Raw genomic sequence first — 111,251 nt, 5'->3', positions numbered from 1 at the left:
GAGCCCCATGTCAGGTTAACCTATCTTAATAACTTCAGGCTTCTCAACACTCAAAACCTCCTAGTGCTTCCTTGGGTCATATCAAGAAGCGGAACTAAAGTAAACTGAAGTCATTCAAATGCAAACTCCAGGATTCCTCACAAATTCTGGCTATCAAGGTAGAAAATACAGAACTAATATCCTAGATTATCAAAATATTATACAGTTTGTCTTAACAGAACTGCTCTCCCAAGCTGCTTGCATGCTGATGCTAAAATTACTAGCAAGAAAAACAGTAGAATAAGGTTTATGTTCATAACGACTCCATGTCATAACCAATCTCCGTGTCGGTATCTTCAGAAGGATCTTTATGATACAGGCAATAGTGACATCTACATCTAAACCTTTCCACTCTTGGTTCATCCTTGGAAGGCTGTTTGAAGTATCGATGGTTTATAACCAACCACATTAGCCTTTCCATCCTTTCTTTCCTTGCACTTAACACCGTCCTGATTCCAGTCCTCCTCCTGCTGCTGAGTATTCGGTCCACAAGTCCCTGTGGTTTCTTCTCCTTCTCCTCTTGGGATGGATATTCTGGGATAGGGGAAGGGAGTTTGACGGTAGGGTCGAGAGTCAACTCAACGAAGGTTCTTCACTAATATTTCAGAGATAGTTCGAGAGGCAGCTGAGGCTCCCTGGGAATTTTCTTCACTGGCCATCTGAGAAGGTTCCGGGCCACAGGATGGGTAAAGCTTCGTTGGTGAATCCATCTGAAGCCTAGTCACAGACAGAAGCTCCTTCTAAATCTTTGGGTTCCAGTGGAAGGAGATGCTCAAAACTCAACTAGCTGCAAAGTAGCCGTAAAAACCAAGATAGCCCAGAAGGAGTGAGGAAAACCGAGACTTCGACAAACTCTGGCTAGAGAAAGAACAAAGAGATAAATGAAATTTTAAAGATATATTGGTTTAAGGTTGAAATTCTGCTTTTCTCTCCATTCAAAAGACAAGTTTTTCCAGACCTTTGGGCAGCTCTTGATAAGACTATGTAAATGGAGAGTTTCTCTTTTGTCTGCCAAAAAGGCCAAAGAAGCTTTAGGGCTTCTCTTTGTTAGGTCCTTGATTGCTTAGTTAAAACTTTTAAACGTTAAAGGAGTTTGGTTTTCCTAACCACTATGTAATGCTATGCATTTACCTTTGGGATCCTTTATTGCCACTTTGGTTAAATAAATAGAGTTTTCAGATTTATAATAATCTGTAATTCTATTTAGGATGTGCTTTATAACTTCCTAAGGTCTTAACAAACTTCCCAGGAGTTAAATGGTAAAAAGTTTTACACAATTTGGCCCTTTTATTTAGGGTGCCAGGTTACTTAAAAACTGTTGTAACTAAAAGCTGCCTTCAACCTGATCAAATGTTGTTTCTACCGAAGCATTTATCTTTTCTCTCTACCTACACTGTCTGAAATTCAAAAACTCACAGTGAGTATTCTTTTTCCGTGGCAATACAATTGTTTACATAAGTTCAATAAGAATCTGTTCATTTTATAGCAGGATACCATTAGAAATACTGGTTATTTTATCAAAGTTTTGACTGGAATGTCCTATTTGAGAGTCACACATAGACTCAGATATGACCTGACAGCTTTAAGGAACTAAGGTTGACTTTATGGAACATGGAGCCATAAAGCCTCATGGAAATGTTGGCTGTTGCTCACAGAGTTCCCAGCAGCCTCCCCAGGTGAGTAAAGAAGGTCACTTCCTGGCAGGTGCAGGGACCTCAGCATATCTTGGGAACCTCGGGAAGAGGAATTGGCCCAACTCAACAGGTATTGCAGGCCTGTCTGATGGAAAGTGCTTGGCTTGGCTTCTGGCCCAGAGTGGCTACTGAAAGTTCAACCTGGAGATTCCTTATAAAAGGACCCAGCAAAGCAAGCCTTATAAAATCCTCATGAACAATCCTTATTCTTGCTGAGCTTATGTAAATAATCAGGCCAAGGTTGTTAAGACTGAACTCGCTCCACAAAGGCATTGGTCTCAATCTGGCTATCTAAAAATGAGGTTTTTAGAGAGAAAAACTATGTTTCAACAATGCATCACCAGTCTGATAAGTTAAACTGTCTCTTTGCCATTGGACGAACAAATGTTGCCCCAGAAAGCTGGGGAAACAGCAAAAAGTTCCTGATTATGCTCACCTTCCTCGTAATGAATAGGATGTTCTGTTAGTATTAATTGCCTCTAATCTGGATATGGGATTTCAACATGGCAGAAGGTAAGGGGAGCCTATACCTCTAATGGGGGGGTCTTCAAGTGGCCGCTAGACAGCCCACCAATTTGGCTAAGGTTAATAATGTACAACAGGAAAAGATGAGTCTCCAGCCACCTTTTTAGAAGGCATCATGCAGGCATTTGGCACTTATATGCCCAAGGATCCTGAAAAACCAGGAAACAAATCTGCTGTCGTCCTTACTTTTGTAAACCAGGCAGCACCAGATATTAAAACCCCTAAAAGAGACCCTCACCAAATTAACCATGGAGACTGACGGACATTGGGTAAACTCTCCTTCCTAGGCCCTTTACAGGGTAAAATTCCCCCTAAACCCTAGGCCTTACTCCTTATAAGATTGTTTGGAGGACCCCCTCCCATTATTCCTAACCTTACATCAGAGTTATAATTTGTTTCGTTCCTTAAAAACGCTTCATCACGATCAGGCCCCTTCTAAAGGATGTATTAACTAAGGCCATTGACGCTGATCTAGCCGAGCTAGAAAGCTCTATTAGTCAGTTACAACACTTCTTGGATTCCTTTGCTGAAATGGTGTTACTAAACAGGCGAAGGTTAGACTTATTACCATTACACCAAGGAGGGCTATGCCAGGCTTTAAGGGAACAATGTTGCTTCTATGCCAATAGCTCAGGAATTGTACAAGATGGCTTAGCCGTGGTTTGCAGCCATCTACAAGAAAGGGCAAAAGTAAGGAGCCCAAAACCAAAATTGGTATGAAAGCCTCTTCAACTGGTCTCCATGATTAATTAGCCTCTTGTCCACCCTGGCCCAACCCATAATCTCATTCCTCCTCATAGCCCTACTGGGGCCGTGTCTGTTCTGCTGTTTTTCCAACTTTTTACAGGAACTAGTATCCAGACTCACCAACGGTGCTGCTACCCACCTGCTGCTGGTTCACCGGTACTCTCTCATTCCGACCACAAACCCCAATCATCATGCCGCCCCTATCGCAGCAGGAAGTAGCCAGAGACCTGACGCTGCCCCATAACACCAAAAAGGTCGGAATGTAAGAGTCATCTTAAGGTGGCGACCGAGCGGTCATTCTGCTGTAGGTTGGAGAAAAACTCCATGCACCAAGACCCCCACCTCCCTCACCTGCAGACCTGGGATGTCCCGAGCCAGTTTGAAAACAGCCAACCATGAAGCTCCAGCTTCCCATCACCCTGACAGAGGAGGCAACCTATTCCATCCCGCCACATCCCTGAAAGGCCCTTATTTGATCATCTGCCCTCCCAAGATCAAACCCGGAACCCCCTCACCCATAAACCCCCCCGCCCATCGCCTATCAGGCTCGACTTCCCTGACTCCTCACTCCCGGGGTCATGGGACCTCACCCGGGAATCGCAGATCCCAATAAAGGCTTTCTTGGCTCCATAACCTGGTCTCTTTCTTTCCTCCCATCTCTGCCTTTGTCTATTAAATCTTATAATAATACTGTAATATAATACAAAATAATAAGGAAAAATGAATTAACCCACACTTACCTTTGAAAACCTTTGTGGCTGATGTGAGGGTTACTATGTAGGACAATTTACACTATCACTAAATCACTGCTATCTATTGGCTCAATAGAATCTTTTTCTTTTCATGCAACTTTAACAAGGAACCTATCCAATGGCATTTGCTTTTGCCTCCTGTTGAGGATTTCGTGGAAATGTGATACTGCATTGTCGTTAAACAGAGTCATCGCTCACACTGCTACAGACTTATTCAGGTGGTGTTTTTCTACAAAATTTTGCACTGTTTCCCACACTTTACACATCTCCCTAATATCATTTGAAGTGAGGGATTCCTCCACCTCTTTCTCCTCCTCCTCTGCAGATGAGATGAAGACATAGACTTACAAAATCTTGCAATTTTGGCCACTTGCAAACTTCCTTCATACTTCTCAGTGATTTCCTACTTCCACCATAATCATCTCCTTCCTCTTACCACCTTTCTTTTCAAGCTTTTTCTGCATGAGGGCCATTGTATCCCTTGCATGGACGTTGACTATAGTACAGTATTAATAAACTGTCATATGCTGTATTTAATGTAACTGGCAAAAAAGGCAGCAGAGGAAAGGCTTACTGACCTAGAATGAAGCAAAGCATTCTTAAGCTTACTCTTATATAGGAAAGCAAAGGACTGTCAATGGGTGCTTTGAAGTAACAAAGAATACATTGGTGCCAGTTGTGGGCACCTTCCAACATTCTGAAAAATCACTGATTTCTGCCAAACGCTGCGGCCTAAGACTGAACATCAGAGCATGGAAGACAATCACCCACAATCCCACAGTCAGAGTGAGAGAGACAACCATTGGCTCAGTTGTGATCATGTGACATTTGGCATCATATACTGCAAGACATTACTCATTTAGCAAGTTAAAATTTATTAAAAATGTTTACTCTTGCAGAACACTCAGAATAAATTATTCAAAATCTAAGCTTTTACTGTATATGCAATGTACTGATATTTTATATTCTACTTCAATTTAAGTTTATTTAGAGAGAGAGAGAGAGAGAGCACACATGCACATGCATGTGTCCAAGCAGAGGAGGGGCAAAGAGAGAGAGGAAGAGGGAAAGAGAGAGAGAGAGGGAGAGAGAGTGAGAGAGAGAGAGAATCCCAAGTAGGTTCCACACTGTCAGCAAAGAGCCAGATTCGACCTGAACTGATGAACCTAGAGATCATGACCTGAGCTGAAATCGACACTTAACCGAGTCACCCAGGTGCCTCTACTTCAATTTTTTAAAAAGTGATAACAAGCCCACTAAATTTATTTCAGGACCCATTATTGGGTCATGATCCATAGAATTAAAATATTTTATATGGTTCAGGCACCTGGCTGGCTTAGTTAGTAGAGCATGTGACTTCTTCATCTCAGGGTTGTGAGTTCAAGCCCCACACTGGGTATGGAACCTGCTTAAAAACAAACACACATTTTATGGTTTATGGTACTTGCATTTTCCCCTTAAATTATTTCATTTTTATTTCTAACTTAAGTTGACCTTAAACTGTCTGAATTATCAAAGATTTCTGCATATACCTGCATCTTCTAATGTAATGACTTGCATATAAGAAATCCTCAGCATTTGATGGATGAATGAATAGGCCAGTTCACTAAAAGCTTGAAGTTGGATGATATTTAAGGGAATTAAGCACAAAATCCTGACATTTTCATGACTGCTGTTTCCCTTTTGACAGGGTACCACAGCAGCCAGCCCAAAGATATGCAGATTATCCATAGCAGAAGTGAACGGAACAGGCTTGGGGAAGAAGCCCGAGAAATAAGAGATCCCAGCTCTGAGTGTGTATAAAGTGGGACCGGGGATTCAGAAAATCAAAACCCGCTTCTGTGGTTTCTGTTGACAAGGCAGTGTGGGCCAAAGATGCCCTTTCTACTCCCTAGCTCTACTCTCTAGCTCTCAAAACAGTTTAAAGAGACTGAAGAGAGAAACCAATGACCAGGTAAAATACTTTTCAAGGGGAAAAATGAGTTTTCCATGTTAATTAAAATAAAAAAATTTTTAATGCTTATTTTTGAGGTGGGAGGAGGGAGAGAGAGAGAAAACAAGTGGGTTTTGGGGCAGAGACCGATGGAGGGAGACACAGAAACCAAAGCAGGCTTCAGGCTCTGAGGTGACAGCAGAGTCCTACATGGGGTTCAAACTCACAGGGCTCCAACTCACAGGGTGTAAGATCATGACTGAGCCGACATCGGACACTCAACTGACTGAACCACCCAGGTGCCCCAAATTTTCCAGTTTGGGCATGATTTAATGAATTTAAGAGGATCAGAGGTAAGTTTCTGGTTTACCTAAAATCATGTCAGAGGACCAGCACTCCACATACTGTCAACTAAAAGAGTTAGAATCGTTTTAGCCTCAGTCATTTCTGTTTTTATCTATGCTTTCAGCAGACAAAAAAGCCAATTGATATAAATAACACTTGATTAAGTAGCAATTAACTATAGGAGTTTTTCCATTTCATCTAAGATAGTTTGTTGGCATACAATTGTTCATAGTATTCCCTTTTAATCCTTTTTATTTTTCAGGGTAGTAATCCCTTTTGTCATTCCTGATTTTAGTAATTTAGGAAAATTTGCCCATTTTGTTAATCTTTTCAAATAACCAACTTTTGATTTTTGTTGATTTTCTCTTTTATATCTATTCTTGTTCACTACTTTCTGCTTGGATCTTTATTAGAAAGTATCAGGGGCACCTGGGTGGCTCAGTCAGTTAAGCATCAGGCTTCAGCTCAGGTCATGATCTCACGGTTCCTGGGTTTGAGCCCCGTGTCAGGCTCTGTGCTGACAGCTAGCTCAGAGCCTGGAGCCTGCTTGAGATTTTGTATCTCCCTCTCTCTCTGACCCTCCCCTGTCTCTGCCTCTCAAAAATAAATTAAAAAAAACATTAAAAAGTTTATTAGAAAATACCAGTTTTTGCATTGGCCGTTGCATGAATTCCAAGTTGGGAACAGAATTCCAAGTTGATGTTGCACTTTTAAGTTGTCATTCCTTTTGTGTTAAGCATCTGTTGTGGCTGATGATAAAAAGTCTGCCGCTAGTTTGACAAACTTAAACCACTTAACTGTTGCCAAGAGTCTGTCTTGGGGGTTCTATAGTTTTACTACAGTACATCTAGAAGTCAATGTGCTTTTCTGTATCCTCAGTTTTTCCAGGTAGAGGATTAATATTTGTCTCGACTTCCAGAAAATTCTATCATATTGTGTCACTCATTCTCTTTTAAGCTACAAGAGCTCCTATTAAACAAATATCAAACTTTCTCATTTTCTTTTTTCTCCCCCCTCGTCACTTTTCCTGCATTTATACCTCTTTGCTGCAATTCAATTGACTTTGCACTTGTTTGTGCAGGGCTTACGGTCTCTCACCAGTCTGATCCAATCCTCATGGTAATTTTTCAGCTTGATCCTTCCATATGCTCCTAATATAAATCCAGCCCCAGCGCATACCTGCTTGTGGCCCAAGTGTTGAGATTTCTCATAAATGCCTTTTCACCCCTGAGTTCATTGCTGCCTCCCCTGGATGGTTGGCAGGGACCCTTGACTCTCCTAGATTCCAGCTCTCTTCATCCAGACTTCAATCCTGCCATCCTGTACCTCATTGGGTGTGAGACCGTATCTTCTACCCTTTACTGGAACAAGAATCCCCGGAGCTCCAGCTCCTGCATATTTTTGTCTGTATCCCCAGGAGCTGTGTTCGAATCAGCTATTACCACTCTGGCTTCACTTTCTTTCTTATACCTCGATATTTTCTTTCCTTCTTCTTTTCCCCATTCCCCCACTCCATTTCTCCCAAATCCAGCTATCTAACCAAAGGTAAAACATTTTTTTCCTATTTTGGCCAACATTTGTCAGTATGGTCAGTTTAGTCTGCCATGTTGCCAGAGGTTTCCCTAGTTTACTCACTTAAAAAATATTTTTTTAGAATAATTTTAGGTTCACAGAAAATTGAGCGGAAAGTAGAGATTTCCCATGTACACACAGCTTCTGCCACTACCAATATCCCCCACCAGAATGGTACATGTGTCACAACTGATGAACCTACACTGATACATCATACACAATGACCCAAAGTCCATAGTTTACTCCAGGGTTGATGCTTAGGGTTTCACATTCTACAGGTTTGGACAAATATATTATGACATCTATCCACCATTACAGTATCATACAGACGTTTCCTTGCCCTAAAGACCCTCTGTGCTCTGCCTATTCATCCCCCTCTCTCTCCAACCTATCTTTTCACTGTCTCCATAGTTTTTGCCTTCTCCAGAATGTCATACATTTGGAATCACTCAGCATGTACCTTTTCAGATTGGCTTTTCACTTAGTAATAAACATTTAAGTTTCCTGCATGTCTTTTTGTGGCTTGATAGGTTTTTTCTTCTCCTGAATAATACTCCATTGTCTATATGCACCACATTTATCCATTCACCTACTGAAAGGCACCTTGGTTGCTTCCAAGTTTTGACAGTTATGAATAGAGCTGCTATAAACATCTATGTCCAGGGTTTTGTGTGGACAGGTTTTCAACACATTTGAGCAAGTAGCAAATACGAAGGAGTGTGATTGCCCGAGAATATGGCAAGAGTAGGTTTAGTTTTTGATGAGTCTGGCTAAAGGGTTATCAATTTCATCTTTTCAGAGAAAGATCCTGATTTCATTGATCTGGGTTTTGTTTTTTGCCTTTTTTTAGTTTCTATTTCATTTATTTTTGCTCTAATCTTTATTATTTCCTTGCTTCTACTGGATTTCAAGGTTTTATTTTCTAGTCCTTTAGGTGTAAAGTTTAGTTATTTGAATTTTTGTTTCTTGAGGTTGGCCTATATTGCTATAATCTTCCCCCTTAGAACACCTTTTGCTGCATCTCAAAGATTTTGTACTGCTCTTTTCATTTTCATTGGTCTCTCCATGCATTTTTAAATTTTCTCATTGATTTCTCCTTTGACTCATTGTTTAGTAGATGTTTAGTACCTTCATAAATTTGTGTCCTTTCCAGATTTTTTCTTGTGGTTGATTGCTAGTTTCATTGCATGTTCAGAGAAGAAGCATGGCAGGACTTCAATCTTTTTGAATTTGTTAAGGCTTGTTTTGTGGCCTACGATGTAATCTATTCTGGATCAAGTTCCATGTGCACTTGAAAAGAATGTGGTATTCTGCTGGAATGTTCTGAATATAGCTGTTAGGTTCATCTGGCCCAATGTGTCATTCAAAGCCATTGTTACTTTGTTGATTTTCTGTTTGGGTGATCTATCCATTGATGTAAGTGGGGTGTTAAAGTCCCCTGCTACCATTATATTACTATCGATTACTTCTTTATGTTTGTTATTTAGCTGCTTTCTGTATTTGGGTGCTCCCATCTTAGGAGTATAAATATTTATAATTGTTGTACCTTCATGATGGATTATTATAAAGTGTCCGTTTTTGCTTAAAAATGTTTTTTAACTGGGATAAAGCACACATAATCTTTGCCACTTTAACCATTTTATTATTTTAAGTAATCTCTACCCCCATGCAGAGGTCGAACTCATAAGATCAAGAGCAAGCTCTACCAACTGAGCCAGCAAGGCAGCCTCTCAACTTTTATTAGTCTTTCTTTTAAAGTCTGTTTTGTCTGATAACAACTGTTATGCCAGCTTTCTTTTTATTTCCATTTGCATGATAAAAGATTCTCTATCCCTTCACTTTCAGCCTGCAGGTATCTTTAGGTCTGAAGTAAGTCTCTAGTAGGCAGCATATACATGGATCTTGCTTTTTTATCCATTCAGTCAGCTTTACCTCTTTTAGAGTGTCTGTAAAATACTGCCAAACTGTCTTCCTAAGTGGTTGTACCATTTTGCTTTCCTCTCAGCAATGAATAGAAGTATCAATTGTTCCACATCCTTGTCAGCATTTGATTTTGTCAGTGTTCTGGATTTTGGCCATTCTACTAGGTGTGTATCTTATTTTAATTTGTAATTCTGTAATACATGTGATATTCAGCATTTTTTTCATATATTTATTTGCAATTGTGTATCTTTGATGAGAAGTCTGCTCAGGTCTTTTGCCCAATTTTTAATCTGGTTGTTTCCTTCTTCTTAAGAGTTGTTGTATATTTTGTATTTGTATATTTTGGATAAGTCTTTTACCAGTATTTTTGGCAAATATTTTCTCCCAGTCTATGGTTCATTTTCTCATTCTCTTGATTTTCCTCATATTTTAAAGAAACAACATAAATCTAGACAAGAAAACTAAGAAACTCAGATAAAGCTAGGTATGGAGCCACAAAGTGAAAGTAGGGTCTTATCCAATAATCTCAAATCACAGAAATTTCAGGCTCAAATTTTGTTTTCGATGTAGAAAGATATTTATAAAGCTGCTTTTTTCACATCATTCAACAAAATTTTGCCCAATAAAAAGGGCCCTATAACATTGTACAGAAATTAGGTTCTGTCTAGGGGTGTCCAGATGGTTCAATTGGTAGAGCATGTGACTCTTGATCTGGGGTCATGAGTTCAAGCCCTACATAGGGCAAAGAGCCTACTTTTTAAACAAGTGGTTCTCTTGGGGCACCTAGGTGGCTCAGTCTATTGAGCTTCTGACTTAGGTTCAGGTCATGACCTCACAGCTCTTGAATCTGAGCCCCATGTTGGGCTCTGTGCTGACAGCTCAGAGCCTGGAGCCTGCTTCGAATTCTGTCTCCCTCTCTCTCTGCCCCACCCATGCTTGTGCTCTGTCTCTGTCTCTAAAAAATGAATAAATGTTAAAAAAAATTTTTTTTAATTGGTTCTCTTGAGAATGAGTTCAAGACGCACTGCACCATTTCAGAATGGAGTTTCTAAATAAACAGAAAGAGATGCAGTGGTTAAGCATGCAACCAGGGTGCTTTGGGAACGTATTTTTAAGGGGTACAGACACCGGTAAAGTATATGGAAAGAAAGGCAAGCATTAGAATAAGGGGAGAGGGGAGGCCACTCTTGGAGCTAACTCTCACATAGGCTAATAGAAATTGTCTGATGGGAAAAGAGATTTGAAAAACAATACACACACACACACACACACACACAACACACACATCCCTTAAGTGTCCCAGAAGTAAGAGTATTAGTGTCTTTTCCAAGAAATCTTACTACCATATCATAGTGAAATTACCTAATAATACAGGAGCTGCGCCTTGCTTGTTGAGTAAGAAATCAGTAATTCTAACAAATGCTACAGCTCTACAAAGGAAAAGAACTATATCAATATATCAACACCACTATTTCAAGCACAACCACATGTTTATACAAATTCGTTTTTATTTATTTCCCAATCCACAGCCCAATCACTGCACATTAAGACTGAAAAACAAGGCAAGAGAACAGGAATAAAATGTGAAGAAATTTTTGTCCTATATTCAAGCATTTGTCTTTTCTGATTATATAAGAAAAAATGAGTATTAGGAAATCCAACTTCAAAAGAGAAATTCAAATGCTTCCATAGAGAGTCAGAAAGTTGATCTGTTGAGCCAGAGACCAGTGGTCCAATTTGTTTGATTCAGTGGGTTTTAAATTCCAGGCTTTAGCCTTGCCCTATGTCCCACACTCTAAATGAAAGTAGGAGTGCACTTAAGGACTATCAACACTCAAAGTCCCTCAACCCCTGTAAGGCACTGCAACAAACTGAAAACTTGCTTGCTTTTATTCTTCTAAGGAGTTTTAAGCTAAAGTTTCTCTTCTCAGACACTATCATATAAAATGGGAATTTCTGCTTTGTCCCCTCCCTGCCATCACACCAAAAAATAAATAAATAAATAAACACAAAATTGAAAAGGGTAAATAAAACTGGCTTTTAAAACCAGTTAAAGCAAGTTAAAACTGAATTAACCCTGAAGGAGTCAGAAGATTTTAAAACAGGGAAAAATAAACACAAAAAAACCCCACAGGCATAGTGACAATTTTCTAAGCCAAAATGTCTGGACTTTGGCAGGAGTATCATGTTTTCCAAAGCTGACTTCTTGAAATCTTAAGCTGGATTCAGGAAAATTCCTAACAATATGAGCCAACAGCCAGGAATAGGTTATTGAGCAAGAGAAATGAGTGATTCCATTTACAAACGCCATCAACAAAAAGAAGGCCACACATCCAAGAGAAAGGTTTAAGAAAGACTCACTCCATCATGAATCTTCCTGTTTCTCAGTTTAAAAGCTGAAATTTATTAAAGATCAATAACAAAGAGCAAATGTATGCGTGGGTGTGGGAGGCGGTGTAGGAAGAAATAAACATGGTACACTGTAAAACAACTAAAATATACAGGAAAAAAAACTTCATCTGGGCTCTCTCAGGAGGCCAAGTAATGGCTAAATGCCCCTTTCAAAGCGTCAAAGCTAACTCAAGGCACAGGTGCCATTAACTCAATCCCCAGACAAGATTAGGTCAGTAGGACCTGACTACACCACCAACTGGTTTTACTACATGCCTTTCACACTTGCCAGCAATAGCAATATCGAGAAAAACTTTGCCTCACAGGCCTTTTTACTATCTTTCTCGGTGGCCCAAATAAAGTAACTCTGTACTTTAAGAAACTTGGGATGACTTCATTATCACCTCTGGCACCAGAAATAGGAAGTGCTTAGTAAGCAGAATTTACAAGGTGTAATTGCTGCTTCTGCAGGTTTCCACAGCTAATGTTGGCTGTGGGGGCTTTTAAAGGTTCCCCTGTATTCACCCCTCCATCTATGCTGGACCAGTATTGCCACCACTTGCTCTACAAAGGCAACAAGGCAATTTCCAGCTGATATTTAGAAATGGAACTTCTTTGTGATACGGTATAAAAGAGGAAAAAAAAAAAAAAAGGAAAAAAAGATGATTTAATTCTACCAGGTTGGTAAAAAGAAACAAACAAAACCCACCAAAACAAAAACCCCTTGGGTCCCTGCTGATCCTGCCTGAGTTGTAGCTGAGTTCCGAAGTCTAATCTCCCTAAGCACCCATATCCTGGTTGTCCCATCACAGGAAGAACAGGTTCTCGCACAGCTGGATGGCTGGTTCATGATGCAAGATCTGTCCTGACAGGAAAGCTAGCTTGTGGGCATATTTGCAGGGAGCTGGGACTCTGATGGTGCCAGGCCAATTCCAGTACATGTGGCACAGCTTGAAAGTCAACCTGTGGACCAAGAAGAAAATATCCAAATCACTCTCCACCTTCAATTTGGGACATGATTAGGTACTAATAAGTGTATGACACACAGCATACTTTCCAAAAAACTGGGGAACTAAGAAATACATGATGCAACTTAGGGGAATCATTATTTTTAAGTGGAATTATTTCATTTCTACTATTTGTAAGAAAAAGGACATGGGTAAACTCCTTCACTTTAGGTGCCCCCGTTTTTAGACTGAAACAAGGAAAACAACAGAATTTTCCCCCCCAAAGAATAGGCTGAAGAATGGTAAGTATCTTAACAAAGTACTGATGTAACATGAGCCCAATGACACTGGGTCTCAAAATGGGCTGTATGCTGTAATTATCCAGAGTAGTTTCTTTTTTTTAATGTTTTATTTATTTTTGAAACAGACAGAGCATGAGCAGGAGAAGGGCAGAGACAGAAGTAGACACAGAATCTGAAGCACAGAGCTGAGCTGTCAGCACAGAGCCCGACGTAGGGCTCAAACCCAAGAACTGTGAGATCATGACCTGAGCCGAAGTTGGATGCTTAACCGACTGAGCCACCCAGGCGCCCCAGTAGTTTCTTTTCTTTCTTTCTTTCTTTTCTTTTTTTTTTTTTTTTAAGAATTGTCTTTTTAAAAAAATGTTTGGGGCACCTGGGTGGCTCAGTCAGTTGAGCAGAGCCTGCTTTAGATTCTCTCTCTCTGCCTCTCTCCAACTCATGCTTTCTCTTGCTAGAAAATAAATAAATAAGGAGCACCTGGTGGCTCAGTCAGTTGAGTGTCTGACTTTAGCTTAGGCCAGGATCTCACAGTTTGTGGGTTCGAGCCCCACATTGGGCTCTGTGCCAACAGCTCAGAGCCTAGAACCTGCTTTGGATTCTGTGTCTCCCTCTCTCTCCCATCCCCCTCTCATACACACTCTCTCAAAAATAAACATTAAAAATTTCTTTAAATAAAACAAGTAAGTAAATAAATCTTTAAAATTTTTTATTTATTTTAAGTGAGAGAGATAGAGAGTGTGTGCACACGCATGTGAGTGAGCAGGGGAGGGCCAAAGAGAGAGAATCCCAAGCAGGCTCCTTGCTGTTAGTGGAGAGCAGATGTGGGGTTTGATTTCACAAATTGTGAGTTCATGACCTGAGCAGAAATCAAGAGTCAGACTCTTAACCAACTGAGCCACCCAAGCACCTCCAGAGCAGTTCTTAAAATAGGAATGCCTTAGAATGCTTGGGGTAAAGCCTGGGCACTGGAACTTTTTTTTTTTAAAGCTCTTCAAGTACTTTTAAAGTACACAGGAATTACCAATTACTCTTCAAAAAAAAAATACTATTATTATGAAAGACATGAAAAAACTCAAAGGGTAAATATTCCAGTCAGGCGGCAGTGATCCCATCTTAGCTAGCTGGACAGGATTTTTAAAATATTTTTTTAATGTTTATTTATTATTGAGACGGAGAGAAACAGAGCATGAGTAGGGGAGGGACAGAGAGAAAGGGAGACACAGAATCTGAAGCAGGCTCCAGGCTCTGAGCTGTTAGCACAGAGCCTGATGTGGGGCTTGAACCCACGAACTGTGAGATCATGACCTGAGCTGAAGTCGGACGCTTAACCAACTGAGACACCCAGGAGCCTCTGGACATGATTAATTATAAGAGTACGTTATTGGCCAGCTCACCTCTGCATGTGATCAGGGCTCAGGTTTGCAGTGTTGAGAACACAGACATAATGGGTAGGAATGCCACAACCCTGCCGTACATGATGGGCAAGAAGGTAGAAGTCCACCCTGGGAAGAAAAAGTACAAAGGAATGATATGGTCAGATCTGGCCAAAGAGAGCTGAAAAAGATCTTGGTGATCATTTTGGCTTCTTCACCTAAAACTCAGAGAGGTCAAATGACTGGATCAAGGATACACACAGACCAAACCATATTACAGCTCAGGAATCTGGACTCAACAGTATATGGTATGAGAAGGAGTACCTTATTGGCTCAGTCAACAGAGTGTGTGACTCTTGATCTCAGGGTTGTAAGTTCGAGCTCAACTTGAGTGTAAAATTACTTAAAATTGTTATTAAAAAAAAAAGGAATGGCAGCAAAAACTACCAAATCTGTGTGCATACATACATAATCTTTGGAAAAGAACGTGCATTCAATATATCATACTTAAGGGGTAAAAGATTTATTGTCGGTTTGTTCTCCAATTGTTTAGAAAATATTTTATGACCGTCAAATCTCTTGAGAATTCCATTCTACATCTTTCTAGGCAACCTCCCCCTTCCAATACCCAGGGAACAAATAACCCCTCTAACCTATTCTTGATGAAATATGTTTTCCCCACTTACCACTCACAGCTTGTTATGGTATGATCCACCACAGTCCCAGGGGAGGGAGTCACAAAGTGCTCAGTAGCAGCCAGGTATAGATTGGTACTGATTTTCTTCTGAACTACAAATACTACCATCTTGGGCTGATAATTCTCAAAAGCTTCAAAACACTTCTGTAGCTGAGGAATCTCATAGTTGGCTACTGTCTTTAGTTGACCATCAGACACTCCGTCACGGTACACCACAATCTTCTCTGGGAGACAGTGGTTCACCTGAAACGACACCCTGCTGAGGTGAACTATGGAGTCTGGGGTTAGTGACCGCAGGCAGTGAGAGGCTCACTGAGCACACAGTTTGGCAATCTGGCAGTAGATCCCTCTGACAGCTGCGCCTGAAGCTACCATGTGAGAAGGGAAGGGAGGAAAAGCTTCTAATCATTTCTAGACTTCCTCAGGTTAGTAAAACAGACCTCGTACAGCAAAGGCATTATAAACTATGAAAGCAAAATAAGCCGTGATGAGCCACATATATAGGGCACATACTCAAACAATATGAACAATGATAAAAGAAATGGTAGGAAAATTATGGGGTGAATCAACCTTCCTTTGACTTGGATTTCGCATGAACTACCATTTAGGCAAAGAACAAGGCGAAGTGTTAAAGACAGTCTAACATATGACTGCACATCCCACAGATCTATCTTCTTGTTAAAAGAATAAGCTATTCTGTTTTTGTTTTGAGAGACAGAAACTGAGAGAGAGAAAGAGACGAAGAAAGAGCGTGAGTGGGAAAGGGGCAAAGAAGGAGGGGGATAAAGGAACCAAAGTGGGCTCTGCACTGACAGCAGAAAGCCCAATGCAGATCTCAAACTCACAAACCATGAGATCATGACCTGGGCCAAGGTCAGACACTTAACCAACTGAGCCACCTCGGTTCCCCAAGAAGCTTTTTATTATTGTTTTCAATGTTTTATTTATTTCTGAGAAAGAGACAGCATGAGGAGGGGAGGGTCAGAGAGAGAGGGAGACACAGAATCCAAAGACAGGGTCCAGGCTCTGTGCTAGCTGTCAGCACAGAGTCCGATGTGGGGCTCAAACCCAAGAACCATGAGATCATGACCTGAGCCAAAGTCAGATGCTTAACCAACTGAGACACCCAGGTGTCCCTCTTTTTTTTTTAATGTTTATTTTCAAGGGAGAGAGAGAAAGTGGGGGAGAGCCAGAAAAAGGGAGAAAGGAAATCCCAAGAATCTGCACTTACAGTGCAGAGATGGACATGGGGCTTGACCTTACAACCATAGATCATGACCTGAACTGAAATCAAGACGCTTAGTCGACTGAGCCACCCAGGTGCCCCCAAAGAATCCTTTTTTAAAAAATGTTATTATGTATTTTGAGAGAGAGAGAGAGAACAAGTGAGCATGGACACATAAGTGGGGAAGAGGCAGAAGGGAGAGAGAGAATTCCAAGCAGGCTCTGGGCTGTCAGCACAGAGCCCAATACAGGGCTTGATCCCACTAACTGCTAGATCATGACCTGAGCCAAAATGAAGAGTCAGAAGCTCAACCAACTGAGCCAACCAGACACCCCTCAAAAAATCCTTTTTTAAAATAATCCCCTAGAATCTTGCTACAGTTAAAGTTCATAATTTCAAATACTTTATAAAAGTGTACCTTTCTTTGAGACACCCCAAGCACTACATTTACAAATGTGTAATTCATCTTCACAGTCTCAAACTGGAATTACTGCTCTTATTTGTATGGCTCTTCTGTTTTCATGTTGTCTTTGGCTGTCCAGCATCTATTCTACCAGTTTTTGGTATGAACATTTAGTTTCCTTCTCCCTCCAGTAACGTAAGTCTGCTTGGACTATTAGTCAAGGTGCCTTTCCCTAATTCAGGGTTTCTCAACACTCATGATCTTTGGAGCTAGCTTATTCTGTTTTGGGGGGCTGACAATGTTTAGCAGTATTCCCGGCCTCTCCCCTCTAGATGCCAGCAGCAGTCGCCCCCACTTACAACTAATGATGCCCCTAGACATTGCCTACTGGGAGGACATATCTGCTGCCAGCTGAGAACCACTGTACTAACCAAAGGACATAAAGATGACTCAAATTATGCCAAAATAATGTGTCTCCTTGCTCTGAATCTTGAGCAGATAATGAAAATCACTTGGAGTTTGGTCCCTCTGTGGTTTCTTTAGATCCCTGCTTCAGGAACTCTAGGAGCTATCCTGACTCCTGTCCATTTCCCAGCTTGATGTTAAACCTTCTCACCAATCATCTGAGATTCTCCAAGATTTTACGAACTAATTCTGACTTTGCTCAAAACACATTTCTATTACTTCTCAAAGACCCCTTACTGATATACTATGTTAAACATTAGAAACCAGGGGTACTTAGATCAGAAAGAAACCATCATTTCACAGAGAAGGAAACAGAGTGTAAGTATGACAGATCTGGAGTCAGGAGACCTGGGACTGAGTCTGACTCTGCCGTTCCCTGGCTATGATCCTGGAACACTGTTTTCTCAGTTGAAAAATGGAAATAAACCACCACCTTACCTTCCTCTCAGAGCTGTTAGGGGGGATAAAGTAAAAAATATACACAGTTGACTCTTGAACAATGTGAGTTTAAACTGCATGGGTCCACTTATATGTGATTTTTTTTCAATATAGTACATTACTGTAGATGCACTGTAGTGCATTTTCTCTTTTTAAGAACAAATTTTTAACCTTTTTACTTATTATTGAGAGACAGAGAGACAGAACATGAGCATGGGAGGGGCAGAGAGAAGGTGAGACACAGAATCCAAAGCAGGCTACAGGCTCTGAGTTATCAGCACAGAGCCCAAGGCGGGGCTTGAACTCACCAACCATGAGCTCCTGACCTGAGCCAAAGTCGGATTCTTAACCCACTGAGCCACCCAGGCACCCTTGCACTTTCTCTTCTGTATGATTTTCTTCATAATATTTTTTTCTCTAGCTTACTTTTTGTAAGAATGCAGTATATACTGCCTTTACATACAAAGTATGTGTTACATCTATTGTTTATGTTATTGGTAAAGCTTCTGGTCAACAGTAGGCTATTAGTAGTTACATTTTTGATAAGTCAAAAGTTATACAGATTTTTGACTGAGTGTGTGTGGGGGGACAAGGGGGTTAGTACTCTTAGCCCTTATATTGTTCAACAGCCAACTACATATATTTTTAAAAGCTGTTGAGAATGAATTACATTAAGGAAATATGGATATTCCAAAGCATTGAAAAGGAACATAATGAGATCAATGGAGTGAAAAATAGAATCAAATTCATCTGAAGTACTCCCTGACATCACCTCTTTCTTTAAAATTGGCTAACCAACCACTAAGTGTGAGATACTACACCTGGCCCTATAATATAAGCTGCCAGTAGAAGTGAAAGACATGATTCCTGTTATCAAGGAGCTTAAATATCTAATAATAGTCAACAGTGGTTACTTTTCCAGGTCATCTAATCCATTCTCTTTATTTCATAAATGATAAGATTAAGGTCTAGACAAGAGTCAGGATATAAGACAAATCAGAATATTGAAACATAAACATTAAATGTATATTATTAAACCACTTAAGTACAAGAATAAATAAATGAAACAATAAATTAATGAGTACCTTGAAAGTAGGACTGTGCTTCTTTGACTTGTATTGCTAGCACTGAGTACAATGGCAAGGATCAAGTAGAAAATAAATATCTGCTGAAAGTTTGAGCTGTTCTTTTAAGTATGGCTCCATTCATTCATAAAACAAACAATGTCACTACATACAAGCAACTGTGTAGTCTCAGAAAATATAAAAAATTACTTTGATACAATCTAAATGTTCATGGAACTCAAATTAGAACTGGAGAGACAGACACATAAAGTAAATGTTTGCAATAAATTATAAATAACATAACAACTATGACATTTGTTGTCTGCAAGGAGAAGTGAACAGTATGCCTCAGGAAAAGTTCTAATGAAAGAATCATAATTCAGGTAGCAAAGAAGGGTAGAAGGTTTCCAGGCAGAACATAAGCAAAGGCATAGATTGTGGCTGGATAAGGGGTAAGAAAACAACTAGAGACCTCTATATTATCAGTCACACATTTGAAAACTACTCTGGCAACCATGTATAAAACAGATCAAAGATGATTAAGAATGGGTATTAGGACTAGATCCCTTCCAGTTCAGGATGTCAAATGAGACACCAAAACCCTTGAGTCTTATGGTAACATCAAAAAAAATCAAAATAATATAAATATCACACTTACATATAGGACTATCAAAGACCAGTGAAAGCAAGAAAGCCTCGATGAACTTTACGAGAGAGGAGCCTTCAAAAATGACCAGATTTCTGAAACATCCATGAGACAAATGACAAGATTGACTGTGAGTTGCAGGAAGAGGCGGCCTGAGATTGCAAAAATTTTACCAAGAACAGCCAAGACTAACAGGATTCTGGGGAGATGGCAGAGGAGGATGAAAAGGACTTTCTCTCTCCACCTAAATAAATAATCCACTAACAGAATCTGTCTTATATGAATAATTTTGGACTGAAAACTTCCTAAATATGATCAAACACATGAATATAAGTATTCAAGCTCAATGAACTTCAAGTAATATGAATTCAAAGAGAACCACACTGACATACAATCAAATTTTCAAAAGCCAACAATAAAAGGAATCATGGAAACAAGATAGAAGAAAATCATTGCACAAAGAATAGGCTCTGTAAGCTTATCAGCAGACTGCCCATCAGAAAGTCTGGAGACCAGAAGATCAGAATGTAGTGGGTTAATATATTCAAAGTGCTAAAAGAGAAAAACCACCACTCAAAACTTATACCAGCAAACTATTACTTTGTCAAAAATAAGAAAGAAATTAAGACATTGCCAGATTAAAGCTCAAAGAGTTTCTTGCCAAGAGACATGCCATGCAAAAAATGGTCAAGGGAGTCCTGGAAGATGAAATAAAAGACGACTCGATAGTAATGTGTAGCCACATAGAGAAATAAAAATTTCAATAAAGGTGAAGTATCATTGTTTATTGTAACAGTGGTTTGTATTACATTCAAAAATTTTCTATAAGATTTGTGACTCAAGGAAATTTAAAGAAAAAAAAGCAAGCATTAGTCTAAGACTGAGTATTATTTAACTTTAGGTTCTAACACCAAATCTTGATTACAAAATTTAAAGACAAATGTATTGAAAAGGATTATCAGTCTATACATGAAGGTACATAATATACAAAGATATGTAATTTTATGACATCAACATCTAACAAGGTAGTAATGTACCTGTAAAGGAACAGCGTTTCTATGTTATTGAAGTTAAACTACTATACATTCAAATTAGAGTGCTTTAACTTCAGAATGTTAAGTGTAATCCCCATGGTAACCACATACAAAAGAGCTACTGAACATACACAAAAGGACAGCCCCCCCAAATTTAACCCAGGGGGGTCCACACAAAGACACATAATAATTAAAATGGCAAAAAGCAGTAAAGAGAGAATGTTATTTAAAAATTTTTTAAATGTTGCAGTTCTGAGAGAGAAAGACAGATGATGAGAGGGGAAGGGGCAGAGAGGGAGACAAAGAATCCGAAGCAGGCTCCAGGCTCTGAGCTGTCAGTACAGCTCAAACTCATGAACCGTGAGATCATGACCTGAGTCGAAGTCAGATGTCTAACCAAGCCACCCAGGTGCCCCTAAAGAGAGAATTGTAAAAGCAACAAGAGGGATCCCGGGGTAGCTCAGTTGGTTGAGTGTCCAATTCTTGATTTCAGCTTAGGTCACAATCCCAGAGATGTAAAATTGAGTCTCACGTTGAGCTCCGTGCTGAGTGTGGAGCCTAGTTAAGATTCTCTCTCTCCCTCTGCCCCCTTTCCCCACTCACGCACTCTCTAAAATAAAAAATAAATAGAATACAATAAAGTAAAATAAAAGCAGCAAGAGAAAAGAAAATAATTACATACAAGGGAAACCTCCAAAGCCTATCTATCAGCTGATTTTTAGCAGAAATGTTGCAAGACAGAAGGGAGTGGCATGATATATTCAAAGTACTGAAAGTAAAAAATCTGCATCCATGAATACCCAGTAAGGTTATAATTCAGAATAGGAGAAATAAAGCATATTCCAGACAAAATAAACTTAACGAAGTTCATCACCATTAAAACAGCCTTACAAGAAATATTACAGGAAATTATTTGAATGAAAAGAAACAGCCTTAATAAGAGTAAGAAAATTATAAAAGGAAAAATTTCACAGATAAATGCAAACATTTAGAAAAAGTAGATTACTTATAAAACCTTTATGGAGGTTAAAGCACAAAAGCAGTAAAATAAATTCTATCTATAAAAATCAGTCAAGGAAATCACAAAATACAAAGGACATAAAGTAGAACATAATATATACATGCACCATGGGGTAGGGGGATAAAAATTTAGTGCTTTCAGAATGGGTTCAAACTTAAGTGACCCATAAGATGTTACATATGAACTTAATGGTAACCACACATCAAAAACCTATAATAGATACACAAAAAATAAAGGAAATGGGAACCAGGCATTTCACTTAAGAAGGTCATCAATCCACAGGGCAAAAGAGCAAGAGAAGAAAGGAATAGAGAAGAACTATAAAAACAACCATAAAGCAAAGAACAAATATTAATAAATACATACCTATCAATAATTTAAATTTAAATGGACTAAATGTTCTAATAAAAAGACATATGGTTACTGAATGGATAAAAAAGCAAGATCCATCTATAGGCTGAACTTCAGACCTAAAGACACATAAAGACTGAAAATGAAGGGATGGAGGGGTGCCTGGGTGGCTCAGTTGGTTAAGCGTCCAACTGTTGGTTTTGGCTCAGGGTTCGTGGGATGGAGCTCCACATCAGGCTCCATGCTGACAGCACAGAGCCTGCTTAGGATTCTCTCTCTCTCTCTGCCCCTCACCTGCTTGCATTCTCTCTCTCTCTCTCAAAATAAACATTACAAAAAAACCAAAAATGGATGGAGAAGCATTTATCATGAAATAGAAGTGAAAAGAGAGCAGGGTAGCAATATTTGTATTAGACAAAATAGAAAAAGGGGGACACTACATAATGAAAAAAGCAACAATCCAACATGAAGATATGACAATTCTAAGTATTTATCCACCCAACAAGAAAGCACCTAAATATATAAAGCAACTATTAACAGACAAGGAAAGAAATTAACAGTAATACAGTAAATAGAAGGGCACTGGAAAGACATTCATGCTTATAGATTAGAAGAACAAATATTGTTAAAGGGTCTGTATTACCCAAAGCAATCTATACATTTAATGCAATTGCTATGAAAATACCAACAGCATTTTTCACAGAGCTGGAACAAATAATCCTAAAATTTGTAAGGAACCACAAAAGACCCTGAACAACCAAAGCAACTTTGAAAAAGGAAAGCAAAGCTGGAGGCAACACAATTCTGAACTTCGAGTTCTATTATAAAGCAGTAATCAAAGCAGTATGGTACTAGCACAGAAATAGACACATGTATTGATAGAGCAGAAAACCCAGAAATAAACCCATAAGTATATGATCAATTAATCCTCAACAAAGGATAAAAGGAAAAGGACAGTCTCTTTAACAAATGGTACTGGAAAAACTGGACAGCAACATATAAAAGAAAGATACTAGACTCCTTTCTTACATAATACATAAAAATAATTTTGGAATGGATTAAAGACCTAAATATGAGACCTGAAAACTTCAAAATCCTAGAAGAGAGAGCAAAGGCAGTAATGTCTCTGACATCAGCCCTAGCAACATTTTTCTAGATATGTCTTCTTTTTTTTTAATATATTTTTAATGTCTTTATTTATTTTTTGAGAGACAGAGGAAGACAGTGTAAGCAGGGGAGGGTCAGAGAGAGGGGGAGACACAGAATCTGAAGACAGGCTCCAGGCTCTGAGCTGTCAGCACTGAGCCTGATGCAGGGCTCAAACCCACAAACCGCGAGATCATGACCTGAGGCCAGATGCTTAACCGACTGAGCCACCCAGGCGCCCCTAGATATGTCTCCTGAGGCAAGGGAAACAAAACCAAAAATAAATAATTGGAACTACATAAAAATAAAAAGTTTCTGCACAGTGAAGGAAATAATCAACAACAACAAAAAAAGGTGACCAGAAGAATAGGAGAGGATATCTGCAAATGACATTTACAATAAAGTGTTAGTATCCAAAATATATAAAGAATTTATAAACTCAACCCCCTCAAATAAATAATACAGTTTAAAAATGGGCAGAATATATGAGCAGATATTTTTCTGAAGAAGACATACAGATGGCCAACAGACACATGAAAAGATGTCCATCATCACTTACTACCAGGGAAATTCAACTCAAAACTACAATATCACCTCACACCTGTCATAATGGCTAAAACACAAGAAACAGGTGTTGGCAAAGAGGTGGAGAAAAAGGAATACTTGTGCACTGATTGGTGGGAAAGCAAACTCCTCCAGCCACTGTGGAAAACTGTAAAACTGTATGAAGTTCCTCAAAAAAGTTAAAAATAGAACTACCCTACAATCTAGCAATTGCACTATTTACCCAAAGAATACAAAAATGCTAATTCAAAGAGATATATGCCTCCCTATGTTTATAGCAGCATTATTTCCTGTTTATTTTTGAGAGACAGAGAGAGACAGCATGAGCAGGGGAGGGTCAGAGAGAGAGGGAGACACAGAATCTGAAACAGGCTCCAGGCTCTGAGCTGGCTGTCAGCACAGAGCCCGATGCGGGGCTCAAACCCAGAAACAGTGAGATCATGACCTGAGCCAAAGCCGGACGCTTAACCAACTGAGCCACCCAGGTGCCCTACAGCAGCATTATTTACAATAGCTAAGACAGGGGAGCAACCCAAGTATCCATCAACTGATGAACAGATAATGATGATGTGAGATACACAGGCACACACACACACATACACGAATATTATTCAGTTATAAAAAAGAGTATTTTATCATTTGCAAAAACATGGAGCTAGAATGTATAATGCTAAGTGAAACAAGTCAGAAAAAGACAAATATATGATTTCACTCATATGTGGAATTTAAGAAACCAAACAAATAGACAAAAAAAAAAGACAAACCAGGCACTTAAAAAATTTTTTTTTACTGTTTTTTATTTATTTATGAGAGAGGCAGAGAGAGACACAGCATGAGCAGAGGAGAGTCAGAAAGAGAGGGAGCCACAGAATCCAAAGACAGGCTCCAGGCTCTGAGCTAGCTGTCAGCACAGAGCCTGAGGCGGGGCTTGAACTCAAGAATTGTGAGATCATGACCTGAGCTGAAGTCGGACGCTTAAGCGACTGAGCCACCAAGGCACCCCAAAATCAGGCACTTAAATACAGAGAACAAATTGGTGGTTGCCAGAGGGAAGGTGGGTGGGGAAGATGGGTGAAACAGAGAAAAGGGATTAAGAGTATACTTATCTTGATGAGAACTGAGTAATGTACAGAATTGTTGAATCAGTGGCGCTTGGGTGGCTTAGTCAGTCAAACATCCGACTGCTGATTTTGGCTCAGGTCATTATTTCACAGTTCATGAGTTCAAGCCCCACATCAGACTCTGCACTGACAGCCCAGAGCCTGCTTGAGACTCTGAGACTCTCTCTCTTCTCCTCCCTTGCTTGTGCATTCTCTCTCAGAATAAATAAACATAAAAAAAAGAATTGTTGAATCATTATGTTGTACACTTTGGACTAATATAACACTATATGTTAATTACACAATTTTGAAAAAGGAAATGAGAAAGGAATTTAATCACTATACTACAAAAAATGAACTAAACACAAAAGTAGATAGTAATACAGTAAATGAAGGACAATAAAAAAACAAGGCATATAGAAAATAGCAAAATGACAAAATTCCTCCTCTTATTAATTAATATAAATATAAATGGGCTAAACTCTCCAATGAAGCAGATTGGCAGAAAAGATAAAAACACATGATCCAAGGGGCGCCTGGGTGGCTCAGTCAGTTAAGCCTCCGGCTTCGGCTCAGGTCAGTCTCACATTCGTGGGTTTGAGCCCCGCGTCAGGCTCTGTGCTGACAGCTAGCTCAGAGCCTGGAGCCTGCTTCCGGTTCTGTGTCTCCTTCCCTCTCTGCCCCTCCCCCTCTCATGCTCTGTCTCTCTCTGTATCAAAAATAAATTAGACGTTAAAAAATTTAAAAAAAAAAACACATGACCCAACTAGAGACTCACTTTAGATTCAAAATACACACAGACTGAATGTGAAATAATGAAAAATGATATTCTGTGCAAATAGTAATAACTAGAGAGAGCTATATTAATATCAGACAAAAAAGACTTCAAATTAGAAACAAAAGTGACCAAGAACATTACATATTAATAAAAGGTTCCAAAGCTATGAGAAGATGCAACAATTATAAACATTTATTAAGTTGATAACAGATCAAAATACATGAAGATGACAGAAATTAAAAAAAAATTTTTAATGTTTTAAATTTATTTTTGAGAGACAAAGAGAGACAGCACAAGTGGGGAGGGAGGGAGGAGAGGGAGACACTGAATCCGGAACAAGCTCCAGGCTCTGAGCTAGCTGTCAGCACAGAGCCTGACATGGGCCTTGAACCCACGAACCGTGAGTTTATGACCTGAGCCGAAGCCGGACACTTAACTGACTGAGCCACCCAGGCGCCCTGAAAATGGCAGAATTGAAGGGAGAATCGTTTGGGAAATGCAAACCAAAACTACAACATGCCACCTCACATCCATCAGGATGGCTAATTTATACACACACACAGAGAAAACAAGCGTTGGTAAGGATGTGGAGACACACGAACTGCAGTGCACTTTTGGTGGGGTTGTACAATGCTATAACTGCTGTGGAAAACAGTATGGCAGTTCTTCAAAAAATTAAAAATGAGACTTATCATATATTCAACCAATTCCATTTCTGGATATATACCCTAAAGACTGAACACAGGCTCTCAAAGAGATGTCTGTATACCCATGTTCACTGCAGCATTATTCACAATAGCTAAAACATGGATGCAACCCAAGGTTCCATAGACAGACAGATGGATAATCATAACTTCATATATATATACACAATGGAATATTATTCAGTCTTAAAAAGGGAAAAAAATTCTGCAATATACTACAACATGAATGAACTTTCAGGACATTAAATTAAGTGAAACAAGTCGGTCACAGAAAGACAAATACAAGATTCCACTTATGTGAGGTACTTAGTCAAATCAATAAGAATAGAATGGTGGCTGCTCAGGGGCTGGGGAAAGAGGAGAATGGAGATTAATGTGTGCAGGGTTTCAGTTTTACAAGATTAAAAGAATTATGGAGATGGTGTTTGTTAATGACAACACAACATTATAAATGTATTTAAAACCAATAAATTGTGTTACTCAAAAATGGTCAAGATGGTAAATTTTACGTTATATATGTATTTTACTCAATTTAAAAAAATGTGGAAAAAAAAAAAGGTTAAGAGGCCAGGCAAGCTATTGGCAACTATGGGTTCAAGAAGGGCAGGCTGACGTCTGGAAGACCCCTCCAAACAATAAATCACTTGCTTTAGTTAGCACTCCACCCCAATCTCTTCCCAATTCTGCTAAGAAAAGAGACGTGAAGTTGGAACTGAAAAGCAGAAAGAACCCATACCACATATTCTACAGCTGCCTGCAACTTTTCATTCCAATGGCAATACCTTGGTCCTTCCCTCATGAAAGTCAAATAGCCCTATGTAGTCGTAGCCACAGTCAGAATCACATCAGCAGCAACAAGGGTTGATCAGAGCAGAGTTCCAGCTTCATAAGTTCAGGCCAAATAACTGATGAACTGAACTTACTCTGGTGATTACTCATCATGAGTGGTAAAGCTGAGGTAGCTTGGTTTTGATTTTCACACTTGAGGCGAAGTAAACACTGGCATTCAGCCTCACATACTACGTTTCAGTGACCTCTGAGACACTGAACCAGAGGCCACGTAGGTAGTTGGAGATAAGACTAGAATTCAGATGAACAGTATAGGCTACAGTGTGTTCTCTGGGGTCCCATCTTTCTCTACCCAGGAGTCCTTGAAACATCTAGGGAGTCCATAAAGTCAAAAATATGTTACTACTACTACTACTACTACACCACCACTACCTGCCATTTTATCTGTAATTCTCTCATAAATATACACTAGAATTATCCAGAGAGTTAAGGATATCTGACATCACAACAAATTGAATGTAGATTATTTACTTGTGGGATGCCTGAATGGCTCAGTTGGTTAAATGTCCCACTTTGGGTCAGGTCATGATCTTATGCTTCATGAGTTTGAGCCCCACACTGGGCTCGCTGCTGTCAGCACAGAGCCCACTTCAGATCTTCTGTCCCCATCTCTGCATTCCCCTGTGCTCTCTCAAAAATAAAATTAAAAAAAAATTTACTTGCATTTTGCTAACCCAAATACTAAAGGCTTTCGCAAAAATGCAAAACAATAGCTCTCTTCTCACTACACATTTTGGAGGTAGTTATATTTAATTAAAAATGTTACATTATTGTGACCCCTAGGTCACTGAGTCAGTTGAACCTCCAACTACAGCTCTGGTCATGATCTCACAGTTCATGAGTTTGAGCCCCACATCAGGCACACAGCTGTCAGTATGGAGCTTTGGATCCTGTTCCGCTCTCTCTGCACCTCCTCCACTCACTCTCTCTCAAAAATGAATACACATTTAAAAAACGTTATATTATTGGGGCACCTGTAAGGCACAGTCAGTAGAGTATGCTACTCTTGAACTCAGGGTTGTGGTTCTAGCCCCATGTTGGACATAATGCTTACTTAAAAAGTAAATAAACTAAAAATAAAAATGTACTAGGTGTATACTTTTTCTTATTCTATTTTAATGATATAATTGATATAGGGCATTAAGTTCAGATATAAAACATAATTATTTCATATTTATATATACTGTAAAATCATCCAATCTACTTAATATTCATCACCACATATAACAATTTTTTTCTCGTGATGAGACTTTTAAGATCTAGTCTGTTAGCAACTTTCAAATATACATGTGGTATTTCTTAACTATAGTCATAATGCTGTATTTTACAACCCTGTGACTTTTATTATCATATAACTTGTACCTCTTGACCTCTTTCAACCATTTTGTCCACTCTCCTCACTCCCACCTCTGAAACTGCCAATCTGTTCTCTATGAACTTGGGTATTTTATTTTACTTTTTTGTTCTTTAAGATGACACATATAAATAAAGTCATATGGCATTTTTCTTTCTCTGACTTATTTCACTTAGCATTATGCCCTCAAGGTGTATCCATGTTGTTGCAAATGGCAAGATTTAATTATTTTTAATGGCTAAGTAATATTCCATTGTAACATATATACCAGAATTCCTTTATTCATCCACTAATGGATAATTAGGTTGTGTCCATATCTTGGCTACTACATAACACTGCAGATACCACTTTTAGTGTTTTCATTTTTCTTCAGATAAATACCCAGAAGGGGAATTGCTGAATCATATGGTATTTCTATTTCTAATTTTTGGAGGACCCTCCATACGGTTTTCCATAGAAACTGCATCAATTAAAATTCCTACCAACAGTGCACAAGTGTTCCCTTTCCTCCACAACCTTACCAGTATTTCTTTTCTTATAGTTTTTAAAGCTTATTTATTTATTTTGAGGGGGAGAGGGGTAAAGAGAGAGGGAGAGAGATTCCTAAGCAGCCTCTGTGCTGACAATGACATAATTAACACAGTGATCTAAATAGTCACTTAACCGACAGCCATCCAGGTGCCTTCAATGTTTTATATTTTTATATTTAATTTAAAATAACAATAAGAGGTGCATCTCAGTGGCCCAGTTGGTTAAGTATCTAACTCCTGATTTCAGCTCAAGTCATGATCTCATGGTTCACAAGATTAAGGCCCATGTGGGCTCTGTGCTGAGCATGGAGCCTGCTTGGGAGTCTCTGTCTCCCTCTCTCTCTGCCCCTCCCCTGCTTATTCTCTCTCTCAAAAATAAAATAAACTTAAAAAATAGTTAAAAAATAAAACATGGGGTGCCTAGATGGGTCAGTCGGTTAAGCATCTGACTTCAGCTCAGGTCATGATCTCATGGTGAGTTTGAGCCCTGCATTAGGTTCTGCGCTGACAGCTCAGAGCCTGGAGCCTGTCTTTGGTTTCTGTGTCTCCCTCTCTCTCTGCCCCTCCCCCGCTCATGCTCTGTCCCTCTGTCTCAGAAATAAACAATAAATAAATCACTCAGTTTCTACTCTGAAGATGGTAATTTTTGGTAGATATATGCCATATAAACAAAAACTCATTAATATTTAAGAGTGTAAAGGGTTCCTTAGGCTGAAAATTTAAGAATGGCTGGACTAGAGATATAAATCTAAATATAGATCTTAAATAAAGCCACAGATGAACTTCAAGCTTGCCTGCAATGCTTCAGGTGGTGGACCAGGAATACTGAGAAACCTTACAACTGAAAAGCTGAGCAAACTACATAAATATTCAGGTGAAGGCCTTAGATCCAGGCAGCATCAGTGAAAGAATGGGGGCCTAGGGAAGTAAACCAGGCTTCTGTATCTATTTTTCCCCTGGCAACAGTTGCTGGTTCTCATGATTCCATTAGGGTGCCTAAAACCCGAGAAGGTTTGGAGGTGTTTTCTTTCTTTTTTTTTGAACAGCTTTATTTGGTTCTAATTTGCTACACCATAAGCTCACTCCCTTCAAAAAAATTTTTTAAATGTTTATTTTTGAGAGAGAGATAGAGCACAAGGGGGGGGGGCAGAAACTGAAAGGGAGACAAAGAATTTCAAACAGGCTCCAGGTTCTGAGCTGTCAGCATAGAGCCCAACACAGGGCTCAAACTGGGAAACGGTGAGCTCATGACATGAGCTGAAGTTGAACACTTAACTGACTGAGCTACCTAGGCTCCCCAAGCTCACCCCTTTTAAGGTATAAAATTCAAAGGATTTTATGTTTAGAGAATTTTGCAATCTTCACCACTAATTTTAGAATACATTGATGACCTCAAAATGTAATCTCATACATATTAGCAGTCACTCCACATTGTCCCCCACCCCTCTAGGAACTCATCAATGTACTTTGTTTCTTTGGACTGGCCTATTCTGGACAGAATCCTACAACATGTGGCCTTTTGTAACTATAAATAATTTCTTAGCACAGTTCATTTCACAGTTCATCCAAACTGTAGTATGTATCTGTCCTTAACTTCTTTGTGTTGCCAAATAAATTCCATTGTGGGACACTCAGATTTTGTTTGCCTGTTCATCAGTTCATGGACAGCTGGACTGTTTCCAGTTGCAGCCTTTATGAATAATACTGCTATGAACATTTGTGTACAGGTTTTTATGTGGACATATGTTTTTAATTCTGAGGTATATAACTAGCAAATATATCCTTCAAATCCTCAACAACACTTAGTATCTTTTAAAATTATAGCCACTGTAGTGGAGGTGGTATCCCACTGTATGTTAAGAGAATATTTTTAGATTACTTTTAAGTTCACACAAAAATTGAGGTGACAATACAGAATTCCACATGCCCCCGCCCCAACCTACAGTTTTCCCCCACTGCCATATTACATTAGGATGATACATTTGTTACAATTACTGAATAACATTTCATTGTCTGGATGTACTGCAGTTAATTCTTCCATTCACCTACTGAGGGACATCTAGGTTGCTTCTAAGCTTCAGCAATTATGGATAAAATGGCAATGAACACCTTTGTGGAAGTTTTTGCACTGACATAAATTTTCAACTCATTTGGGTAAATACTAAGAAGGGCTACTGCTGGATCTTATGGTAAAAAGTGTGGTTTTGTTTTTGTTTTTTGTTGTTGTTGTTAAATAGGTTCCACTCCAAACATGGGGCTTGAACTCACACAACCAAGAAATCAAAGAGTTGCATGTTCTACCAACTGAGCCAGCAAGGTACCTCAGGTGTATTTTTAATTGAGTTTTGAAAGAAACTGCCAAATTGTCTTCCAATGTATCTATATTATTTTGCATTCCTACCAGCAATAATGAATGAGAGTTCTTGTTTCTTCACATCCTCATTGACATTTGGCATTGTCAGTGTTTTGGATTTTGGCCATTCTAATAGGAATGTAGTGTAGTGGTATCTCATTGTTTTAATTTAGAATTCTGTTATACTATATTGAGTATCTTTTCATATCCTTATCTGTCATTTTTATAACTTTTTTGGTGAGGTATCTGTTCAAGTCTTTTGCCCATCTTTTCCCTAATATTTGTTAATTTTGAGGAAGACAGAGAACAAGTGGGAGATGGGCAGAGAGAGAGGGAGGGAGAGGGAGGGGAAGGGAGGGAGAGGGATAGAGAATGAATGAATCCTGAGCAGACTCCATGCTGTCAACACAGAGGCCAATGCGGGGCTCCAACTCACAAGCTATGAGATGATGACCTGAGCCAAAACCAAGAATCAGATGCTTTAACTGACTGAGCCACCCAGATGCTCCCAAGTGTTCTGTCCATCTTTTACTTAAACTGTCTTGAGTTTTAGGAGTTCTTTGTATATTTTAGATAACAATCCTTTATCAGATAGGTGGGGTTTTATTGCATATATTTTCTCCCAGTCTATAGCTTCTTTCCATTTCTTAGTGTCTTTCACAGAGAAGCTTTTAATCTTTTTTTAAGTTATTTAGAGAGAAAGAGCAAAATCAGGAAGGGGGAGAGAGAGAGAAAGATAGGGAGCGAGCGCATGCAAGAGAATCCCAAGTGCAGACATATGACACTGCAGAGCGATACGCAGGGCTCAAACTCACAATCTGGGAGATCATGACCTGAGCTGAAATCAAGTCAGCTGCTTACCTGACTGAGCCAGCCAGGCACCCTGAATATTTTTTAAAGTTTTGTTTATTTAAGTGATCTCTAGACCCAACATGGGGGAAAGGGCTTAAACTCATGACCCTGAGATCAAGAGTCACATGCTTATCTGAGCCAGCCAGGTACCCCAAGAAGTTTTTAATCTTAATTAAGTTCAACTTACCTTTCTTTTTTGGACTATTATTTTGTATCTAAAAAAGTCATCAGCAAAACCCAAGGTCACCTAGATTTTCCCCATGTTAACCTGCTATATCCCCAGTTTTGTTTTTTGTTTATTTAAGATTTTATTTTTAAGTAATCTCTACATCCAGTGTGGGGCTCAAACTCAGAAGCATGAGATTAAGAGCTGCAGGCTGTACTGACTGAACCAGCCAGGCACTTCTCCTATGTAACCTTCCAGAAGTTTTAACATGTTGCTTTTTTTTTTAAAGGAAATCCACTTTAGCACAGTGCTTGAAACATAGTGCATAATAAATGCCCACTATCATCTTAACTTTTTTATTTTTATTTTTTTAATGTTTTTTTAAAATTTATTTTTGAGAGACAGAGAGAGACAGTGCGAGCAGGGGAGGCAGAGAAACAGTGAGACACAGAATCCGAAGCAGGCTCCAGGCTCTGAGCTAGCTGTCAGCACAGAGCCCGACACGGGGCTCAAACCCATGACCTGTGAGATCATGCCCTGAGCCGAAGCCGGACGCCCAACCGACTGAGCCACCCAGGCGCCCCCATTTTGCATTTTAAATATAAGTTTGTGGTACATTTAAGTTAATTTTGGTCAAAGGTATGCACTTAGGTTCTGTGTGTGTGTGTGTGTGTTTTGCATGCAGGCAAACAATTGTTCCAGTACCATTTGCTGAAAAGGCTATCATTTAGGGGTGCCTGGCTGGCTCACTGGTAGGGCATGCGACTATTAAATCTCAGGACTGTGACTTTGAGCCCCATACTGGGTATAGAGATTACTTAAAAAATGTTTTTAAACCTTTTTTTTTTTTTAAGACCGGGGTGCCTGGGTGTCACAGGTCATGATCTCACATCATGAGTTCCAGCCCTATGTGAGGCTATGTGCTGACAGCTCAGAGTCTAGAGCCTGCTTCGGATCTCCTGTCTCTTTCTGCCTTCCCTGGCTCACACTCTGTGTCTCTCAAAAAGAGAATAAACATAAAATAAAAAATAAAAGACCATCCTTTTTCCATTAGTGTCTATGCTCCATTATCAAAGATCACTGGATTCTATTTGTGTAATTCTATTTCTATTTCTGGGCTATTCTGTTTTGGTGATGTCTTTTTTTTTTTTTTTTTTTTTTTTTTTTGTCAAGACCATACCATCTGGATTACTATAGTTTTTATAGCAACTCTTTAAGTTGAGCAATGTTAGTCCTCCAACTTTGCTCTTCAGTATTGTGCTGGCTATCCTGTCTCTTCTGCCTTTACATGTAAAGTTTATAGTTTGTAGATAATCATAAAATAACTTGCTGAGATTTCTGTTGGAACTGCATTGACTCTACAGATCAAGTTGAAAAGAACTGACACCTTAATGGTATTGTGTCTTCTTATCAATGAACATGAAATATCTCTCCATTTATTTATCCTTTTTTATTACAGTTTTATAGATTTCTTCATGTAGATCTTGTACGAACTTTGTTAGATTTATACCTTAATATGTAACTTTTTGGTGCTGATATAAATAGTATTTTTAGGGGCGCCTGAGTGGCTCAGTTGGTTGAGCCTCCAACTTCGGCTCAGGTCATGATCTCATGTTTGTGGGTTCAAGCCCCGCATTGGGCTCTGTGCTGACAGCTCAGAGCCTGGAGCCTGCTTCTGATTCTGTGTCTCCCTCTCTCTCTTCCCCACCCTGCTCATGCTCTGTTTCTCTCTGTCTCAAATATAAATAATAAAACATTAAAAAAAAATAAATAGTATTTTTAAAATTCAAATTCCAGTTGTTCATTGCTGGTAAATAGGAAAAAACTGACTTTTACATATTAACCTAGTATCCTGTAACCTTATAATTCTTCTCTTTTACAAGTTTTTTTTATTTTAACTTTTTTTTTTAATTTATTTTTGAGAAACAGTGGGTGTGAGCAGGGGATGGTCAGAGAGAAAGGGAGAGACAGAATTCGAAGACAGGCTCCAGGCTCTGCACTAACTGTCAGCACAGGGCCCGACGTGGGGCTTGAACCCACGAACCACGAGATCATGACCTGAGCCGAAGTCGGACACTCAACCAACTGAGCCCCCCCAGGCGCCCCATGCAACCTTATAATTCTTGTTCATCCAGGGTTTTTAGTTGTTAATTCTGTGAGGTTTTCTACATAGACATTCTATCTGTAGTTTTCTTTCCTCCTTCACAATATTTGTATCTTTTATTTCCTTTTCTTGTCTTTCTGCATTAGGTAGGACTTCTAGTATGATGGTGAATAGGAAAGGTGAGAGGGGAAATTGGGAAAGTATATAGTGTTTCACAATTAAGGATATTAAGGATAATATTAGCTGTAGAGCTCCTGCAGATATTCTGGATAAGTTTATGAAGTTCTCCTATTGCTAGTTTTTGTTGTTGTTTTAATTTTTTAAACAATTTTAAGTTTTGTTTTTTGTTTTTGTTTTTTTTTTTTGAGGGAAAGAGAAGAGAGAGTGCAAGCAAGTGGGGGAGGGACAGAGAGGGAGGGAGACAGAATCCAAAGCAGGCTCAGTAGAGCCCGATGTGGGTCTCAAACCCACAATCACAAACCACGAGATAATGACCTGAGCCAAAGTCCAGAATCAGACACTTAACTGACTGAGCCACCCAGGGTCCCCTGTTGTTGTTTTAATGTTTATATTTTAGTACTTATTTTTAAGAGAAAACGTGCATGACCAGAAAAGGGGCAGAGAGAGAGGTCTTCCTCATAGATTTATCATTATAAAATGCCCTTCTGTGTCTTTATTAACAATTGTTACCTTAAAGTCTATTTCAGCCTGGTGTTAATAGTCACTCCATCTCTCTTTTGGTTTACTATTCGTACGGTATATATTCTTGTTCTGTCCTTTAACTTTTAATCCACTGTGTCTTTGAAACTGTGTCTCTTGAAGAAAGCAGAACATGTATTTTTCACTTAATCCATTTTCTAATTTTTTTTCCTCTAATTTCTATTTTTTGAATGGAATGTTTAGTCAATTTAGAATTAAGGTAGTTACTAATAGGGGAAGATCCACCTGTGCCATTTCACTCTTTTCCACATGGTTTATATCTTTTTTGTTCCTCTGTTCAACTGCCTTATATTTTCTATTAAACAGCCATTTCCTAGTTACCATTTTAATTCCCTTTGTTCTATTTTTTAGAGTTCTTTTCATAGAGTTTTCCCTGGAGATTACAATAAACATATTCACTCAGAACAGTATCATTTGGTTGGCTAATATAAAATTAATTCCAGGGGCGCCTGGGCAGCTCAGTTGGTTAAGCAGCCAATGTCAGCTCAGGTCATGATCTCACAGTTTGTGAGTTCAAGCCTCAAGTCAGACTCTATGTTGACAGCTCAGAGCCTGGAGCCTGTCTTTGGATTCTGTGTCCCCATCTCTCTCTGACCCTCACCCTGCTCACACTGTGTGTCTCTCTCTCTCAAAAATAAATAAACGTTAAAAAAATTTTTAAATAAAAAATTCTGCTTGTATGACTCCATTCCCTCTCTCCCCTTTGTGCCTTTGTCAGACAAAGTATATCTTAATACAGTGTGTGCACATCCACTCATACTTATTGCTTTATGCAATTGTCTCTTAAAAATGGAGTAGAAAAAAAAGTGACAAAGTACATTTTTGCTCCCTTTTGTATTTATCTGTATGGTTATCATTTCTGGTGCTACTGACTTTTTCATGTGGACACAAATTACTGTCTAGTGTTATTTCCACACGAAGGACTTCTTTCAGTATTTCTTGTAGGACAGGTCTACCAGTGTCAGATTCTCCTAGTTTTTATCTGGAAATGTCTTAATAGCTAAAAAACTAACATAAATCACATACCATAAAATTCCCCATTTCAAAGTATATAATTCAATGGTATTTAATATGTTCACCAAGCTATGCAGTTACCAACATTAATTCCCTATTTTCTTCACCCCCACTGAAAATGCTGTACTCATCAGTAATTACTCCCCATTCTCACCCATATCTTCATTCTCCGGAAACCAGTTATCTCTTTTCTATCTCTATGGATTTGCCTACTGAAATGGAAGAATAGAAAATGTGGCTTTTTTATGTCTAGTTTCTTTCACTGAACTTAATATGGTCAAAGTTTCTCTCATTTTTAAACAGTTTTTCTGGGGGTGCCTGAGTGGTTCAGTCAGTTAAGCATCCGACTATAGCTCAGGTAGGTCAGGATTTCATGGTTCTTGGGTTCAGGCACTGTGTCGGACTCTGTGCTGACAGCAGCTCAAAGCCTGGAGCCTGTCTTCGGATTCTGTATCTCCCTCTCCCTCTCTGACCCTCCCCTGCTCATGCTGTCTCTGTCTGTCTCTCAAAAAAAAAAATTAAAAAATTTAAATAGTTTTTCTGGATATAGAATTCTTATTCAACCTGTTTCTTTTATTATTTTGAATATGTCATCCCATTGCCTTCTGATCTCCATGATTTCTGATGAAAGGTCAGTTCTTAATCTTACTGAAGATGCCTTTAATATACTAAGTGGCTTTCTCTTGGTGCTTTCAAGATGCACTTTCAGCAGTTTTACTGTGATGTGTCTAGGTGTGGATATCTTTGAGTTTCTACTACTTAGTATTCATTGGGCTTCTTGGGTAAGTTTGCTACTGGTTTTCGTAGAATTTGAGAATTTCTAGCTATTGTTCCTTCCAATATTCTTTTTTCTCTATTCTCCTTCTGAGAATCACATTATGTTAATGCTGGTATGATTAATAGTGTCCCATGAGATCTCTGAGTCTCTTTCTATTTTCTTCATTCTTTTTTCTTCCTCTTCCCCACATTGGAAAACCACAATTCACCTATCTTCAAGATTGTTGATTATTTCTTCTGCCTAGTCACATCTGATACTAATCTCCTCCAGTGAAATTTTCATTTACTATATTTTACAACTCCAGAATTTCTGTATGGCAATGAAAAAAATTTTAAACATCTTTTTATTGAGATATAATTCACATACCATACACCCCACCAATTTAATGTGTAAAACTCAATAGTTTTTAGTATATTCACAGAAATGTACAATATCACATCAGCAACATTACCACCTTTCCATCCTCTCCCTACCTCAGCCCTAAGCAACCACTGGTCTGCCTTTCATCTCTATATATTTCCTTCTCCTGAACGTTTTTTAAAAAATATTCTTCTAATGCTTTAAAATTTATTTTTGAGAGAGAGAGAGAGAGAGAGAGAGAGAGAGAGCGAGCGAGCATGAACAGGGGAGGGTCAGAGAGAGAGAGGAAGACACAGAATCCAAAGCAGGCTCCAGGCTCTGAGCTAAGCTGTCAGCACAAAGCCCAACACAGGGCTCAAACCCATGAACCATGAGATCATGATCTGAGCCAAAGCTGTACGTTCAACCGATTGAGCCCCCCAGGCGCCCCTCTCCCAAACATTTAAAAAAAATTTTTAGAAGTTTTATTATTTATTTGGGAGAGACAGAGACAGTATGAGTGGGGGGGGGGCAGAGAGATAGGGAGACAGAGAATCCCAAGCAAGGCTCTGCACTGCCAGCACAGAGCCCAATGTGGGGCTTGATCTCAGAACTGTGAAATCATGACCTGAGCTGAAACCTAGAGTTGGAAGCTTAACCAAATAACTCCCCCCAGGAGCTCCCTGAACACTTTGAATAAATAGAATCTGTGGTCTTCTGTTCATTGAAATGATTGGCTTCTCTAATGTGGTATTACATTTTCAAGGTTCAAGTAATGAGCACTATTTGTCTCACTTGTTTCACATTTTTTTCTTCTCTTCCTTTTTTTAAGTTTGGTGTTTTTTTTTTAATTATTTTACTTTCTCTTATCTTGATAGTTATATACTCTTTTATTATTCTTTTAGTGGCTATCCTGGAAATTACAATGTAGATTCTTAGCGAATCTAAGTGTAATATAAATTAGTATATTCAACAATTCAAGAAACTAAAAGCATTGGAATTTCATTTACTTCCTCCTAATGTATACACTATTCTCATTAATTTGAAATTTAAACACACACATGAATATATATCCACTCAGGATATTATATATTATCTTAGATGCTATGTATTCATTCAGATTTATCCCATTTTTGCCACTTTTATTCTTATAACCTAGCTTCTCTCTAGGATAAGTTTCCTTTTAGCTGAAGAATGCCATTTAGTATCTTCCTTCAATGCAACTTTGCCAGTGACAAAAAGTCTCAATTTTTTATTTGTCATGGGATGTATTTATTTCACTTTATTAAAAATTTTTTGTAAATACTAGATTCTATGCCAGCATTCTTGTTTTTTTTTAAGATTTTATTTTTTTAAAGTAATGTCTACCACCCAGTATGGGGCGTTAATTCACATCCCCGAGATCAGAGTTACATGTTCTACTGACTGAGCCAGCCAGGTGCCCCCGGCAGTTATTTTTCTTTAAGCACTATATAGTTATTATTTTATTTTTTTGTGGCTAACACTTTTTCTTTTCACAAGTTAGCGTTTAGTCCATTGCTCTTATTTTTAACCTTTCTTTTATTTTCCTTTCATTGTTCTTAACATGTGTACATATGTATTTGTCTTTCAAGAGTTTTATTATGATGTGCCTAAGTGTACTTTTGTTTTTATACATCCTACTTGGGATTTTTTGGGGGTATCTTGTATTTGTGATTTGTTATTTTCTATCATAACATTTGGAATACTCCTTATCATTGTTTTTTCAAGTATTTCTTCTGTTCTGTACCTTTTTTAACTGGCCTCTAGGCCACATATGCATGTATTATATTTTAACCCTGTATCTCCCATGTCTCTGTATCTCAATGTTTCAGTTTGATATTTTTCTTATCTTTCAGTTGACTTTTTTTTTATAATTTTTTTAATGTTTTATTTTTAATACAGAGAGAGACAGAGCATGAGAGGGGGAGGGGCAGAGAGAGAAGGAGACACAGAACCGGAAGCAGGCTCCAGGCTCTGAGCTAGCTGTTAGCACAGAGCCTGACGCGGGGCTCGAACCCATGAACGTGAGATCTGACCTGAGCCGAAGCTGGAGGCTTAACCGACTGAGCCACCCAGGCGCCCCTCAGTTGACTTTTTTTAATGTTTATTTTTGAGAGAGAGAGAGGGAGAGTGGGAGAGAGGGAGAGAGCGAGAAAGAACTCATGTGCATGTGCGCACAAACTGGTGAGGGGCAGAGAGAGGGAGACAGAGGATCTGAAGCGGGCCATTGCACTGACAGCAGAGAGCCCTATATGGGGCCTGAACTCACCAACCATGAGATGAGGACCTGAGCCAAAGTCAGATGCTTAACCAACTGAGCCACCCAGTGCCCCATCTTTCAGTTGACTCTACTGCCTCAATTAAGTCTCAACTACTGTTACTCATTTTTATGCATGGAGTTGTTTCCCTACTAACCCCTATTACCCCAGAATGGGGCTGGATTTGGAGTTGGAACTTTTAAAGAGGTTATTAAGTTTAAATGAGGTCACTGGAGCAGGTTCTAATCAAATATGACTACTGTCTTCATAAGTATAGGATATTAGGGGGCACCTGGGTGGCTCAGTTACTTAAGCGTCTGACTCTTGATTTTGGCTCATGGCATGATCTCATGGTTTGTGGGACTGACCTTGCATGGGGCTTGGGGCTCCATGCTGACAGTGTAGAGCCTGCCTGGGATTCTCTTTCCCTCTCTCTTTGTCCCTCCCCCGCTTGTGCAGGCATGTGCTCTCACTCTCTCTCTAAATAAATAAACTAAAAAAAAAAGGACACAGATATACACAGGATGAAGACAATCATCTACAAGACAGGAAGAGACACCTCAGGAGAATCTAGCCCTGCCAAGAAATAGTAAAATATGGCCCACATGAAGAAAAAAAAATGTAGTCAATAGAAACTGCCTAGGATAAACCCAGATGGCATACTGTACAAGAACTTCAAACAAGTATTTTAAATAATGTTCAGGGGTGCCTGGGGGGCTCAGTCGGTTAAGCATCCAACTTCAGCTCAGGTCATGATCTCTGTGGATTTGAGTCCCACATCAGGTTCTGTGCTTACAGCTCAGAGCCTGGAGCCTGCTTCAGATTCTGTGTCTCCCTCTCTCTCTGCCCCTCCCCCCATTCACGCTCTGTCTCTGTCTTTCAAAAATGAATGTTAAAATTTTTTTTAAAAAACTAAAGAAAATCAGATGTAAAACCTTTAAAGAAAGTATAGGAAGTGTCTCACCAGATTCTGTCTTCCTCTCTCTCTTTGCCTCCTACCCCCCAACTCGTATTCTCTCTCTCTCTCTCTCTCTCAAAAATAAGTAATAAATATTAAAAAAATTTTAAAAAGAAATTTTGGAGATAGAAAGTATAATAACTGAAAGGGAAAATTTCACCAGAGGGGCTTGACAGCAGATTTGACTAGGCATAAGAAGAAATAACCAATAAAGTAGGAGATAGATTGAGATTATCCAGTATGAAAAAGGAAAAAGAAGAAAAAACGCACACAGCCTCTGAAACAATGTAATGTCATCAAACATACCAAATACAAATAGTTGTAGTCTCAATGGGAGAGGTGAGAGAGAAAGGGTCAAAAAGAATAATATCTGAACTTGGTGAAAAATTTAACTGAACATCCAAGAAGCCTAAGGAATACAAAATAGGATAAACTCAAATTTGATCTTCAACATCAGCTATTCTCTGGGTCTCCAGCCCGCTGATCCACTCTCAAATTTTTGGACTTGAAGCCTCCATAAATTATGTGAGCCTTAATGTAAACAAATCTCTTTCTACACACACACACACACACACACACACACAAAACTAACTGTTTCTCTGGAGAACCTTAATATAGAATTAGCACACAAAAAGAGGACAAGAATAGAATTATATAAGAACAAAGTATTTATGTATTATTAAATCAATTTGGTATTAATCTGAACATTATTAAAAATATGCAGAAAAAAAATCTGCTAAAACCCAGCACACTTGCAACATAAAAATGCTCATTAAATTAGGAACAGAATAAGTCTCCTTGACAAGCAGTGCAGGGTTAAGTGGATAACCACATGTCAAAGAATAAAGATGGATCCCTATCTCACTCCATATAGAAAATGTAACTCAAAATGGATCGATGACCTAGATACAACAGGTAATACTGAAAATTATTAAAAGAAAACATAGGGATTTGTTCATGACCTCAGATTTGGCAACAGATTTTTAGCTTTGACATCAAAAGCATAAGAAACAGAAGAAAAAAAGAGAAATTGGACTTTATAAAAATTAAATATTTTATGCATTAAATTAACATTATCAAGAAAATGAAGACATTCTATAGAATGGAACAAATATTTGCAAATCATTTATCAGACAAGCATTCTGTATTCAAAATATATTTAAAAAACTCTTTAGAATTCAGTAACAAAAAGATAAATGGCTCAATTAAAAAATGGGGAAAAGATCTGAAAGGACTTCTTCAAAGCAAATATACAAATGAACAATAAGCACATGAAACAATGTTTAAGCACATGAAATGACATTCAACATCACTGGTTATTAAGGAAATGCAAGTTAAAACTACAATGAGATACCACTCCACAATGATTATAATTAAAAATGAAAACATAGTATTGGCAAGGATGTGGAGAAATTGAGATCCCTGTAAATTGCTCGTAAAAAGAAAATGCTGTAACCACCGTGGAAAACAGTTTGTTGGTCCCTCAAAAAGTTGAACACAGAATTATTTTATGGCCCATCAATTTCACTTCTAGGTATCTCCCCAAAAGAAATGCAAATAGGTACTCAAACAAATACACATACAGGCATATTTACAGCAGTATTCTAAATATTCATAATGTGGGAACGAGTCCAAATGTCCATAAATAATCAATGGATAAACCAACTATGGAATAAATATACAATGGAATATTATTTGTCCATACAAAAGAACAAAGTAGTGATAGATGCTAAAACTTGCATGAACCTTAAAAACACGCTGAACCAAAGCCAGACCCAAATGGTCATATATTTTATGATTACTTCTATGTAACTCAAAATCAGTAAATCAGAGACAGAAAAGCACAGTAGATATTATCAGTAAGTAGGGAGAAGAGTGGATGGGGAATCATTTTGATCCTTCAAAGCTGAAACTAGCAAGCAGTTGTTTTGATGTGCTTGTTTGACTGAGGTGACACCTGAATCCATGAGAAAACGTTGGGGACTGCAGCAATGCAGAAACTGATTGAATTTCGACATTTCTCTTATGCCCTCTGAAGTGCAAAATGCCAAATAGAATTGTTCTGTCCAACAAGAGGAGATACAGAAAATGCAGATGGCTCTGGGGTAGATTCCCTGAAGGGAACGCCATAGGTGGCAAGTAACACTTACCCTGGTAGCTCCAGGAAGCAACAAATAGTTCCTGATATAAATAGACATCTACTGTGGACTGGGCTATGCATACCTGCTGGTAGATATAAATGCTCAAAATTCTAAACAAAAGGACTAAAACAGAAGATACTGCACCATTCTGGACTGCCAACTTGCATTTCCTCCGACCAAGGAACACATTTTCATCCTTAGAGTAACAGTTTGGTAGAGACTAGAATGTGTAATTAAAATGTTTTTTGTCTAACACGGAGGGGATAAAGTCAAGAAAGGCTGGCTTGCATGCTTTCACAAGTGTGTACTCACATTCAACATGAACAGGGCCCAGAGAATGTCCCTCCCCTTCCCTGGGAGACCTAGAGAAGAGGGAGTGGAGGAGGATGCTAGTATTACAGTGTTTTGTTTTCCCCACAAGACCTCAACATTCCTTTTTTCCTACTGGTTCGCAGACCAGAGCTGCAACTACAGGTGCTAGAGCTGGGATGAACTGTGTATTCGTTCACTAGGACTACCATAACAAAGTACCACACTAACTGAGTGCCTTCAACAACACAAATGCATTGTTTCACAGGGCTGGAGGACAGGAGTCTAAGATCAGGGTACTGGCAGGGTTGACTCCTTCTGAGGGCTATAAGGGAATCAATCTGTTCTATGACCGCCCTCTTAGCCTCTGGTGGCCTTAAGTGTTCCTTGGCTTGTAGATGGTGATCTTTGTCTTCACACTGTCTTTCCTCTACATGTATCGAGCTTTGTGTTCAAATCTCCTTCTCATAAGGACACAGTCATATTGGATTGGAGCTCACTCTAATAACCTCATCTTAACTCCATCATCTGCAAAGGCCCTATTTCCAAATACAGTCACATTCACTAGCACTGGGTAGGGAGTCAGAACTTCAGTACCTTGGTCAAGAGTAGAGGGAGGTACAAATCAACCTATAACAATTGCAAACAAAACCTGTAATCAGGGGGCATGGATGACTCACTTGGTTGAGTGGCCAAATTCAGCTCAGGTCATGATCTCGTGATTTGTGGGTTCAAGCCCTCCAGCTCAGAGCCTGGAGCCTGCTTCACATCCTGTGTCTCCCTTTCTTTCTTTGTGCCCCTCCCCAGCTTGTGCTCTGTCTCAAAAATGAATAAAATGTTAGGGGTGCCTGGACGGCTCAGTCAGTTAAGCATCTGGCTTTGGCTCAGGTCATGATCTCACAGTTCATGGGTTCAAGCCTCATGTCAGGCTCTGCGCTGACAGCTCAGAGCCTGACGTTTGCTTTGGATTCTGTGTCTCCCTCTCTCTCTGCCCCTTCCTGCTCACACACTATCTCTCTCTCTCTCCCAAAAAGAAACATTAAAATTTTTTTAAAATAGATAAATGTTAAAAAAAAACCTGTAGTCATATATGTTTTTTGTAACTATATTTTTAAATGTTTATGGTAAAATTCCTAAGAGTCTGATGATGTGGACTGTGCTTTGATCCCCTCTAGCAAAATGGACGTTCAGAAAAAATACAGCTAAACTGTATTTAGCTAGTGGTCAGAGAGTTCACTAATTCTGTGCCTCTGTAACCCTTCCCTATTAATGAGAACGGATTAGGGTGGAAGTACCTGATATCCTAGCACTCCTGTCAGCTACCTACACCAACACAGTGGCCAAATCTAATAACGTTGGTTCCAAAGGTAGAAACGTTAGGATAGAAATGGATAGATGGGAGAATGAGAGTTGAGGGTAAAAGAATGAATCAATGACTATGCAATATTATATTTGTATCTCAAATAGGCTTAGAGTAAGAGATGATATTTTTGTGTGTTAGCTCAAGTATACCAGCAGCCTGAAAGGCTGAAGCCACATTGCTGAGACTACTTTTGCTTTTAAAACCTGACAATGTCAAATTGAAGCCTGTAAATGTAAGTGGCATAGTTCTGGGAGAATTTTGGTCATGTAATATGACAATAAACTAGACTAATTATCATGCTGAGTGGGACTCTAGTAACATGCCAATATCTTTTGACTCATATTTCAGATTATATTTACTACCACATCACAATATGATGTGACACTAACCTCACTGGTAAGATTCAGTTATATTACTTCAACAAATCTTGTAATACTGATGCTGATAATCAAATATATTGAGAAATTGGGTTAATGCTTCTCCGGAATGTAAAACTGATGGAAGAATAAACGGCCTGAGAAAGAACCAGATTGGTTAACCACTAGCTAATTTCTAAGCTAAAGAGTTCTATACAAATTTATTGTGTACAAACAGTAGCAAATCAAGGGGGTAAAAGGTAATTAAATTAAAACAAAAATATGAAAATGTACATAACAGCTTTATAGAGCAGATCAGTTGTTTCTTAAAATCTAACCCTAGCCTACACTGGCTCCTCCAAATATAAGGCATATTCATAATGATACTACTAGACAAATGGAATGCAATGAAAGTGATACTGCATGACTTTCAAGACTAGGATATAAAAGCAATACAACTTTCACCTGACTCTCTCAGTTTCTTGGAAAGCTTACAGCTGGAACCCTGCCACCACAATGTGAGGAAGCCCAAACTAGCTCATGGAAAGACCACAAGAAGAGGCACGAGAGCCCACTGCATCCTGTCCAACCTCTTACCTTATACGTCATAAATGTTCACTTCATGTCACTAAGTTTTATGATAAATCTGTTACACAGCCATCAAAAACCAAGCAGTGCTCAAGTAATTTACAACTTGGAGAAAGATAAGTTAGGATGCAAATAACTAATATAAGGCAGGATATAACAGCCACTACACAGAATATAAACAAAGGGCCTTAGAAGAGGAAGGAACATAAAGAAATGTCTCTTTAAGGGATAGAGCAGTGGGGAGAAATGGAAAAGCCTTAACAGAAATAATCTTTGAACTAAGCCTTAATAGAACTTGAAGGAAAAACATAGCATCAACAACAAGCAACAGGAAGGTGCAGGGAGGAAGTTACGACGGCAGAGAAGTAGGGTACCAGGATTTTCCTTATCCCTCACACATAGCTATATTGAGGTCACATCACTTGAAACACCCAGGAAGTCAATCTGCGGAGTGGCAGAAGATCTCCATAGTTGCAGGTAGACAGCTTGGCAGGATCAAGGCTTCCCCGCACCCTTCCTTTGGTTTCCCAGGGTTACTTCGACAAGCAAATCAAAGCATACCTGGTTGAAGGTCCAAACATTCCACCACTACAATTGAGGAAGAGCTCTATAGAGAACTGATCAGGGGGATAGAGTAGCCAAAACACAACATCAGAGTGCCTGCAACACCCTCCAAAAATACTTCCAGAAGTGCTGGGCCCTGGACAGTGTATGATCCCTTTTTAATATAGTAGTACTCTCAGGAGCAGGACACATAACAAGCTTTTAAAACATGCAAAATATAAAAACTTAGTCAAAATGACAAAACAGAAGAATTCTCCCCAAAAGAAAGTTCAACAAGAAATCATAGCCAGAGAAATGACAAAAGAGATATAAACAATACATATGAACAAGAATTTAGAGTAACAGTCATAAGGCTAATATTTGGGCTTTTAAAAAGCACAGAAGACACCAGACAAATTCCTGCATGCAGAGATCAAAGACCTAAGAACTAGTCAGGATGAATTTTAAAATGCTGTAACTGAGACGCAAAGTAAACTAGTTACAGTGACAGCAAGGATGGAAGAAACAGAGGAAAGAATAGGTGGAACAGAAGATAAAATTATGGAAAATAATTAAGCTGAAAAAAAAGAGGGAAAGGAAAGTACTAGATCATAAGGGGAGAACTAAGTGATTCTGTGAAATGAAACATTATCTGTATCGTAGAAGTAACAGAAGAAAAGTGAGAGAAAGGGGCAGAGGGTTAAGTTGAACAAATTACTGCTGAGAACTTCCTTAATCTGGGAAGGAAACAGGCATCCAAGTTCAAAAGGCAAGGAGGAACCCCCCCCCTTCAAAACCAACAAAACAGGGGGCTCCTGGGTTGCTCAGTCAGTTAAGCATCTGATTTCAGCTCAGGTCATAATCTCACAGTTCATGAGTTCAAGCCCCGTGTGGGGCTCTGTGCTGACAACTCAGAGCCTGGAGCCTGCTTCAGATTCTGCGTCTCCCTCTCTGCCCCTTCCTTACTTGTACTCTGTCTCTCTCTCTTTGTCTCTCAAAAATAAATTGAAAACATTAAAAAAAAAAACATAGGTCAACACCACGACATATCATAACAAAACTGGCAAAACACAAAGATAAAAAGAGAATTCTCAAAGCAGCTAGGGACAAAAGGTTCTTAGCCTACAAGAATAGACACATAAGATTAGTAGCAGAATTGTCCACTGAAATTTGGCAGGCCAGAAGGGAGTGGCAGGAAATACTCAATGTGCTGAATAAGAAAAATATGCAGCCAAGAATCCTTTATCCAGCAAAACTGTCATTCAGAATACAAGAAGAAGGAAAGACTTTCCCAGACAAAGAAAAAGTAAGGGAGTTTGTGACTAAATCAGCCCTGCAAGAGATCCTATGTGGACTCTGTGAGTGGAAAGCAGCAAAGAGGACCACTGACCATCACATCACAACAAACATGAAATCTACAGATAATGGAATGGCACTAAATTAATATCTTTCAATTATTGACACTGAATGTAAATGGACTAAATGCCCCAATCAAAAGACACAAGGTATTAGAATGGATAAAAAGACAAGATCCATCTATATGCTACCTACAAGAAACTCACTTTATTTTATTTAATGTTTATTTATAAGAGAGAGAGCAAGCAAGTGTGAGAAAGCTGTGCATGCTGGGGAGGGGCAGAGAGAGAGGGAAACAGAATTGGAAGCAAGTTCCAAGCTCTGAGCTGTCAGCAGAGAGCCCAACGCAGGGCTCGAACTCACATGCTGCAAGATCATGACCTGAGCAGAAGTCAGACACTTAACTAATTGAACCACCCAGGCACCCCTAAGAGACTCATTTTAGGGGCACTTGGGTGGCTCAGTCAGTTGAGCATCAACCTTCAGCTCAAGTCATGACCTCGCTCACGGGTTCAAGCCCCGCATCAGGCTCTGTGCTGATAGCTCAGAGTCTGGAGCCTGCTTCAGATTCTGTGTCTCACTCTCTCTCTGCCCCACCCCTGCTCAAGCTCTGTCTCTTTTTCAAAATAAATAAATGTTAAACAATTAAGAAAAAGAGAGAGAGACCGATTTTAGACCTGAGGACACCTGCAGATTCAAAGTGAGGGGATGGAGAACTATCTATCATGCTAATGGACATCAAAAGAAAGCCAGAGTAGCCATACTCACATCAGACAAACTAGATTTTAAAGGCTGTAACAAGACATGAAGAAGGGCATTATATCATAATTAAGGGATATATCCATCAGGAAAAGCTAGCATTTGTAAATAGTTATGCCCCCAACATGAGATACCCAAATATATAAATCAATTAATCACAAAGTTACTGATAATAATACTATAATTGCAGCAGACTTTAATACTCCACTTACAGCAATGGACAGATCATCTAGGCAGAAAATCAATATGGAAACAACAGCTCTGAATGACACACTGGACCAGATAGACTTAACAGATATATTTAGAACATTTTACCCTAAAGCAGAATACACATTCTTCTTGAGTGTGCATATGGAACATTCTCCAAATAGATCACATTTTGGGTCATGACATAGCCCTCAACAGGTACAAAAAGACTGAGATCATACCATACATATTTTCAGATCACATCACTATGAAATTTGAAATCAACCACAAAAAAAATTTGAAAAGCCCCCAAAATACACGGTTAAAGAACATCCTACTAAAGAATGAATGGGTTAATGGTAAACTTGAAGAAAACATTAAAAAATACACAGAAGCAAATGAAATGAAAACACGACAGTCCAAACCCTTTGGGGTGCAGCAAAGGCAGTCCTAAGAGGAAAACACAATGCAATTTAGGCCTATCTCAAGAAGCAAGAAAGGCCCCAAACACACAATCTAACCTTACATCTAAAGGAGCTAGAAAAGTAGCAGCAAATAAAGCCCAAAGCCAGCAGAAAAAGGGAAATAATAGAGTAATAGAGATTAGAACAGAAATAAATGATATAGAATCCAAAAAAAAAAAAATGAAACAAAACAGTAGAACAGATCCATGAAACTAAGAGCTGCTTTTTTGAAAAAATAAACAAAATTTTCAAAATTTTTGAGACTTCTCAAAAAGGAAGAGGACCCAAATAGATAAAATCACAAATGAAAGAGGAGAGATCACAACCAACACCACAGAAATACAAACGATTATAAGAGATTATAGAAATTATAGGCCAACAAACTGGACAATCTGGAAGAAATGGACAAATTCCTAGACACATACACTCTACACCAAAACTCAAACAGGAGAAATAGAAAATTTGAATAGGGGCACCTGAGTTGCTCATTTGGTTGAGCATCTGACTTCAACTCAGGTCATGATCTCACAGCTTGTGAGTTGAAGCCCCCCAATCAGGCTCTGCGCTAACAGCTCAGAGCCTGGAACCTGCTTCGGATTCTGTGTCTCCTTCTCTCTCTGCTTGCTCACTGTCTCACTTTGCCTCTCAAAAATAAATAAATGTAAAAAATATTTTTTAAAAATTTGAACAGACCCACAGCCAGCAAAGAATTTGAATCCTTTATCAGAAAATCGCCCAAGAAATAAGAGTCTTGGGCCAGAAGACTTCCCAGGGGGAATTCTACCAGGTATTTAAGGCAGAGTTAATATCTATCCTTATACTATTCCAAAAAATAGAAATAAAAGGAAAGCTTCCAAACTCATTCTATGAAACCAGCACTACCTTGATTCCAAAACTAGACAAAGACCCCACTTAAAAAGAAGAATTACATGCCAATATCCCTGATGAATCTGGATTCAAAAATTCTCAAGATACTAGCATATCGAATTCAACAGTACATTAAAAGAATTATTCATCACAATCAAGTGGGATTCATTCCTGGGTACAGGGCTGGTTCAATATTCACAAATCAATCAATGCAATACATCACATTAACAGAAGAAAGGGTAAGAACCATATGATCCTGTCAATAGATCCAGAAAAAGCATTTGACAAAGTACAGGATCTTTCTTGATAAAAACCCTCAAGAAAGTTGGGATAGAAGGAACATACCTTAATATCATAAAAGCCATATATGAAGGCCCACAGCTAATATCATCTTTGATGGGGAAAACTGAGAGCTTTCCCCCTTAGGTCAGAAACACAACAGGGATGTCCACTCTCACCACTGTTGTTCTACATAGTTTTGGAAGTCCTAGCCTCAGCAATCAGACAACAAAACAAAATAAAAGGCATCCAAATTGGCAAATAAGTCACGGACAACCTGAAAGATTCCACCAAAATACTGCTAGAGCTGATACATGAATTCAGCAAAGTCGTGGGATGTAAAATCCATGTACAGAAATCAGCTGCATTTCTATTCACCAACAATGAAGCAACAGAAATAGATATCAAGGAATCAATCCCATTTACAACTGTACCAAAAACCATAAAACATCTATGAATAAACCTAAGCAAAAAGATAAACGATCTGTACACTGATAACTATAGAAAATGAAGAAGACAAACAATTAGTAAAATATTCCATGTTCATGGACTGGAAGAACAAATATTGTTAAAATGTCAATATTACCCAAAGCAATCTATACATTCAGTGCAATCCTATCAAAATAACACAAGCATTCTTCACAGAGCTAAAACAAAGAATCCTAAAATTTGTATGGAACCATGAAAGATCCCGAATAACCAAAGTAAAGTTGATAAAGAAAACCAAAGCTGGAGGCATCACAATCCTGGACTTTAACCTGTATTACAAAGCTGTAATCAACAAGAAAGTATAGGATTGGCACAAAACAGACACATAGACCAATGGAATAGAATGGAGAACTCAGAAATGGACCCACACAAATAAATGGCCAACTACTCCTTGACAAAGCAGGAAAAAACATGCAATGGAAAACAGACAGTCTTTTTAACAAATGGTGCTGGGACAACTGGACAGCAACATGCATAAGAAGGAAACTGGACCACTTTCTTACACCATACACAAAAATAAACTAAAAATGGATGAAAGACCTAAATGTGAGACAGGAAACCATAATAATCCTACAGGAGAACACAGGCAGCAACCTCTTTGACCTAGGCCACAGCAGCTTCTTATTGGACATGTCTCTGGAGGCAAGGACTCTTGGACCTTATCAAAATAAACACGGAAACAATAAACAAAACTAAAAGGCAACCAACAGAATGGGAGAAAATATTTGCAAGTGACATATCAGATAAAGTGTTAATATCTAAAGTCAATAAAGAATTTACCAAACTCAACACACAGAAAACAAATAATCCAGTAAAGAAATGGGCAGAAGACATGAATAGATGCTTTCCCAAAGAAGACATCCAGATGGCAAACAGACACATAAAAAGATGCTCAGCATCACTCATCATCAGGGAAATACCAATCAAAACCACTCACAATCAGATCTATCACCTCACACCTGTCAGAATGGCTAAAATCAACAACTCAGGTAACAACAGATGTTGGCAAGGATGTGGACAAAGAGGAACCCTTTTGCACTCTGGTGGGAATGAAAACTGGTGCAGCCACTCTGGAAACCAGTATGGAGGTTCCTCAAAAAATGAAAAGTAGAGCTACCTTACGACCCAGCAATTGCACAACTAGGAATTTATCCAAAGTATACAGGAGTGCTGATTCAAAGGTACACATGCACCCCAATGTTTATAACAGTGCTATCAACAATAACATGGAAAGAATCCAAATGTCCGTCAACTGATGAATGGATTACGAAGATGTGGTGTGTTGAGATTAAAAGACTGAAATCTTGCCATCTGTAACAACGTGGATAGAACTGGAGGGTATTATGCTAAGTGAAATAAGTCAGAGAAAGATATTATATGATTTCACTCATGTGGAATTTGAGAAACTCAACAGATGAACATAGGGGAAGTGAAGGAAAAATAAAAAAAGAGAGGGAGATAAACCATAAGAGACTCCTAAGTACAGAGAACAAACTGAAGGTTGCTGGAGGAGATGGGGTAGAGGTTAAATGGGTGACAAGGATTAAGGAGGGCATTTTTCGGGGTGAGCACTGGGTGTCATATGTAAGAGATGAAATCACTGGGTTCCACTCACGAAGCCAAGACTACATTGTATGGTAACTTGAATATAAATTTTTTAAAAAAAAGAGAAAGAAAAAAAAGGAAGGTATTAGAACTTGGTGACAAAGTAGTTTATCATATAGGTCTCCTTAGAGACAAAATTCAACTTTTTTTTTTTTTTACCTTATCTCTAACACTGAAAAACATCAAACTCTTTAAAGGACAGGGTAGGAAACATTAACCTAAAAAGAAACAAGGTGGAGTTCTAGTGAATGACTGTAATCATATGAAATTATTAAATTTCTTGCTGTTAATCTCCATGTAAAGGGCTCTGACACGAAGAAATGAAAGCCACTTATCAACACTTCCTTTGATGTACTGGCCAAGGCAAAACCCAGTATTTTGCTTCCTCATTGTGCCAGACCCAATATCAGTTTAATGACAGCAATTCTCCATGGTGAGCATTCCTAGGACTTCTAGGAGTGATTACAGGAGGTATTTGTCTTGAACCAAAATGAAAAACGCTTAATAATAGCCATAAAAAGCTGAGTAAATTCATAAGCTTTAATTGCTGAAATTTACCCCCACTTCCCTGATAAGGGCATGAAGATTATGTCTACAGGCATCAGGCTGACAACCTAGGAAATAATCATTACTTACCAAACAAAATCAAAGCATTTATCTCTTTAAGCTGCTCTGTACAAGTAGAAGCCTGAAAGCAGTCCCTTTGAGCTGCCTGTTCATCAATGACTAACTTTTCACTCTGTTTAGGAGATTCACCTGCAGTATGGGATCCCTCCCACCAAGTCAGACTTCCTCTTAAAGTGGTCAGATAGGCAGTCCTTAAAAACCCTGAAACTTTAGAATTTCTGTTCCCCTTACCTCATAAAACTTTTTTAAGGAGCCCACCAGGCACAGCTTTAGGCTATCCACAATCTCTTGATGAGGCATCTGGAACACCACTCGTGAATACCATTTTGTGAGTGTGCTGTGGAGAAGGCAGTAAAAAGAGAGAGAGAGAGACTGAGAAAGACGGAGAGACGGAGAGAGAGAGAGAGAGAGAGATAAACATACATTCACAGAGGAAGGCCCATGGTCTGAATGTCAGCATACAGGCACTGCTATGCACCAATACAAGTATCTAGTAAATGCATTTACATTAAAGGTAAACACACATGTTAATATAGGGAAAGAAATATATGTAAGCCATACACAGAATGTAAAAATTGTGGTATTTGATACAAATTTGCTTCCAACTGAAAAAATTTCAGATATCCACCAACAGAGGACTAGTTAAATAAATAGTTTTCTGGCATACAATAGATTCCATGCAGCAGCTAAAAAGTACTGATATAAGAAAATATTTGCAATATACAATTTAAGTACATAAAACAAGCCAAGAAATAGTGTACATAGCAATATGCCACTTTAAAAAAAATTTTTTTATGCCTTTATTTTATTTTGAGGGAGAGAGAGAAACAGAGAGTGAGCAGGAGAGGGGCAGAAAGAAAGGGAGACACAGAATCCGAAGCAGGCTCCAGGCTCTGAGCTGTCAGCACAGAGCCCGACGCGGGGCTCGAACCCACGAACCGTGAGATCATGACCTGAGCTGAAGTCGGCTGCTTAACCAACTGAGCCACTCAGGCACCCCGCAATATGCCATTTTGACAATATACATGCACCACCTCTATGTGTTACTACGCACGAGTGAGAATTTGAAAGTATATATACACCAAACCTTTGGTAGTGGTCAATAAAAGATGGTCCACGAGGAACCTTCACTTTCTAAATTTCTGCAGAAGCATGTCTTGTTTTTAATCAGAACAAACAAAAAAAAATCCCTCATTCCTGGGAGGGAAAACACCAAGACAGAGCCCCCATTCTGAAGATCAGATCACAGCTGAGGCAACAAACTTCCAGATCTGACAAGTTTGCTAAATAGACTGCATCAACTAATAGGAAGAAAAAGGAGAAAGGAGAGTTCAATACACTTTTCAGAAGTATACTTTTACTATAATATAAAATATTCAAAAAGTATTTGCTGGATTTGTAATAAGATTAGGCATCAAAATGAGGTAGCCAAACAAATTGGAACTGAGTAGACTTACAGATTGATGCTTGCAACAAAGCCAACCACGGAGCGCATGCCTCGGCTGGGGTCATGGTAAACATCCATCCCAATCACCATTAATTGTTTCTGGGTTAGAAAAAAAAATCCAGAAAAACCAAGCAACCCATCACCCTATCTTTAATTATTATCTGAACCCCAAAAGCATCATAAGTTCTGGGAAAGGAAAAGAGAGACTGCAATCAACTCAACTTTTTTTTTTTAAATACTATGAACAAGTCAGAGATCTAGAACAAGGATCAGCACCCTTCTTCTGTAAAGGAATGTCCAGTAAATAACACTGGGCTTTGTGAGCCACACAGTCTCTGTGGGAACTACTCAATTTTGTCTGTCATTACAGCATGAGAGCAGCCACAGTTAGTCCATAAAGAAGTATGGTTATATTCCAATAAAACTGCATTTAAGGACAATGAAAATGGAATGTCATATAATTTTCATGTGTCAAGAAATATTAGTCTTATTTTATTGGTTTCAACTATTTAAAGTTATAAAAACCATTCTCAGCACGTGGGCTGCACAAAAACAGGCCATGAACCATTTAGACCACTAAGCATATGAAGAAAATTAGGATAACAGCTAGGTAGGAGTCTGTCTGGAGAGAGAAACTGAATGAAGACACATCTCAGCATCACTCACCAGAGGAATATCCACTCCCCAGAGCTCACCACCCAATTTACAATTAATCTGAAGTAAAATTTTCTGGGCCACACTCCGAAGCCTGGTTGGCTGACCAATGGTTCGAACATTGATGACCTATAATAAAGGGGTGTGGGGAAAGAGGACACTATCAGCCTGTCAGATGATATAAACATGCCTGAAGTAAACATTATATTTGTTTAAGAAACCCCAGTTATCAGGCAGTACACTATGCATGACTAGCTCTAATTCTAGGATTTCTATGCAGGCATGCAGACACACACACAACACACATCAAAACAAAAAAACAACCCAAAACCAAAAACTTTCAAAAGGATCTCACATAGAATAAATTAAAAAAAAAAAAAACCAAAAACCACAACCGTCTTAGGATAAACAGCCTTTCCCTCTCAGGAAGAAGCATATACTCTCAGAACCCGGTCATGTGAAACCACCCTCTGAACCAGCAAGATTACTCCTTTGGGAATATAAAGGCAGCATTTACAAAGACCATCTGCCTTTTACCAGGTTACTTTAATAAGGGGAATTTCCCACCAGAAGGGTTACATGTGATGGTTTCTAACAGTAACTTCAGTCTTTTTGAATATCTGTACCCTTCTTTTCAAAGTCTCAAGGGAAGCTATAGAGTTTCCATGTATGCCTCCTGCCCAGCTCTCTCCTCACCTGTGAGGGCACAGGAACCTGCACACAGCAAAGCTTTTTAATGGCCCCATAGAGATCGTCACGTGTGCCCATGATGATGCAAACAACCATCTGTATCTTCCCCTTGAGGAGATAAAGTACATATAAGTCAGGCTTTGGAATCCTCAGGGGACCTTGATGGGGCTACAGCTATGGGCAGTCTAAGTCAGTCAAGTCACAGGATCTTTGAGGCAGAGGGGGACTGAAACAAAGAGAGGAGACATTCCAACCCCAAACGGGTTCTTGAACCTTTGTTGGGTTCACGGCTTCTTTGCAGAGATACGAGATATGATACCATAAATTATCTAGAGCTGGTTCTGACTACCTGACTTCCTCCTTAGGAGACTTATGATGCCTGCACAAGGCAGGCTTAAAAATTTGAAGGGTTACTTATTAGTTGTTGCCTTCAATTCCCTAAAATGCTTTTTACCACTCTCTTCAGTAAACTGAGCACCTTATTACATGGAATGCAATACCACAAGAAAACATTCAGGGTCAAGTACAAAGAAATGAAGCTACTGCCAAATTTTTAAGTGGCTTTTCCTAAATTTCTGGTTAGGAGAGAGAATGGTATTGCCAGCAGCATATCTCATATAAGAGCCCCTGACCCCTCACCATTTAAGGGATCCTACATTAGAAACACAGGATCTTTTAGTCTGAATAAATAAAAGTAGCACTTGAGTGAAATAAAAGTGCCAATCCTTTATGCCAGAAATAGCTATTAATGTTAAACCAATATTATATTACTCCATATCAAGAGTGTTAGATTAAGACTTCTCAGAGAACACATGTTCCAGCAATCATATCAAAGTTCTTCCAAAGTTACACAGAACACAGACTGCACATTGAGCATCTATGGGCTGGATCTATCAAACACATGTAGCTCTTTAGTCCCTACAGTGAATTACATGTTTGTTTGTTTTAAGTAACATTTAAACACACGGAGGGGCACACACGTACAAATCCAGATTTTTTGCTTCTACTGAAAAATAAATCAAAAATTAATTTGATAATGCTTGGCTTTTCTCTGCAGTCATGGGGTTGATTACTCTCTTTAGTTCACTACAATCCCCTCCTAGCCTACTACACTTGTTTGTGTTGTTCATCTGGCTTCTGCAGACATCTGTGGGATAATAAATCATAAAAAAATAAGAGTAAATAATAAAATTATAAAAAATAATAAAACAGCATGCCCTAAAGATGACAGAAACACAGCAAGACCAGTATGAGTTATGTGTGGGAAACCTGAATGAAACTGCTATCCATGCGGCATGAAAATTGCTGGCAGTACACTCTCCTAAAGAGAACGTGGCATGTTGTGAGATGGGGGAGGTGATGCACTATGCTGGGTTATTCTTTTGAAAGCAGAGCAGAATTATCAATTATCAGCCCCAGGGGGTAGTCATGGCAGAGTACAATTAGCATGGGAAACCAGAAGGAAACTACAAAGACGGAACATAAGGGTGCTGCTCTGGGTGATAACCCAAAGTGGGGGATCAGAGAAATCCCAGAAAAATCTAAATCTAGTACTGATCTCCCAAGAATGGACTCTTCAAGTCAAAGACTAATTACTTCCCAAAACATTTCCTTTGCTTTTGTTCCCTCCTTAAGCTTCTTCCTCCGTTTTGTGTACAAACAGATTAAGAACTGCAATTATAAGTGCCATGACCTGCTCGCTGCAGTGCTCCCAATCAGCTATCAGGACCGAGCTGATGCCCCGGGTGCCAAGTTCATCCCCAGAGCAATTCAAATCTTAAGCCAGACCAGACTGTGACAGTGCAGTACTGAATTGTGCAAAATGGCACCGGGCCCAAAATGTTGCTTTCTGAGCACAACATGTTCTATATAGATAAGGAACTAAAGTTAAGTCAGCTATTCTCTATGTTAATTACATGAAAAAAAAAAAAAAAAAGGAACACCAGAGTGAGAGAGACTGCCAACATAGAAAGAAGCAAAATTAACCAAAGGGCATAAAGACTACTTGGTTCAGTATTTCATGTGCACATGAGTAAGACACAGATTTCTGGGCATCATAAAGAGCACACTGATAAGCAAGATAATTTAAAATCAAGTATTCAAGTATTTTAAAACAAGCATTCTATTCATAAACTCAAATTAGATTATTACCTCAGCTCCTAGCATGGATTGAATGGTTCTGACATAGGTCTCTATTCGATCATCCTTTAGTTCAACCCAGGCTGGTGGACTTATGCGCATACCAATGGGGCCAGCTATCTTTTCCAACATATTAACCAGTTCGCGGGCCTGATCCATTGCTCTCTTTGGGTAAAACAGTGCCCAGAAATGCATGGGGACCTAGAAATAACCACAAGCTATTTTTAGCACTCTCCACAACTTAAACACTCCAAACTCAAAACCAGGAGATATTATTCTGGAGAAGAAACTGCTTATAATTCTCTCTTGCTTGAGTCCTTTTTTTCATCTAATTCCTGTAACATAGATGTGGGTGATAAGTAAACTGTGGCACACTTTCACAGTGGAATACTATATACACTTTTAAGTATACTTTTCCTTTAAATATATTTCAATAAAAAGTTTTAGAAATAGATATACTTTATGCCTGGCCCAAAAGCCCAGGTTAGCCAAAAACATTTAAAAATAATGATATACAATTTTGTTCTTTAGTTCCCTTGGTGGGGGACTGTTTTAATTACTTCTTTCATGGATAAAAACATCTTCCAGGAACCCCCAGGGAAAAGCCAGGAAGATGAAGGAAAGTAAATGGGAGACTGGGTAATAGGCTGGCACTATATGAATTACCACAGCAATCCATTTCCTTTTCATAAGTCTATGGCCAACCAAAGTGCTTACCTCTAACAACTCATCAATTTGCTCTATTTGAAGGACCCCTGTTTAGCAGATAATTCAGGATGGGAATTCAGTTAGTACTCTTTCTCAAAAAGAAGACACTGAATCATTCCTGCTTTCTAATTTCCATATTTTTAGTAATACTGGTGCTCTCTTCACCACCTCAAAAGTCACTTACAGTCAAAATGGAAAGCTCTCTGGTAACTTCCTTAATCCAGGTTAGTTCCTGAGATGTGATAAATGAAGTATTTCTTAAGTTAATTCTTTCCATTGGTAGAACACGTCCTTCAATCTGTAACAGAAAACAAAGTACCCATGGCATGAGTCATCTGCAAACATTATTTAGGGAAAAAACACTGACACTGTTCTCTCTTGGGCCTGGTCAATTCCACTATATAGACCTGCCTCTGTTATAACCTCTGAGAATGGCACAAAAATGAAACTTCTAGCAATGAGTCCAGGTCAATAAAACCCTGGACCAATACAGGTAAAATTTTTCTGGGCAAGGATCTTTAATTAGTGAAGTTTCCAACATGGTCTCCCAAGAAAAGGATTAGAAAGCCTTACCTCTTTAGTAGACAATGCAGGTAAAACAACTATAACTTCAAGATAAATGGAAAAATAATTTAAAAAATATTTTAAAGAACAAATTGAAAATAGAAAATTAATAGTAAAATTTATTTTTTAAGAAGAATATTTTTAAGTTTATTTATTTTGAGATAGAGAGAGAGAGCATGTGCACATGCACATACATGCAGTGCAGAAAGAGAGGGAGACAGAATCCTAAGCAGGCCGCATGCCTTTAGGGCAGAGCTCGATGTGGGGCTTGAACTTATAAACCATGAGATCATGACTTGAGCCAAAATTGTACACTTAACCAACTAAGCCACCTAGGTGCCCAAAAGTAAAATTTCTTAATAAGGCTGAACAGAAACTACCTATTATACTTTAAAAAGAAAAGCAGGCAGGAAAGGACATAAATATAATGAAAGAACAAATTAAAGTTAGGAAAAAGTCAAGCAGATCTAAATATTCAAAAACAGGAAGAACAGCACGCTGAACTATTCTGCAAACATTAAAATCATTTTCTATAATTTATTTTTTATAATTTACATCCACATAGTTAGCACATGGTGCAACAATGATTTCAGGAGTAGATTCCTTAAGCCCCTTACCCATTTAGCCCATTATCCCTCCCACAACCCCTGCAGCAACCCTGTTTGTTCTCTATATTTAAAAGCCTCTTATGTTTTGTCCTTCTCCATTTTTATATTTTTACTTCCCTTCCCTTATGTTCATCTGTTTTGTATCTTAAAGTCCTTATGTGAGTGAAGTCATATGATATTTGTCTTTCTCTGACTAATTTTGCTTAGCATAATACCCTCTAGTTCTATCCACATAGTTGCAAATGGCAAGATTTCATTCTTTTGGATTGCCAAGTAGTACTCCATTGTATTTATATACCACATCGTCTTTACCCATTCATCCATCAATGGACATTTGGGCTCCTTCCATACTTTGGCTATTGTTGATAATGCTGCTATAAACATTGGGGTGCATGTGTCCCTTTGAAACAGCATACCTGTAGCCCTTGGATAAATACCTAATAGTACACTGCAGGGTTGTATGGAATTTTAAGTATTTTTAATTTTTTCAGGGACCTCCATACTGTTTTCCAGAGTGGGTGCAGTTTGCATTCCCATAAAATCACTTTCTAACCACATGTCATATGATCCTGTTTTTACAAAAAATAAGTAGTAACGTATGCATCAAAAAAATTGAGTCAGGGGTGCCTTGTTGGCTTAGTCAGTTAAGCATCTGACTTTGGCTCAGGTCATGATCTCACAGTTCATAGGTTTGAGCCCTGAATCGGCTCTGTGCTGGCAGTGTGGAGCCTGCTTGGGATTCTCTCTCTCCCTCTCTCCCTCTTTCTCTCTTAAAATAAATAAACTAAAAAAAAAAAATTGAATGAGTTTACACTTAGTGGTGATTATCTTTGGGGATGTATAATTATAAAGGAATTTTACTTTCTATGATCTCTACCATTTGCTTATTAAAAAATAACAGAGGTGGGTGACTCAATCAGTTGAGCATCTGACTTCAGCACACATCATGGTCTCACAGTCTGTGGGTTTGAGCCCTGCATTGGGCTCTGCACTGACAGCTCAGAGCCTGGAGCCTGCTTCAGATTCTGTGTCTCCCTCTGTCTCTCTCTGACCCTCCCCTGCTTGAAATCTCTTTCTCAAAAACAAACATTAAAAATTTTTTAATACAAAAAATAATAACAGGGATGCCTGGGTGGCTCAGTCAGTTAAGCATCCGACTTTGGCTCAGGTCATGGCCTCACAGTTCATGAGTTCGAGCCCTGCATCAGGCTCTGTGCTGATAGCTCAGAGTGGAGCCAGCCTCAGATTCTGTGTCTCCCTCTCTCTCTGTCCCTCCCCTGCTTGCACTCTGTCTCTCCCTCCAAAAATAAAAATCATTAAAAAAATTTTTAAAAATAACAACTACTTATTTCATCTGTAATCAAAAGAACTGTAATATTTTATTTATTTTTGAGAGAGAGAGACAGCATGAGCAGGGAAGGGTCAGAGAGAGGGAGACACAGAATCTGAAGACAGGCTCCAGGCTCATGAGCTAGCTGTCAGCACAGAGCCTGATGCGGGGCTCGAACCCATGGATCGTGAGATCATGACCTGAGCTGAAGTCGGACGCTCAACTGACTGAGTATCCCAGGTGCCCCTGAACTTGTAATGATTTAATTACTACTATCAAAATCTAAAATAAAGAATAACAATGCCCATATTAGCAAGAGTATAGGGAATGAAATTGATATGAAAATAAAAACTTTTTGAACCTTTCTAGAAGGCAACTGGCAATATACAATTAAAGTACTAAAAACATAAATGTCTCCTGACCTAATAATTCCACGTCCATAACTTTGACTATGAAAATAAACATGTACAAAGATTTAGTTACATGGCTCTTCACTGAATAACTGTTTCTAATAGAAAAATACTAAATTCAATTTGAGAAAGAAAAGGAAACTGTTAGTAAACTTATCTGGCAGCCATTAAAATACTCAGAAAACTACTAAATGGCATGGAAAACCTTAGGGGAAAAAAAGGAAACTATATGAATACATGCTATGTGTGATTTTGCAAAGGCATGTAAGCATGCACATGTACACACACACAAATCCAATGAAGGGTATGTACCAAAATGTTAACAGTGGTTATTCGGATACAGCAAGATGAACTTTTTTCCTTTGGTTTATGTTTTCTGTCTTCAAATTAATAGTTAATAACATGAAAACATGTTCAAGACATAATATTAAAGGAAAAAGAAGATGTAAGAACATATACAATATAATCACAACTTTGTAAGAAAAAGGTTCTCAGAAAAATATGCAGGGAAAGGAAATACACTGAAGTATATTTTATCTTATGTTATCTTGTTATATTTTTAAATTTATTTTATTATTTTTTTTTGAGAGAGAGAGCACGTATGAGCAGAGGAAGGGCAGAGAGATGGAGAATCCTAAGTAGGATCCATGCTCGACTCAGTGCAGAGCCCAACACAGGGCTTGATCCCACAATTGTGAGATCATGACCTGAGCTGAAATAAAGAGCTGGACACTTAACCAAATGAGCTATCCAGGTGCCCCTGAAGTTATCTTTTATACATATCTAAAACAAATCACTGAGATATCATCTTTGGATAATGAAATTACTTACATTTTTATTTTTTTATGTTTTCTAAAATTTCAATATTTTCCTTCTCACTATCCATTACTTTTTTAAAAAGAAAAAAAATTTTAATTTTGTTTTAACATTTATTTATTTTTGAGAGAGAGAGAGAGAGAGAGAGAGAGAGAGAACGAACAAAGGAGGGGCAGAAAGAAAAAGAGACACAGAATCTGAAGCAGGCTCCATCCAGGCTCCAAGCTGTCAGCACAGAGCCCAATGCAGGGCTCAAACAGTGAAATCAGGACCTGAGCTGAAGTCGGACACTTAACCGACAGAGCCTCACTCAGGCACTCTGAGAAAAAGAAATTTTTAACAAGAAGTCAATTCAGAGTGCAAAAGAACTACAGAAAAGACAGAATTAATTATTTTGGTATAACCTCAAAAGAAAGGTGAAACATAATAATAACTATAGTTTACTGAGCACCTACTATGCGTCACATATTATACTAAAGATGGTAACCATTTAAATTCTTATACCTCAATCATTATCTTCAGTTTACAGATAAAGAAACTAAGATATGCTATGCAATTTGCTCAAAGTAACTAAGATGGCAAGTGACAGAATTGAGATTCAAAGCCAAATAAGCAGATACCAAAGGCCAAAGACTCCACCATCTCATGCTACCTCTGCCCTATGGATCACGCTGCATAACATACAACATAGCAGAATCAAGCAAACTGCAGGCAGAAAGGGCCATAAGAAAATTAGATCGTGTAAGACTGAGAGACTCTCTATGCCTACAGAAAGAATGACAATAGTGTATTCAAGAATCATGAGTTACTTGTTGAAAAAGAAAACAAAGAAAAAAGAAAAGAACATACAGAACCTTAAGAATTTTTTGGGTTGGAAAACTGATAATGAGGTAAACTGTTAAGTCAATATTCCTTGTGGCATCTGTCTGACTCTGTTTGACTAAAAATTAACACCTTGGAGCCCTTGGAAATACAGAAGAAAAATCTGTAAGAGATAGTAGCAAATTAAGACAAGAAAATTCAAATATTATGACCAGGAGCAAAAAAAAAAAGTATAATAATAAAGTAAAACTCCAAAACAAAGACAAAGTAGAAAGCCATCAGCTAGTTTCACTAAGCTCTTAAAATCGCTGGTCAGCACTGTTCCTACACTGCTACACCCTCCAGTTTACCTTATGTACATCCTTCTGCAGACAGAGGCCCCAGCGCGCCAGCTCATTGCTAGCTGCCTCATTCTTTGAAATTCTCTGCAGCAAGCATTCCAAAGCATTATGGTGCTGTTTGGGGCTCAGGTTGATCTGCTGGGTTAAATCCTAAATAGAATTAAAACAGAGATATTTTAAGTATTACTTTCTCCAACATGAAGTTAAACCCCAATGTGCCTAAAACATTTCCAAAAGAAAACCTCTTTCCATTGAAATCTGTAGAAATTTTCAAATATTTCCAAGGATTTTAGTAAACATCTGTCAGGAATGTGAATAAGATTTATGGTTAAAATTTTAATCATAAAAGATTTTGAAATATTATTTCTTCTCCCACATGACCTTATCTCTTTCTCAAAGTCATGTTCCGAATTTAAAATTCCTAGGACAGTCTATGAAACAGGAGCAAAGAGGGCTTGATTACACCTATTTAATATTTCGGAAAAATTGGGGGGAAAAGCGTTCTGTGCCCAGCACTGAGCCAAACATAACAGAATGGAAAATCATCCACTCTTATACTTCATGTCATACTACAGAGCACTGTATTTAATGTCACCATAAGAGACTTTGTGTCCAATGTTTCATCCATAATACGTGCTTTCTAAATGTTATTGTTGAATGATATCTAGAAGGTGTATATGTAGACTGTCAATCACATAAGTGAGTTTATTCTTCCGAGACCAAAGAATCTGTTGTTGTTCTCTGCAAGGCAGTCATTAGCGCCAGTCTACAGGGTTGTACGGATAGCCCTGGGATCATGAAGTCATTAGGTGACTGAGACTTGTAAGGAAGGAGCCTTGACTATGTAAGAAACAGAGAAGGAACTAAAGTAAACATGAAAGAAATCTCTTACAGGAATGTTAAATTTCACTTCAGGCTCTTGATTATGTTACTGAAAATAGTCTGTGGCATCGGAGACAGGAACGGGTCCAAGGGTAACACAGACAAGTGCTGAAAAAGTGAGGCAGCACAGTAGCTCAAGTGTGGAAAGCCCCAAGCGCTGCAGGCAGAGCAGAGGTGAAGCACTCTGGCTTTGGACTCATGCTGTTGTGCACGTCTCTGTTTCTCAGCTATTTCCTACAAGAACTGAGCCCGACACCTCCAGGACAATTCAAGTCCCACAAGACAAACTTCTTTCCTTTCATGTCAGCCTCTGACTTGTTGATTGCCTTTTGCTACATTATTTCCTCCACCTCTTCAAATAGACTGAGGGCTTGTAGCAATGCTAGAAAAACTCAGTGCTCTCAAAGAACCTCACTTATGATCATATGACCAGCTTACAGTCATCTATCTGATTGGTGAGGGTTAAAACAGCAATATTTGCTTCCTTTTACCTTATCATCCAATCATTCCACTCTTATAACACTCTTCAAAAGGGTGGTCTGATCAGCTTTTTCAAAGTGTGTGGGAAGGGACATTGGATGTTTTACAGAAAGGAGAACTGGAGCCTGGAAGAAGAGACCTGCCTAGGTGATGACACAAGCCTAACCAGGTCTAGCTCAAGCTATCAAAAAGGCCTTCCATTCAACATGGGCATTTTTCACCTTCATGGCTCTGAAGTCCTTCTTCATCTTCTCAGGGATTCCAGTCATGAACGAAAGCTCAGGCAGCAGCAGGATTTCGCCTTTCAGCAGCTTTGTAGAAAGAATGGAGATGAAAACTAAGGCAGTAGAAAATGGTCTTGTTCCCCTGACCTGACAGACATGCCATGCCCAGGACTGGGCCTGCAGGGGCATAACTGGCACACTAAGGAACATAAAACCCCGGAGAAGAGGGCAATGAAGCACTACAAGTATTTTACCCTTTTCCCTTCAGTCACAACACTTAGAGCCTGTTGTATTAAAGGGAAAAAATATTTTTAATGCTTATTTTTGAGACAGACAGAGGCACAGTATAAATAAAGGAGGGGCAGAGAGATAGGGAGACAGAATCCAAAGCAGGCTCTAGGCTCCAAGCAGTCAGCACAGAGCCCCATGCAGGGCTTGAACCCACAAACCATGAGATCATGACCTGAGCCAAAGTTACAAGCAACCAACTGAGCCACCCAGGCACCCTGGTAAAGGGAAAAATACTTAAACAGTCAAAAAGAGAGGAAAAACTAGAAGAAAACACTCTGTCCCTCTTGGGCCTCCAGATGAGCTAAGGCAATACCTCCATCTCATCTAACCCATTGATCTTCAGCTTTCTCATTTAAGACAGAGGAATCAATATCAAGGCACTTTCCCCTGGCCCCTAGCCCTGTTTTTTAAATGTCTAAAACTTCCCTAATGGATGCAGTGCTCTAATCTTTAGCAGCAAATTCTCTTTCTTCCTTAACCTAACTTGCTTATGTAGATACTTAGTTCCTCATTATAGGGAGTTCAAAAGCAAATCCTAGCCCTGCAGTGTTCCCAACCACTCTGTGACTCTGCTCCACAGTCCCCAGCACCATGGATGAAGAATTTAAGCTAGAAGTACAAATCTGACACTCCCCACTCACCATCCCTTGGTTATTCTGTCTCTCACGAGGCCTGTGGATCAGCAGTGGCTGGTCCTCTTCCTTAACTGTGATTCCATAGTTTTTGCTAGAGCAGGGCAGAGGCAGGAGAGCATTTCAGAAGCAGCACCACCACTCTTAGGGCAACAGTCTCTTAACTAGCACTGAGGTACACAATTTGCATAATAACCTTGTCAAGGATTCACTAGAAACTCATTATGCGTGTTTACAGCTGGAAAAGGCAGGCTCAAGTTAACACTGCAATTAAATGGAGGAGAAATCATCTAATAGTCTAGGGAAAAATTTGCTTAAAACAGCATCAGGTTGAAAGGCTTGGGCAACTGGGAAGGCAAAATAATAGTCAAACAATTAATGACTCAAATTTCATCTCTCCAACCAGACTTCTAAACCAGCAAAAGAACTACAATTCAAAGCCCTGGCATTAATTTATAAAGTAACTTCCAGAGTACTAAAAGAAATGATATTGTAAGGGTAGCATACTCAAATTAAATCCCACAAACAAGTTTATTCAAACTTAGGTGCATTACCAATCCAATTATTTAAAAAGTGTGCTGCTGTATGCTACCATGGAACTCAATATCCTGCTAGAGCATGGTAGACGTCATTCCACACCCTCCCAGAGGCCCAAGCCCAGTCAGTCTCTTCTTTCTACCTGTAGTATTCCAAGAATGTGATCTCCTTGCCATCAGACATTGTGAAGCTATCTTTTGGTGTCTTATTCCAATCCACATCATCAATGCGATAGGTACGATTATTGTATCGGGTTATAACAATATTGCCAACCAGAAGTTTAGTGCACTCATCCTGAAAGTTTTCTTTATTCTGCTGGTACATGGCATGCCTTTGGAAAGAGACAAAAGACTTTTGAATCATATCTGAACATGCAGAGCACAATGAAAAGGATAGGGGATACAAATAAGTACCTCAGGGGTATGATCACAGCTATATAGCACCAGAAAGTTCCAGTTGTCTCTTTCAAGAGATACGACTCTCTCATCTCTTTTCTTTTTAACGTTACCAAAAAACCCAAAATCAATAAAATATAGTGAAAAGGTAAAAGTCAAATTAAAAGCAGCAACTATAACTTAATAAAATTCAGTTTGCCTTCAAATATGTTATTTAATCATCAAAATAATGATTTTGTATCATCATTATTAGGATAGTCTACACTGAAACAACAAAATATTCTTTCAGCTATATTTGCCCTTTTGAGCTAATGGAAGGGATTGCAAGTACCTATCGTTATATAGTACTGGTGAAGATGCTAAAGATGCAGATAAGCAGACTCACCAAAGATAAATGTATCCTCACAGTAACCTCTAAACAGTGTTGTGAACAAGCCAACACAGGTAACTCACAGAAAGCATGTCTGAATATGCCTAGGGAGTCCAGGAACATTTACAGAGGCAGCTGATATTTAAAGGAGCAATCTACCAAGCAGAAATGCCAGGCAAAAGAATGAGTGATACTCCAGGCAGAGGCGGCAGTATGCTGGCTACAAATAGGGATCAGGGGATGCGGAGGGCAAAAAAAGTGGAACAGGCCAGACGATGGTAAGCATGGGCTGAAGACAGGCAGGAACAAGATGTGAATGTCCTTGTAAGTCAAGAATAAGAGCTTGGACTTTTTTGTGTGGGTCAGTGTCACCCAGGGTATATTCTTCAGGAACACTGGTCCATTGAGAAGTTGCAAGGAAGTGTGGAAAAGGTTCTACAATTAAAAAGTTGAGTCCATTCTGTATAACATAAGCCCTCCTTAGAGATTCACAACATACATTAGCATATCAGGCTACTAACTAAACATACTTAGCTTGATTTCCCTTCAATGTATTTAACCACAGATTCTGTCTACCTTTTTCCTTTTTACCTCATGAATGAACATTCAGTTCATTACCACTCTGAGTAATTAATGTCCTACAGAACTCTCCCTAAGAAAGCCTGTAGTAAGTGATGAAAATCATAAGACACCTGAAGCGGTTCCACACAGATGACAGACCCAGGGCCAAACTGCCTGGGTTCAAATTTTGTATCTTCCACTTACTATCCTATGAGACTCACTCGAGTGAGTTACTGATCTTTGTGCCTTGGTTTCCTCATGTGAAAGTGGGGTCAGTGAAAGAACCTAACTCATAAGTGTTGTTGAGAGAACACAATGACTTTATATAAAGGAAGCACTGAGAACAGTGCTTAGCAGAGATAACAGAACTGTGTAAGTGCTTGTAAATATCATCTCCATCATCATCATCAAGTGCTTGATATATCCCAGATGCAGAGAGTGGGGGGGGGGCTTATTCTGTCTGATAGGTTAAATACAGAAACGAGATGGCTATAAACAAAGTTCACTATATAGATGTAGTTGTGGAAGTCAAAAGCAACAACTAGTATAGAATCTATATTTAAATACTTTTCAAGCTATAATTTATTTTCAAAATCCTTCATGAGTTTTTAATATTCTCTCACCAAATCCCTTTCCCATAATCATTATCTTTTGCATCAGAAAAGGTAAGTGGAAGATGTGCAGGAGGGAGGCACAATCAAGAAAAAGCTAAAAATGGACTGAGGAAGACAGGAGATAAAGAATATAGACCTGTATCTTGTTACTCCAATATTCAACATTGAAAAGTAGATAAAAATCAATGATTTTTAACTGTACCTATTTCACTTTGATGTCTCTCCTAAGATTAAAAAATAAAAAATTTTAAAAACATGCTCTTAGAAAAAAGACCAAATAACAAAAAAACAAAAAATGAATATATGTCATATAATTCCACACACAGAAAATTCTAGAAAACACAAACTAATCTCTAGTGACAGAAACCAGATCAGTGTTGCTGCCCATGGTGGGCAGAGGAGAACAAAGGTACAGAGAGGTCTGAAAGAGACATGAGTAAATTTTGGGCAGGAAATGGATCTTCGCTGCGATGTTTTAATAGGTATGTATGTTAAAACTCATAAAATTGTATACTTTAAATGTATAAGGTTGATTGTGTCAACTGTGCCCTACTAAATCTGAAAAAAGAAAAAAATTAATAAAATAGAATAAAAGATCCAGATGAGACTCATATATACATTAGGATTAAGTGTCCAGTGATCACTAGTGGCATTTCAAGTTAGTGAGAGAGAAAAAGTATCATTAAAAAATGGATAAGAAAACTTGCTAGTCATTTATAAAATAAATTCTTTATTAAGTTAATGTTAACATGAAGAAATTAAAAAATAAAACCAGATGATAACATAAACTTTCATATGCTCCTGGAAATTAAAAAAGAAATCATCATAAACTCTGGAAAAGATAGTTTTGTAGCCACGGTAATCAGTAGCCATAAGATCCAGTTTTTAAAAAAATTTTTTTAAGTTTTATTTATTTTGAGATAGAGACAGAGAGAGTGGGGGAGGGGTAGAGAGAGAAGAAGAAAAAGAAAATCCCAAGCAGGCTCTGCACTATCAATGTAGAGCTCAAAGTCGGGCTTAAACTCAAGAACCCTGAGATCATTACCTGAGCAGAAGTCAGATGCTTAACCTACTGAGCCACCCAGGCGCCCCTAAAATCATTTTTATAGTTTGTTTATTTGGCGGGGGGGGGGGGGGCCGAGAATGAGCGGGGAACTGGTGGAGAGAGAGGGAGAGAGAAAGAATCCCAAGCAGGCTCCACACTATCAATCAGCACAAACATGAACTGTGAGATCACGACCTGAACTTAAGTCAACAGATGCTCCACTGACTGAGCCACCCAAGCACCCCCATAAGATCCAGTTTTGAACCTGTTTAATACATGTATATTAAGTCAGCTCAGCAAACATACTCTTGAAAGCTATCTAACCAATGTCATCCCCTTGTTTCTGTAAATTGGGGAACACCTTAGTCCAGTAAGCATCCCAGGGAATACTAATCAACAATAGACTACCTGAGCAACCAGGCCTTCACTTTCTACTGCTTGTCTCTCTGCAAGACTGCCATCCTGAACTCTGTACCTCTCCAATATTCTATATAAGGTCGCAGTCTCTTTTTACTGTAATAGGTCAGCTTTTTCTTTATTTCAGATAGAAGTCTCCTCATTCTTTGACAATTCTGGAGGTTGCACCAAGGTAACTATGGAAGCTCTTCCTCAGCAATACTCTAGGAGTTTCAGACCACCAGATGCACTCACTGGGTGGGGCCTTTGTGCTTAACTCCATTTGTCCTCCAGATCTGCTATAGTGAGTCAATCCCAACAACCAGCGGAGCTCTAATTAGTTTCATTAGGCTTCAGTTGTCTGTCTACTGACCTTTCAGGTTAGAAGTCGTTTGGCAGTCACTACCAAAATAATGCCATCATTCTTCACAGAGATAGAACAAAGAATTCTAAGATTTGTATGGAACCAGAAAAGCCCCCAAACAGCCAAGATAATCCTGAAAAAGAAAACCAAGGCTGAAGGCATCACAATCCTGGACTTTAAGCCATAATACAAAGCTGTAATCATCAAGAAAGTATGGGATTGGCATAAAAACAGACACACAGACCAATGGAATAGGATAAAGAACCCAGAAATGGACCCACAAATAAATGGCCAACTACTCCTTGACAAAGCAGGAAAAAATATCCAATGAAAAAAAGACAGTCTTTTTAACAAATGGTGCTGGGATAACTGGACAGCAAAATGCGTAAGAAGGAAACTGGACCACTTTCTTACACCATACACAAAAATAAACTAAAAATGGATGAAAGACCTAAGCACAAGACAGGAAGTCATCAAAATCCTAGAGAAGAAAGCAGGCAAAACCTCTTTGACCTTGGCCACAGCAACTTCTTACTCAACATGTCTCCAGAGGCAAGTGAAACAAAAGCAAAAATCAACTACTGGGGCTGCATCAAGATAAAAAGCTTCTGCACAGCAAAGGAAACAATCAGCAAAACTAAAAGGCAGCCTACAGAATGGGAGAATATATGTGCAAATGATAAATCTGATCAAAGGTTAGTACCCAAAATCTATAAAGAATTTATCAAACTCAACATCCAAAAACCAAAAAATCCAGTGAAGAAATGGGCAAAAGACATGAAAAGACACTTTTCCAAAGAAGATATCCACAGAGCTAACAGGCACATGAAAAAATGCTCAACATCACTCATCATCAGGGAAATGCAAATCAAAACCACAATGAGATACCACCCCACACCTGTCAGAATGGCTAAAATCAACAACTCAGGTAACAACAGATATTGGCGAGGATGTGGACAAAGAGGAACCCTTTTGCACTCTGGTGGGAATGAAAACTGGTGCAGCCACTCTGGAAACCAGTATGGAGGTTCCTCAAAAAATGAAAAATAAAACTACCCTACGACCAGCAATTGCAATACTAGGTACTTCTCCAAAGGATACAGGTGTGCTGTTTCAAAAGGGCACATGCACTGTTTATAGCAGCGCTACTGACAATAGCCAAAGTATGGAAAGAGCCCAAATGCCCATCGGCAGATGTATGTCTCTCACACACACACACACACACACACACACACACACACACACACAAAAGAAAACTACTGGGCAATCAAAAATAATCAAATCTTTCCCTTTGCAACAACGTGGATGGAACTGAAGTGTATTATGCTAAGTGAAATTAGAGAAAGAAAAATATCATATGACTTCATTCATACGTGAAATTTAAGATTTAAAACAAATGGACATAAGGGAAAGGAAGCAAAAATAATATAAAAACGGGGATGGCAGGAGAGCCTGGGTGGCTCAGCATGGCAAAGCACCTGACTTTGGCTCAGGTAATGATCTTGTGGTCTGTGAGTTCGAGCCCTGCATAGGGCTCTGTGCTGACACACAGCTCAGAATCTGGAAGCTGCTTTGGATTCTGTGTCTCCCTCTCTCTCTCTGCCCCTCCCCTGCTCACACACTCTCTCTTTTTCTCTCAAAAATAAACATTAAAAACAACAACAGGGAAGAGAACAAAACATAAGAGATTCTTAAATACAGAGAACAAACTGAGGGTTGCTTGAGGGGTCCAGGGAGGGGATGGGTTAAATGGACAAGGGGCATGAAGGAGGAGAATTGCTGGGATGAGCAATGAGTGTTATTAGATGTAGGATATGAATCACTCAATTCTACTCCTGAAATCATTATTGCACTAAATGCTAACTAACGTGGATATAAATTAAAAAAGAGAAAAAGTCATTGTTTGGATTCAAGTCTTTGTTTTGCGGGAATATCATTTGAAAATTATTTTTGCCATTAACTTGATTATTCTCCATTTGCTTACTTTGCTTTTGCTGTTACTTGTCTAGATGCATAGTCTTCTTTCATGTTTTTGTTTCGCCCTGGATTTCCTTGTCTCTGTTAAATGTACCAGAGTGTTCTATAGAGAACGCATGGAGGCATAAACCAGATAAGTCTCCAAACCAAGCTAATCCACTTCAGAGACATCATAGTTGGAGGTCCATTAGTCCAGCAACCAATTTGTAAAAAAGCAAGTGGCCAAATGTTAGGAAGGCACCTCTTGTCTTGGCAATTTGTGGAAGGAGATCACTGTGTTTATTTAGTTAAAATTCCAGGGTCAAAGATACTTGGGTCACTGATCTCCTGGCCTTCCTATCTGTGGTTGGAACCTGAAATTTGGTTCACAAACACACATCCTTAGACAACTTTAGTGGGCAAAAGACATGAAAAGACATAAGTTTGCCTATGTCAAAGGTCTCAAACTCTCCCTGGAAGAATTTCTGCTTCCAATATAAAGGTATACTATACTTGTTCCAATTCTGGCACTTTCCTTAATAAACATAAAATAAAAAATTTGAGTTAAAATTACAATATCCAAAGCACACACAGAACATTCTCTAGTATATATGATATGCTAAATCATAGAACAAACCTCAATAAATATAAAAGGATATAAATACAATTCTGTTGTCTGACCACAACAGAATGAAATTAGAAATCAAAAACAAAAGAAATTCAGAAAACTTACATAAAATGGAAATTAACACACTCCCCTAAATAATCAATGGATCAAACAAAAAATCATAAAGAAAGGGGAAGATATTTTGAGTTAGATTTAAATGAAGATGCAACATACCAAAATGTACGGGATTACTTAGAGGGAAATTTATAGCTGTAAAAGCCTATATGAAAAAGAAAAAATATCCCAAATAAACTAACCTTCTACCTCAAGACACCAGAAAGAGAAGAGCAAACCAAACCTTAAGTATGCAAAAGGAAGGAAATAAGAGTGGGACTTAATGAAATAGAGAACAGAAAAACAAAGAAAACAACAAAACTAAATACTGGTTTTCTGAAAAGGTCAACAATACTGACAAACCTTTAGCTAGACTACCTATGAAACAAAGAGACTCAGATTTCTAAAATCTGGGATTCAAGAGGGAACATTACAACTGGGCCCACAGAAATAAAAAGAATTGTAAGGGAACTTTCTGAATAACAATATGCTAACAGATTAGATCGCATAAATGAAATGGACAAACTTCTAGAAAGACACAAACTACCAAAACTGAACCAAAAATAAATAGAAAATCTGATAAATATCTAGTATGTACAGAAAATGAATTAGTAATTTAAATACTGCAAAGAAAAACCAAAGCCCATTTGACTTTTCTGTTGACTTTCTACCAAGCATTCAAAGGAAATGAATTCCAATCCTTCACAAACTTTCAAAAAACAGAAGAGGAAGGGAATACTTCCCAATTCTTCCTGTAAGACCAGTATTAAAGAGATACCAAAATCAGGCAAAGGCAGCAAAATAAAGATACAGATATCATTTAGGAATGCAGACAAAAATCCTCAACAAAATACAAACAAACCAAATCCAGCAACATACAGAAAAAATTATACACCTGAGCAAGTGAGATTTATCCCAAGAATTCAAGGTTGATTTAATATCCAAAGATACATTTAAAAATGATTTTTTAAAATAAAGTTTATTTTGAGAGAGAGCAAGCAGGGGAGAGGCAGAGAAATGGGGGGCAAGGAGGAGAGAGAAATCCAAGCAGGTTCTGAACTGTCAGCACAGAACCTGATGAGGGACTTGAACCCACAAACTGTGAGATCTTGACCTAAGCTGAAATCTAGAATTGGACACTTAACCAACTGAGCCACCCTGGTGACTTAAAAGCAGAATGTTTCCGGGGGTGCCTGGGTGGCTTAGTCGGTTAAGCATCCAATTTCAGCTCAGGTTATGACCTCACAGTTCGTGGGTTCAAGCCCCGCGTCAGGACCTGGGCTGACAGCTAGCTCAGAGCCTGGAGCCTGTCTTTGGATTCTGTGTCTCCCTCTCACTCTGACCCTTCCCTGCTCATGCTGTCTCTCTCTCTCTCAAAAATAAATAAAACATTAATAAAAAAAACAGAATGTTTTTTAAAAAATGATCATCTCAACATAAAAAACAATTGACAAAACCCAAGAACCTTTCATGATAAAAACACTTCAGGGGCCCCTGGGTGGCTCAGTCAGTTGAGCATCGGATTTCGGCTCAGGTCATGATCTCAAGGTTCGTTGGTTTGGGCCCCCGTCGGGCTCTATGCTGACCTCTAGCTCAGAGCCTGAAGCCTGCTTCGGATTCTGTCTCTTTCTCTCTCTGCTAGGATAAACAAAACAGTATAAAAAAAAAAGAGGTGCTGTTCTGACTATTGGATCCTGTCTTTTCCACTTGGATCAGAGGGTGGGTTGGGAGTCTAAGAAGGAGTTTAGTACAAACCTGTGGTAGGAAGGACTTCTGTCATTTGGGAGGCAGAGGTCATGGGAATGAGGCTAACACATCGTGTTACTCCAGCCACAAGACCTGAGCTTCACTCAAAGTGAAAGCTAAAATCCTTACTGTCACCCTTAAAGCCCTATACTATCATTTCCTCCACCTTCTCCATACTCCCACCACTCTTTTGCATTGCTCTGCTCTTGCCACTTTGGCTTTTCTGCCAAGGCAGATTTCTGTCTTTTAAAGGCCTTTATCCTAGCTGTCTCTCTGGCAACAAGTCCCTTCGACCAAATATTCACCTGGCTAAATCCCACATCTCCTCCAAGTGTTGGCTCAAACAAACTTGACCACTCTATTTAAAATTACAGGTCTCCAACCTACCCCGTCCCACCCCTGGTACTCCCAATGATCTCTCCTATCCTTTGTTTTTTTTTTTTTTCCTTCCAAAGCTCTCAACACTTCTAATACACTATACAATTCACTTATGTACCTGAGTGCACTGTAAACTCCATGAGGAGAAGGATCTTTCTTTGCTATGTTAACAAATACATCCCAAGGCTCTGGTATACAATTGGAGCTCAAATGCATATTGAATGAATGAATCAATTCATCAGATAAGCAAAGATTTACAAGCCTGGTAACAGCTAGTAGTTGTACACAGCTGGTGAAAATACGAACTAAAGTCTTCTAGAGGGTAATCTCTCAATGTGTATTTAAGTATTTTTTGTATAGAAATATTTCTTAAGTCTCTATAATGTTCAACCCTTTCATTAAGTGACTCCACTTCTAAGTACATAGCCTTATACAATCAGTGATAAATGCAGGTTTATCTATAAAATGGGATTTCATGAAGCCATTAAAAATTGTACACATCTATATTTATACAGTAAATGAATCAGTGTAGTAACACATTTAAACAAAATCCCAGAGTGCACTTTTTTAAACTTTTTTTTAAATGTTTATTTATTTTTGAGAGAGAAAGAGAGAGTGAGCACACCCATATGAGTGGGGAAGGGGCAGAGAGAGAGGGAGACACAGAATTCAAAGCAGGCTCCAGGCTCTAAGCTGTCAGCACAGGGCTGGAAGCAGGGCTTGAACTTGTGAGCTATGAGATCACGACCTGACTGGAAGTCAGATGCTTAACTAACACTTAACAGACTGACACCCAGGCACCCCAGGATGTGTGTGTTTTAAGCAAGCCTTCTTAACCAGAGAATTAAATACAATTCTTCCTCAAAGCACAGCGAGTCACCATTTAAATACCTACCTCAGCAAGACTTATCAATAGAGCACATACATTCAGTACCCTTTATTAGTTCTACAATTTAAAACCCGAACAGAACAACAGCCAATCTGTATTTATTACCAGCTATTACTAAACTTTTCAAAAAATTGTTAGCTTGCTAAAAGTAGATCCCACCAGCCACTCACATGACATCCAGCACTGAATCATTCCGAATGACCTTATGGGAGACATCAGCTAGCAGAAAAAGACCTCCATCTGTTCTTCGAATGCTAGCTGCATAGCCTGGCCAGATCTGCAACCTGAAGAGACAGGTGAGTTTTATCTTAGGGTTCTAAAAGGGCCAAAGATACTTCCCTGCCCCCATTTGAAACCCCCATCCCTAATAACAATGGAAAAAGCACCATGAATCAAATTAAAGCAACATCATTGTGAACTTACTAAAAAAAACTAAATTATGGTATAGATTTAACTGATGAATTGTATTCACAATCATAAAATATTGTTGAGATTTCTGTACTGAATATGGCAATCACAATGAAAAATTTCTTTCCAGAACATTTGAAGAGTGAGAAAGAGAAAACCACCACTGACCTGTGTTGCTGTAGAACCATAGCACTTGAAGGGTCATAAAAGTTTCTCCCCACAAGCTTCATATCTAAAAGTTTCATTACCCTGAAATAAAGAGCAAAAATGGGTCTTCCAGAGAAGAATCAAAAAATTTAAGTTCTATTACTGTTAGCTATAGTTTTCTTTTGAAGCGTTAAGTGCCAAAAATGTTGGTGCCCTTTGCACAATACAGCCTTTATGCTAAAAACGCCCTTGCCAAAAGAAAAAGAAAAATTACCAAAGCATTATATTGGGACATATACAACTGCAAACAGCTGGTCTTACTAGGTAACCAAAATCTGAGTTGACTTTCCAGGTTCAATTTATATTATTTTTCACTATTAACTAAAAAGAATGCTAAAGAGTCCATTTCTGTTTGTAAAGATCACTCTGGCACAGGAAGTTATGTTTGTCCTAGTAGTTCAGCTTATTAGGTAGAAAATAGCTTCTGTGTCTCATTTAAAAAGAGATGGTGAAGGAATAAGTTTTAATGAAAATTTGGGGCTTATAAGTTAAAAACTTATGAGCTGTCTGTATCCAAAAATTCAAGGGACCTAGAAAAAATTCTTCCAGTAAAAATTTTTGTACACTACCACTTTGAGTAGCCCCATCAGTAACACCATTAAATTATGCAATATAAACATCTGCTTTTAAAGTCCCTGAATGATTCCAAAGGATCCCATCCCACTACCTACCTACCTTCATTATACCAATATCTAGCTAATCACTTGGCATAATATTTGAATAAGTTAGCCTTGATGCCATCCATTTATTTATTAAATGTTTCCAAACTCATCTCTATAGGAACTGTGGTATGTAATAGCATTCAAGCTTCTTGAAAAGCACTGTTACAAACACAAGACTTCGATTAAAGAAAATAAGCTGTTTTCTCACCGACGGAAAACAACATTGTAGAAGGGAATGCACAAGTCAGAACAGGGTTCCAGGATCTTTGTCAACTGAATCTTAATGCTGATCTCTGCACTGTCAGTTTTCCTTTGACTTTTTAGCTCAAGGACCTAACAAATAAACATATGCAAGTAAAAAAAATGACAAAACTACCAAGCCCAATCACAATGTGTTCTAGAAAACACTAAAATATCTTACCTATATTTTCCACTTTCCCCTCACCTTGCTGTCCACACTAGGCAAAATCATAGCATGACAACAAGGATTTAAGAAAGGATTTGATAAGAGAAATTTAATGGAGGACTGACTAGCAATAGATCCCTTTCCAACGGAAATCTTAAACCGTTCCCTATCACTGAGTTCACAGGCTTCCAACCACTCCTCTTATTTAAGAAGGGACTTCTTGGAGAACTCAAATGGAAAAGGATCTTAGTTTGACATTTTATTGTTATGGAGAAGTCTGTCTTTTTGCTAAGAATAGAAAAGAACAACTCAAACGTCAGGATGTCTATGACTTCCTACCACTCAAAGAACCAGAACTCTCTTAGATTTCATTCCAAAATACATTTCCTCACTTGTTTCTGAAGCTTAATAGGCAGATAGAGAATGGATCCATCAAAAGCAGTAACGTTGCCGGTGACAGCTTGATGGTCCTTCAGCATGCCAAACCTCATGCTTTTGCACTCCACATTGGGGCTAGAAAACAAAAACGATTTTACTTCATTTTGCTCAAATGGCAACCTTTACTACCTCTATTAGGTTTGTTAGAGAACCAAATAGTCACTTGTAACTACTGCTCCATCTAGTGGTCATATTAAAAATTCAAATACAGTTTACCTGACTACAAAAGGAACTTCAACCCAAGAATACCTGCCCACAGAAAAAAGCCCACCACCCAAAGACAACTGCCTTGGCATGTCAGTGCCATGTTCTTCCAGAGTTTAGACAAGAGAGTCAGAAAACTTTTTCAGTAAAGAACCTGATACCAAATATTTTAGGCTTTACAGGCCACATGGTCTCTGGTATAGCTACTCAACTTGACCAACATGCACCAAAGTACCACAAACAATATGTAACCTGGTTATGGTCCAGTAAAACTTTATTACAAAACAGGCAGTGGGCCAGATCTGCCCTGCAGGCCAGTCATAGTTTGCCAATCCCTGTTCTAGAACCTGCAGAGATACACACTTTAACAATAACTTTTTAAAAACATGATTTTATGGGGCCCCTGGGTGGCTCAGTCAGTTGAGCGTGTGACTCATGATTTCAGCTCAGGTCATGATCCTGGGGTCGTGGGATTCAGCCCCAAGTCTGACTGCACTGAGCATGGAACCTGCTTGGATTCTTTCTCTCTCTTTCTCGCTCTTGCTCTCACTCTCACTCTCCTCTCACTCTCTACCCTTCTCCCCGACTTGTGGCAATTTCTACTTTTTATTGATTCATTGTCACAAATCTTACAGCTTTGAAAAGCTCCAGTGGCTATTTTGGTACGACTGTCCCATTTCATCTCAGTAACACACAGTCTCTTCTCTAACGGCAAAGTGTAAACAAATCTAAGACTAAAAAGGGTGAAGTGTGTTCAAGCACATGATGAAAGATTTAAAAATTAGGGGAACCTGGGTGGCTCAGTCAGTTAAACATCTGATTTCAGCTCAGGTCATGAGCTCACAGTTTGTGAGTTTAAGCCCTGCATCAGGTTTATGCTGACAGCTCAGAGCCTGGAGCCTGCTTTGGATTCTGTCTCCTTGCCTCTCTCCCTTTCCCCTGCTTGTGCTGTCTCTCTCAAAAATAAACATTAAAAATACATTTTTTACATAAAAATAAACACATCAAGTGGTAATCCAACATTGCTGTCCCCAAAACTAAACACACACATGCTAACATTACATTTCAAAAAGCTTCTCTAAAAAAATTCATATACATAATGGCACTATGCCCTAAACACAATACTTAAAATTATCTTTCTGGACTCCCTTCGCATAATACAAGGAAGCCACAGGATGACCAGTCCACTATAATACATCTTCTTAGTATCCTCTTAATGGTCTGGCACCCTCTTCATATTGTGGTTTCAAAGGTCCAGATCTACAATCTTGAAATTTTATAAAATCCATGTCTCTTCCATTGTCCAGTCAATCCACAGACCTGTGAGGGCGCATACTCCTTTCTGCTTCATGAGCATTTATCAATCTATTTCCCGAGAAAGGGTTCTTCCCTCTTGTAAATGCTCACTCCTTTCCCTTATATTCCAGAGCAACCCAGTTCCACTATGCTCCCTCCTTAGGGGTTCAATTTCACCCTCTTTTTTAGCTCCTGCTCTTCGTCTGTAACATGTGCTTAGGTTTAAAGCAATCATCCTGCTACTCTATAATTATCATTCCATTTCTCATTCCTCTTACACATTAAAAAAATTTTTTTTAATATTTTATTTTTGAGAGAGAGATACAGCATGAGCAAGGAAGGATCAGAGAAAGAGGGAGACACAGAATCTGAAGACAGGCTCCAGGCTCTGAGCTAGCTGTCAGCACAGATCCTGACGTGGAGCTCGAACCCATGAACAGCAAGATTATGACCTGAACTCAAGTTGGATGCTTAACCAACTCAGCCATCCAGGTGCCCTCCTTGGTTCTTTTAGTCTAGTTTTTTCTCCATAACCCTAACAAAGCTACTGGGATACCAACAAGGGTGTTCTTGAAAGTAAATTTAGTTAACTTTTTTTTCTGTGGCCAAAGTCTCCTCCTCATTCAAAGGAGGTTTTCCTTTGGTCTTTATAATCTATCTTCAGGGTATTTCCTCCTGTTCCTTTCTTCTCTTACACTCCACATATTCCTCTTATACCAATCAGCAGCTGTGCTTCAAAAATCCCGTCTCCCAGCTTCCTATTTTCTCCCCAGAGATACTCCAAAACACTCATTTTCACAATTCCAGCAAATAACCTTCAGCTAATGACTCTCCTGACATTTTAAAAGAGAAGACAGGGGCGCCTGGGGGCTCAGTCAGCTAAGCAGCTGACTTCAGCTCAGGTCATGATCTCGCAGTCCATGGGTTTGAGCCCCGCATCAGGCAGCTTAGAGCCTGGAGCCTGCTTCGGATTCTGTGTCTCCCTCTCTCTCTCACCCTCTCCCGCTCACACTCTGTGTCTCTCCCTCAATAATAAACATTAAAAAATTTTTTTTTAATTTAAAAAAGAGAAGATAAACAAAAATGATTTAATTTTTAGGAATGAGAAACCCTGAAGGTACTGATATGATAAAAGTTATTCTCTCTGATTTCCTCACTCTGATTTTTTTAATGTTTATTCATTTTTGAGTGTAAGTGGGGGAGGGATAGAGAGAGAGGGGACAGAGGAACTGAAGCAGGCCCTACGTTGACAGCAGCGAGCCTCATGTGGGGCTCGAACCCATGAACAGTGAGATCATAACTTGAGCCAAGTAGGCAGTCAACTGACTGAGCCACCCAGGCACCTCTTACTCTCAGATTTTGTCATAGACTGTCACTGGAGAGCCATCATGGTAGGAGATTTATGCAAGGAGGATCTGGGTTTTGTGAGGTGTGGGTCTCACACCACTGGGGGGAGAGGGATCTCTCTTAAGGAATACAAAGTTACAGTTACAAAATAAGTTAAAAGATTATGGAAGGGGTCTATGCAAGTAAAAGGCCCTCTACTTAAGCTTCATTAACTTCATAGAAAATCCACCTTATAGGTGCATCAAATGGTAAAAAAATAAACTTTGAAATGGTAATATAGCTAAATATAAATAATATTAACCTTAAATTTATCACAAGGACTGGAGTTTATATATTATTGTAGGCAGAGGTTCGTTATGAATCACACAGAAATATATTCAGTTATTCCAGGAAAACTATTTCATTACTGCTCTCTATGAAGTGAATACAGAGAAAAAAGCTGTGAATACCTGAAAGTCACATGATACTGATAGACTGCTTCATTATGACACTGTATTTTGATTAGATTCAATCCCAAAAATTGAGGTGTACCTTTTGATCCTTGCTTCACAAAAACCTCCCTGAAAAGCAAACAAAAGTACGCATATATACCCAAAACAAAAATGCAAACAACCCATGCCACAAAAAATAAATAAGCAAGCAAGCACTGAAGGAAGTAATATATCACACTTAGCTTACATAAGACACACGAAAGCAAGCTTTGAAGGCTGAAGCTTAATTCTTAGCAATCTCTAATTAGAGAGGCAAGTCTACCTTCTTTGCTCCAGTAATATAAATGGAATAATCTAGGCCAGCTAACTAAGAACCCAAGAATTCATTCCACTGAGTAAGATGAACTGCTGCAATATCTTTCCTAGATGATTTCCTTATCTTCAATGTGACAAAGAATTGGCTATGTCTGAACTGAGACAGGAATGAAAAATCACTTGAATCCACTCTCTGGTACACGCTTTCTATACCATTAACCCATTTTACTTCATCAGGAATTGTCCCACCTCTTTGTCGTTCCCCCTACTGGCAAAAAATCCAAAAAAACAAAACAAACAACAACCCACAGAGGAGTTTAGACACAATTAACGATATAATGAGAAGGCCTCTCCCCACATCATTGCCAAGCAGAGAAGGCAGTGCTCCAGACTTACTTTTCCTTGTGTTCTACAGTTCCAAGTAGAGAGCGATCCAGAGAGTGTGGTGAGGATGAGGACAGAGGTGGTGGTGATGACAGCTGGGCAGAATCCCGAGAAGTCAAGCTGAGAGCAGCAGGAGCCTTGTATACTCCTCTGCCTATACCACCAGCTGCCCTTCCCAAAGGGAATAAAGACTTATCCGAATTTCCTCTTCCAAGCATTCTGAAACATTGAAACGAGAAGCAAATCAGGATTTTCTTAATCATCTACACCCCATCTAAATGATTCCTCCAAGTCTACATCCTTTTCCTGAACGAGTCAGCAACAGGGACCCAACCTTGGTATTCTCTCAAGATCCAAAACGCCTACATGACACATTTCACTAATTTCTACTAATACTGACTCTCAGGGCCAACTTTCATGGCAAAATTGAAGTGGAAGTTAAAATCAGCCAGCTTAAAGAACCATACAATCAGGTTAATTTAATAGAGCAAATGGAGTTGTAAACTGCCCAGTGGAGAACTACTTTTTACCCTTTTCCAATGACTGACTGATCAGTGGCTCCTGATTATTCTTGCAAAATGTCCATTCTTTAATATAAAATCATGCATTATTTATAAGATAATACAACCCTTTTCAGAGTTTCTCTCTGGACTTATAGAGCTATTTTATATGAATTTGACACTTACCCTAGGAGGCAACTTTACCCACCTGTTCGAACCAACACAAGCCTCTGCCATCTTGCTATCCCCAGCTGCCAGCACTGAAGGATCCGGAAAAGTGGGCTGGGGTTCTTCTTTGTCCTTGCGTACCATACTGATAGACAAGCCTCGACCTAAAATGCCTCTACCTGAATGGAAGGGCCAAAACCCAACTATAGCTGTGAGTTGAAGATACTTTAAAGTACACTGTTTTTCTGAAAATAAACTGTATGAATTTAAAAACAAAGCAACTATACATACATACCACCACATTTTTTTTCTAATTAGTTTTCCACATACCTAGTGGAGGCATTTCCTGTTTCAGAGGGGTCTGACACAGTGCTTCGAGGCCCAGTTCTCGGAACATGGACATCAAACCCACACATTCCTATGAAAAGAATAGAGTTATTCTAAGATATATTTCAAAATTAATTCTAAGATGAAATAACAGCGTTATTTCAATGATTGGAAATGATGCGCATTCTGCAACACATGTTGTAAAGTGTTTAACAAAATGTAATAAAGATGTTTCTAACAACAAGAAGACACCCAGAAACACTAATGGTTTTCTTACAGTCTTGATAAACAATAAAAATCATCTTTGAGTTTCATACAATAGATAAATAAATTCTTTATTAAAATTTTAAGTAGCGTTAATAAACCCTTTAAAAAATAATACATTTGTTTATTTATTTATTTTGAGAGAAAGTGAACATGCATGGGGGCGGGGGATGGAAGAGGGAGACAGAATCCCTAGCATACTCCATGCTCAGTATGGAGGCCAATTCAGAGCTTGATCCAATGACTCTGAGATCATGACTTGAGCCAAAATCAAAAGTCAGATGCTTAAGCAACTAAGCCACCCAGGCACCCCAATAAACACTTTTAATAAACACGTTTAACATTTATAACTATGTCATATTAGATTTTCAAGCACATATATAACTACTACCCATGATTTGATGTACAGTGTAATAGAGTGCAATTCTTCTAGTTTATTTCCTATACACCCAAGGTAAGAGGAAACACACAAACAAGTTAATACATTTTCTGAAAAACTAGATCATCTAAAAGTATCTGAAGTTTGTTTTTTTTTTACTGCTGTTACACCTGTTAGAACTGCCACTTACAAACTCAAGAAAGTCATCTAAGTAAAAAATATATAAATGTCATCAATTTTTCTTTCTACAGAATATTACATTTGACACTATGACTTAAAATTGTCATAACTGCATATCATCTTCTTCCTATACATGCTAACTCCTTATCCTTTGAGATTTCTTACAAACACCACTCTTAAAATTACTATATAATTAGGAGATTAAGAATGCACACACATGCAAGAGGACACATATTAAGAGCAATGGCTGAAGATCTTTAAGATTTGGGCAAGGAACCTTCTTAACAATTATTACTTAAGAAGCAGGAGTGGCTGCTAATATCACAGAGCCAAACCCAGCATGAAAATCTAAACACTTAGAAAAGAACAAAAAAACTATTATCATTAAACCTGTCATTTATGTATATACATTTATATCTACAGAAGGTAGAGGACTAAGGCATTTACCCAACTCTATTTAGCATTCTTTAGAAAGCACTTTTTCTAAACTCTTGTAACTTTATTTGAAATAGATGCCTGGCATGCATGTTAAAGAAAATCCCAACCCAACCCAATCATCCAAACAAAAAAACACAACCTTTTTTTTTTTCATATAGGGCTTCCATTTTCTAAGCACTCTGAAATCTGTTATTTCCTCTGACGATAAGCTGTCTGCTGCCACAACTGCATCCAGACATGCTCTTACCTTTTGTGCTGTTCCACTCTGTGGGCTTGGTTCCCCTGGCTTTCTAAATACATGGCCTCTGCCTGCAGGTCCTGCCCTGCCCAGCGCTGAGTCCAAAGGTTTAGGAGCTTGTGGCCAGGAGCCAGGCATCCGTACACACTGAGATGGGTTCACAGAAGAGCCCCTGAAGGATGGTCGGACAGGATCCATTGAAACGCTGCAAAGGACACCGGTGTCGATCCTATTCTGATAAATTACCTGCCAACATTTCATTTTATAAAGATTAAAGATTCCCGATTGTTTTCCTTTTCCTTCAAGACATATTCACAAAGCATTAACAACATAGTTGGGGTTTTTTTGTTTTGTTTTGTTTTTTTAAAGAACACACACACAGACATGCCAGGGATGAGGGAGGAGAGAGGAGAATTTTAAGCAGGCTCCATGGTCAGGGAGTAGCCCAACCCAGCTCAATCCCACAACCCTGGGATCATGACCAGAGAGAGCCAAAATCAAGAGTCTAACGTTCAACTGACTGAGCCACCCGGGTGCCCCCGGAACATATTTTCTTAGGTCAGACTAGTAATACAACCTCCTATATCATGTTCACTTCCAAAAGCTCTATTTAGCCCAGAATTAAAAAAACCTTTTTTCTAATGTTTTATTTATTTTTGAGAGAGAGAGAGAGAGAGAGAGAGAGAGAGAGCGAGCGAGCGACAGCATGAGCAGTGGAGGATCAGAGAGAGAGGGAGACAGAGAATCTGAAGCAGGCTCCAGGCTCTGAGCTGTCAGCACAGAGCCTGATGCAGGGCTCGAACTCACGAACCATGATATCATGACCTGAGCCAAAGTCAGCCACTTAACCAACTGAGCTACCCAGGCGCCCCTGTTTCTTTGAATCTTTATCCAATTCTTCTCTATAAAACTTTTGTCTCAGACTCAACTAGAACTAAAGTGTCTAGGATGCAGACCCTTCTGCTTTGAGCTGCAATACCTGCTGAGTCTCATGAGTGACATTTAACACTCTTTTCTCACCCAGGTAACCAGGGATAAGTCTCTTCATGGTTCCTCAAATCTCAGGACCATTAGGCCTCTTCAGAATCACTTTATAACCCACAGAAGTCAGGACTCCTTTAAAGATCTTCCTTCATTGCCCTGACCCACCCCTGATCTCTAAAAAATCCTTAAGTGACAAGTAAACCTCTTAACTTTTACAAACTTGCCTTAAGTATTAGCTACAAGAAATCAGGCCATCCATATAAAGACAAGAGAGAATTCCTAAGTCAATACTACAGGTGGTTATAGTTCAGGATCTGGCAAAACAGAAACCAAACAAAAAACACCAAACTTTTAATTTTTAACTAAACTATAAATGTAAAACTAAAATGGCAGGATATGCCTCCTTTCCTTAAAGGCTACAATAGTTCTCCCCTTTAATGGTTTAAACTCCTCAGTTGCCCCGGCCTCCTTTCTAACATCTTCCCAACACCACCCAAAGAATCCGTTGTCTAACCAGCACACACTGAGAGGCACTGTAATACCTACCAATTACAGAATTTCAGGAATCCTCCTCATTTTCCACCCCTCCCTCATCTCCATGGTCACTTCTAGGGGTTCAGGCCCCTCCTCCAGAATGCCCTCCCTCAGTATGGGCTTTCTCCAGAGACCTGGCTGGTTAGTGCGATAGGTACAAGGCCCCGGGGCAGGCCTACCTTCCCCACCTCTTTAGGTGAGAGCTCTGGGCTGTGGAATTATGACTTGGGGCCTAACCAGCGGGGAGGCCTCTTAAAGCAAATCCTACCTGCCTTCCACCAGAGAAGAAAGTCCTAGTCCCAAAACCAGTAACGCTGCCGGGGTTCCCACTCACCGTTTCCGTCTATGTAACTCTCAAACTCTCCTCTGGTCACAACCCTCCCACCTTTTCTAGTTCCTTCGTTCCTCCTACACACCCAGCCCCAAATAACGACTCCCCGGCCCCGGCCCTGACCCTAGCCCCAGCCCGCACCCGGAACCCACAGGCCCTCGCACCTGGGATTGGGGAGTGGAGGGCGGGGCGTCCGCAGTGGGCCAGAAGGACCCCTTGCCGCTTGCCACCCGGAGCTTCTGGAGTTTGAGCGAAAGCCCACCCGGCCTGCATCGGACTAGCTGGGCCTCCCTGGCCTTCCAAATCTGCGTCCCATCCACTCACCAAGCTCCAGCTGTCGCCTGGCTCCGCCAGCCCTCAGGAGATCCCCACCTGACACATGCTCCAGACCAATTTCCCCGTTCTCTCGCGAGGCCTCAGGGGCTGAACCCATTGGCCAAACGAGGAGCCACTCGCATGATGCAGCCATCTCATTGGCTCGTCTGACAAAAGACCCTCTCCCTTTCTAGCAGCTTCGTTCTACCAAAGGCTCGTCCCCAAAGAAGGGCTTAAAGTGGGGACCCGGAAGTTAGGGGTAAACCTAAATAAATGTGTTACGTTCCTAATGTCTTGACTGCATTCTGTGGGCAACACCCGTTAAAAAAATTTGCTCATAATGAAAGCGACTTGCCCCATCCTTTCCAGTTAGAGGATATAGGAATATAGGTGGTGAATAAACGAAGGGTAAACTTGAGTTTACATTCAAACTCAAATTCACCTGATTATGTGATTTCTGTTCCTCACTTCCTTTGTATATATATGATAGGAATAAAAACATCCATTCACAGGGTTATATGGAAGTGTGCATGCATTAATGAGATGATATATATAAATTACCACAAGACTGCCTGCAATAAATGTTGCTTACTATTATTGTTTATTAATACTTGAATCTGTAAACCAAGAAAAGCTTTCTCCAACTATATAAAAGTATTGGTGGTTAATTTTGCAATTACAGAATATTTTCACCCAAAGAAATGAAGATTTCTCCCCCTCTCCAAACATTTTGGCAAGTAACTACAACCTTACCTAAACCCCGGTTTTCTGAAGTGAATGGGTTCAAGCTTCAAGAAACGTTGGCTGATGGTGCTGAGACATGGAAATAGTCTGCATGAAATAGCTCTAGAGAAGCCTTTTCCAAACCTCAGATATTTCCCCGGGCGCGGTGACGCGCGCCAGTAGTCCCAGCTATTCGGGAGGCTGAGACAGGAGGTTCGCTTGAGCTCAGGAGTTCTGGGTCGTCCGTAGGGCGCTATGCCGATCAGGTGTCCTCATTAAGTTTGGCATCAATATGGTGACCTCCTGCCAGCGGGGGACCACCAGGTTGCCTAAGGAGGGGTGAACCGGGTCGGAAATGGAGCAGGCCAAACCTCAAATATTTCATACTTTGTTTTAATCCACACATTCAAGGAATCTCCTCTTTTTCTCAAATCAGAATAGAGTTTGCAAATTATTGGAGCAGGAAGATTTACAAAGCAGATATTTACAAATATCTACTCTTTGTAGATATTATTTAAGTTGTAACATTATAAGTTCTTCTACCCTACTACCTTCCTACCATGCAATGTTAAAATGTGATGTTCTAATAACATATATAGGAGGCAGACTTTGGTGCCCACGAAAACATTTAGCAGCAAGTGCACTCAAAAACAGTAGTAGAAACTGTTTTGTAACCTTGGTACTTTTTTGGTTTTTAGGTACTTTCACCAAACTTTGCATTAAAGATTTATTCCATACCAGGGAAACAATATTTTAGGGGCAGGATTCAGCAGATCTTCACAAAACAACAATTCTCAAATAACGTTCTGAAGCTGACAGTCTGGGAATCTAAGCCAAGAGCACCATTACGAAGGGTAATGGTAATATGTATTACAGAGGGCATATCTAGGGTTCCTTGTCAGGCAAGAGTAGGTGGCCTCTGTACAGTGTTTCTAGCCAATCCATACATTATGAATACTACTTATTTCACCAAAGAAAAATCCATATATTCTCAGTGTTGAATGGACATAAAGATGGTTAAAGCTCTCTCATCTGCTCTCCTGGAGTTTATATTCCCCATCAGGATACGTCACTTGTTAATTAACCATACCTAGGATATCAATTAAAAATAGCACACATAGATCATACTGTCTTAAGTATTTAAAATTAAATTATCAATGAAATTTTCATATGACCAAATTCTGTCTACTTAGCCCTGCCAGGGTCTAAAGCTCAGGGTGAAGATGACCCTAAAATACATGCAGTCTGGATTTTTCAAGGCAATCATGACTTCAAATACTCTGCCCCTTTGTCCTCATAACTACTTCCATTCTGACCACATTTCCAGATTATTTTTGTTTACAAAATAAAGTCACCATAACCACAGCATTATTAAGGGCAGAAAATTACATTGCCTATTGGCCCTAGAAACTACAGGGAGGATTTAATTGGAAGTAGACCTATGTCTGTAGTACCTCTAGGTTTCAGGTAGAAGTAAATACAGATCCTCCCAAGGAGAAATATAGCATCAACCTGAAATGAGGACCATGTTATTGGAAACTGGAGGAAAGGTGATCCTTGTTATAGAGTGGCAAAGAACAGAGCTGAATTATGCTCTAGTGTTTTTGTAGAATGTGGAACTCCTAAGCAATGAACTTGGATATTTATCTGAGAAGATTTCTAAGCAAAATGTTGAAAGTGAGACCTAGCTTCTCTGTCTGCTTGTAGTAAAATATGAGAGGAGAGATAGAAATTGAAGGATTGATTGGGGCATCTGGGTGGCTCACTCGGTTGGGTGTCTGATTTTGGCTCAGGTCATGATCTCACAGCTTGTGAGTTCAAGCTCCATATCAGCTCATAGCCTGGAACCTGCTTTGTATTCTATGTCCCTCTCTAGCTCTGCCCCTCCCCCTCTTGTTCGTGTTCACTCTCTTTCTCTCTCTCTCTCTCATAAATAAACATTAAGGTGTGCCTGAGTGGCTCAGTCCCTTGAGCAGCTGACTTCAGCTCAGGTCATGATCTCACAGTTCCTGGGTTCAAGCCCCGAGTCGGGTTCTGTGCTGACAACTCAGAACCTGGAGCCTGCTTCAGATTCTGTGTCTCCCTCTCTCTCTACCCCTCCCCCATTCATGCTCTGTTTCTCTTTGTCTCAAAAATAAACAAACTATAAAATTTAAAAAAATAATAAAATAAATAAACATTGAAAAAAATTTTAATTGAAGGAATGATTACACAAAAAAGAACTATAACTTGATGATTTGGAAAGTTCTCAGCCTACCCATATTGCAAAAATGGGAAAGCTAGCTCTAGAGCGAATACCAAGGGTGTGGCTAGACAATCCACTCCATTAGGAGATTATCTAAGATTAACTATGGAGTTAATCAGCTATCTCAGCAGAAGCTAGGAGAAAAGATGGGATTATAACTGGCAGTGTCTCTGCCAAAAGGAACGGAGCCTGGATGTAAGAAAGGAAGGCTTTTGGACTTTTGGGACTCTAGAAGACAGGACAATACAGCTATTCAGCATGCTTTATCCTTTAAGGAGAGGAAAGAATAACCCCAAAGGTGACTCAGAGATGTCAGGGCTGGGACTCCCACCCCAAGCTGAGAAGCAAAACTGTTTCTTCTTCACAGGTTCACAGCTGGAGAGGACTATTACCTCAGGATGAATCCAACATGATTTAGATGACATCCAGATGAGACTTTGGACTAGGAGTTAATGCTGGAATGGGTTAAAACTTTGGGGGTTGGGGTGGGTATTTGGATGGGATGAATGTATTTCACACATGAGAATGACATGTATTTTGGGAAATCACAGGACAGGAAGTCATGGACTGAATTTTGTCATCCCTAAAGTCATATGTTGAAGCCTGACCTTCACTGTCACTGCATTTAGAGACAGGGTCTCTACAAACATAATTAAGGTTAAATGAAGCCATGAGGGTAGGGGCCTTACTATGACAGGATTAAGAAGAGGAAGAGACACCAGAGATCTGTTAGTCTCCATGTGAACAAAGAGGAAAGTCCCTGTGAGGACACAGCAAGAAGTTAGCCAAAAAGAGGGCTCTCACCACAAACCAAATTTGCCAGCACCCTGATCGTGGACTTCTAAGCCTCCAGAATTGTAAGAAATAAATGTCTGTTGTTTAAGCACCTCCCTCACCACCCTCACATTCTGTGGTATTTTGTTATGACAGCCGTAGCTGATACAATAATAAATGTCAACAAGGTTGTGGAAGTGGAAGTGCCTGACATTAAGCTTTTGACTGCTGAGGCGTGCATTTCAAAGACATCCCATCTCAAATACACATATTGCCAGCTAAACAACTAGATAAGGAGCCAGTCTGCCTTCATCCATGAAGTTCTTCTTTAAAAAGCCTGGTGGAAGCCTGACTTCTTGAGGGCCCTTATTTTCCCCTTCCTATACCCTAATTCCTGCTCTTGTTTTAAATTCACCAAAGAGTAAACCCACAACATCCCAGCACCCCACCTTTGATCCTAATAAAGGCTCAGGTCTTCCTCCACCCCATCCCCCCATACACACACCTCGCCTCCTTCCTTTCTCTCCCTTTGACCTTGCTATGTGGCCCTCAGGCATTTTGTGTACCCTCCAGGACTTGTGAGTAATACACTTTGTGTTTTGGATTTTTTGGTTTTTTTTTTTTTTCAAAGTTCCCTGATGGTTGTTGCTGAGATGAGTCTTGTAATATAAGAACCACAAGGGTGGGTCCAGCCACGACATTGACTCTGGTCAGGGAAATGTCTGTGGGGGTTCATCACAAGTGGTATAGTGAGTGAATGCCAAGTGAGTACCCCAAGGCATTCCTAGCTGATAGCATCACTATCAAGAGGCTCATGTAGCAAAACCAGAATCCTCATACATGGCTGCTGGGAATGTAAATTAGTGCAGCCACTTTGGGAAACATTTGGCAGTTTCTCAAAAAGTTAAACAAAAAATTTCACTTGAAACCAAAAATTTCACTTCTCGGTAACTACCTAAGAAATGAAAACATATGTTCACCCAATACATGCATGCAAGTATTCATAGCAGCATTACTGCTAAAAACAGCGTAAAAACAGCCTATCATCAATTGGCGAAGGGACAAAATGTGGTATATCTAAACAATGAATAAATGCAGCAATAAAAAGGAACAAATTATGCCAGATGCCCTGGATAAACCTCAAAAACATTATGTTAAGTGAATTAAGCCAGACACAAGAGACCACATATTGTATGATTCCATTTACATGAAAAGTCTAAGAAAGATGAATGTGTAGAGACAGAATGTAGACTAGCAGTTGGCCGGGGCTCGGAGCAGGAGTGAAGAGGAGCTATTAATGGACCTAAGGGATCCTATTAAGGTGATGAAAATGTTCTAAAATTGATTTATGGCAATGTCTGTACTACTCAATAAATTTACCAAAAATTATTGAATTTTATACTTGAATAGGGTAAATTTTATGATGTGTAACATAGACGTTAATAAAGCTTTTTTTTTAAACACACATTAAGAAACAAGCAGAAACTACAATGAATAGAACCAGACCCACAAATATCTCAAAACAAGAATCACTAGACACAGTATAAATAAATCTATAATATGTTTTAAGAAATAAAAGTGGCAATTGAAATCACAAATCGAGAGCAAAGTCTATATCAAAGTTGACTAGGCAGACTTAAGAAAGAACCAAAATGGAACTTCTAAAAATGAAGACTATAAAAGTTGAAATTTAATATTTAGGGGAAAAATTACACAATGGGATAGACATGACTAAGGGGGCCATCATGAATTACAAGAATAATCTGCAGTAATTACCCAGAATGTGGCACTGATGGAAAATATGGAATAGAGATTTTTAAGTTTACTTATTTTTGAGAGAGAGAGAGAGAGAGAGAGAGAGAGAGAGAGAGAGAGGGAGGATGCACAAGGTGGTAAAGGCAGAGAGAGAGCGGGAGACACAGAATCTGAAGCAGGCTCCAGGCTCTGTGCTGACACCTCAGAGCCTGATATGGGGCTCAAACCCACAAACTGTGAGATCATGACCTGAGCTGAAGTCAGAGGCTTAACTGACTGAGCCACCCAGGTGTTCCTGAAGGATACAAATCTTAAGAATCAGAAAACCCAGTGAATCTCAAAAGAAAAGTAAAAAGAGGGGCGCCTGGGTGGCTCAGTCAGTTGAGCCTCTGACTTCAGCTCAGGTCAGATCTCACGTTCGTGGGTTCGAGCCCCGCGTCAGGCTCTGTGCTGACAGCTAGCTCAGAGCCTGGAGCCTGCTTCCGGTTCTGTGTCTCTTCTCTCTGCCCCTCCCCTCTCATGCTCTGTCTCTCTGTATCAAAAATAAATAAAAACATTAAAAAAAAAAGAAAAGTAAAAAGAAATCTACCCTTAGCATATCATGCTACATAAATACATCACATTGTACTGCAGAATATCAAAACCAAAGAAAAGATCTAAGGAAAAACACATTCCCTACAAATGAAAGAAAATGGGCTCAATAGAAACAGCCTGGAAGATAGTGATATAATATATCCACAGGTCTGAAAAGTTAAGGGGGATAAAAAACATGACAAAACACTGTCAACCTAGAAATTGCATATCTAATGAAATTTTCTTTCCAGAACAAGATATAATAAAACATTTTGAAACAAACACAAAGAGAGATTTACCTCCAACACCCTCTTAACAGAGTTTCTAAACACTAAAATGAAGAAAAATGACCCTAAAAGAAAAATCCGAGATGAAAAAAAGGAGTCATAAGGAAAGTAGTTGTCTGAATAAAATAATAATAATAATGTCTGATAGGAGGGTAGCTTAGGAGGAAATCCTCAGAAGGTAGAGCCTGAGATATAAGTTGAAGTGCAAGAATTTTATTGGTGTGTATGTGATCCCAGGGAACAAGAGTGAGGCATGGAGGAATTATGTAGGGCAGGAGAGTTCATTCAAGGATATATGATTAATTCGGCCATTACTTCAAAGGTCTGGTTGCTCCATCCCTCAGAACCATCCGAGAAACCACATGAAGTACATATCAAGACTACCCATCCTGGGGCGCCTTGTGGGCTCAGTGGGTTTAAGCGTCCAGCTCTTGATTTTGGTTCAGGTCACGATCTCCTGGTTGTGGGATTGAGCCCCACATCGTGGAGCCTGCTTAACATTCTCTCTCAGGGGATGCCTGGGAGGCTCAGTCAGTTGAGCATCTGACTTTGGTTCAGGTTGTGATCTCCTGGTTCAGGAGTTCAAGCCCCATATCGGGCTTGCTGCTGTTAGCCTGTCAGTGCAGAGTCCACTCTGAATCCTCTGCCCCCCTTTCTCTGCTCCTCCTCCACTTGTACTCTCTCAAAAATAAAATAAACATAAAAAAAGAAAAAGATTTTCTCGGGATGCCTGTTTGGCTCAGTCGGTTAAGCACTGACTCTTGATTTCAGCTCAAGTCATGATCTCACAGTTAATGAGTTCGAGCCCTCATTGAGCTGTCCACCTCACTCTGCCCTTACCCACTTGTACTCTCTTTCAAAATAAATAGGCTTAAAAAAATTCTCTCTCTAAAATAATAAACATTAAAAAAAAAAAGTGCTTCTTTCTCCCCACCCCCCAACCTCTCCTGGGATTCTTTTTCTCTCTCTCTACCTCTTGCTCACTTTTGCCCCTCCACCCTCAAAAAAAAAAAAAAAAAAAGACTACTTATCCTGGGGTGGGAGTGGGGGAATGTTACCAGAGAGTAAGGGGGACGCATCTATCCATTGATTCTCTTCTTTCCCTTGGTCAAAGGCTCACCTCAAGGAGTGTTATACTTTTTAGGTGCACTGTGACAGGTGGGAGCATGTCCCCATGCTCTTCTGTGCTTTGTCATCAACACAGATGCCTCAGGGGAGAAGTCAGGGGATGGACAGGGCAAGCCTGAGGGTAGGCATTGTCAGATTGTAATTGTGTAGACCTGGTGAGTGCCCACAGAGAACTGTTCACCACAGAGCTGGCTGTATAAAGAGAAGCCCAGAAGAGGATCTGTAATGAGGCATAGAGGTGTCCAATACACTGAAGTTTAAAAAAAAAAAAAGGTAGAGCCAGGAGATTAAGAAAAATAACATACAAGTAAAGAGGGAGGTAACTAGAATTAAAAGCATTATGAAGTTCTAGAGGAATAATTAAGTCTTCACTCTATAAGTATGCATATTAAAACTTTAAAAAATATTTTTATTTAAGTATAATTAACATACAATTAAAATTTTTAATTTAAAATTGAGGTATAATTGACATAAAACATTATATTAGTTTCAGGTGCACAGCATAATGATTTGATAATTGTATACATTATGAAATGATTACACAGTAAGTCTAGTTAACATTCATTACCTTACATAATCACAAAAAATAATTTTTTTCTTGTGATGAGAACTTTTAAGTTTTACTTTTAGGAAATTTCTTTCTTTCTTTGTTTTTAGAGAGAGAGATGTGTACATGCAAGCACAGGAGGGGCAGAGGGAGAGGGAGAAAGAGAATCGCAAGCAGGCTACACACCCAGCATAGAGTCTGATGCAGGGATCAATCTCACAATCGTGAGATCATGATCTGAGCCAAAGAAATCAAGAGTCCCACACTTAACCAACTAAGCAACCCAGGCACCTCCCCTACTTTTTAAAGTAGGTTTCACACGAAGCATGGAACCCAAGTCAGGGTTTGCATTCACGACTCTGAGATCAAGACCTGAGCTGAGATCAGGAGTTGGGTGCTTAATCATTTGAACCACTCAGATGTCCCTCTCTTAACTTTCAAATATGCAAAACATATTATTAACTATAGTCAGCATGCTGTGCATTACATCCCATGACTTATTTATTTTATAATTGGAAATTTGTACGTGTTGACGCCCTTCATCCATTTCTCCCAACCCCCACCCCACTCCCACCTCTGGCAATCACCAGTCTGTCCTCTGTATCTATCAGCCTGCTTGTATTTTAGATTCCACATATAAGTGAGATCATATGGTATTTGTCTTTCTCTGATGTACTTCACTTAGCATAAACCCTCCAATTCCAACTATGTCATCATAAATGACAGGATTTCCTTCTTTTTTATAGTTAAATGATATATATATATCTGTATATGGAATTTCTGGATCATATGGTAGTCCTATTTTAAGAATTGTTTAAAGAAATAAAATGCATATACTTCCAATCAGTAGAAGGAAAAATGAGAAAAACTCAATCCAAACAAAAAGGCAGGAAAGAAGAAAAATAAATCATAGAAAAATCTGGATGAGAGAAAGCACAAATTAAATGGTACAAATAAATTCAACAGCATTAGTAATTATGATCAAAACAAATGGACTGAACTTTCCAAGTAAAAGACAAAGATTATTGGCTAGATTTAATTTATGTTTTTTATTTATTTTTGAGAGACAGAGAGAGCGCGAGCAGGGGAGGGTCAGAGAGAGAGAGGGAGATACAGATATTGAAGCAGGCTCCAGGCTCTGAGCTAGCTGTCAGCACAGAGCCTGACGTGGGGCTTGAACCCACAGAACCATGAGATCCTGACCTACCTTAGCTGAAATCCGAATACTTAACCAACTGAGCCACCCAGGCGCTGCTGGCTAGATTTAAAAAACAATATCCAGGGGTGCCTGGGTGGCTTGGTCAGTTAAGCGTCGACTTTGGCTCAGGTCATGATCTTGCGGTTCATGAGTTTGAGTCCCACATTGGGCTCTGTGCTGACAGCTCAGTAAAAATAAATAAAAAACAAAATAAAAAAAATTAAAAGATATCCAATGATATGGTATTTAATGAATATTAAATAGAGATAGACATAAGAAATAATACCAGGAAAGGCTGAAAATCAAACACTAAAATAAAAAGAAAAGAAAAAAGAAGCTGGTGATACTCTCAATTTCAGACAAAATAACTTGAAAGCAAAAGTATTGTGGGTCAATTTATGTCAAGGATTCAATGAGCTTTAATAATTCCAAACTGATATGCATCTAATAACATAGCATCAAAATATGTAAAACAAAAACTGATGAATACAAGGAAAAATAGAAAAATTTGCTGACAAACTGGAAGTTGACAACATGTATCTCTTAGTAATTGATTGATAAAGTAAACCAAAAAATTCAGTAAGGCTAGAGAAGACTTGAATAACACATATCACAGGCTTTATTGGTTTTGTTTATGTGCTTGTTGTTTAACAAATACTCAAATGGGGTTTAATATGTAGCAAGTGCTATTCTATTTTTGTTTTAATGTTTACTTTTGAGAGAGAAAGTCAGCAAGAGAGAGGGGGAAGGGCAGAGAGAGGGGGGACATAATCCTAAGTGGGATCCATGCTGACAGCAGCAAGCCGGTGGAACTCACAAACTGTGAGATCTGACCTAAGTCGAAGTCAGACACTTAACTGACTGAGCCACTTAGAAGGGTTCTGATCTGAATACCTTTCAGAGTCAAGGTAGTGTCATTGATCACTTCAGCTAAATTCAGGGACAAATTTCATAGCACTTTTTCTAATAAGACAACTCCCATCATGAAGAGAACTCCCCATGGAATACCACACAAATAACAAGCTAATTATCTCCCAGTAATAAAAGACAGGCTCATTTTGAAGCAGTCTCTACAGTTGTCTAAGAGCCACATGATCCACTATCATGTTCTCATGGTCTCTTATTACACACCCTAAAGTACAAGTCACCATGATTTGGGGAGGCAGGCAAATTAATGATTGGCCTTCATGTATCAAAAGTGTTCGCGGTGCTCCTGGAAAAAAAAAATGAAAGAAAAGCATGGTTTACAATTGCTGGGTCCTCCTAGTAGGACCCTACATCAGTCAGGGATATAGGCTAACATTATCTCCAATGTGGCCTCCCAGCAGGCTTATAATCCTTAGGGTTCATATTGTTGTTCAAAGAATCGAGTCTAATCCTTGTTTTTGGAAGAACTGTTAGAGGGTAGTCGGTTCACCCTCCTCAACCTGTCCACACCACCAGCCAAGTGGCATTCATCCATCTACCCATCCAGTGGAATGACTGATCAATGCTAGGGGAATGATGGTGAGATCTGGAGGTGCTGATGGGTGTTTTGTGTGGAAGGGGAAGAAGCTAGGACCAGCCCCTGCTCTTTCCTATAGACCCTAAGATTAAAGAGAAAAGTGATCAAATGGAGGCCAGAGCTATCTTGCAGGGGAAGGCTGACTCAGCAGTAAGTTCACTGTCAAGGGCTTATGCAGGTGTAGAGAAGCAGGATGCTTTCTTTTGTGGGGAAGTTCCACAGGCAGTTCTGACAAAGATCATTAATGTCTCACCCTCTTCCATGCCTTCCTGGGGACTGAAGTCGTCTCTCCCTAGCGCCTAATTCATTATTCTTCCTCCATTGTTTCTCATTCCAGTAACTGTAAACTTACTATTTGTCACACCAAGACCATTTGTCCAGAAGGATCAGGTACAAGAGGGACAAGGGTATTTTTATAAAATTTAATTAGTTGTATTCCTAGTGTCTGAGTAATTTATTTTACAGCAACTCAGGACAAAAGAAACACCTAATAATCCCCTTATTAGTTTGTTAGGTCCCAATATGTTAATACATATTTATGCTGTCATGGCTTATAACCATTTGAAAAAATAATACATATAAATTGAAAGAAAAATAATACTTTATTTTTAATTATTTTTTTTAATGTTTTAAATTTATTTTTGAGAGACATAGAGAGACAGCGTGAGCAGGGGAGGAGTCAGAAAGAAAGGGAAATACAGAATATGAAGCAGGCTCCAGGCTCTGAGCTGTCAGCACAAAGCCCGACACAGGGCTCGAACCCACAAACCGTGAGATCATGACCTGAGCTGAAGCCAGATGCTTGACCGACTGAGCCACCTAGGCGCCCCAAGAAAACTAATACTTTAATTCTATTTTTAATATTTGCTAATGGGATGTTCTAGTTGCTGTACAAGTTCTCAACTCTGGAATCAGATTGGATACCGCCATATTCATTGCTTGTTCCACACTGATATTCACACAGTATGTGCTTTTTATCACAGCAGCAGCAGGAAACCCAACTTTGCAAAGATATGACATTATTAAAAGGATAACAATCTAATGCTGGAGCCATGATCTACCATGTACTAGTAGTTGACACAGTCTCCTACCGATGTCGAGTATCACGAGGCTTCCCTTGAACATTTAAAATAGTCTATGGTGTTCCAGGGGTTTACTGCTGTAGCACCCTGGAGTGCCTCATGATACAGTTTGGGAACTGTGGATCTAAACACAGAATTGTTTACTTTTAGGCACAAAATTATTGGGGGGATTCAAAATCAGATTGTCACATTTAATATTCCTTACTAGTGTGAATGTTAACAAACCATATAACAAATTGATATTTTAAAAACTTAATCAGCATGAAATTAGAATCCCCTGGCCCCCTTTTGACTGGGCAGCCACCAGAAGGCAAAGCTACCAGGTCTGCAAGGGTTGCCTTCGGGAGAAAGAAACATGTGCATGAGGGTATCTCAAGTTCTCAAAGTAGGTCTATGTAACACTCCACCTTTTCATCCTGATTAGTATTCAAGGAGTGGTCAAGAAGAAACAACTGCTTTCTAAAACAGTCAAATTTAGTGACCACACTGCCTTACTAACATGCCTGGATCAGGAGGAGGTGATGTAGGCAGGGTCAGAAATTGTTTTGGGTTGATTTCTGAAGAATCCGTTCCAATGCTCAACAATTGCAGATGCCTGTGGATGGTGGATAGTATGGAAGGTCCATTGATAAATACCTTGAGTGGCTTGAGAGCTCACTGTGATCAGAGGTGCGTCATGGTCAGACTGCAAATGTCTGGAAAGCCAGAAATGTAACAAATATCAATTTCAAGTGCTACAATAGTCCAGCCAGGGTCAACTGATTGGACTCAGCACTGCAGCAACACTGCAACCTAAAAAAATTATCAACAGTGGTGAGCAACACTGGTGGCCCCAGGAAGGGGTCAAATGTTCCATGGACTCAACCGTCTCACTCAGTGCAGTGGGTCTCCCTCATGGAGAGACAAACTGTTCAAATTTTATTATGAGCCATAGGCCTGACATGCAGTAATAGCTGGTGCATCTGAAATACAGAGTCCTTTACATGGTGCCCGGTCTATACTGGTGGGTATGCTGCGTGTCTGATTTAATGATGGGTCCATGCAGCAAAGGTGACTGGGTAATGCAGGCTCAATGTGCAGCTTGAGTCCAGTCGGTCTCAGAGAATGAACCTTCACCATGGGCATCTACATGAATGATCCAAACAGTTCCATAAGCAGCCATGATTTGTTTCCATGGTTTGTGGCCCCAAAGAGGGAAGTTTTTAATCTGCCAGTCTGTAGTTTTCCAAGTGGCAGACCAAACAGGTAGGCCAGTGTTAACAGCTCGAGTCAGTAAAATGTAACAACGTTCATCAAGAAGTACTGGCTGGAGCTGTGAGAACGGCTTTGAGTCCTGCCCACCGAGAGGAGTGACCACATCTGTTTTCCATTCCATGTAGCTAGCACCAGTGCCAACCAGCCACAGCAGCCCAGTGGACATTATGGGTTTCAGCATAGCCAAACTATCTGTGAACCATGCCCAGGCATTTGGGGGAGCCTCTGTGGATTGAGAGCCCCACTGCGCGAGTGGCTCTGCTTTAGCTATGGAGTGGAAGATAACATTTCCCCCAAAGGGATAGATGCCTTTTCTTCATGTAAAGCTGAAAATGCTATTGAGGCCAGACAGCTACAGACTTAAATATACCATTTCCATCACAACGGTGAGACTTGTTGGGCCCTTTGCCATGTTATTAGTTGTCACAAGGCCGCCATGGGTGTGTATTCTAGCATTGTCAGGTGTTCAGCTTTGACAAGAATGTAGTAGAAGCTAAGAACTGCTTTTCAAAAGAGGTGTACCTCTTAGCTACATTAGGGAGGAAACCCCTCACCTCTACCCCCAACAAGGGGTGCTATCTGGTGAAGGTGGCCTCCTTGGAAAATGATCAATCAGGAAAATGATCAATCAGGGGAAATTTTAGCTCAAAGGGGCCTTAAGGTTGTGGTGTCCCTCAAAACACTAGCACTTCCCTGATGAAGCTTTCCCAGCTGGCCTAATCCCTTTGGGCATTTATGAGCATTCACAGTACATTCATGCAAAACACCAATGCCAATTACACACTCAGCAGTGAAAGCCATGAGAACAGTACACTGAATTGGTCTGAAGCCCTGCCCACAAGGTCAATGAGATTCTTTCTTCTCTCTGGAAAAGTGAGGGACATTCTTCCCTTGGGAGGAAGGAGACTTGAAAAGTCCTTTTTTGCACTTGCTCAGAAATGTGGTTATCAATTCTTTAGCACACACTTTGAACTTACGTAATCATCATCATTCCTTCATTCTTACAACAAACATTCATTCCTATTATATGCAGGGAACTATTTCAAGTTCTAGGGATACAGTAATGAACAAAACAGTCTCTAGTTGTTGGGAGCCACATCGGCCTTGCTGGATGACATGGTCACAGTAAGGAAATGGCAGATGTTTGCATGGCTCCTGCCATGAGAGGCGAAACTGGTATCTCCTTCTGTTACTACTGCTCATGTGAAATTAAGCCTGTTGCTATTGATTAGGCCTCACAATGTTCCAAATCAGGCCAATATTCCCCACACAGTTACCTCATAAAAGGCATTTTCCTGTCCCTGCCTAAGAGATTTTGGATCAAAACATTATGAATATTTGACAAAAACTCTTCTAATGAGCCTTGCAGACCCAAAACATAAGGGGGCTAAGAACACAAGAGTTACAATTAACTCTGGCCCGGAGAAGAGCCTAACCTAGAGATAAGAACAGACATGGACCAGACATAAGTTGTTGCATATATCTTTGCTAATTGGAGTCACAAATACCCTCCCTTGTACTGACTTCAGCTATGCGGATGGATAAAAAATTAGAAACCCAGGTGCAAGATCAACACACATAGGGCCCCCATTATGCTTACATCAAAGAAAGGGCTTTCTTTAACAACTTAACATTCTTTCTCTTGTGGTTAATGAGCTAGATAAAATAACTCCCAGCCTATCTACATACAATTTAACCTATGTTTTAATTTTAGTGTTACTAATTTAAATAATACGTATATTATCCTGTTTTTACTAAAAACATCTTGTTATTCTCTTGGTTGTAAAATTTATTTAACCTTACTGTAAGTGCATTACATGACTTGGTTATAACTTGTTAATTAAAAACAAAGTCATAATTATTGGCCAAAACCCAACCCATACAAAATAAGATAGGTTTATTACTTTCTTAACCTTGGGGACTGATGCCAAGAATAAATTGGAATGGTTCTACAAAAATACTTCTGTAAAATTTGTCTCTGTACACCTTTGGTGATTAAAACACCTTATCACTAAGAATTAGACACTGTAAATAATTTCTATTTTTTGATGTCATGTTATTGTTTAACCAATAAAAAAAGACACCAAAGCAGACTGAACGGAGATGTCTGCCTGGTGACCAAGAAAGAAACTTGTGGCTCTCTCATCTCTCTCTCACGCCGACACCGTCTCCTTCAGGGGATCCTGAACCTGCTGGAGCTGAACTCTGGCATCTACTGTCACATAGCTTATGTTCTAGGGGGAATATCAAGCAAAAAAAAAAAAAAAAAGTCAATAATATGTCCGATGGTGGTAAATGTTATGGAAAAAAGAAAGCAGGAAAAGGGGCATTAGGAGTGTTGGGGATGGGACATTCATGTAGTGCAATCAGGTTGGTGTCTCAAAGACCCAAAGGAGTGAGGAAACAAGATGTGAAAATGTCTGGGAAAGTGGGTTCTAGGTGGGAAGGGGACGTGGGAGGGTGGATAATGCAAAGACCCTAAAGCTGGAACCTTCTTGCTCTGTTTCAAAAGTGGCAAGGCCTGTGTGGCTGGAGTTGAGTGACCCAGGAGGGTAGGACATGAGGTCATGGAGGACATGTGAGGGTTCCTTGAGGTCTTGGTAGATTGAACGGACTAGACTTTTACTCCGAATGAAGTGGAAAGTGGCATGATGTGGCACATTTTACCAGGATCTCTCTGGCTGTGTGTTGAGAATAGACTGGGATGGAGAGCAGTGTAGAGGCAGACGGATTGTTTAAGAGGCAACCATGAAATCCCACAAGAGAGAATGCTAGATTGGTCAAGAGTGATACCACTGGAGGTGTGGTGACAAGTGGTAACATTCTGGAGAAATTCCTTTTAATTATGATTTTGAAAAATATAACACCATTATCACAACTTAAAAATAATAATTATCAAATATTATCAAATATCTAGCCAACACACAGATATACCAGATTACCTCATGAATTATTTTTACATTGGTGAGAAACACCAAAGATAAAGCTGGATATTAGTTAAAGCAGTGAAAACAGAGTTATTCAGTAACTACTCACAGAAGGGAAAAGAGCTGAGCTCCATTCTGATTTCTGAAGAGGTGACTGGGCATTTTAAAGGGAGAATGAAGGCAAGGGAGCAGAGCAGGGCCTCATGCTGAAAATTACAAAGGGTTGAGCACTGTAAATGTGATTAGCCCAGCAGTATCTGTTAGCTGGCAATTATGGAAGTTAGTCTCTTCTCAGAGACTGGGAGACAGAAGCCCTCTTTCCTGATTATATTTTTAAGAAAGGCTTTCAAGTCCTTGAGACAGAGTTGGGAGTTATAGAAGATACATACATCTCAAAGGGATGGAGGAAGACTTCACAGTTGTAAGCCCTTTTTAGTGAGTGCTCTAAGAAAAAGAGATGGGGGCCGATGTCAGGATTAGCTGGAGTAAACAGTAACCAAAAAAAAATTTTTTTTGGACTGCTCTGAACTTTTCCAAATAGGAACTCAAAAGGAGCTGGGTTGTCCCAGGGATGAGGCCTTCAGATGCTAGATGCCAAGTTAAAATTTGGTCAAGAGTCTTAGGGCAGGGCTGTGAAGGGAGTGTTCATGCTGAGAGTTTTTTGCAGTTCTCAGAGTCCATATCAATTAAGGTCCAAATAGTGTAACTGACATTCTGTCTTTCAATTTCTCTTAGTCTACAGGGTCCTCCTTCATTTCTCCTTTTTTCCCCTTAAAATTTGTTTGTTGAAGAAATGGAGTCATTTGTCCCATAGACACAATCAAGGTTTTGCTGACTGGACTCTCTTGGATGATTTTTAATGTTTCTTGGTCCCTGTATTTCCCCAAAAATGGTAGGTAGGGTTGAGTTGCCTAGTAGACATTTAAGAAGAGATGAGAGACTGGGCAGTTGGATATAGGGCTGGGAGCAGGGCTGGGAGCAGGAGAGATCCAACTGGTGATAATAACTGAAAGTCGTAGACATAGTTCAAACCATGATCCTGGCTGTGATTGCTCAGGGGATGAGAGAGGACAGGGGGAGCTCTCTAAAACCTGAGCCCTTGGCACTCCCATGTTTAGAGGTGGGAGGGAGGGACCAGAAAGGGTGAGATGCACATCCAACTTGAGACAAGAAGTGACTCCAAAGCCAAGAAAAGAAGCTATGTAAGGAAGGAAGGAGTGTTCAACTGTGTCAAATGTGGTAACAGATTCAGTCATGTAAGGACTGCATATTTACTATTGAGTTTGGTAAAGATGTCACTGGTGACTTTGAGAAGAGCTGATTGTTCTGAATTCAAGAGGGAATGGATGAGAGCAAATGGAGACAAGTAAAGACAACTCTTTCAAGAAGTTTTACTGCAAAGAAAAGCAGAGGGAAAAGGTTAACTGGAGGCCAACACAAGCTTGAAGGAAAATTTGTTGTTTTCAAGATGGATCCATTAAGAGCCTATTTGTATCCTGTGAAACTGATCTAATAGAAGGGGAAATTGGAGTATTGTGTAGGGGGGTTGCTAGAGCAGTATACCCTTGGAACAGGCAAGAGGGAACAACGGAATCAAGTGACCAAGTGAAGGATGTGGTCTCAGGGAGGAGCAAGACAGTCCATCCATAGTAACAGGAGGTGAAGCGGTAGACCTGGACACAGATGCAAACACACCCATAGATGCTGTAGAGGAAATGTGTGTTCTGAGTGCTTCTATTTTCTTAGTGCAGTAAGAGGCAGGGTCATCAGCAAGAGTGAGAAGGGGAGAGGTGCTGGAGGTTTGAGGACACAGAAATAGGGGTTAGCTGGTCCTCTGGGAAGTGAGGAAAGTTCAGTGGAAAATGTAGTAGATCATTGATCTCAAAGTGAGACCATCAGCTTGGCTGGGTATTTCTCTAGCCAAATTTTAGCCCTCAGGGGAAATGCAGAGTAGGAAGAGCTTTCCATTTACCTAAAAGTGGGATTTTGTGCAATGAATGACAGGAGAGAGGGGCAAGGGTATTGAGAAGGTATGCAGGGAAGTCATTTATAACAACCACACATGATATTTACACAGACAACTGAGGTTTTGCTTATACAAATGATGTACCTTGGAAGTTCTTTTCTGTCACTATTAGGACAGGCAGTTGTTCCATTATCAGATGTGACAGAGGTTGCTTGTCATTCCTCAATAGCCTGTTTCCTTCTCTCATGATCATGAACCTTAACTTTTAGGAGTGTATATGTTCCTTCAAGAGAAAGACTACATTTCTCAGCCTCCTTCAAGGCCAGGGACGACTATGTCTTACTTTCTGGACAAAAGTATATCATCATCAGTATTATAAGACAGCTCCCAGGAATCTTCCTAAAAGAACTAATACACACTCTGTCATCTGGCAAGGGGTGGAGGATATGAACTTTTCATTCTTCTGGCTGCCTAGAGTGGGGATGCAATGACTAAAGCTCTGGTTTTCAACTGGGAAACTGAGGATGAGGTCCACACCCTAGACACCACAGGGAGATAAGCTGGAGGAACCCTAGGCCACTGGGACGTTGTGGTGGAACAGAGCTGCCATACCAGTGCACACTGTGCCTCTTTACAGTTTTATAAGAGAGAAATATAATTTTGTTTAAACTACAGTTTTGGGGGACTCTGTTTCTCATAGCTGAATCTAACCTTAACTGATATTTGAGGGAATATTTTTAATGAAAGAAGCATTTAGGGGCACCTGGGTGGCTCAGTCAGTTAAGTGGCCGACTTCAGCTCAGGTCATGATCTCACGATTCGTGGGTTCGAGCCCCGCGTCGGGCTCTGGCTGACCTCTCAGAGCCTGGAGCCTGCTTTGGATTCTGTGTCTCCCTCTCTCTCTCTGACCCTCTCCTGCTCACTCTCTGTCTCTCTCTCTCAAAATAAAAAATAAAGACATAAAAAAAATTTTTTTAAATGAAAGAAGCATTTAAAATATTTTAACATGACACACATTTATCTTGCATACACTTAATTCAACAGCATTTTTTATGGACTCACTTTTATTAAGTCTTCTTACAGCAGTTACCTTAATTTAGAAATAAGAACTTTGTTTTGGGGCACCTGGGTGGCTCAGTCAGTTAAGCCTCTGACTTCGGCTCAGGTCAGATCTCTCGTTCGTGGGTTTGAGCCCCGCATCGGGCTCTGTGCTGGCAGCTCAGAGCCTGGAGCCTGCTTCTGATTCTGTGCCTCCCTCTCTCTCTCTGCCCCTCCCCGCTCCTGCTCTGAATCTCTGTCTCAAAAATAAATAAAACATTAAAAAAATTAAAAAAAAAAAGAACTTTGTTTTAGCAATTATATTTCATCCGTTTATATGATACTTAGTTACATATTTACCTTATTTTTGTCAGAACACTTTCTCTCAGCCCTCACACTTTATTAATTTATGCAATGTTTAATTGAATTACTTAGGGGCCCCTGGGTGGCTCAGTTGGTGAAGTGTCCGACTTTGGCATCAGGTCATGACCTTGTAGTTTCTGAGTTTGAGCCCCATGTTGGGCTCTGTGCTAACAGCTCAGAGCCTGAAGCTAGCTTCAGATTCTATGTCTCCCCCTCTCTCTGCCCCTCCCATGCTCATGCTCTATATCTCTCTCAATAATAAATAAAAACATTTTTAAAAATTGAATTATGTGACTATAGCAGGGAACACAGCTGGCAAAAATAAGCTGAGTAAACCACAACTGACTTTGGGAAGCATATAACCAATTGTGGGAGCAGTATGTACTTTCCATATCAACTCTCTCTGATGTTTGATGGAGGGAGAGAGACAGAACATTAGTTATCTATCCAGACAGCCAGTTGAGTACAGGTCAGATCTGCTACTCAGCATCTTTTAACATTTGTATAGTTTTTTTTAAAAAGTAGGCTTCATGCCCAGCGTGGAGCCCAACACAGGGCTTGAACTCACAATCCTGAGATCAAGACCTGAGCTGAGATAAAGAGTCAGATACCCAACCGAGTGAGCCACCCAGGCACCTCCTAATTTATATAGTGCAACAAAGACTCTTGACTATGCATTTAACTTAACAAGTGTGCAACCTCCTTTTTTACACTGTTGACGCACATGTGAATGGATAGTATTCTGGAGGTCAGCATTTATCAAAGTCTTAAAAAATGTTATAGAATTAGCTCAGCAAAGCCATTTTTAATAAAGGATCCTACGAAAATACTGAGGCATTTGCAGAAGAATTCCTATGGTTATCTTGCCCTGGGGAAAGGTTTAAGAGCCATGCTCAGTACAGCTAGTTTTAAGTACTAACTGCGTTTTTGTTTGGAATACACTGTGTTGAAGGAATGAATCAGCAAGAACTTTAATTTTGTAAGGCAGCATGACATGCTCCCAGAAACTTTTTATTAAAATTTTGGATCCTTTGCCAACTGCAGTAAATACAGCTTACCAGCTTTCATGTGCCACCTGATTATTTGGGGTTAGAAAGGGAATACCACATTTCCCTGGATCTCTTGTGCTGGGGTTCTGGATGTGAATTAGGTTCCATCAATTGAGATCTGAAAGGGGGAAGTGCAGGCCATCTTCCTACTCCTTCGGCTGTTTTCTGATGCCACAGCTATAGAATCTGATTCTTCTGTTTTCCTCACATCTCATATCTACTCCATCAGCAGACCAAGCTGGCTCTACCTTTGAAAGAACTATCTAAAGTCCAAGCACTTCCTGGCACCTCTGCTATTCCCACCCTGGTCCACACCACAACCACCTGCTGCCTGGATAACTGGAGCAGTCTCTGAATTGGTGTCACAGCTTCTACATTTGCCCCCAAACAGCAGCTGAAGTGAGCCTTTTAAAACGTAGACAACGCTAGCTACAGCAAACCATTTCACTTAGAATACAGCCAAACTCCTTACAGTGGCCTAAAGCCCGGCTGACCTGGACTGCACACCCACAACTCCTGTTCCATGGTCTCCCGTGTGGTTTCAGCTCTAGCCAGCCTCCTTTGCTGTTTCTAGCTGTCCTCCCCGCCTACTGATCCTGCCAATTCACATCCTCAAATGACACTTTCTCAACTTTCTATGATGTGTCAAGGTACCACCTATAGACTCCCCTTACCGTTAAAAAAAAAAAAAAATTTCTAAGCACTTGTTACCTTCCAAATACCACACAACATACTTACTTATGCTTGTTGTCTGTCTTCCTCACCAAAGGTCCCAGCAGGACAGAGGTCTTTCTGGTTTGTACTGATGTATCCTAAGCTAGAGCTGTATCTAGCACCCCAGAGGCACTCTGTGTGGAGTTTTCTCTGCAGGTGTTTCAGGGACCAGTCTTTCGCTCTGTGGCTCTTGAGAGGTGGGTGAGACTGGGGATTTCATGATCACTGGACTGCAGCATGCAGTGTGTTCTGTAACTCAACAGCTCTGTAGCCAGACTCTCCACCCTCCCGCCTATGGTGGAGTTTGTAGCTCCTCTGGTAGTCAGTTCTCTGGTGTTGACTCCTGGAGGCCCTACCTATTACTCCTCCAGCTTTTCAACAAATCTGTAAACACTTATTTTCCTGTTTTAAACCTTTCTGCCTAGAATGTTTGGAATGGTTTACACAAAAATAAACTCAAAATGGGTGAAAGACCTAAATGTGAGACAAGAAACCTAATCCTAAAAGAGAACACAGGCAGCAACCTCAATGACCTTGGCTGAAGCAATTTCTTGTTAGACACATCACCAGAGGCAAGGAAACAAAAGCAAAAATGAACTGTTGGAACTTCATCAAAATAAAAAGCTTCCACACAGCAAAGGAAACAATCAATAAGACTAACAGGTAGCCTACAGAAAGGGAGAAGATATTTGCAAATGATATATCTGATAAAGGATTAGTATCCAAAATCTATAAAGAACTTCGCAAACTCAACACACAAAAAACAAATCCAGTGAAGAAATGGGCAGAACACACGAATAGACACTCTTCCAAAGAAGACACATGAAAAGATGCTCAACATCACTTATCATCAGGGAAACACAAATCAAAATCAAGATGAGATACCACTTCACACTGGTCAGAATAGCTAAAATTAACAACAAAAGAAACAACAGGTATGGGCGAGGATATGGAGAAAGTTGAATGCCCTTGCACTGTTGGTGGGAATGTAAACTGGTGCAGCCACTCTGAAGAACAGTATGGAGGTTCCTCAAAAAGTTAAAAATAGAACCACCCTATAATCCAGCATTTGTACTATTAGGTATTTACCCAAAGGATACAAAAATACAGATTCAAAGGTTACATGCACCCCTGTGTTTATAGCAGCATTATCTACAATGGCCAAAAGAGAGCCCAAATGTCCATCTACTGATAAATGGATAAAGAAAATGTGGTGTTTATACACAATGGGATATTACTCAGCCATCAAAAAGAATGAAAACTTGCCATCTGCAATGACATAGATGGAGCTAGAGTACATTATGCTAAGTGAAATAAATCAGAGACAGACAATATGTGGAATTTAAGAAACAAAACAGATGAACATATGGGGTGGGGGCAAGAAAGAGGGAAACAAACCATGAGACTCCTACAGAGAACCAACCAAGGGATGATGGAGGGATGTGGGTGGGGGATGAGCTCGATGGGTGACGACGGCACTTGTTATGATGAGCACTGGGTGGGGTATAAAAGTGAATCACTGAACCCTACTCCTGAAACTAATACTGCACTGTAGGTTAATAAAATTTGGGGGAAAAATAGTTGGAATGATTTTTATTTTTCCACTGAACCTTGAAAAGTACACAAGATACAGTTGTCAGGCCAATGATGTTCGGGACTACATTTTTTCTGACTGACTGGATCATAGATATAAATGAGACAAAAAAGCCCAATCCCTGCCTCAGTTCTTGAGGCACTGAACCCGTGACTGCTCTAATACAAGGGAAGAAATGCTTCAGAGAAGCTAAGTCAGAAGTTGGCCACATAGGATTACTAGAGTTAGCATTCTTTCTCCATGTTTTCAGAGGACACCCCTGAGACCCAACCACACTGCAGTCCCTATCCTCTACTGGTAGAAATTTGGCAGCTGAACCATGTCTGTGAGGAGCTGTTAACACCACATCTGTCATTAGCTACAGCCATCTGAAGACGGCAGATGCCCAAACCCTGAGTGTCCTGCCCTAGGACAGTAATAGAAGGATAGGATGAATAGGCAATTGTGCATGATACCTTAGAAATAAAAAGAAGCCTCTTCTCCTTCAAAGAGCCAAGTGTTATGTGATTAATTCAACTGGACCATGGGAGTAGGTCTAGGATTAAAAGATCGTATCTGCAATTCATTCACCTAGCCCAGGCATATCTTTTTTTTTTTAACGTTTATTTTTGAGAGAGAGAGAGAGAGAGAGAGAGAACATGAACAGGGGAGGGGCAAAGAGGAAGGGGGACACAGGATCTGAAGTGGGCTGCACACTGACAACAGAGAACCATGAACTCACGAACAATGAGATCATGATCTGAGCAAGTCGGATGCTTAACGGACTGAGCCGCCCAGGCTCCCCTACCTCAGACATCTCTTAAGTAAAAGAAGTTCATTAACTTAATTCTATATAATTCTTAGTTCTTAATTGTATATACTTTCAAGTAAGATAAAGCACATAAAACAGCATAATATTTATATCATTCTATAGAATATACACAATTTTAGAGTCTGAAAGATTATGTAATGTTAAAACTGGTTTATTTAGAAGAAAAGGTAATTGAAGATTTAAAAAATTCTTCCAAGATATACTTCAACTCTTATCATTGCTGCTTCTTCTCTACTAACAAAACTCAGGGAGCAGGATACCACAGGCCAGGGGACAAACTGATCCACCCAGCCCTCTTGGTCAGTGTCCCATCCTAGGGTAGTTATGTGGCCCAGCTCTGTCACAGACACAGAGGCAAGTCTCTTTGGGCCTCTGAAGGATATTTTTCCCTAAGAGCACAATGAGGAGAAAGTTCCTTTACTACTGTTTACTTTGCTTCTTGCTCTGCCTTTGGACTGTTATCTGAAGAAATGGTGCTGTGCAGCAGCCACTTTGCGGTGCAAAACAAAAGGATCTAAGAAAATCTTGGTAACATTTTGGCTACTGCCCAAGTCTGGAGCCATTCATCTCTAGACTTCTCCTTATAGGTGATAACATCCTTATTGCTTATGTCACTGTCTGCTCAGTTTCCTGTCACACTTGTGCCAATCTCATTCTGCAAGATACACTTTTCTGTCTGGCAACAAATACATACTTTATGGTGATTGCTTCAGCAGCACATATACAAATAAAAGCTTTATGTTCACTTTGATTGAAAAACAACCCTATTAAAAGTCTACTATGACCTCATTCTTATAGAAAATGAGTAAAACTGAGCTTAAGGAGGGTAAGCAATTTTCCCCAAAGTTACTGGTGGAATTGGATTCAAATCCAACCCTTACTCTAAAGCCCACACTGTGTTACTTACAGTTAAAAAATGAACAAGTCTATAGCTCTTTTAGAATTGTAACAAAATGCCTACACACAGATGCAGGTAGTAATAAATTTGCATGCATTTGCACGTACACATATGAATTTGACTTTAGGCTTTTTTACTCCCCTTATTTGCATGTATTTATTGGTAGAAATGTATGCTTCAAAAGCTTGGTCAAGAAAGTAGACTTGGGGGACTCCTGGGTGGCTCAGTCGGTTAAATGTCCGACTTTAGCTCAGGTCATGATCTCACGGTTCGTGTGTTTGAGCCCTGCGTCAGGATCTGTGCTAAAAGCTCAGAGCCTGGAGCTTGCTTGGGGATTCTGTGTCTCCCTCTCTCTCTGCCCTTCCCCTACTTGTGCTCAGTCTCTCAAAAATAAATAAACATTAAAAAAAATTTTTTTTAAGAAAGTAGACTTGGGGTGCCTGGGTGGCTGAGTTGGTTGAGTATCTCACTCTTGATTTTGGCTCAGGTCACTATCCCAGGGTCATGGGATTGGGCCTGTGTCAGACTCTGTGCTGAGTGTGGAGTCTGCTTGGGATTCTCCCTCTCCCGCTGCCCCACCCGCTCACTTGCACATGCTCTCTAAAAAAAAAAACAACCCAGAAAAAATAGACTTGCGTCATGTTTTTT

General features: G+C 39.5%; 1 protein-coding gene and 1 pseudogene across 1 annotated transcript; both read right to left on the bottom strand.

Annotated features, from left to right (window-relative positions):
* Positions 1-292: 292 nt before the first annotated feature.
* On the bottom strand, positions 293-815 carry LOC115286914 (annotated as a pseudogene).
* An 11,095-nt stretch (positions 816-11,910) lies between these two features.
* On the bottom strand, positions 11,911-84,238 carry PIWIL2 (piwi like RNA-mediated gene silencing 2). Its single transcript, XM_029942502.1, has 22 exons — positions 84,019-84,238; positions 82,514-82,601; positions 82,224-82,362; positions 81,528-81,734; positions 80,835-80,945; positions 77,493-77,613; positions 76,903-77,027; positions 75,994-76,074; positions 75,588-75,701; positions 66,125-66,313; positions 65,455-65,539; positions 64,520-64,609; positions 62,946-63,086; positions 58,230-58,343; positions 57,350-57,538; positions 55,205-55,306; positions 54,521-54,637; positions 53,865-53,953; positions 52,639-52,744; positions 15,230-15,483; positions 14,565-14,672; positions 11,911-12,884 (listed from the first exon to the last, which is right to left on the bottom strand). The coding sequence occupies exons 1-22, from the start codon at positions 84,205-84,207 to the stop codon at positions 12,728-12,730; spliced, it is 2,916 nt and encodes a 971-aa protein (XP_029798362.1). The 5' UTR covers positions 84,208-84,238; the 3' UTR covers positions 11,911-12,727.
* Between the last annotated feature and the right edge of the window lie 27,013 nt (positions 84,239-111,251).

The sequence above is a fragment of the Suricata suricatta genome, chromosome 1 (genome assembly GCF_006229205.1).
Source record: "Suricata suricatta isolate VVHF042 chromosome 1, meerkat_22Aug2017_6uvM2_HiC, whole genome shotgun sequence".
In the NCBI taxonomy this organism is placed as follows: domain Eukaryota; kingdom Metazoa; phylum Chordata; class Mammalia; order Carnivora; family Herpestidae; genus Suricata; species Suricata suricatta.
Note: the sequence above shows the minus strand (reverse complement) of the source record. Positions and strands in the feature narration are given on the sequence as shown.

What these genes read in the sequence shown, in the direction of transcription:
- PIWIL2 (XM_029942502.1), bottom strand. Translation starts at nt 84,207, where the DNA reads ATGGATCCTGTCCGACCATCCTTCAGGGGCTCTTCTGTGAACCCATCT. An exon ending in ACTGTAGAACACAAGGAAAA is followed by an intron (nt 80,946 to 81,527) that starts GTAAGTCTGGAG and finishes TTTGCTTTTCAG; the next exon opens with GGAGGTTTTTGTGAAGCAAG. An exon ending in TTTGTTGCAAGCATCAATCT is followed by an intron (nt 52,745 to 53,864) that starts GTAAGTCTACTC and finishes CCTTCTCCACAG; the next exon opens with CACACTCACAAAATGGTATT.